This window comes from Podarcis tiliguerta (genome assembly GCF_965153285.1).
Source record: "Podarcis tiliguerta genome assembly, chromosome: Z".
Taxonomy (NCBI): Eukaryota; Metazoa; Chordata; class Lepidosauria; order Squamata; family Lacertidae; genus Podarcis; species Podarcis tiliguerta.
The window spans coordinates 38,386,066-38,506,913 of record NC_139553.1 but is presented as its reverse complement, the minus strand read 5'-3'; the positions used below and the strand labels follow the sequence as shown (position 1 = coordinate 38,506,913).

Genomic DNA, 120,848 nt, shown 5'->3' with positions numbered 1-120,848 from the left:
GGGATGAGTGAGGGTTACAACAGCTTTATTTTTTAGTACCATTGTTTGTTTCCTACAAGTTCCTGTATGTTTACTATTTTGAAGTTGAAAGGAGAAGACCCTGGTTATATTATATTTCTCCTGTTTCATGAGTTTACCATTGGAGGAAGATTCTGTAGTCTGTGGAGAATGCCATTCTTTCCCACAGGAGGTGATAATTAAATTTTGCTGGTAACACAGGATTAGTGTACTGAGGTTTACATTAAGCTTTAGGAGGTCAGGATATTTACCCATATATTCCAGAACACATCACAAGTTACAATTTCTAGTGTTGGTTCATGCCACGATAGCCATACATTACTCAGAAATACGCCCCACTGAATTCAGTAGAGATTGCTTACTTACTAGTATGACTAGGGTTGCAGCTTGAATAGGCTAGTCTTATCAGTGTCGCACAGAACTTTTAACAAGTTACCCCATCTGTTTCTAGAGCAATGGGAAATTATTTCCCCAAAGATCCAGTTTATTCATTCCTTCGACATCTTTCCAGCCATGACAGGCACTGTAACTTTCCCAGTGGTTTGACTTTACCCTCAAAGGTGCACTCCTCCATTGTCTCCTGAGAAAGACTGATGCCAACGAGTGACAGTAAAAACAACACAGCCCCAGCCCTTTCATTAAAAGCATTCAGGTTCCCAAAAGGCTGTTGGAACAAGAAAGTCTGCTGGCAGAAGGACAACAAGGAGGAAGTAAGTCTAGCTTCTCCAGGGAGGGCGTTCCAGAGTCTGGGATCAACCACCGAGAAGGTCCTCTTCCACATCCCTATCAAGGGTGGCTGTGAGGGTGGCAGGACCAGGAGAAGGTCCTTCCCCAAAGATCCCCAAACCCAAGTAGGTTCATATGAGGGAATATGGGCATTCAGATAGCTTGGACCCAAGCCAAATAGGGCTTCATAGCTCATAACCAGCATTTTGAATTATGCCTGGAAACAGACTGGTAGCCAGTAGAGCGATTATAAGAAAGTTGAATGCTCCCTATACCCCCCCCCCTTTCAAAAATCTGGCTGCAGCTCTTTGAGCAAGCTGGAATTTCTGTGCACTTTTCCAAGGTGGCTGTCACATAGAGCAAGTTACAGGAATCAAGAGAGGATGTAGCCAAAGTGTGTGTGTCCCTGCCCATCTGCATAAGTCTTTAAAGGGCTGCTTGGCTATTGTTTGTTTCTGCTGTAAATCATTATGTGTTCACTACCCTTTGATCTTTAGGCGCTAAGCAGAAACATCCTTCTTCTCACAGGCCTGTTATTTTATATTGTAAACTGCCCTGTGATCCTCACATGAAGGGTGGTATAGCAGCAGCAGCAGCAGCAGCAGTAGTAGTAGTAGTAGTAAGAAGAAGAATGGGAGCCTAGTAAGTTTGAAATAAGCATAGATATCACCCTTGTATTTGATGCTCTGCTGAGAGCAGAGGAGAGATACAGCACTCCTCCACCAGCCTGCTCTCTATTATCTGCATGCAATTCTTCATCACCTGTGGCTATCAGATTAGTGCTTAAATACAAGGCTTGTTTATTTGTTCATGGGTTGCTATATCCTTTGACTGCACCTTCAGTCTGCCAGCCTTGATAATCAGCCAAGAAAAGTTCATATAAACTTTTGACTCCCCACCCTGCCTGTTCCTATGCATGAATATTAAAATGCCCTTGTTATAAATTTTAAAGAACATTCCATATGAACTTGACTTCCTCCCCCCCCCCCTCAGTGGACTGAAATGTGAAGTCAATATTAATATTTAGATTTTATGTACAGTCGGCTCTGCTTTGTAGCTCTGCTGTCATCAGCTCTTGCAATAGATTCTTATAATCTTCAAAGGCTTGGATTTCAGCTTTCATAGAAGCGGGCCTATTATTTTGCAGGCACAGTTATATGGATTCAAAATCTCAGTGTTGCAGAAATGCTTTTGATGGGTTTGAAGCTTGTATGTTATGTAAAGTTAGCTGTCTTATTCACAGCTTGAAATTGCAGGGGACAGAAAAAGGACAAATTTCTCCTAATGAAGCTCTAATGCAGCATTCCAGTAACTTTTTTTAAAAAAATCCTCTTTCTTTTTACCCGATTTATATTTATGAAATAAAATATATCCTTCCTACAAAAATGCATTGCTGTTGTTTTTCTAAGTACTTTCCAAACATCTGTACCAGCACAACAACATTTACAGCACAATCCAATGCATGTCTACTCAGAAGTAAATCCCACAATGTTCAGTGCAGTTTACAGCTGAACAGTCAGAAGACCTCAGATCAGGTTAGATGCACAATGTTCAGTGCAGTTTACAACTGAACAGTCAGAAGACCTCAGATCAGGTTAGATGCATTCATATCCAACCTTCCTCTAAGGAGTTCAGACAGTACCTAGTTCAATCCCTGCCTCTTCCCTTTTATCCTCACAATAGCCCTGTGAGGGAGGTTAGACTGAATGACAGTGACTGGTCCATAGCTGTCAACTTTTGCCTTTTCTTGCAAGGAATCCTATTTGGAATAAGGGAATTTCCCTTAAAAGAAGGGAAACGTTGACAGTTATGGACTGATCCAAGGTCTCATTGTGAACTTATTGTCTGGGGGCGGGGGCTGAATCTGGGTTTTCCTAGTCCATGGGAACCTGTTCCAACTCCAGCTTGCATCAGCCTGGCCAATGGTCGTGGTTGATAGGAGTTACAGTTCAACACCACCTAGAGGACCACAGGCTCCTGACTGCCTCTGCAGCAATCTGCATGGTGATGAAGAGGCAGCCTTGTGTATGGAGTCAGTATCTTGAATGACCTCTGCAAAAGGCATTGGGTCCCTTTCCTCATTCAGTGGCACTCAGTGGTGAAAGTTCTCAGCTCGGTGCTGAAGCGCCTCTAGATGTAGGGCTACTTCCAGTCAAAAGGATGATGATAACCATAACTCTTCAGTTTGCTGACACCAGCTTGCCACATAAATTAAACCACGCCAGCCCATTCCTTTCTACTGTTACTAGCAAGGATTAGAGCCCAAATGGGGATGGTTATTGAATCGCTCGCTAAAGGGGCAAGGAGAACCATTTTGGATTCAGAACACAGTGAACACACAAACTGGGTCAAAGCTAAATATTTCATTAAATACCCCACAGAAAGCTACAAAGCACCAGCATCAATGGATGTGATGCCTGAGCTTGCTGGTACATAATGCTTTTTTTTTTTTTTAATTTATTAAGTTTTTTACACAAAAAATAAAACAGAAAAGAAACAACAGAAAAAGCAAAAAAAAAAAAAAATACAAAGTTACAAAAACACAGAACAACAAAAAACATCAAAAAGAAAAAGCAATAATAAAAACAATTCCATCTTCATAATGGTTCTTGCATTTACTTATTTCACCGACTTCCCCACACCTCCCTTCACTGTATTCCAAATCACATATTTAATCAGCAAATCCCTTCCCTCTGTCTTAATTGATCTTTGTCTTAATTTTGGTATCTTAATATAACTTAATCTCCTTAGTATCTTAAAATATTAGATCTTTTAATTTTACAACTTTTTACTAATAACCTTTTACATTCAATCTGATGTCATTCTAACATGCATTGATCTTATGATATTTCTGTAGATAATCTTTGAATTTCTTCCAGTCTTCTTCCACCGTCTCTTCTCACTGGTCTCTGATTCTGCCGGTCATTTCAGCCAATTCCATATAGTCCATCACTTTCATCTGCCATTCTTCCAGAGTGGGTAGCTCTTGTGTCTTCCAATGCTGTGCGATGAGTACTCTTGCTGCTGTTGTGGCATACATAAAAAAGGTTCTATCCTTCTTTTTCACCTGTTGGCCGACCATGCCCAGGAGAAAGGCCTCTGGTTTCTTCGGGAAGGTGTATTTAAACACGTTTTTCATTTCATTATATATCATTTCCCAGAAGGTCTTAATCCTTGGGCACGTCCACCAAAGATGGAGAATGTGCCTTCAATTTCTTTACATTTTCAACATTTATTATCGGGCAAATGATAGATTTTAGCTAGCTTGACTGGTGTCATGTACCATCTATATATCATTTTCATAATATTTTCTCTTAAGGCATTACATGCCGTAAATTTCATACCAATGGTCCATAATCGTTCCCAGTCAGCCAACATTATGTTATGACCAACATCTTGTGCCCATTTAATCATTGCAGATTTCACTGTCTCATCCTGTGTATTCCATTTCAACAGCAAGCTATACATTCTTGACAAAATCTTAGTTTTGGGTTCTAGTATTTCTGTTTCTAATTTTGATTTTTCCACCTGGAAGCCAATTTTCCTGCTGGTACATAATGCTTTCTGGATAGCCCAGCCCTTGCAGAGCTTGTCTGAGACCCGGGGTGGCCGTCTTGTTAGAATAAAGTTATAAACTCAAACAAAAAAACAGCCAGCAAGCATAAGATGGCAAGGGAGTTCAGATAAACCAGTTTATTGCAACATCTCCAACACAGTATATCTTACATGCTTTAGAAACTGAAAAGTTAGTACAGTGGTACCTCAGGTTACATACGCTTCAGGTTACAAACTCCGCTAACCCTGAAATAGTGCTGCAGGTTAAGAACTTTGCTTCAGGATAAGAACAGAAATTGGGCTGTGGTGGCGCGGCGGCAGCAAGAGGCCCCATTAGCTGAAGTGGTGCTTCAGGTTAAGAACAGTTTCAGGTTAAGAACGGACCTCCGGAACGAATTAAGTACTTAACCCGAGGTACCACTGTAATCACTAATCAATCATACCCAACTACTGTGCGGCCTTTGATCACACCGTTCATCGTCTCATCAACTAGTGATCCAAATAAAAGATTGAATAGTTCAGTACTAGAAATAGAAGCACAAAGGGAACATTGGGAAGTTTGGCGTATGTTAATGCACATATAAGCATAAATATAAACTCAAGATACCTGCTTTCTAGATTTCTGTTCAGCAAAACACTCTATAATGGCATTTTGGTCAATAAGATCTGGGATAGAATGTTCAATGCTGAGAACGAGAAGATCATTAAGGCGTTCATCACCCATGGTTGACTGAAGCGAGTTCCAACGCAAGATAACTCCAGCACCAGACCTGTGGTTTTAACAGACTCTCAAGTCCATGAGATGCACCACCACCTAATCTGATCTGATCTGCACAGGCCCTCCAAGTGTCCCTGTTTTCCAGGGACAGTCCCAGATTTACAGAAGCTGCCCCGGTTTCTGATTTGATCCTGGAATGTCCCACTTTTCCTTAGCACATCCCTATTTTCATCGGAGAAATGTTGGAGGGTATGGAGTTATGCAACCCCCGAGCCAAGGAGATAAATAACTATACAACCTTTAGAAGACATCTGAAGGCAGCCCTGTATGGGAAAGTTTTTAAATGTTTAATGTTTTATTATGTTTTTCTTTATGTTGGAAGCTGCCCAGAGTGGCTTAGGAAACCCAGTTGGACGGGCGGTGTATTATTATTATTAAATAGGTAAAGGTAAAGGTACCCCTGCCCGTACGGGCCAGTCTTGCCAGACTCTAGGGTTGTGCGCTCATCTCACTCTAGAGGCCGGGAGCCAGCGCTGTCCGCAGACACTTCCGGTTCACGTGGCCAGCGTGACAAGCTGCATCTGGCGAGCCAGCACAGCACACGGAACGCCGTTTACCTTCCCGCTGGTAAGCGGTCCCTATTTATCTACTTGCACCCGGGGGTGCTTTCGAACTGCTAGGTTGGCAGGCGCTGGGACCGAACAACGGGAGCGCACCCCGCCGCGGGGATTCGAACCGCCGACCATGCGATCGGCAAGCCCTAGGCGCTGAGGCTTTTACCCACAGCGCCACCCGCGTCCCACTATTATTATTAAATAGGGCATCCTTATTTCCAACAAAGAAATGTTGGAGGATATGCATGCTAGTATGCAGTAACAGAGGTCCAGATTTTACTATTGAAGCCTTGCAGCGCATACGGACAAGTATGAGCGTCTTGCTCATTAAGTCGCTGGTCAGCTGCGAGGCATGGGGAGTTCTTGGCAAGAGAGCGTAAGCCTCCAAGGCCAGTATACTTGGCTGCCCCTCTTCTGCACAGGCTTGCTAAGTTCAGGGACTGTTTAGTCCATGGGAAATGAAAGTGTTTTAATCTACTTTGTTAAGTCTACTCTGATAAGGATAATATTTTCTGACAAGGATGATATATGATATGGTTTCTTCCTATTTTAACAGCCTGATGCTTGGAAGCCCCAACCTTGAGACACTTCAGGAGCTGCTGGAAATTTGTTTAGGCTGATAAAGGGGGAAGCCTCATAGAATAATTTCCTCCCTTTATATGGTGGCAGCGGAACATCGTGTTAGCTGGAGATTCCCTTCCTTCAGACAGGATGGCTGGAAGTTGGTCATAACAATCTGCTTCCCATTTTGGTCTGGTGCAAGCTGCAATTCTCCCTCCTGGCAAACTGGAACAATGGTAGTGTTGCTATAGTTGTAATACTGCTTTATAATGGATATAGCCTTAAAGGTGATATAAAATGATTTAAAAACAACCAAAGCGGCTTTTTGTCTTGAAATTAAAAGACCATAGAGGGTATCCTGGGCCCAATTTGTTAATTCATGAAAGAACCTTAAACCTGGTCTGGTAGTGTATGGGCAGTCAGCACAGTCTTAAGATAACTTGAACTTATTTCAGCTCAGATCCACCTTCGATATTAGTAAACCAAAATAAATATTTAAATCAAGCTATGCTATGCTCATTATTTTCACAATGAAAAAAAAGGGGGGGGGGAGAAATGACATAATCAAAGTAACACAAATATTGTGGAATTAAAAATGCAACTAGCCTTGCTCTCTGCCTTTTATCTTATTATTATAATTATTATCTTATAAGTAGTGACTGACCCAAAGTGAGCTTCAGGGCTGAGTGGGAGATTTGAACCCAGGTCTCCCTGGTCCTAGTGCAACACTTAGGTAGCCTAGTCACAGTCATTATGAAAGATCATCAATACACACAGCTGCCAGTCAATGTCAACAACACTAAGCAAGATGGACTAAGAATATTATAGTGTCCTATGTTTCTATGCTGTGTGTACCAAGCATCAGTTATTGTGTTATTAAGGGTGCAAGGTGATTTATCTGTCCAGAATGTTGGCGCTTCCTCGCTATTTAAATATCAAGTAAGTGCAACAAGTGATCAAATTATCTGGTATTACCAGCTTAAAGCACTCAAAACACACAGTAGCTTTAATCACCCATGAATCATGTCAGGTCACAGTGTAATGACAGAGTAAGAGAGTTTCAAGGTGGAGTTGCTATATTCACATGCAACTTCCTTTGAACGGTGCGGAGTTTGGAAGCAATTGTTTTCAGCTGTTAGAGAAAGCTTCCTAAAGATAGCACAATTCAGCAGTAACAGAATCGGATTCCACACGATAAAGAGAAAGCATCCTTTTATTAACTAATTTTCTTATGGGAAAAAAAAAATATAAACCCTTTAAATCTCTGGTCTTCAGCTTGTGGGTCAGAACCCACTAGTGGGTTGGGGCCCAATCCAATGTGGGTCACAACAGGAGCACTCCCTCCTGTGCAAATATATGGCGAAATATTAAGAATTTGGTCCCCAAATGCATGCTTGGGTTTAAAGTTGGTCTTGGATCTGAAAAGGTTGAAGATATCTGCTTTAAATGAAGTGATGTGATTTACCAGAGAGACAGAGTGACATGATGTTTAGTGAGCGCTGCAACCCCAGAGTCGTCCACGACTGGACCTAACGGTCAGGGGGTCCCTTTACCTTTAGGATTGGGAAGGACACCCAAGTGCAAATCCTCCACTTTGCCATGAAATGAACCGAGTTACCCTTAGGCCAACAAGCAGCCTAACACACATCTAGGGGTGTTGTGAGGATAAGAGGAAGCATGTGTATGTAACCTAGAGCTCAAAGGAGGAAATCTGCAGATGCGAGGGAAAGAAGGAAATAGTATAGAATAGCACAGCAGCAGCTGTGCAACCTGATCTTATTGGACTTCCTTCCATGTAAAGGTGTATGGAATTTGTACAGCCAGATCTACTCAGGAAGCAAACTATACAGTTTAATGGGACTTATTAGTAAGTATTTTAAAGCATTTATAAACCGCTTAATATTTGATAAATCTCTTAAGCAGTGTTCAGTGCAAAACCAAATTATTATAAAATACATAAAAGCATATAAAAACAAGTAGAGCAGGAATTCAGGACACTCAGTTGCCCCAGCGAATTGCGTATGGAATCACTGCAAACTAATTTTCCCCAAGCATATTTTACTCTGAAACAAGCCTTTCTGCGTTCAATGGGACTTTCTTCCACAAAGCACTGTAGCAGATGTACACAGTGAAGTATCTAAGTGTTAGCCATGTATCTGCTCAGGATAGTAGTACCGCTGTATTCTGCCTATTCAGACCACACCTGCAATCCTGTGTTCAGTTCTGGGCGCAGTGATTTAAGAAGGATATTATTGACAAGATGAAACATGTGCAGAGGAGGGCAACTGAGATGATCAAGGGTCTGGAAACCAAGCCTTATGAGCAATGGTTGAGGGATCTGGGTATTTTTAGCCTGGTCAAGAGAAGACTGAGAGGAGGTATTAAAGCCATCTTCAAACATCTCAAGGGCTGTCCCATGGAGGATGGGGCAAGCTTGTTTTCTGCTGCTCTGGAGGCTAGGATCTGAACCAATGGGTTCAAGTTACAAGGAAGGAGATTACGACTAAACAACAGGAAGAACTTTCTGATGGAAAGTGCTGCTGGACAGCGGACCGGCCTCCCGCAGAAGGTGGACTCTGCTTCATTGGAGGTTTCTAGCACTGCAGAGGGTCCCTCGAGGTCCCTTCCAACGCCACAATCTTATGATTCTGTAAGTCCAGGGGAGCCCAACATAGCTTTTCCCAGCCTAATTTCGGGGGCACGTGAACCCAAAAGCAAGCCCCAGGTTATTTGCACCATGGGATTGTCGCGGGGGGGGGGGGGCAACCTCCTTCTCTTTCCCCTTCCCTCCGGATTGTTTTGCCCAGGGTGGGGTGGAGAGAGGCGGGGTATTGCACGGGATCCCTGGGCGCTGCGCGCGCCCCGCCTTGCTCATTATCACCATCCCTCCGCCTCTTCTGGGCGATACGTGCGGACTGGAGCCTCCCCCGCGCTCGCAGGGGAACAGCCAGGGGCGTGGTCGATGGCAGTGATGACGTAGCGAAGCGGAGGCGGAGAGAACTGGAAAGCGAGAGGAGAGGGGTGCGTGGGGAGGGGGGGCGGAGATAGAGGGTTGCACGAGTCGCGCAGGCGCAGCACCTTGTTTACCCCGTTCTTATCCAGAATGTGTCTTATATGCTGTCCTTTACCCCCCCTCCCCCTCCCTTGCATTCCCGAGTCCTCCCGGCAGATGCCGCTCTAGGCCCAGCAGCGGAGAGCGTGCTCGGTGGCCGCCAGGTGGCGCCTGCGCTCTCCATTCGCTCTCCTGCCGCCGAGCTGCGAACACCCCAAACAATCCCCAGCGCCGCCGCCACCGCCAAATTAAATAATCCGCCCGTTTCGCTCCCTTCAAACCCCCCCTCCCACAACGCCCCGCTCGAGGGCCCCCCCTTCTCGGCCTTCCTACTAGGCCCCACTTTCCGCCCCCCCTCCCCCGCTGCGGGGGCCTTTGAAGGTAAGGGGTCGACCTGACCCGAGTTGTTTGGCCTTGGAAGTGAGAGCGAGGGAGGGAAAGCAGAGAGGAGAGAAGCGAACTGCAATAATTACTTGGAAGAGGAGAGCGAGACAGAGAGAGGACAGGGGGGAAAAGGCGCGCAGGGCCCGAGGAGCCCCGTCACCGCCAGTCCAGCCAGGCCTGCCGGGTGAGGTAAGTTCGACCGTGGCGTAGAAGCTTCTGGAAGTTTATTTTTCTGAGGAGGGAAAATTTCGAGGGGGGGAAGTTGTTTGTTTGAAATCAAATCGCCGCGAGGGGAGGGGCGCGCGCGCGTGTTTGCGGGGTTCTGTTTTTTTTAAAAATAAAAAATTATTATTTATTTTTTGAGCGGCGGCGGTGGAGGGGGGTGTACGGAGAAGGAGGCAGCGGGCGGTGGTGGGGGGGGGGAGGAAAGAAAGGGAAGCGGCCAGCGGCAACAACAACGGTGGTGACGGCGGCGGTGTTGTGTAATATATATAGATAGATATCTGGAAATATCGGCGCCCCTATCCATCTTTCTTTGAATATGGAATGTAGGGCAGGCCTCGGAACAGCTCGGGTCTGGGGAAACTCGCAAGCGCAGGCAAGATGGAGGACGCGGGGCCGAGCGAGCGAGGAGGGAGGAGGAGATGGTGGGGGAAGAAGGCGAAGGAGCCCCACAGACGCTGCCTGCCCTCCCGCCTCCCCTCATTCGCTCGCCCCTTTTCCCGGCGCTCCCTTGGACGCGGCGGCGGGAGGGAGCGAGCCTGGAGACGGAAATAACCCCCCCTAATTTTTTTTTTTTTAAAAAATACAAATCGCACCAGTCTTAAAATTGCTGTTTTTCTTCTCTTTCTCTGACTCCATTCCCCTCTTCTCCAACCAACCTCCTTTCAACCGGAGAGGAAAAAGGCCTAGCCCGCCTCCTTCGGGCGCAAAAAAATGGAGACTCGCCCCTATCCGTTCCTCTGTGCCCCCCTCTCCCCCGAAAAAAACACCGATCCAGGGGTTATTGTGTGGGATGGGGAAGCTGCCAGGGTAGGTAAGAAGGAGAGGATGCGAGCCTGTGTTGTCTACTATTAAGAGCTACGGCTGGCAAGATGGAGGATTTCCAGCAGATTATTTTTGGAGGGGATGGAAAGGGGTGTGTAGTGTGTGTGTGTTAGAAAAGGGCACTTCGTTGGATATGTTGGGTTGTTTTTTTAAAAAAAAAACACCACCACCACAACAACAGCACAAATGCCTAACCTCTTAACGTTGTGAACCGCCCTAAGATCTGCGCATGAAGGGCGGTATACACATCCTAACAAATAATAATGATGATGATTCTCTCAACTCCCCAAGCCGGGAGAAGGCGAGTCGGACTTCTCGGTTCTCCGTGGGAGGAAGCTACGGGGGCGGTTGTAAGACACGCTTGGTGGCAGAGAAATCAGGAAGGGTGTTTTAAAAACGATTAGTGGTGTTTCTGCCTTCCGATCTTTCTCTACCCCCCCCCCAGCACCCCCGTTCCCCTCCCACACCCTCCTCCACTTCAAAGCGATGAGAATGAAAATGACATACGTTTTATTATTTTTTTAAATTGCTTTGCATATTGGGGAATTAAAAACTTGCGAGCGGGCGTATGCTGGACGGAAAACCCTCAACTTTTCCTGTCCTCCTGCGACTTTGGCAGAGGGACAGTATATCATGGGAAAGGGATGTACTGGGAGGAGTGAACACTCCTGTCTTTCTGTTCGGGCAGGAACTTTTGCGCGAGTTGTTTCTCCACACCGATAATGATTTTTAAAGTGAGCTGTTGGGAAATCGTGGGATTTGCTTCTTGCCCACTTCCATCTCGACGCATTTTGAAAGTGTGAGGAATGTACAGCTCGGTGTCCTGAACATGTTTACGTAGAAGGAATTTGCACTGTGTTCAGACAGCCTTTACTCACCAGTAAAAACCCCAAGGATTGTAACCTTAGACATGTCGTTTCCCACCCCCACCCCCGGCCTTTTATGTTTTATGGTGGCCGCTTTGAACTGTTAGTGGTGATGGTGGGGGAACCAAACCCCTGTTCAAAGTGACTTTTTGGTGTGCTTGTGCTGCTGGAAACCCCGCTGGGTCGCTGCCGGGTGGGAGGGGAGGAAGAGGCGGAAGGAGGCTGTTTAATAGCTTTGGGTTTTTTTTTTTATTTTGGCGCCACTTTTGTTTTAGATACAGTACTCGCTTGTCGCTCTTTTCCCGTTCTCTCCACACTCTTAGAAATTGAGCTGATTACTCTCCAGGTATGAACTGGTCCCACTTTCTTAGACGTAAACCTATCCTTCCGTCGGCGGATCTGGTATTTTTGTATCTTGGGTGTGTGTGTTTGTGTGCGTGTCCGTCCGTCCCTGAAAATAGGGCGGCGGAGAAACGACCCAAAGTGGGTGAAACCTTGTGAGATTCTTCCCACTCCCGATTGTTGGTGGTGTGCGGTGTCTAGCGTGAACTTGCTGCCCTTGGATTTTGAAATGTGTTAGTTTTACCGCCTGCTTTTTCCATTTTCTGTTGACTTGTTAAGCTCCGTTTTGAACCTCTTTGTGTCCACTTTCAGCACATGTATGTATATATGGGGCAGGGTATTGATCAACTTGCCAGTCGACCTAAGCAACTGGGGGTCTCCCCGGGCGCTGCTGCCCCTGAGGCTTTCCACACCGCGGCTTGTAGCCCTTATTCGGTAGTTCCCTTCCTGCGGTGAGGGAGGAGGTGCTTTTGGCAGCCACACCCCATGTTTGTTTCATTCTAGCCGAGGCTCGGCTCGGCTCGTCCCCTTTCCCCATGGAGATGCCGGCTTAGCTCCGTTCTCTCGACGCCGACGGGTTAAGAGGAGGAAACCTGCCGAACAAAATTATCTGTTGTTGTCGTCGTCCTCCTCTTAGGGAAGGAGGGTAGTTTTCTTTTTTCTCAGCATCATGGGGGAGGGCGGGGAGTCGGGTTACCGAAGTGCGTCACACACAGTCCTTGTTGATGGGGCCTACTCCGCAGCCGACTTGTGCTCCGCTGTTCGCAGAAATCACCCCCGCCCACCCTCTCCCTGCATTCTCGCTTTCGTCAGCCTCGCTAGAAGACACCGAATCTTCTATTCTTGGCAAGTGGGTTTAAGTGCACTTGAGGAAAGGCTGGATTTGTAAACATCTGAACACGCGTGTGTTTCTGAATGCAAATCATTTGAGTTTGTGGACAAAGTAGTGCATGATTTAAGACCTACTCCCTGAAAGTGCTAAGGCCTACTCCCTGAAAGTGCGCTGTAGAAAGAGAGGTATTTCAATCCACACCTTGGGGCTGCCATCAGAAACATCGTCTGGAGTCTTGCAGATACAGCATCTGCCCTGAATTTCAACCAAAGCTTACGCCTCTGCTTAAGGACACAACAGAAGCTTTGTAAGTTAAGACTGTTCTCAGTAGTGTACGATGCTTATAGATTTGGGGTGTTTTGCAGTGGAAATATAATACTTTCCACGTGGTGTCTCTTCAACATGGGGTATGATATTTTGGAATAAAAGGACACTGCGCTCTGCAGTGCATTGTTTACAAACAGCCTAAAGTTTCTCAGCAAGCTAGGAGGTGATGGTCAGTATTTTTACTACCATAGATTAATAATGTTTCATGGTTTCATAACCTAGAGCCGGTCTTAGCACAACCTCAAAAGGTGACCCACTTTTAAGATTATACTGTATTCTTTTCATTTTCTCCTCTTTGGCTCTCTTTTCCAACTCAACTCCTTGCCATTCCTTTCTTATTTCCTTGTCTTAATCCTGCCCTTCACCCTAGGGTCTCAAAGTGGGCTACAGCAATTGAAACACAATATTAAAAATAGTTCAAAACAACTTAAAATCCTAAATTGCTGCTGCTCTTGCTATTCACATTCAGTTGGATATGATCTACATGTGTCACTAGCCTATTTTATGACTGTTCCCTTACCACCTCAAACCAGGGACATTTTTGACATTATGTAACACTTGGGCCGAACTGTGGTGTCAGATATGTTTGTACAAAGTGCTGAAAAGTTATTAACAGCTCTGTAATCATGGAGTGCTTAGTATTTAGTTGCTATTTTGTGAGTAAAAACAACTAAGAGTCTGGTTGGTACCTTATTGTGGCATTAACTTTTCTGAACCAGAGCTTGCCTTTACTGTATAAGAGATCTGGCAAAGTGAGATTTAGTCCGCAAAAGCTTGTTGTTGTAGTTGTTTAGTCGTGTCCGACTCTTTGTGACCCCATGGACCAGAGCACGCCAGGCACTTCTGTCTTCCCGCAAAAGCTTATGCCACAATAAATGGGTTAGTCTGTAGAGTGCCACTATATTCTTAGTTGCTCCTAGTGGAACAGACTAACGTGGCTACCCTTTCGAATTTTGTGAGACAAAACTGTAGGGTGCCCATAGGTTGATCAAACCAATGGCATTTTTCTGAGTTTGGGGGTTGTAGAAGAACAGTTTCTTTCTAGTTTTTCTAGTTTCCATGGCTCTTGCTTTAGAACTTGGATAGGCAAATATATACATTCCTGAGACAGAGATTTTCTCTGGTGCACCCCAGGAGCAGAATTCACAGTGCAATTCAAAACAGTGCTAAGCTGAGTAGGAAAGGTTAGGGTGCATTGTATATTCCAATGCACTGAACTGGCCTTGAATTAGTATAAATAACTTATAGCAGCCAAAGCTCTCTTGGCATAAATTAAGGTGATAGAAGTTACACTGGTGTAGAGGGCAAAAAGGGTGTGTGTCAAGAATGGGAAATGGGTTTGCTGGAGTGGAGAGAGGAATAAACAAAGTAATGCTGATCCTAGCTGATTTCACTAGCAGAACTCTGCATAAGATACACCACTAAAACTGCAGGTAAAACTAAAATCATCCCATAAGAGTCAACCAAAGGGCAGAAAATAACACTTTATGCTTCCCACCCCACACAGCCCGGCACCACATACCCTGCCTGAAGCAGCTAGAATGTGGCTTACATTGCCATATGAGCATCTTGGCTGTGAGTCTGGAAGACCTGCTCCCTGTCTTTGTAACCTTTTCCTACTTTGCGCGGGTGGGCAGTGCCCTGACGGACTCTAGCTACAAAAGCTGAGGTGGCTGAGTAGACTCTGTGTTGGGGGATTGCTTGTGGGATTTTGTTACTGTTGATATAATTTTTTGGTATCATCATTTTAAAATCTCATTATTTATGTGGAACTTTCTCAATTTGGTTATATACTTCTTGATATGCTTTATTTATTTCTGACTATTGTTATGTCTGTAATTTTGAAATTCTTTTTCTATTGTCAGGCACTTTCAGCATAGTTTTATCTATGGAAAGGGAACATTCAAATAAAATGATGATCTGCTTGCTTAGGATTACTTTGCTCAAGACCACCACTTCCCTGATACCACATTCTTCTGCCAGTCCCCCCCCCCCCTTCCATACACACAAGATCACCCTCCCCGGACCTGGAGGCTGATGATGTCAAATTTATGCCCACATTTGTCAAATGCTTCTGATTATGAACTTTATAACAGTTGGTGCTCACTCAGTAAATTACTGTCCTTTTGTTTCTCATAATACAGTGGTACCTTGGGTTTCAGATGCTTCAGGTTACAGATGCTTCAGGTTGCAGGTTAAGAACTTTGCTTCAGGATGAGAACAGAAATCGTGCAGTGGCAGCGGGAGGCCTGATTAGCTAAAGTGGTACCTCAGCCTAAGAACAGTTTCAGGTTAAGAATGGACCTCCAGAACGAATAAGTTCTTAACCCAAGGTACCATATATAGTTGGTCCTGATGGAAGATAATGTCTGATAGCCTCAATTCCTGTGCAATTCTGCTGAATTTTCAGGAAAATACACCCTATACATTTGTTGCCAGATCACATACCGTATTTTTCGCTCCATAAGACGCACCTGACCATAATACGCACCTAGTTTTTAGAGGGGGAATGCAAGGGAAAAATTTTTTTTTAAGGGAGTGCTGAGCACAGCCTGTATGCATCCCAGGCTCTGCTCAGCGCTCCCTTTCACGGGCCGCATGGAGCATTTGCAGGCTTTACCCCGAGGAGGGAGAAGGGACTGCCCTTCTCCCTCCTTGGGGAAAAGCCCCCAAGAGCTACACACACGCTCCACACGGCTCTTTAAAGGGAGCGCTAAGCAGAGCCTCCCAGATTCACTCCATAAGACGCATGAACATTTCCCCTTACTTTTTAGGAGGGAAAAAGTGTGTCTTATGGAGCGAAAATACGGTATTTACCATGTGCTTAATGTGTGTGAAGGGAAATGTATTTTTCATGTGTGAGAAGTAAAGTATAGCGTTTGATGGTTTACTTGGCAATGTGAGTTTTTGAGACGTTAGTGAATAGCTCAAAGTCATGTGGATAGGTGTTTGAACCAGGTCTCCCTGGTCTAAGACCAGCACTCTAATTACTATCCAATACTGTACAGTACTGGCTTTTCATATTAGTTGTGTTTGCAAGCGGTGTGGGGAGTTGCTGATTCAGCCAGTGGTCATTCCCGATAGAGTAGAATGGTTGAAGGTTGGTAATGTTGTAGAGGGCCATTCCAGGTTATGAAAAGTTGAAATGATTACTCACATGGTTGTGAGTCTGTTCTGATTTGAACACATGGGCAGTTGCATTCATCTATAAAAAATAAAGTCAGTTTTTTGCTCAAGCAGTTTTTGGTGGTGGGCACCATCTTAGGGCACACACAGATTGTATAGAAATGCCTTCCTCAGATAATATGCTTAGCTGAAGCTGTGTTTCTGGAACTGTGATATTCTGTGTCTCAAAACAATGCTATTATATATAGCAATATAAAGTGTTGATTTTGTGTATCCTTTACCTTGCACCACTCAAGTTGTCATGTGAAAAAGAACTCATTTGACTAAAATAATAATCTGAATTTGTTTTAAACAAACAGCTATGGCAAAACTAGCCACATGTTTCTGTCTGTCTTGATCCTCTCAAGGTAGTGGTTTATTACTGATCCCAGCAGCTGTTTGAGTCCAGGGAAGGATTTCAAAAAATACATATTTCAAAGTCAGTTTATTAGCCATCGTGCAGTTAACCACTACATTCAGGCACTAATCCAGGGATTGCACAGCCACTCCTGATTTCAGGTGCTATGAAGAAATAATCTGTATATCGTTGGTGTACTTATGACAACTCTCATCAGCCAAGGCAGACTTATCACAACCACTTTTATACCACTTATGGACCAATATTACCATGAGAAAGGATTGTTTTAAAATTATTTCAAGCTATGTGGTACTGTTCTAATTCCTTACTCATTTGCTTATTGAGTGCTTGTTGCTCTATAGCCCCTATTAAGCTCAGCAACTATCAAAGAGGAGGCTTATTTCTGCCCATCTTTCCCCAAGAACTAGTAATTCTGCACTGATTATTTGCACTATCCCAAATAGTCTGTTAATGCAACCAAGCAAAATATACACAGAGTAGACATAAAAATGGGGAAAGAAGGAGCATAACAGCAATATGCTGTTAGAAAAATTATGTGTTATCTCTCAGGGCACAGCAATGATATGAAGAAATAATGGGAAGAAAAAAAGGGGGGAATAAATGAGCAGTTCTGTATTTGAGTTAGTTTGGGTGGATGGTGAGATTGTATATGTGAAGTGTATTCTCCCCCCACCCCATTCTTAGGGGTATTTTCAATACTTTTAGCTGTTTGGCTTACATACCGTATTTTTCGCTCTATAAGACGCACCAGACCACTAGGCGCACCTAGTTTTGGGGGGAGGAAAACAAGAAAAAAAAAATTCTGAACCCCAGAAGCCAGAACAGCAAGAGGGATCGCTGCACAGCGAAAGCAGTGATCCCTCTTGTTGTTCTGGCTTCTGGGATAGATGCACAGCCTGCATTCGCTCCATAAGACGCACACACATTTCCCCTTACTTTTTAGGAGGGGAAAAGTGAGTCTTATAGAGCAAAAAATACGGTAATTGTGTTCCTCTTTCTATGAAAATGTTACCCATCCCAGTTTAAGGTAAACTATTGCATAGTAAAGCAAAACACAGCAAATGCATTAAGCCATTTTCAGGTAGTTTTCTTAAACTGTATGTGTGCTTTAGGGCAAGAGTAGACAAGCTTTTGCCCTCCAGATGTTCATGCACTTCAGCCTGGTTCACACATCACATTAAGCCATAGCTTATTATACATATCACTTACTGTGAAGAAACAAAGGGGGAAGGAGCAAACTTTGGAAGTTGCCCTGAGCTCCTTAGAGGAAAGGCATGATGCACATTGGAGGCAACTAAATTAAATTCGCTAAAATATTGACATAAATCTAGCTAAACATTTCTATAATCGGCATACTTTGGTGCTCTGTTGTCCTTCCAAAACCTCCCCCCAACAACATCATCACCTCAGCCATCTCAACCTAGCTAGGGGCACCATGGTAGAAGTAGGCTTCCATAACTAACCATTTACCTAACTGAATGGGGAATCATAGACAGAAACAACAACCATACACACCTTCCTTTAGATGATCCAACAATCAGAAATGAGCAGAAATGGGCATCTAGGAATGTTAAAATTCTGCAGATCACCTGTAAGGAAAAGGAGTGGGCTGCAAGATAAAGTGCTTGCTCACTTTACCCCCCAAATAGCAGTTTAGCAGGATTTTAAAAGGTAAAGGACCCCTGACAGTTAAGTCCAGTCGCGAATGACTCGAGTTGCTGCACTCATCTCACTTTACTGGCCGAGGGAGCCAATGTTTGTCCGCAGGCAGTTTTTCCGGGTTATGTGGCCAGCATGACTAAGCTGCTTCTGGCGAAACCAAAGTAGTGCACGGAAACACCGTTTACCTTCCTGCCGGAGCAGTACCTATTTATCTATTTGCACTTTGATGTGCTTTCGAACTGCTAGGTTGGGAGGAGCTGGGACTGAGCAACGGGAGCTCACCCCGTCACGGGGATTCAAACCGATCGGCAAGCCCTAGGCTCAGTGGTTTAGACCACAGCGCCATCTGTGTCCCACAGCACAGGATTTTAGCTGCTTTCAAATAGTTCTGTACGTTCAGCCCTGGCTGCTCCACTCCGTTGGATCAGTATTTCTTTTGCCTCTCAGTGTCTTAAGTTCTAGTGCAACAGGAAGCCATGTGTTCTGCATACCTTTTTTATCAGTTGAGATCATAAATTTGCTTTCTGTCCATTAGTTGTAAGGACGAGATGGCAAGGGGAAGCTGTGCAAATTGGCTGCAACAAATTGGCTATAGAAATCATGATAATAAGTATCAGCTTAATTTTCTTCAAGTTAAATAAGATCTTCTATCAGCATACGCATATTTCTTGAGAGCCACAAGCATGGATTTTCAAGGCAAGTCTCTGCTATGCATACAATTAAATCGGTTGTATATTCCATAGTAGCAATTCCTGCTTGGATGTTTCTAACTCTCAAATAGCATAGATAGTGGCTACCAGATGCCAGCCTAAACAGAACAATTTTATGTTTTTGAAAGTCAATATCTGTTTCGGAAAACCTTATAGAAAATAAGTTACAAAATTGTAGGGTAGCTATCAGGAAAACCTGTTTGTTGAACTTAAATATAGTACAGAGACAGCATTGATGTGAGAAACTGTTGCTTAAATTCATGTCACAGGTACAGTTTTTCTGATTAATGATGATATAGCTTTACCAAGGACAGTTTCCCATATATCTCCAATCAGGTCACAGTGTGAAATGGAAGTGGAATACATGAGTCATGAGCCAGAAAAATGACTCAACAAGTGGAAGGTAGAAATAAAGAAAAGCTAGTAACAACGGACAGTGAAGTACTGTACATGGGTAGCCAGCATACTTCCCATCAACCCCTGCCAGCATGGCCATTGGTCAAGGATGGTGACAGTTTTAGTCAAATGGCTACAGATAGTTCAACATTTAACCTTCATAAAAGCCCCAATAACTGTTCCAAAATATTTATGCTTGAACATTAAGGAAGGTCCTGTAGGGGCAGAGCTATCCTGTTACTCTAGATTTTGGATAGTGCTACATGCAAGATGAGGATTAGTGTTCCTAGGTGGCAAAAAAAGAGAGAAGCACTGGATAGCATAATCCAAGATCTTGGTTCATTCCTACCACTAATTAAGTCCACAGTGGATCCTGAACCACAGAGGTCTGGTAAAGGGAAGATCTGCAGGATGGGCTATTAAACTAGTATGAGAACATCAGTAGCTCAGAACAAGTAACGTGAGAGGCACAACCTGTATATATAGAATAAATATTTCTTGATCAGACAGTGTCTAATCAGAGGAACAAGGAGGCTTAACATAGGTATACAAAAAACTGCCTATATCATTTCAGTGCATTAGTTCACTAGCTCAGGATAGGAGTCTTTCCCAACCCCACCTGGAAATGCCAGGCATTGAACCTGGGACCTGCATACAAAGCATGTGTTCTGCCATTAAATTGTGATCCTTCCTCATCTTACGTTTTACTGTTGCATGCTGTAGACTTGTCTTTGCCTCAGCCAGTCATCCCCAGATCCTTGATTGAACAACATGACATGAAAATGGAGCTATCAATGTCTATTAGTTATGGTGCGTATATGACGCTCCCAGGTTCAGAGTTCATATGTTCCTATATAACAGTACTGCCTGTAAAAGAATAACAGTGGGAGATGTTTATTACCCTCGTGTTGTGCTTGAAGGCATCTGGTTGGCCATTGTGGAAAATAGGATATTGGATTAAATAGGCCTATGGCCTAATCCAGCAGAGCTCTTAAGTTTTTATGGCTGAAACCATGGCCCTTGACAGTGAAATGGAGTGGTAGCATTCTCAGAGGAATGCAGAAACCAAGCCATTTAAGCTTCCTCCAAACAGAAAGAATATAGATATATTATGGTGAACAAAATCCAAAATTTCCGTATTAAGCTAACCAAAGTAAGACAAAATAACATTCCAAGTTGTTGAATAGCACTTCTGGCCAGATGATAAACAAAGGGACTGGGGATGGAATAAACTATTACACCCAACACCATGAGTATGTTCCCTCTTAAGAGCTGTAAGACCAGATGTGTGAGAAAATAGACTTTTAAATAAAGCTCTTTTCAATGCAATGCAGGTATGAGGCTGTACCAGCTCCATATTCCTCAACTCCAGATATATAAAAACTTTCTTTTATTCAAATCTGCCTCAATCCTTAAGCAAAGCACTCACTTCCCTTGATAGATGGATAATATAAATTAAGAGAATCTAGGCTGTCATAATGGTAACAGAATTCAGAATTAATTTTAGGAGGTATTCTAAGCAAAAAAGTCAATAGAGGCCAGATTCAGTAATTTTACCTAGCAGTTGAAAGAACATGTTTATTCAGAGAATAACCCCCCCCCCCAAAAAAAAAATCTTAGATGATATAAATATTCCTTCTGTTTAGGTTTTCACTGTTGAACAGCTAAATTTGATCTTTTACAAGTTTACCATCAAGATGATAAAAGTTCTAAATAAGTCAAAAGCTTAAGGTTTTGATTAACTAGAACATGTACAGCTCTAACTTGGATTTTTCATTATGGTCAACAATGCCATCTTCACTTACTTGTGGGTGGCAGACATTTAAGTCCCATTTACTGTGATGCCAACAAATAAAGGTTGAAATCTTTTCCCAATGCTATGCTTTTAAATAAGGTGAGAGGAAGTTTAGTATAAAATAGAACATTTTCTAGCACTCTTCACTAAAGAACTGAATAAAAATCTATATCAATATAAAATTTAACATTTGTTTGAGACAAACAGAGTTTGTGCAGAGTTATTCCCATTTCTTCGTCATTTGTCTAGAACTTCTTTATACAGTACCTGAGGAAGAAAGATCAGTCACAGCATGTTATCAGTGCACCTCTGCCAATGTACTGCTGCACCAAATAACTAAAGTGACACAAGTAATTCACAAAGCTGTACATGATGCTACCTCTTGGGTGTAATTAATGCATCTCTGTGTTAACTGGAGCATAGAGATAGAGGTTTCCTTTCTTCCAGGTTCTGTGAAGATGTGCTGTCCTTTGTGCAGTACAGTCTTTCCCAAAACCTTGGCTGTACTGTGTACTCCTAGAATTACAGGATAATACTACAGAAGCACAAAGGGATTTACATTTCTACACTTTCTCTTTCTGACCATCTCCAACTGGAGACCACTTCTTTCCTGAAGCCCCAACTGTGCTGGATGTGTTAATTTCTGGTCCTCTAAGACTCCATTGCTCTTTGGCAATTTTAAGTAAAAGCTACCCATTAGGTTAAAAGAAATACATACAATGCTGACTGAGGTTGATGGGATTTGCGAGTCCAGCACCTTCAAGATACTGTGTTGACTGCCACTGACTTAGACCAACCCTTACTTACATAAAGTTGAATTTAAGATTTGCATTTTAATGCATTTCCAGCCTTGCTCAGTAGGTCCACAAAAGTTTTTAGTTAACAGTGATGACAGCGGCAGCAGCAGCAGCAAAAATAACAAATACTAGCTGGAGACTGGCAGAGGAGGGAAGAAGAGGTCATTATCTTCTCCAGCAGTCTGCTGAAACCAAGGGGGCAGCCCACTTGGTTTCTGGGGTTGGGTGCAGAGGACAGATAGAGTAGTCCATCCCTCTTCCAGCAGACCTCTCAAAGTCACCAGCATGTTGTTCTTTGTCACCTATGGTTACAAGGTTATGCATGATCATGGCTTAAAATTCAAAACGTAATAAATGCTACTGTTTTGTGCTTCAACACATTACATTTTCAGTTAGCAATATTAATGCCTTCTTATGTAGAAAATGCAAAATGTCATGTAATGAGGTGTGTGTAAAAACATATCTTCCAGAGTTTATCATCTGAAGAAGAAAAAATTGTAATTCTTAGCTTCATAATACCAGCATACATCTAGGAACTCTTTAAGTTGTATGTCATAAGAATACTTGCAGTATAGAGTAATAATCATCAGTTATTTAACTATCAGTTATTTGGATGTAGTATATCATTCAAAAAGGTGAACCTTTGCATACTGTGCCAAGTTCACAAAATCAGAGTATTAGCTGCACACCTTAGACAAGCTTTTGTTTTATGAATTTACTAAATATGCAAGCACAATTGGTAAAGACTTTTTATATATTTTTGTTGGAATTATTCTAACTATAATAAGAAACCAAGAGGAAAATACCTTTATCAAAGACTGGGACTATCTGCATTTGTGGACAAATATAAGTTCTCTATCAGGATTAGTTTAAAGTCAAGCAATTAAAATTAATGTGAAAGGAAAGCTAGGGATTAATTAATAATTAGAATAAAAGGATAACAAAGCAGTGTTATGAACTGTATAAATATATGAAACAGCAAAAGGGGTGAGGGGAAGTCAAAATATACATGTTTATTGGGAAAATATTGGATTTGTATTTCTAGAAAATGTTTCAAAAACTGAAAAATAAAGTTTATATAATTTTACAGAAAGAACAGCAAAAATAGAAAGAAGTTCATTTCAAATTAAAGTACAGTGGTACCCGCAGGACGAATGCCTCGGAAGACGAAAAACTCGCAAGACGAAAGAGTTTTTCATTTTCTGAGGTGCTTCGCAAGACGGATTTCCCTAAGGGCTTGCTTCGCTAGAGGAAATGGCCCTGCCTCTCGTGTCATGGCGACAGTCACTGCATGCACGCTCGCTTCCCCGCTCCTCCGGCTCCTTCCCACCTTCCCGCTGACGGCTCCTCCGGCTCCCTCCCACCTTCCCGCTGACGGTTAGTGCCTGGCGCCGCTGCCCACCCCCTCGCGCGCTCCCCTCAGAGAGCATTGCCGCCAGCGCCTCTCTCTCTCCCTGGAGTCGCGCTCCTGAGCCCCGCCGCCCTCCAGCAGCCGCGTCGCACGGTGGCCACAACGCGCGGGTGAGTCTGAGGTACCGGCTGCGGCAGCTGTCCTGCTTCTCCCCGCCCCTCCCCGCCGTTGTCAGTGTTTAAATGCAGTGGTGCTTCGCAAGACGAAAAAACTCGCAAGACGAAAAAACTCGCATAACGAAAAAACTCGCGGAACGAATTCATTTCATCTTGCGAGACACCACTGTATTACTGTATAGTTAAAATTTGACAAAAGACTAACAGTAAAATAGCAAAAATCAAAGGAGTTCATGCTTATGGTACCATTTGTACTGAAGGTTATGTTTGGAAAAGGAAGAACCAATAACCACCACTGTGAATTCCTTCTTCACTCCCAAGCAGTCCACAAAATTCAGACTTGTGCAGGTATCCACAATGCACTCATTAGCCCAACAAAAGCAATTACTCCTAGCAATCTGTCACATAGCACACAGATTTCCTCTCCAGAGCTCCCTTTTGTTCTGCAACTTGGAGGTCTTGAGAAACAACAGAAACTCTTCCAAACAGTGGGATATATTTCTGCTGGTTCTTACCTTCTCCATACATCAGTACAGTGGAAATACTCTTGCTGCCCCTCTGCATGTATCATATAACTATGGGAAGGAAGACAGCCATAAATAATGGCTGACTAGTAAGCCAAGCAAAAATATGTAGTCTACAGGGACTGAACACATGGTTTTCCTCCCATAAGTTTTCCTTTAGATACCCATATTCATGCAAACTCTGGGTGAAGACTGACTTTGTATAGCAAAAGAAAAGCTGAAATGCCTACTGAGCATCATTTGCTCCTCCTTTAATATATGTAACATCCAAGTACTGTAGTTAACAAGGTTCTCCAGATCTGGTTGCCAGCAACTTAATGCTCAGTCAGTATCTCCACAAAAACATCAATATTAAGATTTACCTAGCACAGCTTTGTCTTCCAGTATCAGCCAACCAGAAAGCCCAGAGAAGTTGACAAAAACATGATAATAAAGTTAACTTACCACCACCACCCTGTATAATCATTTATTGTGATGGAGGATGTGCTTACATTGGTCATTATATTATTCTGCCATCTCCCATCAGCCCTAACCAGCATGACCAGCTGGCACACATGACAGACCACCAACATATGGAGGGCACCACATTAGCTATTCATACACTAGTGAAAGAGAACTGTAAGCAGACAACCCATATGTGAAAGGGTCAGAGGAATTACGAGGTGTAGAGATTGGACCAGGAGTCACATTGTTTAGCTGCCGTACTTGCTACTGTATCAAGCAATAAAATTTGTTGGTAAGATGTAGCTGTGTGAATATGTCTGTAAGATAACATGGAATCTTATGATGCAGAGCTACCATCTGCAAGCTCCAAATTGCAGCTCTCACTTGCACCCCCACCTGGCATTTGATTTGTACCTATGATGGAAATATTTAAGAAAAGTGAATACATTTTTATTTGGGCATTTGGATCCCAAAGGATTTTTTTCTATGTGTATGGTTCTAGAATACGTTATAAACACTGCTGAATATTGAATGTTATTGTATTTGTTGGTTTTAAAATGACATTTTACTTATCTTCTAAGTCGCTCTGTGCACTATATTGGAGAAAGGGGTCTAATGGAAACATTTAAAAATTATATAAAAAATAATATCATACTGGATAAGTCAGATAAGGTACACTAATGAATTGTTCATGCTAGCCCCATGTACTAGAGTATATTGTTCCTGTTTCCAGCTGGCAAACTGTTAGAGAGGCTTAAGCACATAGCTGTCGGCTTTTCCCTTTTCTTGCAAGGAATCCTATTTGAAATAAGGGAATTTCCCTTTAAAAAAGGGAAACGTTGACAGCTATGCTGGAAGCACTGGCGGTACTTCATAAGGAATAATGACATGACACTGTACCAGTTCAGGGTGGAACAGGTGCAAGACCAAGAAGTCATTTTCAGCTTGACAGTCAGCCCAGAGAAGCCCAAGATTTTTGTGGGCTGGAATATAAAATCCATCTGTGACAACTGAGGGAAACTTACAGTCAGGGAAGAAGCAATAAACAGCATCCAAGCACAGTCATAAAAAAGTGCTGAGTAAATAGGAAGTCTCTGAGTGGATTTAGCACAACCATTAGACAGATTGCCACTCCAATTCCATGTAAAATGCTGCTGAAGATTTGAAACAAGAAACTACACCCCCAGCCTATGTATTAGGCATACATTGTTGGCTTAAGGACCATGAGAAGGGAGGGAATATTTGAGTGCAGCTTGTCTTTCCCTTCACTATCAGAGAACCCAACACCAGGTCCTTCCCTTCAGTTAGGTTAAACCCATTAATTTTGACCAGGCCAATCATTGTCCATAAACTTTGGGGACCTTGGGTCTTGGGAAAGGGCAAGGCCAGAATAAAGCTGATCACCCCAAATGCTGCTAAATGAATAGAATGTTGTTGTTGTTTAGTCGTTTAGTCATGTCCGACTCTTCGTGACCCCATGGACCAGAGCATGCCAGTCACTCCTGTCTTCCACTGCCTCCCGCAGTTTGGTCAAACTCATGCTGGTAGCTTCGAGAACACTGTCCAGCCATCTCGTCCTCTGTCGTTCCCTTCTCCTTGTGCCCTCAATCTTTCCCAACATTAGGGTCTTTTCCAGGGAGTCTTCTCTTCTCATGAGGTGGCCAAAGTATTGGAGCCTCAGCTTCACGATCTGTCCTTCCAGTGAGCACTCAGGGCTCAGTAAATAACAGAAGAATTGCACAATATTACCTGAGCATACTCAGTTGCCTTCAGGAGCCACAAAAATATTGAGATCCAATTGGAGAAGAGAGGTAAAAATGTGTCCCTTGCAGCTTACAGAATCCTAGAGGGCACGGCTGACTTGTTGGAAGAGGAGCATACCTGTTAGAATAAGGATACATTACAAAATTTAGTTACAGGTCCCACTTGCCAGTGCCTTAAGTCTACTTCTTTATTTTGAAGAGCCCATTCATCTCAGCCAGTTGATGCAAATCACAAACTTTAACTACTGACTGTAACAGTCAGTAACTCTTTCTAGTGTAGCAGTAAAAATGCAGTCAAGTTTGGTTGCTGTCAATTTTTGTAGACTGAATATTTGGGAACTTTTGTCTCAGTAGAGAACGCTTGAGTTAATAAATTGGTTCTTTTAACTGCCCACCAGCTTGCTATATCTTCACTTACTATAATGCCAGTTTTTGCCTTCTAGGCTAGTGTTGATTAGAATATTTCCCATGTCTGATCTGTTTTAAGGTGACACAGTCAGAATGACCTGCATTTTAAATGAGAAGGCAGTGCAGTGCTAAGACCTGGGAAACCAGGCTTTAAATTCCCACTCAGCTGTGAAGCTCACCAAGTGACCCTGGGCCACTTACAGCGCCACAGCATAACCTACCTTACAGGGGTGTAGTTGAAATTAAATGAGATGGGGATGGGAACCATGTATGCAACCTTGGGTTTCTTGGAGAAAAGGTGTGATATAAATGCAAAAACAAACAAGCAACACATCTAACCAAGATAAAACTCTTCTGGTCATATAATTAATTTGCTCATACCTAACTTCCCCCCTCCCCCTCCCCTTCATTCAAAGGGTGAATTTCCTACATGGCAACTTGAGAGAGAAGTTACCTTACAGCAAAATGAAATAATTTCTTTCTTGTATCAATCAATCAATCAATCAATCAATCAATCAGTAAAGCTCTACTGCTGGGGAATTGTTCTTTAAAGCTTTGTATTTGGTAAAGAAAGTTGCAGCAACACATCTAACCAAGATAAAACTCTTCTGGTCATATAATTAATTTGCTCATACCTAACTTCCCCCCTCCCCCTCCCCTTCATTCAAAGGGTGAATTTCCTACATGGCAACTTGAGAGAGAAGTTACCTTACAGCAAAATGAAATAATTTCTTTCTTGTATCAATCAATCAATCAATCAATCAATCAGTAAAGCTCTAATGCTGGGGAATTGTTCTTTAAAGCTTTGTATTTGGTAAAGAAAGTTGCAGAGAAATTGTGCAAATCATTGGGGTTAAGTCCGGGGGGCACAGAAAGGGTTGGCAGTGTAGTAAAAGCAAGGCACAATCTATAGTGCATGTGTATAACATCTGGAGGTTCTTGTGTTTGCATACAGTATACATGCCTGGATTGCTGAGTACACATTTAATTGAGTAAACAAGTGGCCTTGCTTGCACATGAATGGATGTCTGGATTTATCCCTTGTACTCTGTACTACACTTAAGCTAGCGTAAGTTAAAAAGGTAAAGGGACCCCTGACAATTAAGTCGAGTCGTGAACAACTCGGGTTGCGGCGCTCATCTCACTTTACAGGCCGAGGGAGCAGGCATTTGTCTGCTTCCGCAGACAGTTTTTCCGGGTCATGTGGCCAGCATGACTAAGCTGCTTCTGGTGAAACCAGAGCAGCGCACAGAAACGCCGTTTTCCTTCCTCCCTACCCCTATTCAAAACTTTTTGGGACATTAAAGCTTGATAGCCTACTCTTGTATTTAAGAAGTAGCCAAGTAGCCACATGTGATCAAGAATTCCACACAGGTGTGTAAGCAAGCTAGCAGAAGACAAATGAAGTGAACAATCTCTCTGTAACAAGCATAGAAATGCAATTCTAAATCCCTCCTTGTCAGCACTAAGCCAGGCTAGTAACTTCTCACAGCTTATTTACAAGGCTGTGTTAGATCTACAATTCATCTCAAAACTAAATCAATGCCTGCTGCTAAAGACATATAAAAGAGGCTTTGCTATGCAAAGGAAAAACCAATCTGAACATTTCCTAAATAGGAATATTTACATGCCACCTGCAAAACATAGGCATTTCATGTTTTACCTGATGAAAGTAAATTTCTGCAGTATGTCCAATAACAACCATCCCTGTTTTGAACTATTGGTCATGGGCACTTCATTTTGGTTTCCTACTATTTTTGTGAGAGTGGGACTGTATTAAATGAAGAAGAAGGAAACACTTGAAGGAAGAATGGAAGATAGAATTTTGCAGTGCACATGTTCCTGTATTCCCATACTTAGGCTTCAGACCTGTATATAGATGCTGGTTTTAAGTCCTATGGGATTTATTAGATGGGCTCTAGTGTGATAGTGACTGGGTGGGTTCTGTACCCTTCACTAACATTGTTCTCAATTATGTCAGCTACTTTGTGGAATAATCGGTGGCAGATTTTTTTTGGTGGACTGCTGTTGTTTGCATAATGTGTTTGGGAAAAGAGGGATGCAGGTGATGCCACCACAATTTCACTGATCATGGGTAGAAGGAGATACATCCATAGGGAGGTGACAGGTTACCATGCAAGTTGAAGATTGGGCTATTTACTCTTTCTTTCTCACCCCATCCCTTCCAGTGTTGGGTTGCTGGTTACTCATCATCTGTGCCTGCTGTTTAATGCTAGATCAGTACAGAATAAAACCACATTTATCCATGATTTGATCATGGATGAGGCGGGTAGTTGAGCTGGGAAGAGTTGATCTTGTCCAGCTGTGCCCACCTGGATACTTGGTGCAGCATCAGCACAGGCTGCAGTATGGGAATGAGGAGCTGCTGTGTTCCATATAATGTCCATTTCCAGGAAAACCCTCAGTTTCAGAGCTGGTCGGACCAAGGAGACAGTAGACTAGAGCTGCTGTTGGTGTATCATCCACCCTGCTGCCCATATCTTTTCTGACCGAGCTGGCAAAGATGGTCTTGCGTGCGATGTTAGAATAACCCAGAATTACAGTGCTGAGGAAGCCCCATGCCAACTACAGGTCCGTCTCAAGTTGGTCCAGCACATAGGGCAGAGGACACCCTAGTTTGCATTTTTGCTCCAGATGGAGGAAGGGATGGTCTGGGGATGGTGGATGCCACCCTGCTATCATAGTTAGATCACTTCATGGTAAACTTTGGACTTATAGCTCCAATCTTCCCACTCAGGATGGTGGGCAGATTGAGATGATCTTTCTTGGGAGACTAATGGAGTCCAATGGATTCCTGAATGCTCTGGGGGAATTTCTCATAGATAGAGCAGGTGATCCTGTTGCAGCCCTTGTCATGCTGTGGAACACCAAGACTTGTTGGGCTCTTGACACAGTTGTCCCTAAGTATGCTCTCAGGCATTGTTGAACCCACCATGCACCTTAGTGAAACAGGCTGAATGATGGCTAGAGCACAAGTGGAGAAAGATGTGTTGTGAAGTCAGCCTAGCACAAGTGAGACAATGAGACCATGCCTACTGTGTGACTGTGAGAGTGACAAAGGTTTCCTATGAATAATTAGATACTGTGCTAATATAAGTGCTGCTAACTGTTGCCATTTGTGTACAGGTGTACACAATTTCCACTTTAAGAGGGAGGGAGAAAAATTATATGTACAACTGGTTCAATCCCTCGTAGTGTAAAAAATGCTGTCCAGCTTCTGCTTTGTGTAGGTTGCAGGCTTACACACATCAACCTCTGAAACCTTTCTTTCTCCCATATGAATTGTCATGGTTTCCTTGTCATAACCATAACACAGCAATAACCCTGAATTGGATTTTTAACCATAATTGTTTGCAAACCTCCATTAAGGTTAATCCCAGCTAGTAATGCTGTACCAGGAAGGTCAGTATCTTGAGTGCAGGTAGCTTAAAGCTTGGTATGAACCTGTCAGAACCCAGGTGGGACTGCACCATTGTGCCTTCCATGTGATGGCCACAAAGAAAACTTATTTCTCTGCCACCATTGTGGCAGCAAGTAGCTGTCTGGTAGAGCTTTTCTGAGTGTTGAATGGGCCTTTGTCATCTGGCCAAGAGATCATTGTTCTTGTACCCTTGAGGTCTACAGTGACAACTTTGTGAGGCACTTTGTTTCCTATGCTATTTAACATCTATATGAAGCCACTGGAAGCTGTTGCCAGGAGATTTGGAGCAAGGTGTCATCAGAGCCATGTCTCTCTGTTCCATATGAATTAGGAGAAGCAGTTGAGGCACTTGGAGCTGATGATGAGCTGGATGTGGGTCAATAAATTGAAGCTGAATAGACAAGATATGTAATGTATTTAGGAGGTGGGGAGATGGCCTGTCCTGGATGGGGTTGCCCTCCCTGGAAGGAGCAGACTCATAGTTTGGGGGTTCTGCTGAAGTGTGTCCAGCAACTTTAATATATCGTTTTCAGTGACCTCTTTATTCTGGCTTTTGACACCAGGGATGCATATTTTTATGACACACCCTATATTTGTGATTATATGTAGTTTCAACTGTTTATAATGTTGTGTTTATTATTGTTGTAACCCACCCTGGGACCTTAGGGTGAAGGGCAGGTGGTGGTGATGGTTGTGACCTTAGGGTGAAGGGCAGGTGGTTGTTGTTATTGTTGTTATTATTATTGAAAATTGCATTTGGTTAAAAGATTAGCAGTGCTTGGCAATGCTATACAGTATCTGCATCAGACTATAAAAAATTTTTTTTCACCTTGGACCTTCAGGAGTGTACTTTTCTTGAACAGTAATATTTGCTCCATATGTAGGCTTCATTATCAAGCCCTCGTGGGAAATATGCAATAATAATAGTTTTAAATCCAGATGGGCCTGGTTCACATAGGCTGTAGTCATATCATGTGATGAATTGCATGTGTGACTGAGCCCATCTTGGATTATTCACTGTAGCGTTTTCATCTTGCTCAGTGTCAGTTCACAGTCATTCTACTTTTCAATGGGAACATTCCAAACATTTGGCTGAGAGCCACATTTTGTGTGAGGTGATATAGATATTTTTGTCCCTGGGGTTTGATCAGTTTGGGCTCATTCTATTTGCAATTCTCATTTTCAGTGGACATTTATCTGCATAATTCTTAATGGAGCAACGCTCTAAAATCAGATTGTTCATTTGTGGCAGAATCTTTAGCTTACAATGAAAACACGCTGTCACCTAGAAAATTAACTAATATAACAAATATTCAAATATATTAATGTGATGAGTTTAATCACGATGCAAAACTCTGTAAAATCACTACCTTCCTCATTGTTGCAGCAGGTTTGGGGTTTGTTTGTGTTGTTATAGTTGTTGTTGGGGTTTTTTAAGCTCTGCATGATTAAAGTGAGGGAGTACCTTATGTACGTAATTTTATTTAGCGAGCTGCAAAATATAAATTCTAACTCATTATAATATTGTTCTGCCTTAGCTGTTACAGTTTAAACTTCCTGTCAAGAAATAGCTAGGTCAACCTCTGGGTGACCTGTCTTATTTAGCTTTGGGCTAGAGCTCCACCAAGTGATCTTCCAGCATGATACATTTTTTTTTTAAAGTAAGCTGATTGTGTTTTAGCATCACTTAGTGGCAGTATGAATTTTAACCTTTTATTCCTGCCAGGAAATTACATTTCAAGACTTTGGTGTAAAATTAAAAGAATATAGTGTTCAGTTGCATTTGATAATATTTAAATTTGATTAATTGGATTTAAAGCTTAGACAACTGAAATGTTTGTATATGGTCTTCAATTTTGTCATTTGTTTTCAACTTGAAACCTCGCAAGAGGCACTTGAACCATCTGGTAATTAGCTATTGCTTACAGTATTTTAAACATGTTAAAAACCACAGTCAGGAATTGGACAAGCGTGTCACCACTGATTGCAGGTTGGCTACCATAGTTGCAGTTAATGAAAATGCATTGCTGTGTCTTTGGTGAACAAGCATTTTGCTTAATACAGTGGTAATGTGTACTGTGCAACTGCAAAGTAATTCCCAGTGTGTATCATACTACCCCAGTCCATTCCATTTGCTACTTTGAATTGCTGTGAGAGACTGACCTTATCGGTAAATTGAAAGATTCTCAGTGGCTTAATATTTGGTCCACTTGCCACCTTTAGGTCGCTGTCTACCAACATTAAGGAGAATTCTTTTTTAAAATCTGGGAATGCTTTTGAGGTAAGAAATGCAGAGTAGAAATTTTCTCAAATAATAGGGATTGTTAGGGATGTGATGGAACATAAAATGGCCAGTATTGCATTTCCATTATATAAATCTATGGTATAGCCCAGTGGTGGCGAACCTATGGCACATGTGCCAGAGGGGGCACTCAGAGCCCTCTCTGTGGGCACGCGCGCCATCGCCCCAGCACAGAGCCGGCAGAAGGCAAGGGCAGTGTGTTGAGTTGTCAAGTGAGTAGAAGCACCTCGGATGGGGCGCCAGGGTATGTGCGTGCAAAACGGAGCCATAACCTCCAGGGCACGCGGTTTCCCTTGGGGAGCCTCTGCTGGGGGGCGGGGCGCAGGTCTGTGCACGCGCTCAGAAGTGTGCTGACGTGTTGGTGGGCTGCAGAGAGTTCCGAGCAGCCGCCTTTCTCCTGCTGCTGTGAAGTTGAGGCTTTACACACCCTCTGGCCTGGGCCAATAGGAGCGGAGTCAGAAGTGGAGTGGATGCTTCCTGCTCCCCAGCTGAGCTGCCTGCTCCCACTCCTACTTGTGTGCAAGCAGGAGCAGGGTGGAGATCTCTCAGCTGGGAAGCACGAAGCCTCCACTTCTGAGAAATCCCCTAGGAGCGGGAGCGGGCAGCTCAGCTGAAGAGCACCTGGCTGCATTCAGGGGCTCTCAGATGCAGCTTCCGGGCAGCCCCCACCGTCCCCAACCTCATCAACTATTCAGGTTGGCTGCCTTCACAGGGTTGCAGGGGATCTGATGCATAGGTGGGGGCTCCTTTAAACTTCTCCTTTGAGGGGAGTGCAGTCATGAACTCTTCAATGGAAAGTGTGACGTAGCCTGCACCTCCCCAGCTGAGCAGCCCCGATCCAGCTCAGAGCAGCCCAATCCCACTACTACTTGCCTGCTCACTTGCTGCCCCAGCCCAGCCTTCCCTCACTCAGCGCCTCCGGAGCTGGAAGAGGGGGTAGTTGCTGTTGTGGCTGCAATGGCGGAGGGACGAAGTGCTGGAGGGCAGCAGGTGCCTGCTTGCTTGCCGCCCAGCCCGCCTTTCCTCATTCTGAAAACAGAAGTGTGGCACTCAAAATGGAAGTTATACTCAGAACAGAGCATGTTCTGCTTCTGAAAAAAGTTCGAAAACCAGAACACTCATTTCCGGGTTTGAAGTGTTCAGGTTCCAAGTAGTTCGAGAACTAAGCCGTTCAAAAACTGAGATACCACTTTATTACTCCACTGTGTCTCCACATGGATGTGCCAACTTCCCCTTCTAAACTAAAACCTCAGTATTCAGGTTAAATTGCATTGTTGGTGCTTTGCGATAAATAAGTGGGTTTTGGGTTGCAGTTTGGGCACTCTGTCTCTAAAAGGTTCTCCATCACTGATATAGCCACATTTGGAATTCTCTGTATAGTTCTGATCATCTGCCTATAATAAGGTATTACAGAGCTGGAAAAGTCTGGGAAAAGGTAAACCAAAATGTTCAAGGGATTCAATGTTCAAGTAGAATTTTTCTCAAATAATAGGGATTGTTAGGAATGTGATTGAACATAAAATGGCCAGTATCGCATTGCCATTACAGTGGTGCCTCGCAAGACAAAATTAATTCGTTCTGCGAGTTTTTTTGTTCTACGAGTTTTTTCGTCTTGCGTAGCACCGCTGCGTATTGACGGTTTCCCGTAGGAATACATTGGCGGTTTTTAAAAAAAGCGCAAGCCCATAGGGAAATCCGTCTTGCGAAGCAACTCAGAAAATGAAAAACTCTTTCGTCTTGCGAGTTTTTCGTCTTCCGAGGCATTCGTCTTGCGAGGTACCACTGTATATAAATCTATACTATAGCCACATTTGAAATTCTCTGTATGGTTCTGATCATTCTGCCTGTAACAAGGTATTACAGAGCTGGAAAAGACTGGGAAAAGGTAAACCAAAATGTTCTAGGGGTTGGAGTACCTTCATAGGAGTGAAATGATTGATACATATAAAGTATGAATGGTGTTGAGTAACTGGATGAGTGAGATAATTTTCTCTCTCATAATACAGAATTCAGGGCTACTTGTTGAAATGCATAAACATTAATAAACTTGGGGGAAACAGAAGAAAGTTCTTCTCTAAGGGCACAGTTAATCTGAAATTTGCTACTACAAGATGTAATAACTTACATGGACTTCTTACATGATCTTAAAGGGAGACTAGACAAATTTGTAGGTCTCTCACTGACTGTTAACTATGAGAGAACTAAATGGAACTTTCATGTTGGAATATGATTTTCTCCTTAAAAGCTATTGTTTGCGGGGAAAACTGTAGGGAAGACTGCAGTTTGCCTTCTCTTTTTCTTGAAGTATCTTGTTGATTTTTTATGAAAACAGGATGCTAGATCCAGTGAACCTTTGATCTGTTCTGTTCTCGAAGGCATTTATATTCCCAGGAGCACAGTGAGACAATTCTGAGATTGATATTTCATGTGCATATATACTAATCCCAAGTATATCTTGCTTCTTGAAAAAAAGTTAAAACTTTTATTTATTTTATCTTTGGGGGCTATTTTTAAAGAAGCAACAATATATATTTGATGAGAGCAACTAAAACCACAAGCTGCTATGTAAATTGAGTTAACCTTTTGTTTGTTTTTTAACAGGTATAGGCTACTGCAACAAGAGAATAAAGTGATAAACAATTACTTTTGCAAACTACAGCTGCTTTTTGAATGCATTTTTAATACAGTAGTGCTCCAGAAGATGATAAAGAAATGATAGCAGCTCAAGAAGCAACAACTAATTTTGCTCTGCTTCAGTAAGTACCTTAAAATAGCAATGTTAAATGATAAACCCACAAAGTATTTTCCTCTCCCCCCCCCCTCAACAGCAATGATATATACTATTATATATGAGCCTTAAAATTATGGCTTATATTAAGTCAGTAGTCCTAGCATCATTTCATCATGAAAGAATTATGTGATGTTACTTAAAAAGATTGCTTGAACAATTTAGCCACTATCAAAGGGTACCTGACATAAATATTTGTCTTGTGACTTCTTCAGATGTAATGGCTTTTTAAACCATATAAGTTCAATGATCAAGGAGGTGTTGGAGGTGTTTCTTGCAGATTTGGGGTAGTGTATGTCAGGTGTCTTCCACCTTTTCAGACCCAAGACCCACTTTCTTAATCTTTTAGCATATAGTCACATGAAGGTAGTGCTGTTGTTGCAACTCACCTTGGATCACGCTGCAACCCACTAGTGATTCCAGACCCACTAGTGGAAGACCAGTGGTGTAGGTAATGAACTACTTCACAACTGGCTCAAACAGGGCTGCTGAGTGTGCTCTTTTTAAGATACTACAAAAGTATTACTTGCTAAGGATGAGCAAAGAAATGAAAGTTACTCTGACTGCATTGTTTTTCCCCTTTAAATCGTGTGTTGTCTAAATTTTATTTGTTCACCTGATGTTAATTGCGCACAGTCTGTTGGTTTGCTGCTTCCTGCAAACCATGCTGGGAGTTTATTCAAAGTTATGCCCATTGAGCTTAGTAGGGTTTACGCTGTAGTAAGTTTATTTTGAGTTGCAGCTTAAGTGAAGTATCTGCTTGCATCAGGAAGATAAACTGATATGAATGCATGCAAATTTCATTGTTATGTATGCAATATTCTTGTCACCATTTAAATTTTTAAGATAATGGGTAGGAAATATTCTTTATCCACATATTAACTCAAGGTTTCCTAGCTTCTGCTCTCATCCTTCCACCTCTCTGAATTGGCATGGTGTGTATCATATGCTGATACCACTCCTGTACTGTCATGGACTGGCTCGCTTCTGACATGTACCTTCCTGTTTGTATTGAAACCTGTTCATATTGAAACCCTGTTCAGCCAGGGCAAACTATTTTGCATCCAGGTAATAGACATGGTAAATAAAATACTTTCAAAATAAAGGCATACTTACCAAGAATATAAAATATGTCTTTTTAGGGAGTCTGAAACACATTTTTCTTCAGATACTGACTTTGAAGATATTGAAGGAAAAAATCAGAAACCAGGGAAAGGAAAGGTATGTGTATCTGGCATTCTCAGTCATATAGACTGGTGGCAATGTAATAAAGCTGATTTATATTTTATATAATTTTTGAATGAAATTTTATCCATGCAGTAATGGTGACTTAAGTGCTTGTTTGAATCTGAATAATGTTGGTGTAATAGTGTGTGGGGAGGTTGCAGATTTCTCTTCAAGTTGAAGCTGTTCTTCTCATGGAATGTGTTCCAGAGTGTTCACACATCTTTGGGGGCAGGTTTACCAGGGATAGGTTGCTACTGGAATGGGCAGGCCAGAAAGTCACTGTGTACATGCAACCCTTTATATCCTGGTCTTTGTGTTGAAAACTTTTGTTTCATCAAATATAAACCGGCAGAACACAATGGGTACTAATAGTGATTTATAGTAAATAAAGATTCCAAAATCTTAAACCTCTGGTAACACATAATAATGCCTGAAATAGTTCAATTATACTTTTACCAATAAATAGATTTGCTTTTGATATTTATACAGACCTGTAAAAAGGGGAAAAAAGGTACAGGAGAGAAGGGGAAAGTTGGAAACGGAGCAGGGAAGCCTGGTGGTCCAAATCGAATGAATGGGCATCACCAGCAGAATGGTGTGGAAAACATGATGCTGTTTGAAGTTGTTAAAATGGGCAAGAGTGCTATGCAGGTAAGTCTTTTTAGGGGGTTTTAAAGTGAATATTCAAGCAGTGTAAATAAAGCACTCTATAAAATTGAAACTGTCTAAAGAGTTGGGCTCTTATGCACATCCTTGATGTTATATTTTAAAACATAAATTTTTTAACAGCGAGACAACTATGGGGAGGGGGAGAGATACTAGCATTATTCTCTTTGTTTTTGTTTGTTTGTTTGTCTAACCGTTGGAATGAACCCCTGGAAAGTTGTCCAAACTCAAATCTGTCCCTCAGTTCCCTACTCTGGCTATAAACTGAGCATGACCTCATGAAGAAATTAATAAAAGAACATATAATCATATTGGCTATGTTTGAACATAAACTAAATAATGTTTTAGCATTTTAAGTTCCAGTAAAGCCCTGGGCTCATAAAATCCTTTCTCCTTCTCCTCTGGTGCAGCTATGAGGAGGAAGGCAGAAATTTCTATTGAACGATATTAACAGCAGTTTAACACATGCGCGATTTTTGACTGTGAAGGCAACTTGATAAAACTTACTTGTTTCAGCAAACCATAGTTAAGGCTGACCACAGTTTGCCCAAATATTGATAACAAGACATGCTGTTATTAAGTGAAACTTCCAAAGTTCTCCTTCAGAGGGGGAGAACATAATCCCAAGACTCTGTGTGCCAGTAGTGGTTTAGTCATGCTGGCCACATGACCCTGAAAGCTGTCTGTGGACAAATGCCAGCTCCCTTGGCCTGAAAGCGAGATGAGCACCACACCCCATAGTTGCCTTTGACTGGACTTCATTGTCCAGGGGTCCTTTAACTTTACCTATTCAGAAATTAATTTATGAAGCTAATTCTACCAATATTGTCAGAATGACGTACTTTCTAAATTCCAAATCTTAAGAGTTAGTGTGCATTATTAGTGCAGGTTTATTTAATACTTCTAAACTATTTTGGTTAATGGAATCATTTGTTTGTATCTAGATACAAACATAAAAATAGTTTGATCCAAAGATACCCTTCTGCTCATAGGGGGCAGCATCTGAGTTGAAAGGCACCTTTGGATTAAAATCAGTGTACCTAACTCTTTTGTCTCATTGTCATCAATCTGCAAGCTATAGTTTTAACTGAGAACTGTCTTGCTTGATTAAAACATTTTAACTCTTTCTCCAGTAGAAGCTGCTTACAAGCAAAATACTTTGTTCACAACAATTTAGACTTCTCTGTTTCACATAACTGGAGCAGGGCTGGCAGAGGGGAAGGAGAAGGGAAAGTTGTTTTGTGTGAGCAGAAGAACATTCTGCTAGTGAATGCATATAGCCTAATACTTTGAGAAATGAAAGAAAGTAAAGAAATAAGCAACTTAGTTTGCTGTTTAGAAGAACTGGTTCAGGGAACTTTATGAGCTTATTATAATTTTTTGATTGGTGGCTTTTTTGGGGTGGGTGGGAGCTGCATCTTGAAAAGGTAGTTACAGTGTATTTAATGGTGGCTTTATTTATTTTTCCCTAGTCTGTGGTAGATGACTGGATAGAATCCTACAAACATGACAGGGATATAGCACTTCTTGATCTCATCAACTTCTTTATTCAATGTTCAGGCTGTAAAGGTAAGAAGTGTATTTGGAAGTAGCGTTTACTTCCTTACAGACTTAAAAAAAAATTCGAATCCCACCCTTTTTTCAATTAACTATTCAACTTAAATGTGGGGGCTTGGCTTGCAAATGCCTGCCACCACTCTCTCTCTTAAACACAGCTGGCTAGACATGTTTCCATTAGACTTGCCTGTCACAGAGTAGCTCAGTTCAGACATGATGCCCAAGTATGGCTAAGGAAGCACAACTATGGTTTGTCATGGCATCTGAATTGATAACCCGAGTTTTGTTACCAGCCAGCAAATCAGAACTGGAAATCACTGTTTGAAGTAGGCTTGCAAACGCTGGCTTGAGTTGATAGGATGTCTGAATTTCACAACTCAATGGTCACGTAGAGAGGAAACAATGTATTCACTCGAATGGGTTAGCTGCCTCTTCTTTAAAGATTTGAGAAATCTTCTTCAATAAACACTTAAAAAAACAAACATTGCAGTGAGTGAGGAGGTAGAAGAAATAGCATAGTTTGCAGTATTTTCAGTTCTTGTTGTTGGAGAGCAAGACTCGGTTCAGATGTCACTTTCTCAGTCTAATAAACTATGTTTTATTAGCTTGAGAACAAGCCCTGTACCATAAGAAAATAAAGGACTACATAACTTTTAAAAGGCATCTGTAGGCAGCCCTATATCGGGAAGTTTTTAATGTTTGATATTTTACTATGTTTTATATGTACTGCAAGCCGCCCAGGGTGGCTGGGGAATAAATAAAATTATTATTATTGTTATTATAATTATTATTATTATCTCTCTCCTCCTCCTCGGTTCTCTTGCTTGTAAAAATTGAAGACATTGTGGATTGATCTTAGGCTGCCAACTAGGATTTCATGTGTTTGTGAATCATAATATTTCAGGATTAATTTATTAACAATATTTCTGTAGTGGCTTGCCAGAGATTGAGGTGGCATACAATATAGCATATAACATGTTTTAGAAAATTCTAACAGCCAACTGTATAAAAACTTGCATGTTAGCAGCTTATAAAGCAGGCCTTGCCTGAATTTGTAATTGTTTGTATACACAAACAGTGCTTATTGTCCAAACATTAAATGACATTTCAGTTTAGTATGTTCCTGCATAACGTTTTCCCCCCTACAGAAGTTAAGGTCTGTGATACTGTATGATGTGATTTTAAATCACTATTTGTTACTTGTAGGGGTTGTAACAGCAGAGATGTTTCGACATATGCAAAACTCAGAAATTATTCGGAAAATGACTGAAGAATTTGATGAGGTAAATTTTAGACATATTTCTAGAAAATTTGTCATGCATTTATGAAATGAACTATCATGTCGCAGGATATAAATGTTTGATGTAATACATTGCATAACAAAGGATAGTGGTAGGGTGGAAAGTTAATAAGTAAAAGCAGGGGAAATGAACTTACAGTTAAAACATTCAGATAATAATGATCGCATCTCTTTTGAAGGGATGTTTTAAGCAGTGCTAGAAACTCAGATATGTAAGCTAGCCACCAAATGGCACTTTAAACCTAAGTTACGATCACCACAGTGGAATGTTTGAGTCTCCATTGGAATAAAAATCACCTCAAAAAATAAACAGCCTCACTGATTTTTAAAGGATTGGAATTCACACTAAGGCAATCATTCTGCCAGGGCAAGCTTTTTGACTTGCCGGATGGAACAGTCCCCTCTCTTTTGCCCCTGTGTGCTGTGGTGGTGGCTACTCCAACCCCCCCCCCCAGCCAGTTGGGGGGGGGGCTTGTGGAGGAAAGGAATAAAGCCCCATTACAGAAGCAGAAATCCTTTATTTCACTTATTGTATTTATATCCCACATTTATCTTCCAAGGAGCTCAACGTAGTGCACATGGTTCTCCTCATCTCCATTTCATCCTCACAACAACCCTGTGAGGTAGGGTATGCTAAGAGATGGGGACTGGTCCAAAGTCACCCAGTGAGCTTCATGGATGAGTGAGGATTCAAACTCTGGTCTCCCAGGTCATAGTCCAACACACTGACTCTGCAGGGCTTCCATTGACAGGGCTCTTTAATGGATTCCCACCCAAAGTTGGCACTGGGTGATAAATAAACTAAGGTCTTAACCCCACTTCTCTGGGGTGTAAGGCTGAAAATTCTATATGTACACCTATCTGGTAGTAAGTCCCATTGAATTCACTGGAGATTACTTCTGAATAAACTTTCATATGATTGCATTACAAAACTATAACACTAAGCAAAAGTGGTGGGAACCAGGTCTACTGAGTATTCTTGGAACTGGAATGATAAAAATGAATGTGAGTACTTAGAGGAGACCTTGAGCATTGGTATATGCATTTTGTGAAAAAGAAATGTAGGTCCTGTGCCATGAAGGCACAAAATGTCACGATATGGTTTAATTCCACAAATAACTATATATTAGCTATCATTTTTATAACCATTTTCCTTTTCAAAATTTTCCTGTGCTTCTAAATGGCTGATTAGCACAACCATTTTTAATGTTCCTCAAGCCATCTTTCAAAGACTTTCCAGAAAGTAGCAAGCCACACCATGTGAGTTAAGAGGCGTTCATAAGGTCTGAATTCCACCCACCCCACTTCAGTGTGAAGTACTGTTGTGTCAATTGGTCCTAAAAGAAAGGATAGCAGTGATAACAGTAGAAGAGAGTCAAAGGGGATACACACACACACACACACATATGGAAGTAAAAGAGAGTCCAGAGAACCACTAGGGACCAAAGAGTTGTCTTAAGAGAAAAATACCTGGCCAGACAGTGGGTTGTAGCCACATAAGTTCTGCTTAGAGTAGACCCATTGATTGTAATGACCCTGTTAGCTATGCCTCGTAACTTAAATGGATTTACTTTGAGTAGGATTAGCTTTGACTAGAACCCACAATTCTGAAATCCTATCCACTAAACGTTAGAAATCCTTCTGAGCTTCATTCTGGAGTATGAAAGTTCACTTGTTTTGCAAACATCCCTTTGCAGCCCTGAGGTTCTGTAACTCATGAAAAAATAAACCTTGGAAACTTAGTTTATTGAGATGTTAGGTTGCATGTTTATGGAATAAAAAGATGAACACCATGCAGCTTTGGCCTCCAAGTGTTCTTGGCGGTGATATTAAATGACAAAAATAATCAGTGGTGTTTAATCCATGCAGGTGTTCAGGAAGGCAGGGTATTAACGATGTGCAGATAATTCTGTTGGGGCCACTCTCGTGTATCCTTCTGATAGGATGAACAGAGTTCAAAGAAAGTGTGTTCTTGTGTGTTCCAGACAGCTCTGTGGTTCAGCCACCATCACCCTAATAAAGCAGCTTCTGTTCTCCTCCTGGCTCCATTGTCTTAATTTCTCCCCCTCTCCACCCAGAGTTGCCAGCAACAAAAATCTCCACAGATGGGTTGTTTGGAGCATAGTGGCGTCTTTTGCTGCCATGCTACTACACGAGTTAGCTGACTTTTGTGGTAGTTTGACAGTAAAAGACGCTGCCGACTTGTGGAGATGTCAAGAGTTGCTGGTGATTCTGACATCTCTCCAGCTTGGCTGGCTGGTATGCAGCAAGAAATGCTACTGTGTGCCAGCCAGCCAGATGGTGATGTCAGTCACCAAGTAGATGGTTGTGAGTTGCGAAATGTGACTGGCGACCAGTGAATTTTGAACACTGATTTTCAGGATAGGGTGGGGGACCTCTGGCCCAGAGGCTGAATATGACCCTCCAGGCCTCTATTGGGCCCTCAAGATTTTCTCTGTGCCACACCTGTCTCTGCTTTATGTCCTCCTTGAGTGCATAATGCCTGTTGTGTGTGGAAGTGTTTGTGTATGTAATCCTCTGCCTGGCTTTTGCATGTCTGGAATGTAGCCTACTGTACAAAAGTAAGAATCATGTGTGGCTCCGCCCACATGTCCCTGGCCCCACTCACCACAGGCATGTAATCCACAGAGGGCTGCCCATGTGAGCCTACAACTTTTCAGCTAAAGAAGCTTCTCCACCCCTGTTTTAAGGGGAGCGATGAAATACCAAGCATGAATAGAGATAGGTGTCCCAAAGAAGTTATTGGAAGCAAGACATTTAAAAAGAATATACATTTCCAATGTTAAATATTGGCTTGTAACAGTAATGAAGAAAACAATGGACAGTGGAGTTTTGAGAATTTTTGCGTGGGATAAATTAAAAGATATTAACCCAGGGCACTGTTAAACAGCCATATTCATATTATTGACATTGTTAGATTTAATATTGTATTTAAGTTTAGAAACAATATGATATGTCATAAAGACGTGGAATATTTGTTAAGTATTACATATGTATGTACATGCTCCTACACAAATAACATTCTACTGTTTAAACCTTGAAATACTGTTTCAATATGTTTTTTTCAAGACTGCTTCCAACTATTCATCTAAAAGGGTTTAGCTGTATTTCTTTGCACAATGGTAATAAACTGCACGAGAGCCACACATATTCTGCTCTGAAGAGGTTATCAGTTTATGCCTTAATAAGGGAGCTCCTCTCCAGAAGTGTGTATTTTCAAGAGCTAAAAAGTACAGTTGACTTCAACAGTAAACTGGATGTCTTACAGATTGCTTATCATTGGTTTCTTTTGAAATCCCTGCGTTGTTTTGAAAACTGCTTGTTGGCATCTCAGTTTATGTAGTTTTCTTAAAATAACTTATTTCCCCAGGGCTATTCCAGAGTGATTATTATTATTCTTGCATGTTCAAATGCACCTGCTGCCTTGAGAGTTTTGGTTCTGCAAAAATTTTTTATGTTTTTGTGGTGAGCAGAAATCTTGGTTCCACTTTGGAAAGCAAAACAAAACTTAATGTACTAAAGAAAACAATGATAATCCTTTTTGTGAGGAGCATTTCTTGGGTCTTGAAGAATGCTGACATTTACAGCATTTACTTCTGCTGTTTTAGTTCCTCAAGTCGTCTTATATTTTAACAAGCAATAATATGAAATATCATTAACATATATTTGTTTCCTATTGTAGGATAGTGGAGATTATCCACTTACCATGGCTGGTCCTCAATGGAAGAAATTTAAGTCAAGCTTTTGTGAGTTTATTGGAGTATTGGTCCGGCAGTGTCAGTATAGTATCATATATGATGAATATATGATGGACACAGTCATTTCACTACTTACAGGACTATCAGACTCTCAAGTCAGGGCATTTCGACATACTAGCACACTGGCAGGTAAGCAGTCTTTATTAGGATGATTTTGTGTATTCTCTTTTTAAGTCTTAAAAGGCATCCTGAATAATGATATTCTCCCATATTTTATTGAATTTGCGATGACTGGTTCAGAAATCTGCAGTAAGCCAAAGAGAAAAACATAGTTTGATAAAATAGATATCTATTTGCCTTCCTTAAAGTGGGAATAATCACAGTAAAATAAAATATATTTTGGGCTATATCCAAAAACTGAGATCATCCTCACTGGAATCCCTTCTGTATTACTGAATGTTAGCATGTGGATGCTTTGTTGTCTCTGCCTTCTGAAGTAAAGCAGATGCAACTGGAAAAATGTCCTTGAGAATATGGCTATGGTTGAGAATATCTGCCCTGGGTTCTGCCCCTGGGAAAGCTTTTTGGTACCAGGCAAAGACATGGGATTTGATTGCTACCCATCCACAAAAAATAGGATAGAGTCTCCGAATAAAACATATGTAATGAAAAGCATTTTTGAAAAGTTTCGGGTTATTTCAAATGGTTATGGAATAAGATACTATACTGTTGTAGAAAATATATTCCTGTTGTTATATAAATGAAGACATTTCTTATTTATGCTAGTTTTTGTTTTATAAACTTACATACAAATGCACACATACATTTCTATGTGTGCATGTGTTGGTTGTAATTTAATTTAGAAAAATAAAATAAATTATTCATATGTTTGTACTGTAGTCATTCTAATGGGCCTGTTTTGATATCTCCTCCAATAAGAAAATAAAGATATAGAGGCAAATCAAGATAGTGGTTTATTAAGATCAATATTATCTAGGTTGCATGTAACCATCCTTTCCATTTCTAAATGAATCATTCAAATGGTGCATCCCTGTACAAGTCCACTAAGAAGTAAGTCCCCTTGAGTTCAGTGGGACTTATTGCCAAGTAAGTGTGCATAAGATTGCAGCCTTGTTTACATTGAGCAGTCTAATTTAAATGTGCTATAGTGGTTTTGTCTCTGTGTCTCATTTGGCAGTCTTGATAATGTCTTTATTTATTTTTTAAAACATATGCACGTTAAGTGATTTTATCTTTCATACTTTTTAGCTATGAAACTGATGACTGCATTAGTGAATGTGGCATTAAATCTGAGCATTAACATGGACAATACACAACGACAGTATGAAGCAGAACGAAATAAAATAATTGTAAAACGAGCTAATGATAGACTGGAGCTCTTGCTACAAAAAAGGAAAGAGGTTAGAGCCTTTGTCAATTATTTTAATTTCTAAAGATTTTGATGCAAAATGAGGTGTGCTGTCAGTTGATTGTGAAATTTATCTTGCCATTGCTTAGTTATTGGAACATAAGAATAGCCTGCTAGATCAGGCCAATGAGCCATCTAGTCCAGCATCCTGCTCTCATAATGGCCAACCAGATGCCTGTGGAAAACCAGGGAGCAGAACATGAGTGCATGAGCACTCTCTTCTCCCACAGTTTCCAGCAACTGGTATTTGGAAGCATTGTTGCCTCCAACTTCGGAGGTAGAGCATAGAAATCATGGCTAGTAGCCATTGACACCCTCTTCTCCATGAATTTGTTTAATCTTTTAAAGTTTTAACACATCCAACAAAACGACCGAGGCAGACAGTGTGCAAAAGATTCAAATAGAGTGGCATGTCCAAGGTCACCCAGTGACCACATGGGAGAGGTGGGCTCTCCATGCAGTTGTCTAATCCTCTGTTAAAGCTATCCAAGTTGGTGGCCATCACTGCCTCCTTAAAGAGTGAGTTCCATTGTTTGCCTATGTACTGTATGAAGAACAAGGCAAGGACCCTAAATCACCCCAATCATATAGTAAACCAGTATGCCAAGATAGGGTCTTCCATAACTGCTAAGCGTTTGAATAATATTATAAATAAATATGTAAATTCAGATCAAACCTGATTGTATCGAATTAATTAAGAAGTGTAAGCAATTGCGGAAAAAGCCTTTGTTAGGCCTGAATGACCCTTTCTAGCAAGAACCCTTCAATAAGTGAATCTCAGTAGCATATTTAAAGAGTGGGTTGACCTAATGTTAGAAGTTTTTGTTAATAATCACTTGTCAAAGCTACTAAGATTGCAGTGTGCCACAAGTCAAAGGTGTTCATGATCTCTTCCTGGCTTGCAAGAGTTCATAATGTCTCTACCCGAAAGATAATAACACATCAATACAAAATACATGGAACTTACTGTACACTTTTGGAGAAGCATCTGGTTACTAGATTAATACTACTAAATCATTTATTTTCGGAATACTGTAAATCTGAAAGCTCAAGTGACAAACACCTTTTATAAATACTTTGGATTTCATTTAAAAATCAGCCCAATAAAATATTGAAGAGTTTGGTTGCACAGATCACAACTATAACAAAATAAGCACAGAAATAGATGAAGATCTTAAAAGGTGACAGACTCTTTCTCTGTATAGGCAAAATATCAGCTATTTCTATGATTATTCTATCCATGGGTGTAGGCTTGTTTCAAGGAAAGCTAACCAAGACAGCCCTTTAAAAGACTATGTTGACTCCCACCAGCTGGATTTGTGCTGTGTGGAACATTATATACAATGGAGTTTCATTTTTACCCCTTCTCCAAAAATTGAGTTTTTAGTCTAGTTTACTGTGGGTCCTCAAACTTTTCTGCTAGGTGGCACTGAGCATTAGTTTTTCTATGAAATTCTTACCTCCAGAATTTAGCTACTGTGTCATGAGTCTTCACAAGATTTGGATCCTAGCTGACAATGATCTTACTGTGCTTAAGGCACAATATAAATATAATAATAGCCTATGTGGCTGGGTTTCCCCAGCCACTCTGGGCGCCTTCCAATAAAATATTAAAATACAATAGTGCATCAAACATTAAAAGCTTCCCTAAACAGGGCTGCCTTCAGATGTCTTCTAGTATTGAAGTATTGAAATATTGAAGTACAATGGCTGTAGTTTTAGTTTCAAAGTTCCTGTAGCATGAATAGTGTAAATAGTCAACATGCATGTCATCTGGGTACAAAGGATGGATGTAGAGGATATATTTCTTTTCCTATGCATTCTATCTTCTCCTTTTCCATGGATAATCTTACTTTGGCTAAAGAACTATTGGGCAGAGTCAAAGTGACTCTTCTGCCAACATGTGCACCATACCTGAGAACAAGTGGAGGCCAAGGAAGCCTTTCTTTCCAAACTGGGGAGCTGGGCTCAGAGAGCCTCTTAACTGAACTTAGTGCCATTTAATCTCTCTACATTGCTTTCTTTTATGGGATGGTGTCCAACATTGAATCACTTCCTTCCACTCTCTGGTCTTAGATGTCTCTAGATGATTAGGTTCTCTGCAAAAGGTAAAAGTGAGTTGATTGAAAGCATGGTGGGGCAACAGTTCATCAATGCTCATAAATTGCTTTCTCTAAAAGAAACACTCCACCTCACCTCCTAATTGTGTGCACTCTTGTAAGCATATCTTCAAGCTTCATTGCTTCATTAGTATAATTTTAAACTTTTACGGATATTTTATTCATGTTGCTATCCTACTGTATGGCATGTGGGGAACATTTGACCCTCCAGCTTTTGTTGCAGCTACAACTCTCATCAGCCCCAGGAAGCCTGGCGAATGGCAATTGTAATACAGCAACATCTAGAGGGCCAAAAGTTTCCCACACCAGTATGGCATGCAGTAGTGTTCACACACTGAAAATGATTTGTTAATATGCAATTATTTAAACAAATTCACCTGTCCCGTAATCTTTTTTGAGAATTATTCCAGTTTTATAGACATGTATTGTGTCAGTATATCTCTTAAAACTACAGTTTCTTCATTTGGCACTTGATGTATTTTTCAGCTCCAAGAAAATCAGGATGAAATAGAGAATATGATGAATGCAATTTTTAAAGGTGTATTTGTTCATAGATACAGGTGAGTTCAGTTGCTCTGTGCTATGGAACGGGCTAAGCTTTGCTTGTGATTATTTTATTTATCATATTTTACTTACTTTTCAATTCTCTTCCAGGGATGCAATAGCTGAAATAAGAGCAATCTGTATTGAAGAAATTGGGATTTGGATGAAAATGTATAGTGATGCCTTTCTCAATGACAGCTATTTAAAATATGTGGGATGGACAATGCATGACAAGGTAAGGTGCTGTGTACCATTTGTCCATTTTCAAGGTTTTCAGAATTATTGAGAATAAAGCAGCAAAACTAAACAAAGTTAGTTTCAGTACAGGTACAACATTTTAAATATATATTATCTGTTGGGTTTAAGCAAAATGGAGAACTACAAAAGTTAAGTTATATGAATTACATTCCAAGAGGTCTTTGAGTCAAAAGCGTTTCACAAGTTGTTGGGTATTGCTTGGGACCAAAGTGCCTGCATGCACATGTTCATCAGGCTCTTTACAGTGTGCCTTGTCAGTAGTGGTGCCATAATCATGGAATGCTTTTTGGGAAGGCTGTTGGTGTGTGGTAAGCCATAAACTATGGTTTATTGTGAATGAGCAATATGCTAGCACACACTGTCAAATCGCTCCTGCTGCACTTCTCTCCTAGTGTGAGCAGGAGCAATCAACCAGGAACCTTAGTTTCTATCAATGTCTGAACCAGCACATGGTTTTCTTTCTCTACAAACTACAATCTGTGAAACTAAGGCTCTTTCCCAATTTGTGGTTTGTTTGGGAAACACAAACTACAAGCTCTGGTTTGGATTATAGCTTGTTGCCCTCACTTGGGAATGAGAGCAGCTGGAGCAATTTGCCAGCATGCAGTAGCGTGCTGTTCATTCACAGTAAGCCATGTTTATGGATTACCATGTTAGAATGCAGCCAGTAGTTGTTTGGATCCCAGTCACAATCATAGTGAGGAAGATTATATTGTTTTTGGGAATATTGCCTGTTTGATCAGGAGAGCGCTTGGTTATTAATATGACAGCAACAAACCAAGAACAGTAAAGACCTGCAGCATTTAACTTTGATTTAGAATAGATGTAGAACTGTTCAATCAATGAATGCAGCATGTCATGTTGAAAAATGATATTTAAAGCCTCCATGTGTTTGATTTTTTCTTAGCAAGGGGAGGTAAGACTCAAATGTCTTACAGCTTTGCAAGGGCTTTATTATAATAAAGAACTGAATTCCAAATTGGAGCTCTTCACCAGTCGATTCAAGGTTCGTATTTTTACTCTTTCATTTAAGCTAGCATTTTCTCTCTCTTTCATTTAAGCTAGCATTCCAGACTTTCAATTTTTAACACTTGTCATTTTAAAACTTTGTTCCCCCCCATCAGGATAGAATTGTGTCTATGACTCTAGACAAAGAATATGATGTGGCAGTGCAAGCAATAAAACTACTTACTCTTGTTTTACAGTAAGTATTTCAGGCCAGTGTGTAATATAAACATGTGGAGTTAATTTGTACATTTTGTTTACATGCACTTTGACAAAGCTTTGAACATAGAATATCTGTTGTGCAGTGTCACTTTTATTATGTTGCTTATGGGGCTGAAAGATCTTTTTTTTGGGGGGGGGATTCAGTTTTTATCATGCTGGGATACTCTGAGCAGGTTTTTAAGTAGTTCTTAACAGCCATTTGTGCCAGAAAATGTCATGATTCCTTGATATATTTGTTTAAGAGCCCAAATTCTTTGGTGGGTTTTTTGTTCATGTCCACAGTGAGCAGCAGGGCAGCCTAAACTGACTTAGTGAGGTCACCTGTTCTGCTGTGGTAATTTTAAAAGTCCACTGATTTCATGGAAGTTATTTGTAGGTGGTGCAAGAATTCCTACAGCATCTTCACCCAGTTTCCAAGCAGCTGCAGCTATCAACTACTTAGCAATCAACCGGATTCACCCTGTCTCCATTATATCATTTTATTGCCAATTACATTTCATTATACTTGAATAAAAATGTCTGAGAGAATTTGGCCCATTTCCCACAGTGCAAATAATATTACATATAAAACTGCTGTAGTGCTTGACCAGCCCTCCATTCATAACCAATTCTGGTAGCTATGGGACATGTCAACTGTTGGCGGCAAAGATAACTTAGCTGTCAGCATTTACCTCAGATCACTTACCGTTTTTTTATACAGCTGTTCACAAATTTAACAAGCAGCTAATGAAACTCAGTAAAATGAAACTAGTTATGCAACTCCTGAGCGGTTGGTGTACATGGCTTTGGACTGCAATACCTCATGGACCACCTCCCCCCATATGAACCAGTCGACCTTGCATCTGGGGCCTTCTTTGTGTGCCTTCTCTGTGAGAGGTCTGGAGGCCAGCAAAACCATAATGGATTTTCTGGGTTGGCTCCCTGCTTGTGGAATGCTCTCCCCTGAGATGCTCACCTGACACCTTTGTTCCATAACTTCAGGCACCAAGGAAAAACATTCCTCTTCTACCAGTCCTTTGGCTAATTAAACTATCTATGACCTTTTAAACTGTGGGGTGCATGCATAGTGTTTTCATTTGTTACTGTGATATGTATTTTTGTGCTTTTATATTGTAAACCTAGCTCTGTTGGCTTTGTGGTTATTGTTTCTGTACTTTTATTTTTGTCTACATCGAAATATTAGTCACTTTGCTCCTTTTTTAATTTTAATGTTAACATCAACTTTGAATCTCTTCGTTCTTCCTTAAGATTTTGGGATATATATTTTTTATTTTCATTTCTAGGAGTAGTGAAGAAGTCCTGACTGCAGAAGACTGTGAAAATGTCTACCACCTGGTTTACTCTGCCCATCGTCCAGTAGCTGTAGCAGCAGGAGAATTTCTTTATAAAAAGTAAGGCAGGATAATGTTTTTGTATAAGTACCACTTATGAAATGGTCAATGTTTTCTGTAATTAGCATACTATGGATATGTTTTAAACAAAGTCTCTCCTCATGAGGGAAGCAATAATCGAATGCAGTATAGTTGCTTCAGACTGTAGGAAGTTACACACACAAATATCACAACTAAGTTTTATTTCTCTAGTTCCACCTGAGCAGGAAATCTCAGTACTGTGCTATATACAGGCCTATGTCAGAGTCTGTTCCAACCAAATGGGGCTTGATAATGTTAAAGGGGCTAAAGTTTGTTTCTGGACCCCATTTGAAGTGCTTGTTTTGACCTTTAAAAGTCTCATACAGTTTAGGGAAAGTATGCCTGCTCACACTCTGTGGACATCTTGTGCCTTTCACTGCATGCCACAGCTCTAGTAAATGGACAGCCTGAAAATCCTGGTGGTTTTTGTATTTATGGTTCAGTTCAGTTAATGACTTAAGGTTTTTTGGTGTGATATCTGACTTGACAAATAACAATTTATGGGTGATTAGCAAATTGGATGATCATAAACCAGGATTTGCAAACTAGTTTCCACTAACTATGGTTAGTGGAGTGCAGGAGGTATTATGCAGGCAAGATGAGTATAGTTTTATGGAATTCAAAGCATAATACAATAAAATACAACGTGTAATAAACAAAAGAAGCAATTTGGGCATCATTTGGGGGAAAGGGTTGTTTCCATTTCTGATCTGGAGACAGTGTTCTACTTGGAAGTAAATTCCAGCAGTTCAGTGGGGTTTCCTCCCAAGTAAAACATGCATGGATTGGGGACCTTAATGACTAAAGCCATTTGTGTGTGTGTGGTAGTACTGCTGCCCTGAGACGTTCCAAAGCAACTGCGTAGGCCAGTGGTGTGCAAACTTTTTTTAAAGAGGTCCGGAAATGAAGGGTTTTTTTAGGGTTGAAGTTGTTGAGCTTTTTTTTAGGATTTTACCCCAGGAAGGAAATTGCCACAGGAGCCAGATAAAATCTGACAGGCCAGATTAGGTCCTGAAATGAACTTTGGACTTAGGCAGTACTGAGGTAGTCAGAGCATTGAGTCAGACTTGGTATAAGGCTCCTTCCTGTGTATCTGTTTCAGCGGGACTATGGCTCAGTGCCAAGAACATCTTTGCACCCAGAAGGACCTTGGTTCAACTCCCTGCTTTGGTTAGAGCATGGTGATGATAATGCCAAGGTTGCATGTTCAGGTCCCATATGGGACAGCTGCACATTCCTGCATTGCAGGGTTGGACTAGATGATCCTCAGGGTTCCTTGTATCTCCACAATTCTATGATTCTAAGTATGCAAGTATTTGCATTCCTGCTATCCTAACCCAACACACACATATTTAAACTAGGCCACTGAGTGTTCAGTCGCCAGAGGTGAATATGCAAGAAAGTGCCTCAGCGTTTGCCTGACAGAACAGAAAGTAGAAGTTGGAAAATGTGCCCCCTTTTTCGTTTTTCAAAATGTGGCAACCCTATTATAGGCAACCCTTCCATAGTGATAGAGGATGAGATCCCACATAGTGCCAGTGTACACAGTGGGAATTCCCCTTCCTCTTCTGCCCCCTACATCTCCCCCCCCCGCCCCATCTATCTCAGAGGGTCCCTCAACCCACTGGAGCAGATTTTGGGGTGCATGGGTGACAGCAAGGAAAATGAGAAATAAAATGTATCACGTGTGCAAGTGGAAGTTCACTGCATCAGTAGGGTGCAACAATTGGATATTGTCTATAAAAGAGCAAACTTTTACCTGTTAATAATAGTTAACTGTTGCTCTTGAAAACATCATCTGTCTAGTAAATGCATATACAGCAATTTTTGATATAGCAATAAATGTCTGGTGCTTGTTTTTTTGTTCCCTTGCTTTGAAAGGCTTTTTAGTCGTAGAGACCCTGAAGAGGATGGAATTCTTAAAAGACGGGGGAGACAAGGTCCAAATGCTAACCTTGTCAAGACTTTAGTATTTTTCTTTTTGGAAAGTGAGGTATGTTTATGAGTAACTTGTTCATTTTATAGAACTATAGTTAAGATAAATGCTTGATTTTTATGGTGATTTCTTCCAGAAGAGCATATCAGGCATTCAAGACTTTCTGAATAGTAAGAAGTGTCTCACCCAAGTGTAGCAATTTGCTTAAAAGAGCAGTAAAATAGTTTTGCCACAGTTCATTTTATATACAGTGGTACCTTGGGTTACAAATGCTTCGGGTTACAAACTCCGCTAACCCAGAAGTAGTTGCTCCAGGTTGCAAACTTTGCCCCAGGATGAGAACGGAAATTGCAGTGCGGTGGTGGCAGCTGGAGGCCCCATTAGTGAAAGCGCGCCTCAGGTTAAGAACGGTTTCGGGTTAAGAATGGACCTCCGGAACAAATTAAGTTTGTAGCCCGAGGTACCACTGTATCTGTTGAACATTTTTTTAAACTAGGATGTCTTTACAAATCTGTTATTAAAGGGATTATTTATTTTACTGTAGAGTTAGTTTTTGATGATTAAACAGCTGCCTAGAGTGAGGCCGAGGCCTATATTTTTTTTTTTGCTACACTAATTAGTGGAAAATGAGTTCATGAAAAGTTTTGGCTACTCTGTTAAGAGTATGAATATAAACAATATGGCCAGGAAGATTGAACTCATAGGCCACATTTCCTTTGCTCTTCTGTGCACCTCCAAATCTCTCCCTTTATGATTATTGCTGACACTGTTTACCATTGACAGTTTTGATAATAGAAGCATGAGGGGAGAAGAAGAGTTTTCTGATTTGAGGTTCTTTGAGTGTTTTGCTGTGATTAGATCTTTCAAATAACCATGACTGTCACTGTCAATTAAAATGCAGCACACATTTCTGAATAAGTAAACCAGTTCAGGATGCTTAAATACACTTGTTTCAAGAGGTCATCATAGTAACTACAAACAAGTAACAAAAACATTTTCCTGGTTAATTGCCCATAATTCTGTTCAATATTAACACTTCCCTTTGAAATTATAAATAACAGGAATTAGTATTAGCTCTTTCACAGCTTCAACAACAGTAGGGCTTTTCCTAACCATTGGGGTATACATATTAACTAGTTTTCCTGAGACAAAATGTTAAATACAGTTGAATCTTTTTTAGTTACATGAGCATGCTGCTTACTTGGTGGACAGCATGTGGGATTGTGCCACTGACCTCTTGAAGGACTGGGAATGTATGAATAGTCTTCTGTTGGAGGAGCCACTCAATGGAGAAGAACGTAAGATTTCACTGTATTCTTCAGCATCAAACTTTTTCATAAGAAGACTTTATAGTCTGGTTGGGAAGGGGTTTTGAGTTTGTAGAGGTTTCCTTTCTCATGGAAGAGAAACGGAAGCTCTTTTGTGTACAGAAATCTGGGTTGCAACCATTGGTTAGCAAATAGTCCATATGTCTTGCAGTCCATAGGTCAGTTTGGTTCTATGCATATTTCCTTGGAATGTACTCTTGGATTGGACATACTCTTTATGAAGCATAGTTTGTAGCTTAAATCTGTTGAATTTTTGTTGTTGTCTTCAACTTGGGGATCAAATGAAATATGTATATGTTTAATAAACAAGTTCTCCAGAGAACTATAGAGTGGATCTTGCAGTGATGAGGAGCGAAATCCACTTTCCCTTGGTCTCTCACCATGATTTTTTAGTATACAAAGTTAACCCCCTCCCCTATTTCATAGTCAAACCAGCAAATGTGTTTTAATAAACAAACAGATGTCTGGTTGCTCCTCAGTTTTTCTGTATAGGTATTGTGGTTGTAGGAATAATGCTGTCTTGCAGATTTATACTGAAACATCATCCCTGATAATTTTATTAAACATTTGAAATAATTTTAATACTAAATCAGTACCTTGAGTTAATTCTGCAGATCAGTACCCTTGCTCCTGCTTTGTTCTTATCATGTGAATCTCCCATTTACTTTATTCTGTAAAAATAATACTGCTGTCTTCTTAAAGAAAGCATTAAAATGCAAATACAGCCTTGAATGTAGTACAAAAACTGTAAAACATTACTATTACTTCCAAACCTGAATTCAAACTCATAATTGTACACATTTGTTGTTTTCTACTTAATCTTGATGCCCAGTTGCAAGTTTAAGCTATTAACATAATTCCAGTGGAAAACCTTTATTACTTATATCTAAGGCTTCATAAGCAGGTATGTTCTTAGGAAAAATGAGTTGAAATATTTTGATCTTTTTTATAATTTCAGCTTTAACAGACAAACAGGAAAGTGCACTAATTGAAATAATGCTGTGTACAATTAGACAAGCAGCTGAATGTCATCCGCCTGTAGGAAGAGGCTCAGGAAAGCGGGTATGGTTTTGTTTTTGTAAACTTATAGTATGGCAGTAGTGCTGAATTCATTCTCATATTCGATTTTAATAATAAGGCTTTCTAGCAAATGAAAAACTGTGTTGGTAATTCTTCACATATGTTGTGACAGATGGATGCAGTACAATGTCAGTAATGTTGCATAGTTAAAATACATATCAAAAGACCCTATAGTTGTGTCCCAAAAGCCTTTTAACTTTCATTGGATTATTACATTAAATCAGAAGTAAGATGTGCTGATTGGAAGATGAACTCATGCCTAGTGTACATATTAGTGAAAGTATCTTAACTTTAACTAAATTATCTTTTGTCTCAAATACCAGAGTAAAGCAGTCCAAGTTCCAATACTGAAATTTGGTCATAGAATTGTGGCACATTTTTGTAGCATTAGCACTTATTAATTCTACAATGCAATAACTTAATGTAGTGTAAATTGTGTGGCTGTTGAAAACATGATTCTATACCCATTGCTTAACTTTGGTTGTACGTTGGTTAGAGGATTCACTTAACAAGCAACTAATAAATGTAAACAAGAAATTTTAGTTTGCTTCTTTATATGAATCTGTTCATACATGTGGCATCTGTACCAAATTCCCTACACATAATTGTCACTGGGCATTCATGAGCACATGGATGGGTGGGGATTCTGGCGCAGCTGCTGCACATCTGAGCCACGCCTGTTCTTTATTTTATATATTAACTCCAGAAAGTAGTACAGCATAGCATGTCTTTGAATAACAATTGCTGGAGAACAACAGTGGGATAGAGCTATTGTTCTTGTGTCCTGCTTTTGGGTTTCCCAGGGGCATGTGGTTTGCCACTGTTGAAAACAGGATGCTGGACTTTGGTCTGGCTGAAAACAGGATACCATGGCCTTTGGTCTGGCGCAGCAGGATCTTGGGTCTACTATGAGTTACATTTTTATAACTTAGTAAGTTACTGGTTGCACTAAACAACTGTTGAAACTGTTGATATCACTTATTTAGTTATAACTATCCTCACACTTTCAATGTAGGTACTTACGGCAAAGGAGAAAAAAGCACAGTTGGATGACAGGACAAGGATCACAGAACTTTTTGCTGTGGCACTCCCTCAGCTGTTAGCAAAAGTGAGTGATTTATTTTTCTCTCTTTTTACGACCACAATTACATAGGAAGCTGCCTATGCAGTCTCAGACTATTGGTCAATCACTCTTAGTATTGTTTACACTGACTGGCAGCGGCTCTCCAGGATTTCAGACAGGAGTAACTTTCTCAGTCCTACCTAGAGAAGCCAGGGATTGAACCTGGGACCTTTTGCATGGAAATAATGTGCTTTACCCTTCTTGTGCAATTTTCCACTGGTCCCAGCACTTGAAGAGGCATACAGAAAGATTGCATTTGGAGAAGTTACTTGGTTAACGAAGTTAACAGTGTTGATTAATAATGAATATTTTTTATTTCCTGGTGAAACTCATGTCTGGAATTGTAGAATGCATAATTTGATAGAAAGCTGGTATTAAAATTTAACAAATACATGATTATGTGGGGCACTTTTGTTTTCTTTTAAAACATTTGAGCTTTGTTTTCTTTATCAATTTCTACAGTATTCTGTAGATGCAGAGAAAGTCACCAACTTGTTACAGTTGCCACAATATTTTGATTTGGAAATCTACACAACAGGGAGATTAGAAAAGGTAAGTAAATTTGCAAGTATAGAAGAATAAAGGGAATAAAAACTGAACAAATCCTCCTGTTAAACAGATAATTGTATATTGGGGGTTAGCAGCATTCCATAGTGGGGGCTATTGCAGGCTTGGCTATGGAGCAGATAGCTTCAAGAGAATGCAACTCCTGTAACAGGTGAAGCCAATACCTACCTCTTTTGAAATAAGTAGTTTTAAAGAAATTCCTTTTGGGTTTGCTTGTTTGTTTGCTTGCTTTTGTTTGTTTGTTCTACTTGATCAAATAACCAGAAAAAATAGGTGTGCTGTGCTTACTTGATAATTTTGATTTGTCTTTTGTAGCATTTGGATGCCTTATTGCGACAGATCCGGGATATTGTTGAAAAGCACACCGACATAGATGTTTTGGAAGCTTGCTCTAAAACGTACCATGCACTCTGTAATGAAGAGTTCACAATATTTAACAGAGTGGACATTGCAAGAAGTCAGCTAATGGATGAACTGGCTGACAAATTCAATAGACTTCTTGAAGATTTTCTGCAAGAGGCATGTATCTTGTTTTAGTTGTGTGTTTTTTTTATTTCTTGTTTAGCATTCAAACTAGCATTCTCACTGGCCAGATAGCAAAAAGCTTCTCACAAGGTACAAAACCCCAATAATTGTGTTTATTTACAAGGTTCTCTTGTTACATATTACATGAGGCAATATAAGATATATTTGTTTCTCATCGCTCCTTGTAAGAACAAAAAACCTCAACAGTTGCAAGTACTTCATATATGGCCTGAAATAGAAAGCATTGATAGTTGTTGATTTTGTGAGTGCTTTTCATTTGAGCTACTCATAAAATATTACTTTACCATTTATTGAAGATACTTACTTTTACTGCAACCGTATAATTTTTTAACAGGGTGAAGAGCCTGATGAAGATGACGCTTATCAGGTCCTATCAACATTAAAGCGAATCACTGCTTTTCATAAGTAAGTACAGGAACAGCCTGTCCGCTTCTTGCAACTCTCAACTCTTTGTTTTAATAAGAAATTTAAATTCTAATCACTGAGAAGTTTTAAAAGTGCTAAAATTAAACTATTTATTTCAAAAAATAATTTTTTTAATAATTGACAGTAGTGCTGTGATCATTTTAGCAGCCATGTATTATGCAGGCATTTGACTACTTTCTGCTCAATATGCCCAACTTCTGTTCCTGCTGGTCTTTCCCCCCATTAACATTACCACATTTCATGTTTGTGTAAAGAGGCATTCACTCTTTTAATACTAGAGAGAGAGAGTACCACCAGTTAGTCTTCATGTTAGCTCTTTCTTTAGAACCACTTACTTAGGGAAAGCTGTGCATGAATCTGTCTTGTCTTGTTTGAAGGTGGACATTAAAAACCTGTATATGTGTCCACTACCTATGTGTCTTCTATGTACACTCCCAATATTAAGCTGAGGGAAGGTTCAGCATCTTTTTTGCTAGAGTTACAGTGTGCTTTTTTAAAAAAATATGAATGAGTTTACCCTTATTCTTATACCCACAGGAAATTCATGTGTAAGAGAATAAAGAAATATTGTCTTACTACATGAAATGAAAGAGACCGAATATATGGATGCTGCTTCAGACAGCAAAATTTTAAAATAATTAGGCAACAAATCTTACAACACTTAACATATTTTTATCTAAAGAGTAAAAGAATCCTTAACTATTCCCAAAAGTTTCATTACTTGCTTGAAGTCAATTGTTTTCTGAGTCTTCAGGTTATCTTACTGTTGACTATGTGGGACACATTCCTTTACAGGAGATGTTGATTAAATTTTGCTGGTAACCAGATTATTTCTGCAGTACGTTAGGATGGTTGCTCAGTGCTTTCCAGGACAAATTTGAGATAAGAACTAGACCAAGATCTGGAAAGTTCATTTAGGAATATATTTTATATTGAATGATACCAACTGTGCTGATGCCACAATCTATTCTACAGTAAAAAGCTATTTACAGATTGGCACCCCTGTTTCCTTCCTCTTCCAATCCAGGGGAAGGGGCAAGGAGGGAAAATCAGGCACATTGCATCCTCCATGACTTGGTGCTGTGCAAAGCACACTGGAACTCTGTAGCAGGAGTGGGGATATTTATTCATATCAAGGGTTGTATTCCATTATGGGGAACCTTCTGGGGGCCACATGACTGTTGTGGGCAGAGTCAGAGGCAAAAGTTGGGACTGCAGTAGGTGTGGCCTAGAGAGGTATGAGGACCACCTAAGGTTTCCTCTTCTGTGGTGATAACATGTCTAGATCTGTTATAAGGAGAGTAATTCAACTAATGCCTAAGGGTAGTTGCACTGTGCTGCTTGCACTGTATTGCAAGGAATACAGTAATCAGTGCATTGCAAAGTGGGAGAGAAGGTGTGATGAAATTGAACTGTTCATTTTCTTTCTATTTCAGTGCTCATGATCTGTCAAGATGGGATTTATTTGGTTGTAACTACAAGTTATTAAAAACAGGCATTGAGAATGGAGATATGCCTGAACAGGTTTGTATATTTAAAAAAGCAGTAATAGGAAAAATACATCTAAGAAAACAAAAATCACAGTCCTTTTTTTAATAACCATTTTATCTTGTGTTTTAAACACAGATTGTTATTCATGCTCTGCAGTGTACTCACTATGTAATCCTTTGGCAGCTAGCAAAAATTACTGACAGCAGTTCTACAAAGGTAAGCCTTGTTATGATGATGGTGGCAACTTATAGTTTCATAGAATGAAATGTGTAATAGCAGTGTGTCACCAGGTCAAGCTACTTGAAGTGCCTGTCAGTATGATGGGGGGCGGGGAGAGAAGGACAGCTGGTAACCCTTCTGACCTCTGAAGGGCAGGGTGGATTTATTGAGCTGAGGGAGGGAGGTCTCTCATTTAAATGACATAAATGGGACATTTCTTTTCAGCCGCTTATTTCTATCTGTAATGAGGAGAACAGAGGAATGCAATGTGTGATCCAGAAACCTGCTTGAAACTTGCACAGGGTATAATTCCAAGGGTCAAAAAAGCTGCAATTATACTACATGTTTTTTGTTTCTTTTCTTAGATCATTTCTATTTTATGACAAGTTCTTAGTTAACATACATTTTTTGTTTAACAAGCAAGTATAATTTAAAGCATTGCACATTATTTAACATTCTGTTTCAAAGGAGGATCTTCTACGCTTAAAGAAACAGATGAGGGTATTTTGTCAAATCTGCCAGCACTACCTTACCAACGTAAATACTGCTGTTAAAGAACAGGTTAGTCACTGTTTTACTACTTGGCCCCTTTGTATGTAAGTGATTGAAGAAACACGCGTGCGCGCGCACACACACACACACCGTAATTTTAAGCAAATATTGATTTTCCTCAATTGTGTAATAGTGCAAATTGTTAGGATGCTAATGTTTAGAATATTGGAAAGACAGTATCTTTAGATTGTTTCAGCATATGGCATATGAAAACACAATTTTGTTTGATATTTTAGTTGAATAATTTCTAGCCCTGGGGTTGCCATTGCAGTGCTCAATGGCAACCTGGTACCCCAGAACACCTACATTAGTTCCACTGCCCTGCCCAACAATCAATTAAGAAAATTGCTTTTTTTATTTTAAAAAAGGGCTTTCAGCTATTTTCAACCCAGAATGTTTCTAGGTGCACATGGGCCTGGATGGTAGATGGACTGGAAATGACTCAGGTACTGCCTTTAGAAAGGTGAAATATACATGTGCTAAAATACATAGCTCTCTCACTAGATTTAGTAGAGCTCCTCAGAATAAAAGGTAAGCTGGGGGAGGGGACTGTTTCATTAGGTTTTTGTTTTATTTTATTGGATGTCATTCTTTTGGTGTTTGAAAGGTTAATATTTAGATAAATGGGAAACTTAGTTGGATCCTTACTTTACAAATTTAGCATATCATATCTCTGGTTGATGATGACTATAACTGTTTATTGGATTCCTTGCCACAATAATAGAATCATACTAAAATCTGTTAATGCTTAAAATCGGAAGAATAAGGTGGGTCCTAAAACATCTCAGGTGTCAAAGGTCAGGGTCTTCATAATATGACAGACACAATGTAATGATGGTGTGGGAATTCCACATCTAACAAACAGTCTGCAACAGAAATATATATATATATAATTATGGTTCTTATCATTATTTTTTGCAGGCCTTTACAATTTTGTGTGATGTATTAATGATCTTCAGTCATCAGATTATGTCAGGAGGTCGTGACATCTTAGAACCGCTAGTTTATACTCCTGACTCTTCATTGCAAGCTGAAATGTTGAGTTTTATTCTCGATCATGTCTTCATTGACCAGGATGATGATAACAACAGTGCAGGTATAAGGCTGTGAAATCATCTTCTAATCATATTGACAGAATCTGAATATGACCCAAAAGACTTGGGTTCTCCCTTAATCTGCTAAATCACTGGCTTCCTCAGAATAGCTTGACTGTTTTCTTATCTTATCACGTGAGTTCTCAGCTGCAGTCTGAAGTGGTACAGTGAAGATACATGTTTATCACTTGAGTGGGAATTAGGCCCTAGCTTTCACCATATTTTCATCATTGCAGTCTAAATTGTAGTAACTCACGTTAGCTTAGAATATGTCATTTACAACAGTTAGAACTTTGTGGCCTTGCATTGTGTCCTGCTTTTCAGTTACCTTTAAAAGGCATGATTCCATGAAATACCAGTCAAAGTGTAAATTCTTGTAAAAAAGTTGGAAAGGGATCATACAAGAAATGAATAAAGAGAACTTAAATCAATTACCAAAACTATTCTGTGCTACAGTGTACTTAAAGTTTTATTTTCTTTTTAAAGATTGCCTTGTTAATACAGTGTAGCTGGCAAAGCATTTGGTAGTCACTTCTTTTTTCCTGCTGTCATAGGTTATTTTCAACAACATTTTCAGCAGCTGTTAATAAAGGTCCAGTTGATGAGAATTGATTTTTTAATGCTGTGCACCTTGTTTCATTTCTTAGATGGACAGCAGGATGATGAAGCCAGTAAGATTGAAGCTTTGCACAAAAGGAGAAATTTGCTTGCAGCTTTTTGTAAACTTATTGTATATACAGTGGTGGAAATGAATACTGCTGCAGATATTTTTAAGCAATATATGAAGGTAATTCAGCATTTCTGATCTTCTGAAAATGGTGGGGTGGTGCTTTCATGTTAACTGGTTGCTGTCAGCTAGCATGTTCTCATTTTTCAAGTATTTTCTATTTCCTTTTTATGTGTGGCTGTTAGACCATAAACAGTTCATATACTTGATTCATATTAGAATACATTTGTTTTCCTTATGTCTTGTATTGATAGAATGCATGTCTTGCCTGGGCCCTGGGAATGTCTTGTTAAATTGTAGTTAAATGAAATATTTTAAAGTCCTTTTTTAGTATCTCTTCAATTGACTTCTTGACACTGTTAAGAAGTGACTGTTTGCTGTCAGCAAGTTAAGCTGTTTTGTGTGTTTTCTCTCCCTTGTAGTATTACAATGATTATGGAGATATAATCAAAGAAACAATGAGTAAAACAAGGCAAATAGATAAAATCCAGTGTGCAAAGACTCTGATTCTCAGTTTACAACAGGTAAGTACTTCCTCAGTTAAAGTACCTGATCCCAATGGTTGCTAAAAACAGACCTTATTAAAATAAATTAGTGCAACTCAAGTTGTAGGAGTAATTCTATTTATATTTGAGTCCATTGTTATGCCCACGAAGCTCTGTGATACTTAATGCTAACTTTAATAAGCATTGGCAATTAGGAAATTTCTGGGAACAAATCACATTTCATATGTTTGTGATTTCTCTCAAAGAGAAATTAAATCACTTAAATGTATGCGAGTGTGCATGGGCCAAGTGTTGGACTACCCTCACCTGAAGGAACAGGGTTTCCCATGTGTTTCCCTCAGTCTGTAAATTAATGGGTTGAATAATATTCGTCAGCTTGCATCACCCTGCAAGCCATCAGACGATAATTCTGAAATACTTTAATAATTCCTTATTAATTAATATTAATGCCCAAGTTCATAATGTCCAAATTCATTAAGCACATATCTTCTATGCTCTTCTTCACCTTGCATATATTTTAGAACTAGTACTAACACCAAATTGCAAAAGGTTTACTGAAAATAAGTTGACATATGGGTATGCACATTGTAAGCTTCAATCAAGTTTTGGGGGATGGAATTCAGCAGACAGAATGCTCTGTACACTTCATTGTATTGTTATGAGTAATACTCCCGTCTTTATAAACTTATATCTTGCTGGAGTGTAAGCAAAGTTATTATTTTATGTTGAAAGACTAGCTCTTAAGATGGTTTTGGTTAAAGTTGGTAGAAGACGCTCATTTTGTAAGATTTGGGGAAATAGTCAGATTATGCATTAAATTATACAAAAGTTTATTAAGACTGAAAAATGCTTTCTTTATGCAGCTTTTCAATGAGATGATTCAAGAAAATGGGTATAACTTTGACAGATCATCACCAACTTTCAGTGGCATTAAGGAGTTAGCTCGACGTTTTGCTTTAACATTTGGACTCGATCAACTGAAAACAAGAGAAGCCATTGCTATGCTACACAAGTAATTGCTCCCATTTTTTTGTTTTTTGTTTTGTTTCGGAAAACACAAATGCATTCTGGAGTTTTGAATTACTATTTAGCTTTTTGTGAATTTTAATGTGTGATCAGCCTCACCATTTCTAGCAGGTGGAAGGTCTAAAATAAATAGTATATTCAATTCTAGCCAATTCAGTCTTTGTGGTAGGGGTAGAAGCTGTGGCGCAGAGGCCAAAGATAACTCTCCAGGCATATGTGAACCTCAGTTTGAAAGATTCACCACCTATGTAACTTCCTGTAATTTCAGCATTACTATCACACAGACCCCTTGGAGGTCTGTGCATTTTACTCCATCTGTTGCACAATAGCTTGTTTTCTTCTAGCCTAGCTGGGCATATCAGAAAGTAGACCATGATATTTCTGAAGCTTTTTTATGATGATAAGGCTGTAGTTTAGTGTCAGAGAACCTGTTTTGCATGAAGAAGCTCTGAGGTTCAAGACCTAGCTTCACCTTTGTTTTTCAAAGTTGGGCATCAGGCAGTGGGTAGACTTTCATAAAGCACTTTCATATGTGCACACAACACCAAAAAGAAAAGTGTCATACTTTGAATTTCCTGTATTCCATGAGAATACAAAAACAAATCGGAAAAATCCATTTAGCTTCATTTAAAACGTTTAATTTTAATTGAGATCAATGTTTCATTCACAGTTGTAAAATACATGATTTGCAGTATTTGAAATGTAAAAAATACTGTTTACCCTTTTGAAATATTTTTCTAGCATCAATTGTTTTGGAGCCTTAAGGGAAATCTTACTGTATGTTTTTCAATTTTTTGCCCTTTGTGAAAACTTATAACTTACTTATAACTGCTCACTTCAATTCTTAATTGTTTTCAGGGACGGCATAGAGTTTGCTTTTAAAGAGCCTAACCCTCAAGGTGAGAGCCATCCACCATTAAATCTGGCATTTCTTGATATATTGAGTGAGTTCTCATCCAAACTTCTCAGGCAAGACAAAAAAACAGTGTAAGTACATTCTTTATATTTGGATTTTCTTACAAGCTACACAGATGTCTTTTAAGTATCATCATTTGTTCTTTTAAGAACATTTCTGTAATATATTTCTCTGAGAATAGCTGTGCCTTAATGTGGAACACTTTATCTTCAGTTTGCTTAATAATTAATTAAAATAGAATTGTTTCAGAATGTTGTGGGTGGACAAACTTTAGCACTGGGACATAGTGCCCAAGTCTTCTTGTTGCTGTTTGAGACACTAGAATTAGGACAAGATATACATGTAGGTTGTCCATGATGTATGGAACAAGAATAGCTTTTACCAAAAATTCCAGAGGAGAATTTGATAGTAGTTCCAGAGCCAACATTCCATTCCATTCTAGCTCTAGGGGTCTGTTTGCTATTACATTCCAGATTAGGGCCAACTCAACAGTCCTTTCTAACTTGATGCAGTCTGCTAGTGGGGTGCAGAATTATTATTACAATTAATATTACAATTATTATTATTAAATTTGTATACAACTCTTGATCCAAAGATCACAGTGTGGCTCATAACATACAAATACCAAATGAGAACACAAAATACATAATAACCCAAAAACAAAATGCGCAGATGTAAGAATGGCTAGAGTTTGTGCTGACAAAAGCAATACATGGACATGGCTGCTAGCTGTTTTGTTATTGTAGGGAGAATTGCTACTTAAATGCTGTTTCTGTCTTTAGACCTTTGAATTTAAAAGCTTTAGAGAACTGTGTCATTACTTTTGATATTTTTATGTTAAATATATATCCAGTGTGTGTTAGTAATAATTTATTGTTCCTTCTTAAAGGTACGTATATCTGGAGAAGTTCATGACTTTTCAGATGTCTCTCCGAAGAGAAGATGTGTGGCTTCCACTCATGTCTTACAGGAACTCTTTGCTAGCTGGGGGTGATGACGATACTATGTCAGTCATTAGTGGAATCAGTAATCGAGGGTCTACAGTAAGGAACAAAAAAACAAAACCAGCTACAGGGAAGCGGAAACTACCAGAAGGTTTGGATTTTTAATTTTTTCATTGCAGCATGTTTGGCTTTCAACTTGAGAAGTGCTAAAATGTAAACTGCAGTACAGTTCCTGATTTCATTTAATGGGAAGGCCTCTCTCACAAAATCTTAGCTATTTGTAGCCCACTGTTTCCAAAGATCTGACCCAGCTGTCATATATAAAATAAGAAAGCTTTCAGCTTAATTTGGCTTAGTGAAAATAACATATTTATTGTACTCCAAACCACTGACTTGTGTGATCCTGCCTCCCTTCGTGGTTTTCTGAAACCATAGTTGCTCTTCTGTGACTTCTGACAGACCTTGGGCAAACTTTTGTTAGGGCCAGAAAGGGATTTCTATGAGTTGAAGCGGTTTTGCAGATGCATGTTTTGCAGGCAAGGCTGGGTTGGCAGAAAACGACCTATCAGTGGTGGTGGGGATGAATGACTCTATGCCATATTCCTGATAGCCATATAATTTCAGGGAGTGGTAATTGGAGCCATATAATTTTAGGAAGTGGTAATTGGATTTTCTGCATTGAGTCTATGCCTGTTGATTCTTTTTTCCTGCAGTACAGGAGGGGACCATCAGGTGAGTTGCTCCAGTAGTCAGGCAGAGCTAATGTGCCTACTAAGTGGGAATGAGATGTTGTTATTTGTGTTGAGGTCTACTGCCAGGTCTGTGCAGCCACACTAGCTCTTTTTCTTCCTTTGACTTTCCTTTCCTGGGGTTACTGACAAGGGGGACACTTAAAAAAGAAGAAAGGAACTCAAGAAAAAGACAAAGACTTATTCTTTTGGAGGTAACCAGTACAGGCAGCACTGCCTAGCAAGTACAGTGCTTCCAGCCCAGAAGTCTTGTTGGAGGGAGGCAGGGGCAAAGGAGGGAAGCGCTCAGAGCTACAGAAAGCAAAGGGTTGAGCAGCTAATGTGGTAGGCCTATTCCTGCCAATCAATCTGTCCCCTGGCATTTGTTCCTGATGACCTAAAGCCTCCTGAAATGAGGTTTCCCTGCATTCATCAGGGAAGTTGTGCCAGTCCAGGGTTGGACAGTGGTAGGTCAGGAGCTCGGAGTGGCTAGCACAGATTGTCTCACTCACCCATGATTAACCAGGCCTTTACTCTGAATTTGGCAGATTGTTTTGGGGAGCAGCCCTGTAGCAAACAAGCTGCAGGAAGGACCTAGACCCCATCTGCTTTCTCTACATCCTAAAGAGTGTGCTCTGGGTCCAATGGCTTCACACATGTCAATCACAGTGGAAGCAGCGGGGGCTCATCTGGGGAGTCCATAGCAGGCACCCAGTCACAGAAGAGTTTAAGCAGCTGTGCCTCAGGACAGTTAAGACTCAAAGACTGGGCAAGAGACTCCAAGATATATAAGATATATTAATAAGCATCCTTGAGGGAAGTACCCTATCTGAGAAAGGTGCTCATTGAAGTGAAAGTAGTTTGCTTTGCTTTGTACAAAATGATAGTTTCTTGCCAGGGTATTTTATTAGTGCACTGTACTCTTAGAGACGTGACCTATATCACTGCAGTTTTGTTTAGTTGTTTTAGTTAAGGGTTTTGAATTCTAAAGCTGTTTTATCTCTTTAGCTGAGGAAAGCAGCAGTAGTGACAGCATGTGGATGAACAGGGAGCAGACAATGCACACACCTGTCATGATGCAGACGCCGCAGCTCACTTCCACCATCATGAGGGAGCCCAAAAGATTGCGGCCTGAAGAAAGCTACATGGGTGTCTATCCAATGCAGCCTGAACACCACCAACCTCCACTTGATTACAAGTATATACACATTTCTCTCCTTTGTGCTTTGCTACTACTACTGAAATATTTGGTCTGCCCTTCTCTTAAAATCTTGTTTATTCTTCTTTCAAGTACGCAGGTAACATGGATGTTAGCTCAAAGGCAGCAGGAAGAAGTAGCGAGACAGCAGCAGGAGAGAGCAGCCATGAACTACGTGAAGCTGAGAACCAACCTGCAGCATGCCATGTAAGCTCAAGCAACAGTTGCCTATATATAATGTTGCTTATTCTTCGCTAGTATGTTTTGTCCTTGGGTTTACATTATTTATCTCTTAATTGTAGTCCTTGTGCCTTGATACATCTGGGCAAGATCTAAAGAACTCTGAAACTAGCTTCCTTTGGGGGTTTAGTCTCAAGTTTCTCACATGAACTTTCCAGATGCCACACAGCAAAGTGCCTTTGAAATTGGTGGAGTTTCTAATACAACAACAAAAAATATTATTATTATTAATGCCACCCATCTGACTGGGTTGCATAAAATCACAGTAAACATGTTTAAAATGTTTCATTCTTTTGGAACAGCTGTTCTCAACCCATTCATTCTGCCCTGCGTACCATCTGACTGTCTTTGGCTGGAACCCTGGACAGTCATTTCACGTGGTGCAAGCCTTTGAATGCAGCCATCATCTTAAAAGAGTTGCTGAATCCCTTCTCATAGTTAGTTAAAAATGATGCATTATGTGCCTGCATATAAGGAGGGCAAAGCACTAGCACATCTGATGCTTTCTGAAGCCGCTTACTCTTTAGAAACTGCTAGTGTTGGGTCTTGATGCAAACTGTATCTTTGAGATTGTTCTTAATTTATGTTTCAAACATACATATTGGTGAAAGGCTAGGCATTGTTCACACATTTATTTATTAAATTTTTAAGTTGTTTCATTCTCTGAGTGACTTTTTTTTGAGATAAACTTTTGAGAGCTTCCAATAGTCGAGTTTTTATTGCCAGTGCTTACTTTCTGTAAGTAACTTGATGGCAAATGCCAATGGTTTTTTTATATAAGTTATATGTATTACACGACTAAGTTAAAATTCTGTATTACTATTTAAATATCAGTCGACGTGGCACAAGTCTAATGGAGGATGACGAGGAGCCAATTGTGGAAGATGTGATGATGTCATCAGAAGGGCGCATTGAAGATCTCAATGAAGGCATGGATTTCGATACCATGGACATAGATTTAGTAAGAAAAATCAATTACTGCTATCTTAAAGCTTTTCCTCTGCTGTATCTGTCTTCATAAGATGGCTATAGCATTGCACTGATTCTGCCACAGCAGGTTTTAGGCTGCAAATGTTGCTTTTGTGCGAACTAAATCTGGATGCACCATTTCTTTGCCTAGTATGTCAACTAAATTAAATGTTAACAGATCTCTAGATTTTATTCACTGGCTGACACATTTTAAATAAAACTCGTAGAAGTATGTGTATTAATTTTAGATAGTCTAAGCAGATTGCATAAATAAACATCCAAATATGATGATACTTGGTTTGCTTTTCAGCCACCATCAAAGAACAGGAGAGAGAGAACAGAGCTAAAGCCAGATTTCTTTGATCCTGCTTCAATCATGGATGAATCTGTAAGTGTGATATGACAAGCTGGGTAATGTATTTAATTGCAATATTTGATGATCTACAAATTAGTTTGTCAGGGCAAACATCACTTCTTCCTTGGCAACTGTGGTAAGGACCTTCTCCTTGGCTCAGAGCTTGGAAGGTGCTAGCACATAAATTCTGCGTTCATTCTAGAAGTACTCCCAGTTGAGCCTGAAGGTTGCCATGAAATGGGCTGCCCCTTCCTCCTGAGTTTGTATCTAGTAGGGGAATTGTTCCTGACCTCTAGTTACAGTACTAGTGCCCCTGAAGCTCATGGTGAGATGAGGCACAGAACCACAAATTTTGACTACTCTAGTGAAAATGTGGACCCATTAAAATAGAACAAAAGTTACAATAAAAAATAAGAGACTAAACACCACAGAACCTTTCTCCTAGAGAGTATCTTCCCAATGTAAAAACAATTGTGTTATCTTGGGATAAATAAGCTTCAGGATAAGTATTTTCGAGTTACGCTCCGCGGCGACCCGGAAGTAATGGAGTGCGTTACTTCTGGGTTTCGCCGCTCGCGCATGCGCAGACGGTCAAAATGACATCATGCGCGGAAGCGGCAAAACACGACACACACAGACACGCTGTCGCGTCTTATGCTCTATTTGGGATGTGAACGGGGCTCCGGAACGGATCCTATTTGCATCCCAAGGTACCACTGTAGTTATTGGGCTCTATATTTACTCTATTTGACTTGTATTTCATTCACTCATAAGTAGGTCAGGTTAAGTAATTAGGAGTTGGGAAGAGCCTTTGAAGGTGATCTGTAAACTGTTTAGTCACACAGATACCCCAGCTGCTGCTTCCTGATTGCTAAAAGGCTCTTGAATCCAATCATGGGAAAATTAATAATGAATGGCATATTTTTACAGTATTTAATCTAAACCACAATCCACTTAAAATTAGCATCCTGTTGCCCTTCCAGCTTCCTTTCTTTTCTTGCATTTATATCCTCCTTTTCCCCCTCACGGAACCCAGGTTGTCACACTTTTGTTAAGAGTAGTCCTTTTTTGTCATGGGTGTGACCACAAAATAGCTACCAATGTGTGTTGGGGGGTGTGGTGGGGTGGCTAGTCATAAACTTTTAAGAGCACCCTCTGACTCAATGTCTTTTCTACATGTGTGATTCTTGGTCCTGTCTCTGTTTTCATTTCATTATATTCTTCCCATCCCTAGTCTTTGATCTCTTCCTACCTTCCTTTCCTGCCTTTTTCTTTCCTTGGGTTGGTGGTGATTTTTTTGTAGGCAGCTGTAATCTTGGGTCCCCCAAATGCATTGCTTAAAATCAACACCATGCATTTGAGGGGATTAAGATAGCAGCGACCTGCTGCGTATGGCAAATGAACATCTCTCTTACAAAAGTTCCATTGCCTTCCATTCTGGGGAACATGGGGATAGGTAGGATTGAGGGAACAGCAGCAGGGGTGGATTGGTGTCACAGCGGATTGGTGCCAAAGTGGAAGGTGCACCAAGGAATGCTGGCCTAGAGTAAATCAGTCAGTTCCTTTTGCTTGAATTGGAAAAGTAGCATTTTATCAATTGCACCACAAGATGGCAGTAGATACTAAATTATTTGATAAAAAGTCTTGTGGTAGCTGTAAATACAGCTTCTGAAGAAGTGTGCATGCACATGAAAGCTTATACCAAAACCAAACTTAGTTGGTCTCTAAGGTGCTACAGGACAATTTTCTTATATATTTTGATTGTGTCAGACCAACACAGCTACCTACCTGAATGTGAATACATAGTTTTTAGAAATAGACAGACTTTGGCTTTTAATTTCAGAAGGAAACAATAACCTTTACTAGACTTCTTTTAACTTTTCCCTCCAAGCCATAGGTTCTGTTTCATTGTTTTTCTAGCATAGGCACCTGAAAGGGAAACAACTGGTAGATACGGAAATGTATATATAAAGAAATGCACATTGATTCAAATTTTACCCTTGGTTTCTCTACACATAAATATTTTTTAGTACAGTTCTAATAATTCTAATGTAACCACAGTTGGAAAAATGAAAAGTCTTCACTTCTAGTGACCTGCTTTCTGTATTCTACAGATTCATGTTAAATATTGTCTTGGTGGGCTCAACCCAACTGAAATTATTTGCATTACATTTCTTCTGCATGTAGCTGAAATACGTTGTAGCTTAAATATGAATAAGCTGCATTACCTTCTGGATTTGCAGTTCTTTATATATTTCCACTAACCCAATTTCATCATGAGGAAAAGAGAAAAAGTTGTAATGCTCTATTTTCTACTTAGTATTTACTGGGATGTGGGACTCCCTGCTTCAGGCTAAACTCCCTCGGGGGAAAGGGGTTGGGGGCAGCATGCCCAAAGTAGGGACCAGCACCCAAAGTGTCTCAAGGCCAAAATGTACACACAAACTCTCTCTTTCCACGCTGATTGGCTTGCACTGAGAAAGAGTTCCCCAGAGTTCCCTTTCTCAGTGGATGTTGTATGATAAGAGGCCTGGCAGACAGCTTCACGCTGCAGGTGTATACACTAAAAGTATTTTCTGTTTATAGATATTAACTGCTGTAGACACTGGTGAAAAAAAAATTACAACCTGATCTCAACTTCATACATTTTCCCCCTCTCTTCTAGGTTCTTGGGGTATCAATGTTTTAATTCCAGTACAACCGATAACACCATGCTGAAGTTGTTTTCTAATGTGGAAGAGATTTTTAAAATAAAAAAACATGTGGTAGATACAGCGATATTCTAAATAAGATTTTTTCTCTAAGGAGAATGATGTGCTTACAAGATCCAGTACATTTAAGAGGCAGTTTTGTTTGCCTGAAACATAAAGGACAAGTAAACAACTTGAGGATAAGCTACAGTTTCTGTTGGCAAACCAGTATTTTATTTATGTAATATTAGTTTATTTCCAAATCATAGTAAATAATCACTTTTTTGAAATTCGTAGCTGTTGGATAAGGGCTTGGTGCATTTTCAAGCCCTCCTCTTTATGATTTTTCTGATAGAATTCAAATAATCATGACTTATTCTAGATTACTGTTGAAATTATGAGCTGAAATGATGGGATGGTTCAGAGAATCATTGAATTGTTGAAAGGGATTTGAAGCATTTTCAGCAAAATGCTATAAATTTTGGTCAACTGAAGCATTGGTTAACTTACAATAATCATAGAGAGAAATAAACTTACAAGCTGATTGTTTTACTCAAAAGCTATTTTAGGACTTAAAATGCCCAAGCCTCCCAAAACTTGCTTATTGCATATTCATGAAATATTCAGAAACCATAAACTGCCAGAAAGCACTGAGATCAATCCTGCTTACCCATTTATGACCCTGAGAGTTTGCTTGTCCTTTAAGAAAAATGTAATGTTGTGAAATTCCTTCCAGTAGTGCCACTGTATTTTGTCTCCAAATAAAGAAGCTTATTGTAGTATGTTTGCAGAAAAAAAAATCTAAACAAAAAATATACAGCTTATTAGAGTGTGGGAATAGGGGTCTAAATTCTAAATAAAATAAATATATATATATAAATATACATACATATATATATATATATATATATATATAAATTGGTGCTGATTTTATAATTGCGCAGTTTGTTTAGTTTTTTCTTACTTTTAAATTCCAACTTAAAAATTATGAGGTTTCAGAAATATATTGAAAGTTTAACAATGTTTAAAAATAGATGAGCATGAAAACTCATGCTTTAAAAATGATTTTTAATTTTGTATTTTATATTGGTTTATCTATCTCTGTCTTTGCAAGCAGTCTTCAGGTTAATACTTCTAACAGGTTACAGTACATTTCCTCTGTATGTAAATTAAATTGGATAATAGAATTCATCAATTCCCCCCCTAATATTCTTTGAAAGCTAAGCTTTAAATTTCATTTCATGACTTTTTCACAATTAAATTTAACCATTCTAAATAAAAACATGGATCTATGCCATTTTGCCATCAACTCACTGCAAGGCTTAGGCAGCTACACATCACTTTAAAGGAAATGTTAACTTATATTACATATGTATATTTTTTGTCAGTTGTCTCTCAGCTCTTGAGGTATATAATTTCTAATCATTCCATGCGCCTTAAAATGCTTGCAATACAATAACTTCCTCAGATAAGCAAATATTTTTAAAAAGGCCTCTTATTCATTCAAAAAATCAAATTGTGGGCTGTGGTAGCCATAAACCATAGGTTTTCTAAAGTATCGTGATGACATAATTATTTTGAAAAATCATGGGTTAATGAACACACGGAGCCAATCTGCCTAGCTTCATACTATCATGTCTAAAAACGTACTGCCTATATTTCCCCCCTTCTCCACACCACTGCATTTAAATCGAACTGCTGAAAGGACTGTATATATGATTTAAACTTAAGCTGATTTTTTCCTTACTCTTGAAGGAGTGTTTCTTTGTGAAAGCAGTTCTTACAGCTTTATGTTTTCAAACTAAAAATGTTTTATATATTTACCTTAACCTGTTGTCCTCCACATTCTATTGTCCTAATTGTACTGTTTTCTGATTTGTATTTATGTCTTGAGACAAGTAACTTTTTGAATAAAAATAAACCTACAGTATGTTGTAAGTTTGATCTTTTTGAATCAAGGGTAGAGGAGAAAATAAAAAAGAGTATGAATGGTGCAAATGTTATGTTTATAAAAATTAAAGCTTTTTCCATGTCTTTTGCGTTTTTGTCTCAGAATTGGGATAATGTATGGAAAATGCACTGTTTTATATTTGTAATAAATTGTACAAGTTTTTAAAATGTGAATAAAGCACTAATTGGGTTAATAATTTAAAGTAGAGATGTTATGCAATGATGATTGGTGTAAACATTTCTTTAACTGAAGATAAGTTTGTGTCTCCTCCCCACCCCCCGTTCTCCTACCTGCCCGAATTGTAATTGTATTTATCAAGCTCATCAAGAGAAAAGAATTTTTAGGGATATAAGCTGTTCACTGGTGTTCATTAAAGTTGTTGAAAGTCCAAGCTCTGCAGAAGCCCTAGCACCTGTATTAAGTTGGTCTGATTTAAATTGTTCTGATTCTGTGTTGCTGCTGTAATTGTGGGCATATGCATACAGTCTTATCAAAACTTAATAATGATCGATGTTGCATTCTGATGCACACTTATTTGAAAATAAGAACCAATATCAAAGATTTCTAAGAATGCATAGGTACTATCTATTGAAATCAGTGGGATTTAAGTTTCCATTGTTTTCAGTGAGACCTTGTGTAACTGACATCCATAATACATGACACAAGATGAATCACATATATACACATATCCGTGCATAATATTGTATGCCGCCTTTCTATAGTTCCATATTCAAGACTGCTTACAACCTGAAAAAAATACATAACTGCAACATGGCAAAAGTGGTCATAGACAATAAAAAGACATCAAAAAATACACAACCAAGCTGAACAAATTCAGCTAAATCACAAGATGTAAAATAAAGGTACAAAAAACAACAGCGACACCCCTATCCCCAAAAAACACCCCAGCCCAAGAGTCTGTTCAGCAGCCTCAGTTTTTGTAGTTGTAGTCAGTCCTCTTCCCTCCCAGGCCAAGTCGAAAAGGCTCGGAAGACAAGATGGTCTCAGACTTGTTCCATCTGTTTTTCACCTTGGATAGCTAGCCTGAGAGCTTTCGGAGTTTGTAACAAGTTACTCTTCTATATCAAGACTGGGGGGGAAACTTCTTCACACTACAGGATTTGACAGATTACAAATTTCCAAATGATTTTACTGTTTACTTGGATGGAGTCACATAAATGTACTTTCTGAATTAACACAATCCACCTGCAGTTCTGATTTCAGTGCCAGTTTCCCAGAATTTGGTACACACCTCATTTTTCATAGATGATTTACCTGAGATTCCTGCATTGCAGCGGGTTGAACTAGATTACCCTCAGGATCACTTCCAACTCTAGAATCCTGTGATTCCATTCGACGCCTCAAGCAGCTTCTATACAAAACATGTCTAGTGTCCTGTCATAGCTGCCCTATTTGCAGAAAGCATATCAAAACAACTGGGTGTGATGCATATGCAGTTTTAGTGGCCCAGCTTAACACTCTGCATGTAAAGATTCTCTTCTGCAATGAAGTAATGGCAAGTTTCTCTTGATGTGCCAATTCTCAATTACACTGCCTGCACATTGTGGAGTTGGGGGTCAGCATTCCTGCAATATGTTTTCCACTTGCATGTTACTGACAGCCTCCAGCAGGTGCAAGACATTTTACCGCTGAGGGAGAATGGTGCCTCTCCCGTTGTTACTTATGGGTGCTTTTTAATACAACGAAAACAACAGGGAAGAGTCACCTCTTCTTTGCCTCCCGCCTTCTCCACAGCCCCACCAACATACTGAGTCATTTTTGGCAAATTCGCATGGTTCTTGCAAACAAGGCAGACACAAGAATGCCACTGTGAAAAAGATTGCTACATGCCTAGAGGCAGCAGCCAGTGGAGTGGCTGGCATGGTGCAGGCACAGCAGCAGGACCAATCCAAGACTCTCACTGCCTTGCCCCCTTGACAGTAGCACATAGCCTTCATGACTAGTATTTGATAGCCTTAACCATAGAATCTTAAAATTGTGGAGTTGGAAGGGACCGTAAGGGTCATCTAGTCCAACTCCCTGCAATGCAGAAATCTTCTGCTCAACATGGGGTTTGTACTCACAACCCTGAGATTAAGAGTCATGCTCTACCCACTGAGTTTGTCTACTCTTAAAAGTCCAAGCTGGTGACCATCACTACATTCTGAGGCACTGAATTCCACTGTGTCCATCCTGTTCACATCTCTGCTTAGGAAAAGGAGTCTAAAGACCACTCTGGGACTCTGGAAAACCACTGCTTCTTGCAATAAACTATGCTGGGTTAGATTGGTGGTGGCTAGTCTGTGTGGATCTCCAGAAATTGCTGGGCATTTAGACACATGAATCCCAGCCAGGGCCAATAGGCAGGAGCTACAGGAGTTGTCCAGCAACACAGTCCTCAACAGTTTTGGGGAATACACAGTAATTTGCAGGTTGTCCCTCGAAGAGAGAGAGCTCTGAAATCTCCAAATCTCAGCCCTCACCTCAGCATTTAACTCAAATTTTAAGCAGCACTTGCGTTCTCTATAAATAACATAAAAAACCCCTGCCATTTATGAGTAAAACAATAAACCAGACCTGCTTCCCAAAATCTGTTTTCATTACTTATTTCATTACTTCTAAATTATGCCCTCCCCGAATAAGCAAGTACATGACTGCTACCTTCTCTACAAGCAGTCAATTTGTAAATGTTTACATGAGCATTCAAGGCTGAAGTCCTAGCCCCGCTTATGTGGAAGCAAGCCCCGTTAACTTCCTTTACTTCTGAGTCGGCACGGCTAGAACTGCGTTGTTGCTTCTTTAATAAAGTCGCAAAGATACTGATGGGATTTTAAAATTTAGCAAATGCATTGTGCCACAGGCTTTTGTGGACCATTTCTGTAAAGTGCACTTGACAAAGCAGGAGCATGAAATAGTAAATAGGTTAGGCAATTTACCTGGGAGTAAGTCCCATTGAACTCAGCAGAACTTCTGCGTAGAAATGCATAGGAAGGTGCTGTCAAGTGACACCTGAATTCCAACCACTCCATACCACAGATAGTTAATAAAAAACATACTAAAAAGAACATTTAATCACATGCCAGTTGCATGTTTCCATGCTGGATTGGAAAAGGACCAAATTGGCTAAGGAGAAAAAAAAAGAAAATTCAAACTGGAACATTTTAAACAGTTCTTAGCTTTCGCATCACAACCATGAATTCACATGGCAAATACAACATCACGTTAAATGAAACAGCCTTTGATAAACATTAAATCCTGTCTCGCAAGTCGTCAGTAATGATTTTTAAAAAAGGAAATATATTTCTAACTACTGCAGGGGAGAATCGGAGAATAGTCCATAATTTTGACGCTTAGGAAAAGCAGAATGGGGAAAGCGGAAAGCAGAAAGGTGTTATTTAAAATGCTGTGTGCGCGCGCATGCTGCTTTTAGTTCAAGGCTGCTGGGGATGCGGATGGGGAGGAGAAGATCTAGTTCTGCAGCCACAAAACTGCTCTTTGCCCACTGATTTAGCGGATCCAAAAACAAAACCCCAGGTACGAGGAGGCTGACTCTCCCCCAAGTTCCTCTCCCGAAGCGATCCGATGCTCAGCGTTTGTCCCCGATTAAGAAACTTTTTCTTATTTGTGCTTTAAAAACAAAGTACATAACCGAAACGTAGGGTATGAACGGGCTGCTATCCTCAGCAAGCGCGCTGGCTAGGAAGCCCGCCTCATTGCAGCGAGGAAGGGTTGCTTCCGAGTAGACCTGGCTGGTCACTGTTACCCAGGCAGAGAGCACGTGTGCTTTGTAAAAAGCATCGATGATGGCAGTTTATTTAATAGTCTGGGGTGATACGGGAGATCATCCAGCCGAAACCTCCAGACGTCCTGAATAGGGTAAGCCCCATATCAGGGAGCAGCGCCCCAGAATCCTTTGGAGCTCTGCAAACCAACTTTAATGATGGTATACAAGGAGGTGTTTTTCAAACACGCCTTAGAGATTTATTTGTTGCGTTTCTATTCCACCTGAGCTCAAGATGGCGCATTTCTCCCTTTTTCCACAAAGGTAGGTGGTTGGGCTGAGAGGAAATGACTAGCCTAAGGTCACCCCGTAAGCTTCATGGCGGAGTGGGGATTCGAACCCTAATCCTATTCCAACACTCTAAACCACACCACCACCACCACCATACAGAAATGGTCAGTTGTTGGACGTGGAATCGCACAGGCGGTGATTTATTTATTTTTCCAAGTGCCGTGAGTTAATAAAAACCTCCACTGAAAAGGTGTGTTCTTGGGAAATTCTCCTGCGCAAACGCCTCGAAGGACCCGAGAACCGCCCAGTGGATGGTGCCCTCAAATCACCAATAGATGAATGGAATCGGATGCGTCTTTTCCTCCCTCCCCACAACGCTCCGCTCAGAAACTGCCACGCGTTTCTCTCTGCTTGACTGGTTCTGCTATTGACTGGTTTATGCTATTGCATAAACCTGGTTCCTTTGAAATTGCAAAGCTTTCAAACAAAGCAAAGGTCGGCGCAACTGGGTTAGGTCGATCTCCGCCTGTCCCCATCCGCCCCCCCCCCTGCTCCGAAGCAAGCCCCATTGAGCATTGAGAGAGCCAATCAGAGCAGCGAGGAGAAGCCCACAAGGCAGGAGAGGGGGAAGAAAAAAGCAACTTTCTAAGCCAGCGAGAAAGGGAGAGTGCACATGCTTGCCCAAATCGCCCCTTCTCCCGCATTGACGTTTGCTCTTATTCAGATTTAAAGAGCGAGACTTCCTGCGCTCCGACAAGGAGCGTTAAAGTTCTGCCTGGAAATGGGGTGTGTGGGGGGGAATGTGCGCATAAGCCCTAAGCTACGGATGGCCCTACTTCTACTTCACCTGCACGCACACATACTCCCCGCGCACCTAAACGCCTACTCAGTGTTTCTCCAAGGCATTGCTGTACCTTCCACAGCCTCTTTTCCCAGGCTCCAGCAACAGGAACCCACGAGAGCACACAAGCCCCAGCCCCTTGGCGAGCTTTCTCTCGCTCACAAAAGCCCCTGGTGCTGGCAGGAGCTAGGAGCGGGGCAGTGGGTGTGCGCGCTTCAGACTCTAGCTCTCCAAAAACAGCGAGTAAACCAAGGGCGCCCCTCAGTGGCTTTGGCTACAGTAGTCGCTCCAACTACAGCACCAGTTTCGTGAGAGGTGGTGAGGCAACCCAGGAACCCAGGGACCGACTGCTGTTTTGGGCAAGAATCAGGAAGGGGGGGGGGCAAGAGGAGAAATATTCTCACCACCCACAGCTACCCACTCACTCCTGCTGGCCTTGCACCTGTTGAGCCTTTCACCATCAGGCAAGCCAGCCCTAGCAGCTGAGAGAAGCAGCAGTCTTGTGACCTGTACGTGCATCTCCAAGCTGCAACACCAGCTACAAAGCAAAGAAGGGGCAAATGCATTGAACGCTGCTGAGGGTTTGTGATCAAGCCTACTTAGTGGCAATGAAGGCAGCAAAGAAGACATGCTTTAGTGCCTCCATTCATGGGCATGTTGTTTAGTCGTTTAGTCGTGTCCGACTCTTCGTGACCCCATGGACCAGAGCACGCCAGGCACTTCTGTCTTCCACTGCCTCCCACAGTTTGGTCAAAGTCATGCTGGTAGCTTCAAGAACACTATCCAACCATCTCGTCCTCTGTCGTCCCCTTCTCCTTGTGCCCTCAATCTTTCCCAACATCAGGGTCTTTCCCAGGGAGTCTTCTCTTCTCATGAGGTGGCCAAAGTATTGGAGCCTCAGCTTCACGATCTGTCCTTCCAGTGAGCACTCAGGGCTAATTTCCTTAAGAATGGCTAGGTTTGATCTTCTTGCAGTCCATGGGACTCTCAAGAGTCTCCTATAATTCAAAAGCACCATAATTCAAAAGCATCAATTCTTCAGCGATCAGCCTTCTTTATGGTCCATATGGGCATAGCCAGGCTTTATGTTAGTGGGGGCAGAAACTCAGTTAAGTATTTTTATTGATTTTACTTTATTGGGGTGGGGGCAGCTGTCTCTGCTCTGCCTTAGGCTATGCCCATGCCCCGAATCTTGAGGGACTGGGTCGTGCTAGGCCTCCCTACAGTGGTGGCAGGCCTTGCCAGGCCTCGCTGCCTCCTCCTGACACTTGTGAAGTCACATGTATGTGTTGCACATGTGACATCAGGTGCATGTGATGAGCCTCCCCAATGTCTCGTGGAACTCAGGCTTCTGGCCACCCTGCAGAGCTTTTCTGGGTAGCATGGGGCCATTGATGGTCTGCCCCAAAGGAGGCAGCAAAACCAATGGTAGCTCACTGTAACTTGTTTACAAAGCATTTTGAAGACCAAATTACTTGCATCTGGTGGGACCTTATCTCTGATGTTACACACAGGAGGCTACGTGGCACTACTTTGTCCTGTTGGATGAGTTTCAGTAAGGCCCAAGGACACAAACATAGCGCTTGGATCGGTCAGAGCGACCGCTTGTGTTCTGAACCCTTTGCCCTCTTGGCTGATAAAAACTAGCGGGGAGGAGACAGCTGGCTGGGCCAGGGAGGTGATTAATGTTTTCTTGTGAGAGGAGGTGGTTCCTGCTTGCTTGAAGGAGGCAGTGATAAGACCACTCCTTAGGAAACCCTCCCTGTATCTGGAAAATCTAAGCAATTTCTGGCAAGGTTCTTAAGCAGGTGGTCATGGACCAGATCCAGGCTCTGTTGGATGAAGCCAATTTTATAGATGCATTTCAATTGGGTTTTAGGGACAGAATGTGCTTTGGTCGTTCTTTATAATGACCTCTGTCAGGAGAGACATGTGTCCCTCTTAATTGTTGACTTTTGATACCATTGACCTTGATATCTTTCTGGAGTGGCTGCCTGAGTTAGGGGTAGGTAGTACCACTTTGTGGTGGTACCAGTCCTCCTTCAATGTTCACTTCCTGAGGGTAATGCTTGGGGAGTGTTCGGTCCCATGGAACTTTCAATATGGGCTTTCTCAGGGTTTGATTTTGTCCCCTATGTTCTTTAACATCTATGTGAAACTGCTGAGTAGGGACATCCAGAGTTTCTGGAGTACATTGTCAGCAATATGCCGATGACACACAGCTCTACTTCTCCTTTGCATCTTCAGGTGTGGCAGGAGATAAGCAGGGCTGTTGTCTTGCCTCAGTAATGGATTGGATGAGAGCCAACAAACCGGAGCTCAATCCATATAAGACTGCGGCACTGCTAGAGGGTGGCTCCCTAGACCAGATGGGTGGTTGCCCTACTCTTGATGAGGTCACACTCCCTCCGAAGGAGCAGGTACATAGCTTAAGAATCTTTCTGGATCATTTGCTGTCTCATGAAGCTCTGGATGCCACAATGGCGTAGAATGCTTTCTATTAACTTTGGTGGCCCAGCTATGCCCCTACCTGGACAGGGAGAGCCTAACTACTGCTCTTTATGCTCTGGTAACCTCTAGGTTAGATTAGTGCAACATGTTATATGTGGAGTTGCCCTTGGAGATAGTTGGAAACTTCAGCTGGTGCAGAATTTGGCAGCCCAATTGTTCACCAAGGCAAGATGGTTTAAACATATAACACCAATCTCAGCCTGACTGCACTGGCTGCCAATTAGTGTCCATGTCCAATTCAAAGTGTTGGTTTTTACCTATAAAGCCTTAAACATTTCAGAATTGCAAAACTTCAAGGACCGCCTTTCCCCGTATGAACTACCCCATGAGAAGTCTGGAAGGTGGGAACATAGAATCATAGAATCATAGAGTTGGAAGAGACCACAAGGGCCATCGAGTCCAACCCCCTGCCAAGCAGGAAACACCATCAGAGCACTCCTGACATATGGTTGTCAAGCCTCTGCTTAAAGACCTCCAAAGAAGGAGACTCCACCACACTCCTTGGCAGCAAATTCCACTGTCGAACAGCTCTTACTGTCAGGAAGTTCTTCCTAATGTTTAGGTGGAATCTTCTTTCTTGTAGTTTGGATCCATTGCTCCTTGTCCGCTTCTCTGGAGCAGCAGAAAACAACCTTTCTCCCTCCTCTATGTGACATCCTTTTATATATTTGAACATGGCTATCATATCACCCCTTAACCTCCTCTTCTCCAGGCTAAACATGCCCAGCTCCCTTAGCCATTCCTCATAAGGCATTGTTTCCAGGCCTTTGACCATTTTGGTTGCCCTCCTCTGGACACGTTCCAGTTTGTCAGTGTCCTTCTTGAACTGTGGGGCCCAGAACTGGACACAGTACTCCAGGTGAGGTCTGACCAGAGCAGAATACAGTGGCACTCTTACTTCCCTTGATCTAGATGCTATACTCCTATTGATGCAGCCCAGAATTGCATTGGCTTTTTTAGCTGCCGCTAACATGAGAATGGGTCTTTTCTGCGGTGGCTCCCTGTTTGTGTAATGCTCTCCCCAGGGAGGCTTGCTTGGCACTTTCGTTACATATCTTTAGGTGCCAGGTGAAAGCATTCCTTTTTCCTCCCAGGTCTTTGGCTGATTTAGCAATCTGTGGTCTTTTAAACTGTGTTTGGGTCTGTGTATTTTGGTTTGTTATTATGGTATGTTTTATATTGCAAACCACCCTGCGCTCTTTGGATGAAGAGCAGTATAGACATTTAATAAAGCAGAAGAAGAAGAAGAAGAAGAAGAAGAAGAAGAAGAAGAAGAAGAAGAAGAAGAAGAAGAAAACACTTCCTGGAACCCAGATCTGCCTCTGTGGATCCTGCAGCTGGACCAGCTGTGAGCAGGTGCAGGCAAACTTCCTGTGTGCGATGCCTCTATTCATGTGGTGAATGCTGCTAAATACTAAGGCTGGCAGAGGAAAACTTTCATTTTCTGTTGCAGTTTTAATAACCAGCTTATTTCCCCTGCCCCATATCTGGTACCATGTCTTTTTGAAGCAGGATCTTTGGTTTGAGGAATGGGCAAGCACATGAGTTTATTTCTTCTTCTTTTTTGTATACAAAAGAGGGCCACTGCCAGTCAGTGTAGACCAGGGGTGAGCAACCAATGGCCCTCAAGATGCTGCAAGGCTGCAGCTCAGTTGTCAGGGGTGTTTCTTTGTTTATTAAATTTCTATCGCACCCTTCCTCCCAAAGGAGGCAAGCAACCACGCAAGCAATAAACGAAGTAAAATATCTAAAAGCAGGTCCAGTACACATGCAGTCTGGGAAAGGACTTCAGTAGGCACACACACAAAAAAGAAAACAGATGGCAGCAGCCTAAAATTTAACAGGAGGGATTTCCAATGGGTCGGTACCAAGACACTAAATTCCTACATTGTATGGAATGGACCTCCTCTTAACATGAGATCTGCAGGATCTTCTCACCCACAGAGCAATTGCCTGGGCAACACTAAACAGGGAGCCGCCACTAGCCTGAGGACTGCATGCTGGCTTCGTAAACACCTGATTGTTGCCCCATGTACACCTTTCCATGTTGAAGGCTAGGATCCCAAGCACACTTACTGGAGATACAATACATGTGTGTTGATGGGGTAAGGGGTTCAATACTGGACTGGTGGAAAGGACTCAGGGAATGCTAACGGCCCACACAATACTTAACTTGCCGGGCGCTTGCAACCCATGTTACACCACTGTTGGTTGGTTATATAAGGGTTTATCTTTCAGGTATCCCAGTCCCAAGGTGTATAGGATAATGGGAGTTCTGGTGCAACTACAGCTGGAGGTTTTCCAGAGGTCACTAACCCTTGCTCCATAAAGTCTGTTAAGTGTTGGTTTTCCCATCACCTGCACAGATTTTAAAGGAATGCAACAATTAGCACACCTGTTCCATGGGACGCGGGTGGCGCTGTGGTCTAAACCACAGAGCCTAGGGCAGTTGGCAGTTCGAATCCCTGTGACGGGGTGAGCTCCCATTGCTCGGTCCCAGCTCCTGCCAACCTAGCAGTTCGAAAGCACGTCAAAGTGCACGTAGATAAATAGGTACCACTCCGGTGGGAAGGTAAACTGTGTTTCTGTGCACTGCTCTTGTTTTGTCAGAAGTGGCTTAGTCATGCTGGCCACATGAGCAGGAAAAACTGTCTGCAGACAAATGTTGGCTCCCTTGGCCAGTAAAGCAAGATAAGCGCTGCAACCCCAGAGTCATCCGCGACTGGACTTAACGGTTAGGGGGCCCTTTACCTTTACCATTGTTCCATATAGTATTTTTTAAAATAAAAAAATCAGTTTTTGTAAGGCAGAGGGGAAAATGCTTCAGTCCTCCAGATGTTGCCTGGAATACAATTCTCTTGGTCCCTTCTGGGATCAACATCTGGAGAGCAACGTCTTTTCCATTCCTGCTAGATAGAAATTGAAGATTTTTAAAAAATGTATCTTTCTCTAGTTAACCAGCAGAGGGCATACATGAGTTAAAGAAAACCCTGAATAGTATCGACCTTAGAACCATTCTGAATTATTAGAATCTTTCAAGTATTTGTACTTTCCAGAGGAAATTTACAGCCAGTCTTCTGCAGCAAAAACAACAAAGGGTTGTATCTAATGCTACTCCTACTCAGTAATTAAGTTAGAGATGTCCATTAACTTCAATAGGTCAACTCTGAGTAGGATTAGTATTACAAACACCCCAAAGCAGGCATGGCCAAACCTGGCCCTCCAGCTGTTTTGGGACCATCATCCCTGACCACTGGTCCTGTAAGCTAGGGATGATGGGAGTTGTAGTCCCAAAACAGCTGGTGGGCTGAGTTTGCGGATGCCTGCCCCAAAGGGTCTTATGGCTGGTCATTCATAGCACAGACATCCTGGCATTAGTAAGCCCATTAACATATTGAGTGTGATTAAATTAAAACAAAACAAAATCATTGTCACAGTTCAACCCACTGTTAATCCCATCTGAGTCATAGGTGAAAGCAACGGACCTATTGAAGGTTTCATGCTGCAGTCTCACTGTGACTGGGGTCACCAAAGTCTCTTTTCCTGTTTCTGCCCCCTTTAATTATTTTTATATATATATAAAATTTCCAAGCGCATAAAGCTGAATGTGCACAAGTTAAATGCACACAAGCTGTGGGTCTACTGTAATACAACCAAAACATCTCAGACAGTATAGTTGCAACTGGACACAGAGAAAAGGTAAATCCAAACACAAGAGTTTGTATAAATGATATTTTATTTCATGTGGCATATGCCACATATTACACTTGTAAACATTGTTCTGCCATTCAAATGCACAAGTCTATTGTCATAATCTCCATGTCTAAGGGAGGCCATGGCTCAGAGTCTTCCCCATAAGTGCCATATTTTTAAGAGCTTGAGTCATGTTAGAGCTCCTGTCAGGGGGAGGAGAGAGAACTTTCATTTCATAATGAGAAACTGATCTGATCCATGTTTACTTAGCAGTAAAAGGCAGCTGTGTTAATTGAGGTTAACTGCACTGTAAGTGTGCATAGAACTTTAGCACCTCAGGACCAAAATGGGGTATCTGATTGGCTTTACAGCACCACGGGACCGCTCTGCAATGACAGTAGACCATTGTGGATCAATAGGATGAAATTTGAAACCCGTAGCCATGTGGACCAATAAGGCAAGGTTTGAACCCTCAGCCAAACGGGGTATTCAATTGGCTTTACCAGGTCATGTGACCCCCTCTACTATGACGGTAGGCCATCATGGACCAATAGGGAAAGGTTTTGAACTCTCTAGCCAATTGGGGAAAGGGGAAAGGAGGACATGAGTCAAAACAGGGTATCTGATTGGCTGTACAGGGTCATGGGGATCCCTCTACGATGACAGTAGGCCCACTGGTGGAGGAAGAGGAGTGTGGGGGGAGTGCACCGCCCCTGGCAGCGCAATCCCGGTGGGGTGCCATTGTGGCTGCCCCCTGCCCATGTTGGGTGCCATGCCCCCGCAGGCGGTGTGCCACGCCCCTGGGGCATGCGGCAGCCCCACCCCGCCTGCTCTCTGCCCCCTGTGCTGGAGCATGAAGCTCTGCCACTGAGTAGGCCATCATGGACAAATGCTTTGGAAATGTTCTGAACACCCTAGCCATGTGGACCCATAGACTGAGGGATAATTTTATAAGCTTCTACACTGTGGCACTGTGGGGTGGCGCTGTGGGTTAAACCACAGAGCCTAGGACTTGCTGATCAGAAGATCAGTGGTTCGAATCCCTGTGACGGGGTGAGCTCCTGTTGCTCGGTCCCTGCTCCTGCAAACCTAGCAGTTCGAAAGCACATCAAAGTGCAAGTAGATAAATAGGTACTACTCCGGCGGGAAGGGAAACGGCGTTTCAGTGTGCTGCTCTGGTTTGCCAGAAGCGGTTTAGTCATGCTGGCCACATGACCCGGAAGCTGTACGCCAGCTCCCTCGGCCAATAAAGCGAGATGAGCACCGCAACTTTAGAGTCGTCCATGACTGGACTTAATGGTCAGGGGTCCCTTTACTTTACCATGCTGCCTCTTCCTCTTCTTTTCTTTAAACTTAAATGCCCCAGATGCTGCAACACTTCTTCACAGGGCAGCCGCTCCACCCGCTTGACTGTTTTAGTTACCCTTTTTTTTGAACACCACATTATCCTTTTTTCTTCTTCACCTGAGCTTGTAGGTTGGGCACTGGGTTGGGCAATGCAGAATGCAAATACTTGCAAGTCCTTAGAGAAAAATGAATGAAGAACTGAACCACCAGAAATAAAATATCTCTGAGTCAAGGAAAGCAGCAACAAAAAAAGGGAAAGAAAACAGCACACTGAAATGAATAATAATTTTTATTATATGACAGCATGGTGGCATTTTTTCATCTTGGGAGGGAAGTGTTGTGTTCCCCCATTTCATACATATTTCAGACTCACATACCTCAACACCGACTTGCAGAGGACGGACTAGATTTCATGGAATTGTAGAGGTGAAAGGGACCCTTAGAACCATCTATTCCAGCCTCCTGAAATGCAGGAATATGTAGCTGTTGCATACAGGCAGTGGCGTAGCGTGGGGGGTGCAGGGGGGGCCGGCCGCACCGGGCGCAACATCTGGGGGGGGGGGGCGCTCGCACTCGCAGCTCTCTGCCCCTACCTGGCTCACTCACTCTCTCTCACTGCAGTGCTGGCTGTGCAAATCCGATCCGAGCCGCCGGGTCGCCGCCCACTGTGGAGGGGAGGGTGCCAGGCGTGCGGTGCGGTGCGGAGAGAGAGCGAGGGACTATCTGGGGGAGGGACAGTGCAGCGGGGGGGGGCGCAAATTACTTGCCTTGCCCCGGGTTAGGGGGCGCAAATTACTTGCCTTGCCCCGGGTGCTGACAACCCGTGCCACGCCACTGCATACAGGGACTGAACCTGCAACCTTGATATCATCAGCATCATGCTCTAACCAACTGAGCTATCCAGCATATTGTACACACACTGTGCACAGAAGGCCCTGGCTTAGATTTGTGACATAACCAGTTAAAAGAAGCAGTGACACTTTTGAGCAGGATGTTGATGCCTACCACATTACAGATCCTGTCCACTTGACCCTGTTGCTGGTTGGGCCCTCCCATTAGAGGTTTATCCAAGGAGCTGCATCATCAGTGCTGGACGAATGTTTAATTCCCCTCAATGCAGTGCTGCAGAATGCCCAATGTTGCAATGCTAGGTCAGATGCTCTCCAGCAATGCATGGTGGGAAAGTAATGTCGAGGGGGGCAGCGGATGGGGCAGGAAAGGCTGTCTTCCTGAGTCCCTTCTAATTCCTGGCTCTAACAAGAATCCAACTTCTGGAATAGCTAGGCAAATTTCTTGGCAGTGGCCTAAGTATGGGTTGTTAAGGTAACAAAGGAAGTGGCTCTGTGCTAGAAAGCAAATGGGTGGGCCCTGCTCCCTCAACAATCTGGTAGTTAGAAAGACAAAAGGTCAGAGTTATATGAGAGAGCTAGAAGCTAGACACAGGCAGAAGCTAGAGAGACAGACAGACAGACATGCTTGATTTCTGTTGGGATCCATGCTTGCAACTATAGGAGAAGCAAGGCCTTCTTAGGGTGTTAATGCTGTGAGCCCCTACATCCTAGGCTCAGGCAATATGTATATATGAGTAAATGAACCTAAATACACCACAGTCTTTGCTGTCCCTCATTTTGAGGAATCTGAACTCTTGGCAAGTTCCTGGAACCCCTGGGATCTCACATTGCTTGGATATTGGGGTGGTTTGCAATGGTAAAAATGGCAGCCTCCTGGTGCTGAGTGTTTTTTGGTTCCCATGAGATATGCACCCTCCCCCGGAATGTTGACATCTGCCTGACTGCCAATCAGCAGTTGGGGGAGTGTTGCTGCTGACTGGCAGTGCCCAAGTCCTGGTTTCAGTGGGGCCTGTCAGAATACATCTACCCTGGCAGTCACCAGGTGCTGCCACAGGGTCTGGATTATAAGTAGCCTGGTTGAGACCCTGGAGAGCTAAAACTAGTGAAGGGAGAGGGGAACGGTTAATCATTAATATTATCTACACATAGTAAATTCCGGCACTCTGCTAGGATGGTTACACAAGCTCAAACCCAAAAATGCAGTTATTTGCAAAGTCTAAATCAGACAGGTCAGGAGGCCGTTTCCTGTCTAACCAGCTATCTGAAACTGCTGATGTTAGTTAAAGGTCAGAAGGTCGTTTCCTGCCTAGCCAAAAACTGCTGTCAACTAAAAACCACTAGCAAGATGTTTCCTGCTTTGCTTCTGCTTTAAGTAATGCAAGATAAGAAGAGATACGAAGGACACGTGTACAAGGAGGTGGGAGGGGGTGCTTACTGAGCAGAGAAAATGCTTAACCAGCAGAAGAAGTGCTTAAGCTAGCAGCCTTAGCCAGCAAATATAGATGTGCCATATAAGGAATAAGTTGGAAACTTGCCAGCTGATTGGGGGAAGTTTTGGGGGAGGTCTGGGAGGTGGGTAAATACTCTAAAGTATAAGAAGGCTTGCAGATGCGTATTGCTACACAGTCAGATTTCAGAAACTATATTCTGCTGACTGTCTCTGTGCACAGATTTGCAATAAAACTCTTTTCTCCAAAGAAGAAGCTTTCCTGGAATTTTTTTATTCTCTTCTCGGTCTTGGGGACGCGGGTAAGCAATTCTCTGGCAAAGTAAAGGGCATAAGCCTACAGCTTGGTGCGTTGGCCGGGAAATTGCCCCACCCCAAGGGGGCCGGGAAGAGCCAGGCTCGACCAGGTGAACAGCTCGGACCGGAGTCTGCAGGCTTCAGCGCGCACCCTACTGATTCGTGGGAGAAGCCGGCCACACCGCTCCTGAGTAGGGACCTCGGTCGAGGGAGAAAAGAGGACTGGCCAGGAGGGAATCCGCAGCGGAAAACGGTAAGCCCAAGGGACAGGGCGTGGGCCCCAAGGAAAAGGGGGGCGAGGTCTGATCAAGCCTCACCTGGTTGTGCAGAGGGCCGCCAGTAAGGTTGGGTACAAGGGAAACAGAGGGGAGAACTGGCCGATTGCAGTAGTTTGCCGCCAGTAAGGTTGGGTAAAAGGGAAACAGAGGGGAAGTTGTATTGGTGTGTTTTGTGTGTTGCATGTTGAAATTATAATGGTGTGATTTGTATGTTATATGTTGCATGTCAGATACTCCAGTGACTGAATTGTTGTCAAGTGTGGGTCGGGGCCTAGCGCTCCCCTTGGCCGAGCGATTGCAGGGTTGTGCGTTTTCTGCCAGGGCGACCTCGTGCAGACCACAATCTGTATCGTGTGAACTGTGAAAGAATTTACAGCCCAGTCAGGTGCGGAGTATCTGAAGAAAAAGAAAATGGGGTCTGGGGCAAGCCAATGTAGTCCTCTGGAATGTTTTTTAAAGAACTGGAAAGCGGCCACAAAGCATGATGATTGGGGAATCAAATTGCGAAAACAGAGAATGAGGACATTATGTGAAGTTGACTGGCCCGCACAAACTAATTGGCCGTCAGGAGGAAGCTTTGATTTGCAATTAATCAGCCCATTATACCAGAACATATTGAATGTCCACCCCGACCAAATCCCTTACATTTCTACTTGGAAAACCAATGTAGAAAAGAATCCACCGTGGTTGAAAGCCTGCCAAGGCGACGCCCCACGAAATACAATTTGTACAGTTCGACCGGCAGGGAAGGCAGAAAAGCCCCCGGTGATACCAGACCCAGAAGATGAGGAGGGGGGAATCATCAAACCGCCACCACCCTATGCTCCACCAACTGCCCCTCTAGCAATTCCCCCAGGCCCAGGTCCCCAAGCACCGGAAGGAGCTAGCCCCCAGCCTGAACCCCCCAAGGCTGATGAATCAGAAGAGGAAGAAGAGGATGATGAGGAATTTGTAAAGGGATTGGTTGAGTTAGCAAAGAAGGGAAGAGAGTGGACTCAGTATCAGTCTTTGAGATTGCAACAGTATGTACAACCCTATGCGGAAAAAGTGGATGTTAGCCCCCACGTGTTGGCTGCAGCAGGATGCTCCTCAGCACAAGGGAAGAAATGGCAGAAGGAATGGATAGAAGCAGCAACCAGGGCAGCCTTCCATAAGTCCCATGAGGCACAGAAAAAGGGTGGGGTCGGAGTAATGCCCCTCCGAAGGGTTTATGACCCACCGGGACCTCCAGGGCCTGGTGGGGCGGAGGCACCACGGACCTACACGGTCCAGCATATACCCTTTTCAAGTGCAGATGTTTGTAATTGGAGAAATCAAAATCCTTCCTTTGAGGAGAATCCAGCTAAAATTATAAAATTGTTTGAAGGGATTTTTAAAACCTATAATCCCACTTTTGATGATGTGCAGTATTTGATGGATGCGCTGCTAACCACAGAAGAAACTAGGCGAATCCATGTTGAAGCTCGAGTACACATGAGAGCACAGGGAACACCGGATCCAGACATTATAACAGGATACCCTGATAGTACCCCGAATTGGAATTATCAGACTGCTGATGGCCAGAAAACCCTCACTACCTACCGCCAGAACGTATTAAATGGTATGAGAAGGGCAGCCAGGAAACCCACCAACTTTGTGAAGGTCAGAGAGGTAGTGCAGGGGAATGAAGAGGCCCCAGGGGCTTACCTGGAACGCCTGAAGGAAGCCTACCGTCAGTATACTCCTGTAGACCCAGATGAGGCTGCCAACGCCCTTATTGTAAAGGCTGCTTTTGTAGCTCAGGCAGCGCCCGATGTCCGCCGAAAAATTCAAAAACACGAGGGGTTCATGGGCCACACCCTTGAGTGGATGTTAGAACTGGCTCAAACCACTTACAATCAGAGGGAAGAAGAGGAACAAAAGAAAAAGGAGAAGTATCAAGCAAAGAAGTTGATGGCATTACAGGCCACCGCACCCATCCCTCAGAAAAGAGGAAGTGCCCGGGGAGGAGGGCAAGGCCGCCTGGGGAGGAATCAGTGCGCCATCTGCCGGCAGGAAGGGCACTGGAAAGGAGAATGCCCACAGGCCCACTTAGGAGGGAGAGGACGAGGAGAACGAGCCCCAGGCCCAACCCCCAGGGGACCTGGACAGGAACTGAGACCTTGGTCATCGACAAATGCCAGCAGGGGTAGAGGACGTGGACAGGGACCTCCCTGGTACCCCTCAGCCCAAAGGCAGCCCGGCATGATGAGCCTGAGAGAGGAGGAAGAATACTAGGACAGACCGGGCCCAGCTGCTTTAGGTTCCCGTGAGCCCATGGTCAAAATACAAACAGGGAACCAAACTATCCCCTTTATGGTTGACACAGGAGCCGCCCACTCTGTTTTGCCAGTACCAGTGTCCAAGCCCACCAAGCAAACAATTAACATAATAGGAGCTACAGGCAAATCACAAAGAGCCCCATTCCTGCAATCTGTTGTCTGTCGCCTGGGTGGCCAAGTAGTCCAACACAAGTTTTTATATATACCAGAGTGTCCCATCCCATTATTGGGCCGAGACCTGCTATCAAAATTGCAAGCCCAGATTTCCTTTCAACCGACAGGAGAAGTGACAATGACTACAGGGCAAACAGGAGAGCTTTCCTTAGAAGTACCCTTAAGGGAACACTGGCGCTTAATGATGGTAAAAGAAGAGGAGGGGATTATTCCAGAAGACCTCCTGCAAAAAGTAAACCCTGGTGTATGGGCAGAAGGCAACCCGCCCGGAATGGCAAAGAACATCCCACCTATAATAGTCAAGCCCAAACCATTCGCCAACCCTGTGGCTGTGAACCAGTACCCTATCCCCCGGCGAGCTGCAGAAGGAGTATGGGTACATTTGGAACGGTTACTTCGCCATGGCATCCTGAGGCAGTGTCAATCTCAGTGGAACACCCCACTCTTGCCGGTGAAGAAGGAAGATAACTCGTATCGTCCGGTCCAAGACCTCCGATTGGTCAACCAAGCCGTGGAAACCCTCCACCCCAATGTGCCCAATCCTTACACACTGTTGAGTTTAATACCTCCTACTGCCTGCTATTTCACGGTACTGGATTTGAAGGATGCATTCTTCTGCTGCCGTCTGGCAGAGGAAAGTCAGCCCCTGTTTGCATTTCAATGGATGGATCCAGGAACAGGCACCAAGGTGCAATATACGTGGACGAGACTTCCACAAGGTTTCAAGAATTCTCCAACCCTTTTTGGGGTAGCATTGGCCTCGGACCTGTCTAGCTTCCCCACCAGCCCACACAGGGTCTTGTTACAGTACGTGGATGACCTTCTTTTGGCCTGCTCAGACGAGGACACGTGTATGAAAGCCACCAAGGATTTGTTGAATCACTTGGCTGAAGCAGGATACCGGGTATCTAAGAAGAAGGCCCAAATATGCCTACCCACTGTAAAATACCTTGGATTTGATATATCCCATCAGCAACGGACCCTTAGAGAAGAAAGGAAGCAAGCCATTATCCAGATTCCAGAGCCAAAGAATCGCAGAGAACTTCGTGGTTTCTTGGGCTCGGCAGGATTCTGTAGAATATGGATCCCTGACTTCAGCACAATTGCCAAGCCTCTGCACGAGTCAACCAGAGGAACTGAAAAGGACCCCTTTGTGTGGGGAGAAGAGCAACGGCAGGCCTTCAAGGATCTGAAAAGGGCATTGCAGCAAGCACCAGCGCTGGGTATCCCAAATCCTGAGAAGCCTTTCTCCCTGTTTGTGGATGAAGACCAGGGAACAGCAAAGGGAGTGCTATGCCAAAAATTGGGAAGCTGGCAGCAGCCCGTGGCATACCTATCTGAGCGCCTGTCGCCTACAGAACAAGGCTTACCGCCGTGCATGAGAGCAGTTGTGGCAGTAGCCACCCTACTGAACAAAGCAGACAAATTTACTTTTGGCCAAGACACTGTTTGTGTGACTCCGCATGCAGTCCCAGCACTGCTTGACATGAAGGGTACCTATTTCCTCTCCCAAGCAAAGATGAGGAAGTGTCAGATGTTATTGTTGCACCCACGTTTGAAGTTCCAGGTCACCACCGCCCTCAACCCAGCTACCCTGTTGCCGGTAGGAGAAGGTGAGGAGCAGACGCACGACTGCATTGAAGTAATGGACGAAGTATATTCCAGCAGGCCTGATCTCAAAGACAAAGCAGACCCCCACTGGCTTTCATGGTTTGTGGATGGAAGCAGCTTTGTCGAGGCTGGGCAGCGAAAAGCAGGCTATGCAGTGGTAGCCCTGGACGACCAGGTGGTCGAAGCAAAGTCACTCCCGCCTGGAACATCGGCCCAGCTGGCAGAACTAACTGCGCTTACCAGAGCCCTGAGCCTGGCAAAGGGACAGAAGATAAACATCTATACTGATTCTAAGTATGCATTCCTGACCTTACACGCCCACGGAGCCTTATGGAAAGAGAGAGGTTTGCTTACCTCCAGAGGAAACCAGGTGGCCCACCCACAAGCTTTGTTGAACCTTCTGGATGCTGTATGGGAGCCTGAAGCGGTAGCGGTTATCCATTGTTATGGACACACAACTGGACCAGGGGAAGTGGCCAGAGGAAATCGATTGGCAGACAAAGTGGCCAAGGAAGCAGCTCGGGAACTAGCCCCCATCCCGGTTATCGGAGCACTAGTCCCAGAAGAGATTTTAAGCACCGCTGACAAGCCAGCTTATACCAAGCAGGAAAAGGACACTGCAGACGCCCAGGAACTGACATTGACCAAAGAAGGATGGTACCTTACCCCTGATGACAGGATATGGATTCCAGAGTCTCTTTCGCGGCAAATAATTCAGAGGTACCATGATTCAACCCACATAGGACCCGATGCTACAACCAAGCAGCTGGAAAAATGCTTCTATATAGCCCACCTCTACCAACTGGCAGCCCAGATTTCCAGGAAATGCCTGCTGTGTCAGAAGAATAATCCCAGAGCCGGACCACTGGCTCCCCCAGGGATTCAGCACAGTGGAACGGCACCTATGGAAGATCTTGTCGTGGACTTTACTGAATTACCCCGTTGTGGACTGCACCGCTACCTGCTGGTAGCAGTGTGCACCTACACCGGATGGGTCGAAGCATGGCCCACAAAGACTGAAAAGGCATTTGAAGTAACCAGGTGCCTGCTTAGGGAAATCATCCCTCGCTATGGATTGCCAAGGTCCATAGGATCTGATAATGGACCAGCATTTGTTCATGCAGTCCTACAGGGGCTGGCAAAAGCGCTCCAGATCAACTGGAAGCTGCATACTGCTTATAGACCCCAGAGTTCTGGAAAAGTAGAGAGAATGAACAGAACTCTAAAGAATCAGCTGTCCAAGCTGACACAGGAAACCGGGTCTAATTGGGTGGCCATGTTGCCCTTGGCATTACTCAGGGTCCGCAGTCTTCCGTCAAAACGGACCCACTTGTCACCTTTTGAAGTTCTGTTTGGGAGACCAGTCCCATATGTTAGAATGTTAAATCCGTATGTTAGCCAAGATGTGCAACTGAATAATTATGTACAGTCACTCTCCCGAGTTCTTTCTTATCTCAACAGGTGGACCCAGGCTCGCACCCCATGTGTGTTGACTGAACCGTTCCATCAGTTCGAGCCAGGTGATGAAGTGTGGGTGAAAGACTGGCAGCGAGCCCCCCTACAGCCCTGCTGGAGGGGACCGTACACCGTGCTACTCTCTACTCCTACTGCTGTGAAGGTTGCCGGCATCACCCCGTGGGTCCACCATACTCGAGTGAAGAAAGCCATCTCGGATTGGACAGTAACACCAGATCCAGAGAACTCCCTTCGGCTGACCATCTCCAGACGCCTGGCAGACGACCGCTCTGCTGATATCACACCGGAAGCTGATATCTCAACGCACAGCTGAAGAATTGGATGGGAGGGGCGCCCGCGGGCAGCGTCCCCAACTCCACTCCGTGCCAGGACTAACCCAGGAAGCTCACCAGGACATTTAATATTTCCATAGGGACTTTCTCTTTTCTTTTTGTTATCTGCTTTATGTCCCACAGCCCTGACCCCACTGAGCCATACCGCATTTATTGGCCTGATGGACTCTGCTACGACTGGTTCGTCTTACCGGTGGTAAGAGATGGTGTGCTCTATGGCTATTGGAAACTGGGATTTGATGAGATTGCCGTCTTAAAACACCCCACTGCCCCGTTGTGGCTCCTCTCCCACACCACTGTCCGGCATGCGTGGATAGTGCTCATACGGGAAGTTGCAGAGACGCTCGAACTCTATCGAGTTCTGGACCGCTTTTGCTGTTGTGGGAGGGTAGTCAACTGTTATATGGGAGGTAGAGCACTGTACCAACCTCATTTGATAGACCAGGTCCTACTCTTAATGCAGGCGATAGATGGGACGGAACCTATCTTAATGCAAGTATTGCAGGGGTGGGAGCCTTAACCAGGTGTGCATTGAAATTGCTAAACAAGTGGTTCAATCCACCCATCAGGGTTAGCAGAAAAGTTGACCCACGTAGTGGGAGCATCAGCTCACCAGTGGACTCTCATCCTTGAGGCTCAACAGATAGTCGGGCACAAATATCAGTGAGCTCTTCAACAATGAGCACACCCCCTGAATATTGGTGGGAGGAACCATGGAAGGATTGGGGTTGGTGGATAGGGGTTATCTCAACCGCTCTTGTCATATGGATGTGTGTTTTCTTTTGCTGGCATGAGCGTCACCGATTTTGTGGGAGGGAACAACCAGCCCCCATCCCCTTGACCCTTCTGGTACTAGCCCTACTTGGGTTGGGTCTGGGAGATGACTCACATATACGGAAAACCGGCCGGTCAGAGCCCTATCATCAGATTTGGAGTAATAATACCTATGTTAGAGATATAGATCGTTTCTCTTCTATGCTTAATCTTTCTGAATGCTGGGTTTGTATGCATATCCCTCCACAATTTAAGAAGCCTGGCATACTACTGCATAGTATTCCAATAAATGAGTCATTTAGAATTAGTAATCTTATGTCAGATGGTCGCACCTATTCACCCCCAGTGTTTCTGTCACTCATGGAACAGGCACCTCGTTGTCTCCGTTTCAATCATAACAGCAGCAATTTTTTAGGTCACTATCCATATTGCAATTGGACTTATGAGTATATTAACGGATCCTCCTGCTTCCAAAAAGGTACTTCCATTTATGATACTATGTGTGTCGATTTTTATACTTGGTTTACCTGGATGACGGCGCGCAGCAGATCTAACTGCCTGCTCCAGTCTGATTTGTGGTTGCTCTGCGGCACAAGAGCCTACAAAGAAATCCCCTCTGCCTTTTCTGGAACCTGTACTTTAGGAGTAGTCGTACCCCTGGTGTATAAGATGGATAAGCTCCCAACAGTCCGTCTGCGTAACAAAAGGGACGCGAAATCACCTATTAACCAGTATACCGGCACAGCCATCTCTAGGTCCCTTCTACCCCCTTTGGGTGTAGCCATGAATTACCGGGATCTGCATAGATTGGCAAACTGGACCGAGGCTTTGTTTAACTCCACCATCTCGGCCTTAAAAGCAATTAATAAGGAAATGTCAGAGATAAGGGAGGTAGTCCTTCAAAATCGTTACGCTTTGGATGTAGTCCTTGCCTCTAAGGGCGGAGTTTGTGCCTTAATTCATTCCCATTGCTGCATGTACATTTCAGACCAGTCAGCAAATATTTCAGCCACCATCAACCACATGGAAACAATGATAGCTGAAAACCCGCTGAAAGCCACAGGGAGTGATGCATGGGGTTGGATGTATTCCTGGCTCCCTGATGGCAGTTGGCTCAGGAATGTTATAGTATTATTAGCAGGACCGCTATTAATCCTTTTGCTTCTTTGCCTCTGTATCCCCTGCTTATTGCAATGCTTGCAGCAAATGATGCAAAGACTCCTGTCACGGAAGCTAGGACCCACAGTCATCGCTGTGATGAGGGAGTATAGGCCCATACCCCAGAACGAACCTAAGTATTAGGTTGTTCAGAAGAAGAGGAGGGAGTGAAGGGAGAGGGGAACGGTTAATCATTAATATTATCTACACATAGTAAATTCCGGCACTCTGCTAGGATGGTTACACAAGCTCAAACCCAAAAATGCAGTTATTTGCAAAGTCTAAATCAGACAGGTCAGGAGGCCGTTTCCTGTCTAACCAGCTATCTGAAACTGCTGATGTTAGTTAAAGGTCAGAAGGTCGTTTCCTGCCTAGCCAAAAACTGCTGTCAACTAAAAACCACTAGCAAGATGTTTCCTGCTTTGCTTCTGCTTTAAGTAATGCAAGATAAGAAGAGATACGAAGGACACGTGTACAAGGAGGTGGGAGGGGGTGCTTACTGAGCAGAGAAAATGCTTAACCAGCAGAAGAAGTGCTTAAGCTAGCAGCCTTAGCCAGCAAATATAGATGTGCCATATAAGGAATAAGTTGGAAACTTGCCAGCTGATTGGGGGAAGTTTTGGGGGAGGTCTGGGAGGTGGGTAAATACTCTAAAGTATAAGAAGGCTTGCAGATGCGTATTGCTACACAGTCAGATTTCAGAAACTATATTCTGCTGACTGTCTCTGTGCACAGATTTGCAATAAAACTCTTTTCTCCAAAGAAGAAGCTTTCCTGGAATTTTTTTATTCTCTTCTCGGTCTTGGGGACGCGGGTAAGCAATTCTCTGGCAAAGTAAAGGGCATAAGCCTACACTAGCAGGGGCCAGACCAGATAGCACTTACCTCCCGGTCCAACCCAGTCACTTGCACAGAAGGGAGTGCAAGAGAGCCAGCCTCTAGAGATAGAATGCTTGCAGATAGCAATGCGTATTGGCCAAAGCAGGGTTCTGATATTCTGGTGGTACTGGTGGTGGGGTTCAGGAAATGGTCCTTTTGGTTGTCTCTGTGTGCAAGGCTGCATGCAGAAGTTCCAACCTGGTGGGAATGACTGTGGAGGTAGAGCTGCCCTGCTGGATTGGGGGTTAAGTTTCATGGGATGCAATGAAGAGTGGATAGAACTGAGTGAGATGGATCAGTGGGAGTATAAGGCAGTGCCATATATTTTGTTCCAGTAGCTCCTAGAATTCTGCAAACATTGATTAGAGGAAAATTTCATGCACGTGTACAGAGGCTTAAACCACTGTTGTTTGTCTTGGCATTAAGAGTTCCATTTAACAGAAAGAGCTACTCTTATATGGTTAATATTGATTCAGACCGAAGGGGATGAATATGTAACTCATCTGAAGATGCTATGAGGTTAGTGTTTATAGGCACAGGAAGAATAATTAATTCCAGGAAATGGAACATAAAAGATCAGGGATGAGTCAGGCTGCTTTGTGAAGCATACTTAGCTTTTGAGGGGATATTGGTTGAGCCCTTCCATGGAGGTAATGGCTAGCACATTAGTGTCCACAGATGTCAGCTATGTTAGCAACCCCGTCACATAAGCATAGTTTAGCGAACAAACTTCTGGCTCTCCTCTTCCCTCCTACATCACAGCCACAAAGAGCAGATCAGAGCTTTAGTTTTCAGCTAACTACAGCTGAAAGTTTGTTAGAACCAAGACATACAGTGGTTAGTTTTAGCTCCAGTTTGTAGGACAAACTTCAGATCACAGTTTTTGATCCTGGCCTGTTTGAATGCATCATTGTTACCTGCAGATTCCAAACTATTTAGCAGGAAGAAACTCAAATGAAAACCCTCGTCTTGTTATTACATATTTTATGTATATATATAGATATAGATATAGATATATATGTGGATGTTTTATGATGGCCTATATTTGCAGTGGCGTAGCGTGGGTTGTCAGCACCCGGGGCAAGGCAAGTAATTTGTGCCCCCTAACCCATGGATTTGCGCCCCCTAACCCTAACCCCCAGATGTTGCGCCCGGTGCGGCCGCCCCCCCCTGCACCCACCACGCTACGCCACTGTATATTTGTAATGCCTAATAAAGGTTTGGCGAAGTGTTTAAGATCTTGAACTGGATAAAACAAACTGCAGTTAGCTGAAAATTTGCAGCAGGAGCTAAGAAAGAAGGAAAGAAAGGAAAGGAAAAGAAAAAGGAAGGAAGGAAGTTTGTTTTCCAGCAAGATTGGAGAAGAAGGTTGGGTGTGTATGTTAGCATACTCAGATGTGCGTTGAATCAGGCAGGCCATTAGATATCCAAACATTACAAATTATATTATTAAAAATGGGGAGCTAAAAAGAGCCAACAGAATCTCTTGCTGAGATGAAATAATAAAATCCTCACAAATCCACAAGCTGGGCAAAAATAAAAATGTTTTCATAATTCATCAGAAAACCCACTGCTACACGAGTAGGGGGCCACATCTGAAAAGGCCCTGTCCTGTGTCCTTGCTCAGAAAAATTCTGAAGGTAACCGCAGTGTGCAAGCAGGTTGATGTAGGTGAAAAAACAGTCTCTCAGGTAACCTGTTCACAAACTGCATATGATAGTAAGAGCCAGTGTGGTGTAGTGGTTAGAGTGTTAGCCTGGGAGACCAGGGTTCAGATCCCTATTTACCCATAAATTCACTGGGTGACCTTGGAACAATCACCGTCTCTCAGTCTAACCTACCTCACAGGGTTGGTGTGAGGAAAAATTTGGGAGGAAGAGTAGCATATATATAATATCAGTCCCAACCAGTATTGCTAGTGGTATAAGGCTTCATCAGTACTTTGAACTGGAGCCAGAAATGAGCTTTCAACCAGTGTTAATGTACATGAGGCTGTGCCTACTTTATATGTGGCTTCTGTTTCTTGAACTCAGCACAGAACCAAGGTTGAACAAAAAGAAACAAAGGGTTTTTTTTAAAAAAAATAGAAAACTATTCTCCCATTCTGATACATTTTTTATTTTTACAAGTCCAGGAATTCTGATACACAAACTCTGTTCCACATGCATCTGAATGAACAGTGCTCATATGTGCAAAAGTTTCATGCACGCAACTGGGTTTGCATTGATTTCCTGCTCAAAATCCATATTTTCCTGCAATATGCACCAGAAATAACTGTCGCTGTTTGGGTAAATTAAAAACACAAAACAAAAACAAAACTCAAAGACCTAGAACTTAAAGATTTAAGAGTGGATAAAGACCTGCCGTGCTAAATGGTTGGCAATGGTCAGGCATGATGATTTATTAATGGTACGATGTGTTACTTAAAAAGGGAGAAGAAAAGGAAGAAGAAGAAAGACCTCAGGAAACTATTGTTTAATGTAGTTTGAGAGGGAAGTTCAACAGGAATTTCTACCCCAAGAGGAAGATGTGTGTTTTATGGGGAATACAAATATGGCTCAGCACACTCAGGGCAAAGGAAACAGGAAGCCGCTAGAAAAAGCTCTGATACAATCTGTCACGGAGAAGTGTGAGCACATACAATCGCTTATCAGTGATGTGCTTTTAAATTCCACAAGCCTTTGCAGACACTGCTTGCACGAGACAGTAGTCTTTTGTGAAAGGAAAAGTAGGATATGAATAATTTCCCATGGTGGCTGCAAAAGGTGGGTTACTTACATTTGGGCTGATAAGAATATAATAATAAATTTTTATTTATACCCCGCCCTCTCCTTTCAGAAAACCGGGCTCAGGGGGGCTAACAACAAATTTAAAACACTTAACTGATGCAACAAAAAACAGCATAAAACGTGAATAGCAATAAATTCAGAATTTAAAAATCAATTTAGGGGGGAAATCTATGAAAAAATCCATGAAAAAATGAAAAATGGTTTTTATATGCACACCTTCAACCTCAGGATGGGCGAACCTGTCAATTTCAGTTTCTCATCTTTCCACATAAGTTTGCTGTTTCATTCATTCATTCATTCAGTTTTATTGGAAAGTTGTCATGAGGATTCATTAGCATCTTAGTACAAATTTATCCTGATACATACATACATACATACATACATACAGATATATAGATATAGATATAGATATATATATACAGACTCAAATGCAATGCTGAATAACACATATTTTTCTGAAGCACTTTCCCCTAATATAATGCATTTTTGTATGTTATTTTCACTAATATACACACACTTTTACTTCGTATGCACAATTTTGTACACACTACTTTGCTGGAGAGCTGCATTGCAAAATTAGGAGACGTGTGAATTTTGAAGGTTTGCTGTGTTGTAGTTCACATATGGTTTCAGAAAGTGTGAATTAGGTAGGTTCACTTTTAAAAGCAAACTTAATCACCAATAGCATTTCCTATATAAGCTTAAAATTTGACAAATGCTGGGTTACAACCATCGATAAACCATACTGTAGCTGTAACATCTCAGTGCCTTCCTGCAACAGTATGAAGATACCAGTTCTGTTTCCCCCAACAATCATTTCAAAATAGCAAGTACAACTTGACAACGCCCTGAAGGCTGCAAAATCATTTTGTTTTGGCTTCCTTTTCCTTAGTGAAAAACATCTTCTTGATTTTAGAAGTGCTGCCTCTGGCTTTGCGTATGACTATGTTTTGTGTCAATCCAAACTCTACAATTCATTTGAATCTGAAACTCTTCTAAAGGGGAGAGAGGAAGTGGGAGCTTTTGCATGAGCAAAAAAAAGGGGAAAGGATCAGTAATTTTTTTACTGAAGCAGTGTGGGCAGCTTTTCCAGATGGTTGAATTGCACACCATGCTGGTTGCATCTGTGGGAAGGAATCATTCCTACTGTTTATGATGATGTTCAGGCTATGAGTGCTGTTGTTTATGCAGCCAAAGCAGTACCAGATTTATTTGTTTATTTATATCCCACCTTTTTCCTCTAAGAAGCTCAAGGTGCCATGCATAGTTTTCCCTCTCCTCATTTAATCCTCACAAGAACCTTGCAAGGTAGGTTAGGCTGGGAATCAGGCACTGGCCCAAGCTCACCCACCACGTTTGATGGCTGAGTGGGGATTTGAACCCAAGTAGCCTTGTCCTAATGAGATGCTCTTCCCAAAATACCACACTGGCTGTCATGGGCACAAGAGGAACTCCTTAGCACGGATGAACAAATTTCTCAATCTCCACATCTGTTTGCTGTTGTGATAGTGACGATGATTTAAGTCCTCATGAAAATTCAACAGCAGTTTTCTGTGAGTTTCTCCCAACATCCACATGTTTGCATGCAATATTGCTTAATATACACTTTCTTGCAGAGCAATTGCCCCCTAACACGATGTGTTTGGGGCCAGAGAACTGAATTGCACAAAATCCGAAGGATGGCTGTGTATTGGTTCTTGTATTGTTTGGGAAAGTGCAAATCATGTAGGTTTACCTTTAACTGCAACTGAACTGAGTTTCTGAGAAGAGAAGACTCCCTGGAAAAGACCCTGATGTTGGGAAAGATTGAGGGCACAAGGAGAAGGGGACGACAGAGGACGAGATGGCGGGACAGTGTTCTCGAAGCTACCAGCATGAGTTTGATCAAACTGTGAGAGGCAGTGGAAGACAGGAGTTCCTGGCATGCTCTGGTCCACGGGGTCACGAAGAGTCGGACACGACTAAGCAACAACAACAACAACAACAACAACAGAACTGAGTTTCTCCCCCATCCCTACTCTTAACCATGGGAAAGGGGTTGTGATATTGAGCCACCGTATTCACACACATCACTGCTCAGCCCAGGAGCTGGGGGAGGGAAGTAAGTAAAGGGATTGCTCTTGTAAACACATTGAGGCATACATTCTTTTTATAAGACTACACACACACACACACACAGAGAGAGAGAGAGAGAGAGAGAGACTGAAGCCTCCTCACTCTCCTAATCACAACCAGCCACTAAACTGGCCGTTGGCTATGACAGGACTCTTCCAATGTATGTATAGGAATACCACTTTCATGGTCACATCCCTGAAATAACACAATCAAACAATGGAAGCTGGAGATCTTTGTTGACAATGGAAAAAGAACAGTGCAATGAGATTTTCCAGAACATAAAACGTTCCTAAATCGCCATCTCTGTATCATCCAAGGTCATGAGTGTGTGTGGCTGAAAGCATCTGTGTAGCTGTTAAAACGAACAGAAGATGGGTCCACCTAAGGGCCAAACGACATGGTCAGCAACAGAGCTCTTCGGTAGGAACATGTGGTTTGGACCAAAGTCCCACATTAACAGGATTGGACCTTATGCCTACAGTCAACTGTGCAGTAGCCGCTTCAGAAGGAATAAAGCCTGCCCATTTTCAGACAAAGAGGTGCAAGGATTTTTGTGCCAGGGGCCTTTAACATAATTACTACATATGTCAATAAATATATCTATTTAATATCTATCTATCTAATTTATAGGTGTGTGCACAGACACATGCACACACATGCTGTACTGTTTTTAAATGCTGTACTCTTTAACATTTGATTGGGAACCGCCCAGAGTGGCTGGGGAAACTCAGCCAGATGGGCGGGGTATAAATAATAAATTATTATTATTATTCATCTATTAGTAGAATCAGATAAAATAGGCAATAACAGCTGCCCCATCTGAAGGGATAATAATAATAATAATAATAATAATAATAATAATAATAATAATAATAATAATTTATTTATACCCTGCCCATCTGGCTGGGTTTCCCAGCCACTCTGGGCAGCTTCCAACAAAATATTAAAATACAGTAGTTGGTCAAACATTAGAAGCCTTCAGATGTCTTATAAAAGTCTGTTAGTTTTGTTCTGTTGTTCAGCAACCACTCACTCAATCACCTTGCCCAAGAATGGAATATTTGAGACTGGGCGATAGTTGGCCATAATGGCCGCATCTAAAGATGGCTTTTTAAGAAGCGGTTTGATAACCACCTCTTTCAGTGGGTCTGGGAAGGCTCCTTCACAGAGAGAAGCATTCACCACCCCGCAGAGTCCATTGCCCAGCCCTTCCCAGCTAGCTTTTATAAGCCAGGATGGGCAAGGTTCAAGGAGACAGGTGGTCGGTTTCACTCATCAAAGCAGCCTGTCCACATCCTCAGAGGTAACACATTGGAATTGATCCCATATAACATGACTAGACAGGACTCCAGCACTCTTGCTATACCTTGAAGGCTGTCTGGCAGTATCTTCCATACTCACATGCATAAGAAGAAAATGGGCTTTCTAAGAAAATACCACACACTTTACCACAAATGTGGTCAACATTCTTGCTCCTAAGAGAACGAACTAGTAAACAGCCACAGAAATAGAGGCATGGTTCTGTTAAACCCCTTTAAACAGCACTGTGACTTGTAAGAGCCATGGAAGAACCATTCTCTCTTTAAAAGCTAGAGGCAGTCATGAAACACCATCCTTCATCTTCCTTCCATCTGCATACCACCACTATGTGAACAAGTGTTCCCTTTGGACTGTCCCGGATCTTCCACAATTTCGGTTCATTAGAAGATGCTGGGTTCCTTTAGTATTATGAGAGGGGAGGGAAAAGGGCAGTATTCTTCCCCACTTCAGGTGATCCCTATGCCCTATTGTCAGGTGAGTCAAAGCCGGTTCTGGCAGGCATCCTCATTTTTTAAAAAACTGGGTTTAATAAACAAGAATAATATTATACAGATAAGTATACCAGGTTTTCTCAAATCATTTGTATATTACAAAAATAGCATAATAAATGTGGATAGATATCTACAAGGTATGTTTCATACTTTCAGACATCTCTTGAAGACCATTTCATGCTGACAGGTCTTTGCAGCTTTCTTAAAATAAAATAAAAATGAGCTGGGCACAATAACGATTTCTTGTATTGCTTTAGTGTTTTGTGCCTCTCCGCTGTATACTGCCCTCTGCTTTTATGATATGGTGGTATACAAACAAACAAACAAAACCAAATTTCTCCTCCATCCCCTCTCTAAAGCTAATTTTTCATGGTTAACCTATAGCGTCTGCCATATGTGTACTAAAGCCTTGTTCACACAGCACATGGTTCAACTATGGAACTCATTGCCACAGGATGTAGTGAGGGTCACCAGCTTGGATGGCTTTAAAAGAGGATTTGCCAAATCTACAAATGGCCAGGCTATGAGTGCCTGCCAGCCACAATGGCTATGTTCTGTCAGTAGCATTGTTGGGAATTGCAGGCAGGCAGAGAGCTGCTGCTTTTACATCCAGCTTGCAAACTACTTATGGGCATCTGGTTGGCCACTGTGGCAATAGGAAGCTGAAGTAGATTGGCCATTGGCCTGATCCTTCAGGGCTCTCATTATGTTCTTAATGAGGAGGAAGCTGACAGCCAGTGCCACTCAATGAACAGTATGCAAGTAAGTCAGTATGGACTGGCTCAGCTTGGTAGGGTAGTGCCCCATTCATCCCAATGGACCAACCTCCACTGAAATGCTTAAGAAAGCCTGTGCACAAGCTGCTAGGTATGTTCTTAAGGGGGGTGGCACTAAGCTGCACACCTGCAGTTTCCTGGACCCCAGCCCATTCATGGTTTTAAATATGTGATTTCAATTAACTTTTACTCATCTGGGAACAATAAATGTCTTCTGGTTTGCTTTAAAAATACCTCCCCCAAACCTGGCACATTAAAAGAAATGTCAGCAAAGTTACCTTTTGATAACAGACCTGCTTATTTATATAGCAGAAGTAACAATGTATTGCTCTGTAAAATGTGCTCGGCAGGGTGAAATCTCATTGTGTTTCCATGATCACCTAAACAAAATAGTTCTAACAAGGTCCTGAGAAAGAAAAGAGAGGAAATAGGGAAAATGCCGAAAACAAGCTGGCAGGAAGCAGTCTCCGTCACTTTCTAGGGTCTGCAAGCTGGATCAACAAGGAGGGGAAGGGAAAAAAGTAGTCCAGAGGTACATTGAAGCATCTTGTGTTCATCTCAACAGATGCACAGATGGCACGATGGAGGACCAAACCAGATCGTCGGGAAGAGGCCTCGGTCCGTGAACATAAGGGGTGTGGAACCTCAAGCCTAGGGACAAATGAGGCCCTCCAACCCACCGTGCCTGGCCCTCAGCACCTCTCCCCTAACACCACTCCTTGCTTTATGCCAGGCTGGAATGTGTGATAATGTTTACTGTGTGACCTTGGGAGGGAACCACATGCACCACCTTGACCTCATTGGAGGAAAGGTAGGGCATAAACGCAATAGATAATAAATGCAACTAAGAACCGGTGCCCGAGCTTGCATGATTTCCTCTTCCCTCCCCTTCCTTTTCCCCTTGTGTCATGTCCTTTTGGCTCATAAGGCTTTCAGCCAGGATTTTCATGGTTTCCCCCCTCATCTATGCTCAGCAGTTAGTACATTTCAAACTGCTTATACATTGCATGGACAGGCAGAGTCCCCCAACCCTGGGCGGCCCCCCCATGTGGAATAACGACTCAAGACAACATGCTATGTGATTAAATTGGTCACAACTTTATTATATTTCAAATGTGGGTAGAGCTTGGCTCAGGCATTGGGCGTTCTCCCTCCCCAGTCCCCAGCCGGGGACCTAGGGAGCATCAGGGTTATCCATTGGGGGGGGGGGATGAGCTGGCTCTGGAGCACATATGTTCAAGCAGAGATAGCCGCCCCCTTTATGCTGCCGTCGCAGGGGAAAGCAATGACGACCTCTCGGTGTACAGTCAAAGCCTCCCCTCAGAAACCCCTGGTATTGCCGCTGCAAAGAGGAAGGAAGCGTGGGTCACCGCTGCACGCCCCCCCAATTCAGGAAGATAGATCCTCCCTCTATTGTGTGGGCAGGTAGTCCCTCCCCTACCTGGCCTGGTCTCCTTGGCAACGCTTCCCCCAGGCGGGATTGGACAACTGACTGAGGTAGGCAGAGACCTCCAGGTATCCCACCTGGGGGGAGGCGAAGCCAAGCCTGTGCTGATGGAGCCGCACCGGGTCCAGGGGCTGTGCGCATCCACGCAAAGGGTGCCCCCTGTTTAATGCGGGGAGCGGTCATTGTAAATCATAAGAATAATGCATTGCTGTATATGTATGTGTGCGTGTGTGAGCACCCTCTCTTGGTCCCTAGCAGCTGGTGATGCAGTCCAGATTTCAGAGGTTATTTCCTATCAGAGGGAGGGAGCAGACAGTGGCACAGGGGCACCTATGGGGTGATGGCGAAGATGGTGAATTTCCATCTTGGTTAAAACAAACAAAAACAAACAAACAAACAAACAAACAAACAAACAAACAAACAAACAAACATATTTTCTGCCAACCACAGACATAAAGGGGTAGAAGAAGAGAGCCAGTGTGGTGTAATGGTTGGAGTGGAGATCAGAGTTCAAATCCTAACTCAGGCAGGAAGATTGCTAGATGACCTTGGGCCAGACACTGTCTCTCAGTCTAACCTGCCTCTCAGGATAAAATGTGGGGGGCGGGCAGGCGAGGGAAAGGCATGCAAACCATCTTGAACTCCTGGAATGAAAGAGGGGATATATAAAAATAATATAATAATAATAATAATAATTTATTATTACTTATACCCCTCCCATCTGGCTGAGTTTTCCCAGCCACTCTGGGCGGCTCCCAATCGAGTGTTAAAAACAATACAGCATTAAATATTAAAAACTTCCCTGAACAGGGCTGCCTTCAGATGTCTGTTAAAGATAAGATAGCTGCTTATTTCCTTCACATCTGAAGGGAGGGTGTTCCACAGGGTGGGCGCCACTACCGAGAAGGCCCTCTGCCTGGTTCCCTGTAACCTCACTTCTCGCAAGGAAGGAACCGCCAGAAGGCCCTCGGCGCTGGATCTCAGTGTCTGGGCTGAACGATGGGGGTGGAGATGCTCCTTCAGGTATACTGGGCCAAGGCCGTTTAGGGCTTTGAAGGTCAGCACCAACACTTTGAATTGTGCTCGGAAATGTACTGGGAGCCAATGCAGATCTTTCAGGATCGGTGTTATGTGGTCCCGGCGGCCACTCCCAGTCCCCGCAATCTGGATTAATTGCAGTTTCCGGGTCACCTTCAAAGGTAGCCTCACGTAGAGCATTTAAATATAAGAAGTATAAATAAAATAAATATGCCAGCAAGGAGAAACAAATTTGGCAGCGTATCTATCTATCTATCTATCTATCTATCTATCTATCTATCTATCTATCTATCATCTATCTATATCTATATCATCTATCTATCTATCTATCTATCTATCTATCATCTATCTATATCATCTATCTATCTATATCTATCTATCTATCTATCTATCTATCTATCTATCATCTATCTATCTAGATATAGATATATAGATAGTTTTTAATTAAAGATTTTATTAAACAAACAAACAAGGAAATGATTCATGGAGTCTTTTTCATAGTTCATTTACATTTCGTATGAGACACTTTTGTCATAGACATCATATGGTTGGGGGGAAAGAGAGTAGAAAAGAGGGGGCAGTAGAGAGATGGGGGGGATAATGATATTTCATTCTATTTCATAGTGTTTGTGCAGGGGTTTTGTGTCAGCATCATGTGGGGAGGCCCTTTATATATTTACTTATTTTTATTCTGAAGTGTTGCACAAAAGCTATCTGCTGCTATGCCCCCTGCCTCAAGGTCAATGTGTTGACCTTGAGGGGGACTCTGATTTGGTTGATGCATCATCCAGCAGCTCAAGGGCAAGGCCTCAGCACCCACTTCTATACTACTCTGAGCGGAAGATGTGGCTCTCCCATCATCCTTGGGGCCTGAAGATGTTTCTTGAATTTTGCGATGCAGTTCTTCAGTCAGGTAATTTGTACAAAAATGCATCTATGCAGGTCAAGTGTGCCTCAAAATACACGTATTAGCAAAAATAACACAAAAATGCACTGTATGCAGCTTGCAAGAACGTGCATATTTGGCAACGGTCGCATTAAAATGTGTATATTAGGCGAAATCCACACTAAAATACTGATTAATTTTCATGAGGACTTAAAAAAATAACAACCACAGACTAATGTGGAGAACTGAACTGAGGAACGGGAAACTGGGAAACTTAATTTAAGATTGGAAAAACCGAATATGCCGCCTCTTCTCATGGTTTCAATGCTTTGCTAAGGTCTCAGAGGGTCATTGAATTACAGGTGAAACTAAAGGAAGGAAATGGAGATGCCTACATTTCTAACAATGTAGTGAATAAAGGGGACAAGAAAGAGGATACAAATTTCCAAAGAATAATGGTGATAACGGCCATTTCCTTCCCCTCTGCTATTTAGTATTCTGAAAGGTACGCTGCACTCCCCACACATGCAGACAATGAATAATTAGTATACAGAATGTCTGGACAATTTTACCTTGAATGGTGGGAATGCTTACAGCACAATCTACAGATAGTTATTCAGGTAAGTAACATTCTGATGGAGCAAATTTGCAATTCATGAGAAGTGGTGTTAGTTTTGGCAATTTGAAATGCTATATCCTGCAGAGAAAATGAAAAATGAGAACTGATGGTGCCAGTGCTAGTCAATGGCTGGACCATGAATTCAGCATATCTATTTCTATTATTGTATGACTCATATAGAACCATCCATGTACATTATTTCATCTGAAACTTGAACTACAATTAGGACTGAAAAGTTTAGGTGATTAATTTTTTTCAAATCCAATTAAACCTTTTGACTGATTAAAATTATGCCCCTGATTGATTGGGCAGCCATTTATAAAATGAATTTTTAATACATGGGTGGGAGCAATAATACATCCCTAGTACTAAATTACTCTTGGGACCCATTGTTGTTGCACATTGACTCTGTGAAGGGGTCTAGCCTTTTAGGGATTTCTAGTTTGTTAGAGTCTGTGTCCTCTTTGACATATAGAGTGACACCACCTTCAATCCTGTACAGTCATACTTTGGGTTACAGATGCTTCAGGTTGCGTTTTTTCAGCTTGCGGACTGCCAAAACCTGGAAGTAATGGAACAGGTTATTTCCAGGTTTCGTCGGTCATGCATGCGCAGAAGTGCTAAATCGCGCTTTGTGCATGCGCAGAAGTGCCGCATCACAACCCATGTGTGCGCAGGCACACCGCTGCGGGTTGCGGACACTGAGGGGTGTGAACGTGCCTCCCGCACGAATCACGTTCACAACCCGAGTGTCCACTGTATCAATATTGTGGTGACTTAGAACCGCAAATACTTCCTTTTGTGTGAGATGTGCTTTTGTATATTGAGTGCATGTTCAACTAACTAACAAAAACCATTTTCTCAATAGATGGGGTGAGGTCTTGGAAGGCAAGAATGTCTTGCAAGTGAGCTTGCTCTGCCTCGTCTGCAAAAGTTGGGTGGGAGGGGTGTGACAACTGTTGGGACATCTTCATTGCTTCTGTTCAATTCTGAATCTCTTTGCCTTGCATAAAAAGGTAAAGGTAAAGGTACCCCTGCCCGTACGGGCCAGTCTTGACAGACTCTAGGGTTGTGCGCCCATCTCACTCAAAGAGGCCGGGGGCCAGCACTGTCCGAAGACACTTCCGGGTCACGTGGCCAGCGTGACATCGCTGCTCTGGCAAGCCAGAGCCGCACACGGAAACGCCGTTTACCTTCCCGCTTAGTAAGCGGTCCCTATTTATCTATTTGCACCCGAGAGTGCTTTCGAACTGCTAGGTTGGCAGGCGCTGGGACCGAACAACGGGAGCGCACCCCGCTGCGGGGATTCGAACCGCCGACCTTTCGATCGGCAAGCCCTAGGCGCTGAGGCTTTAACCCACAGCGCCACCCGTGTCCCTTGCCTTGCATAGGTACCTTCAAATCATTGACTTCTGGATGCAGTGCCTGCTTCTGGACCCGCACCATTATTAACCCAAACAAAGATATATTCCTTACTCTCAAGTAAAAGTCACTGTTGTTGCATTTTTGGGTGGGAGCATGAGAGTTATGTAGAAGATGGGACGGACTTCTCCTCTGTTGCTCCAAGGGCAGGATTAGAACTAATGGATGTCAGTTACAGGGGAAGCTTCTTTTCAGGGAAACATTAGGATAAATGTCCTTTACTGTTTGAGCTACTCAATAGCTCAAAACCCCCGCAACTGGCATTGCTTAATCTTCTTATGGAGGAAAATACAGATTTGCCTAACAGAGCATTAATAGGTTAGTGAACACCGGAAAACAGGAAACTACTTTATTAGACTATTTATAGAATCATGGAACTGGATGAGACCCTGGGGGGCCATCTGGCCCAACCCTCTGCAATGCAGAAATCTCAACTAAATCACACATGAGAAACAGTTATCCAACAATAGAGACATTCACATTCAAGCATAGCCAAGGAGAAGGACCACAGCCATTAGTTTTGTAAGCAGGATACGCACAGACCAAAGTGGGGCAAAGTGCTTTCTCAGTATTGCCTACATGGACTGGTAGCAGCTCTCTGGGGTTTCAGACCAGAATCCTTCCTAGGCCAAACTGAAGATGTCAAGGATTGAAACTAGGACCTTCTGCATGCAAAGCAGATGCTACACCACAGTGTTATGCCCCCTCCAGAGGTGGCAAGAGTTACTATAGCTCAGTTTGGAAGGCATCTGGTTGACCACAGGAGATGCTGGACTAGATGAGCCATAGTCTTGATCTAGCAGGGCTCCTCTTATCCTTTTTGGAAAGCTAAAGTTGTCCCCTGCATTGCAAGCCTTACAATGAACACAGAGGGTTGCATCAGATGGCCTCTAAATATATTTTCAATTCCAAATATTCTATGATGGTGAGAATGTTGTCTAGAATCTTCTCCATTTCACTTCATCACTCACGGGCAGCAAAATCATTGGGCAGTGTGAGAGATTTTCAGGTGGTGTTGTTGTTTAGTCATGTCCGACTCTTCGTGACCCCATGGACCAGAGCACGCCAGGCACTCCTGTCTTCCACTGCCTCCTGCAGTTTGGTCAGACTCATGCTGGTAGCTTCGAGAACGCTGTCCAACCATCTCGTTCTCTGTCGTCCCCTTCTCCTTGTGCCCTCCATCTTTCCCAACATCAGGGTCTTTTCCAGTGAGTCTTCTCTTCTCATGAGGTGACCAAAGTATTGGAGCCTCAGCTTCACGATCTGTCCTTCCAGTGAGCACTCAGGGCTGATTTCCTTAAGAATGGCTAGGTTTGATCTTCTTGCAATCCATGGGACTCTCAAGAGTCTCCTCCAGCACCATAATGCAAAAGCATCAATTCTTCAGGTGGTAGAGGGAGGTTATAGAAACAGGAGTCGGCAAGGTGACCACATTTAAAAACACAAACTGGAATCCATCTGCGAGTGACACTATGTGATGCTGTATATATGGATTTTTAAAATGGTGGAGGCAAGCAGGTGACCCTCAGTAAATCCTCTCCTTGTCACCACTGCCATCAATTCAAAACCAGTGTAAAACAGGAGTGGGGCACCTCAAGCCTATCAAATGTGTCCCCCCCTTCCTGGCCTCTATGTATGACTCTCCCCAGGCCACACACCTTCTCTCCAGACCAACTGACCAGCCCTCTTTCATATGCACCTTGGTCACATCCATACCTTAAACATATTTTAAGCACATGGGTTCCCCCAAATAATCCTGGGATTGTAGTGTGTTTAGGGTGCTGGGAATGGTAGCTTGGGGTGTGTGTGCCATAGCTGTGAAAGTGCTTTAAATGTACAGTGGTACCTCTGGTTGCGAACGGGATCTGTTCCAGAGGCCCGTTCGCAACCTGAAAAGAACGCAACCCATCTGCATGTGTGCACATCTGCGGGTCACGATTCGCCACTTCTGTGCATGCGTGTGACGTCATTTTGCGCATCTGTGCATGCACGAGTCACGAAACCTGGAAGTAACCCATTCCGGTACTTCTGGATCACCGTGGGACGCAACCTGAAAACGCTCAACCTGAAGCAAATGTAACATGAGGTATGACTGTATGTTGTTGACATGACCCCTGAGTGTTTTTGGCTGGTTGGAATGGGTCTTTGAACTCTGGTGGTGCCTGGATGGAGGTTAGAGAGGTGTGTGTGCAGTAAGAAACCTCCTGTAAAAAGGTTAAAATGTGCATTCGTTACTTTACTTACTTTTGTCTTTTGCCCCTCTACCCTAGAATCTGGCCCCTGGAAGGCAGTTCAGGGAGTTTCTTGGACCTTGCTTTGAAGTTTATATTTCCCACTGAACTTCTGGATATTCCAATCTCATCATATGCTGCTGAACAACAACAACAACAACAACAAGGGTTTGTTGAACTCTAATTACCGGTACCTTCTGAATTTGAATTACTTTCCCTAGAATCTGGAAGCGAAAACACTCTGCTGCTAGAATAATAGATCGGCTACGAAATCAGTGGGCTAGCTATTAATAACCACTGTTTATCTTCAGTAATGAGATCTCGTGATTAAACAGCCAGAGTGTGCAAAGCCACTCTGCTCGCCTTCTTAGGGTGTATATTCTTTCACTGGAAACTTAACCTGGCACACAAAATACACACAAAAAGGACCCTTTCCCAGTCAAGTTGTAGAGAAGAGGGAGAGAAGGGGCCGTGCCCCCTAGGAGCACCTGAGAAAAGGAGGGTATGTGTTTGCATATGCATTGATGGGTGCTGCTCTGAGGGGGAAGAGAAGGAGCATGCTGCACACTATTGATGCTACTAAAGTATACCTGCACACTACCCTTCAATGTGGTTGCAAAGCAAACATGCCATAGGCTTATGTTCATCTCTAAAGTCCAGTGCTTTTATATATGCTAAAGAAGGCACCCACACTTCCCAGGAGACTGCTCTCTGTTCCTACTTCAGAGCAGTACCCCCCCCCACCCCTCCCATTTTCTTGGCAGCAATGGGCCGTGTCCCTTTATAAATGACACAAAGCACTCTTGGTGCAAGAGACAGGAATGGATATAATGAACAGTAGGATTTGCCTTCTATAGCAAGAGCAATGGTCTATCTCTAGCCCTGTCTAGGCTGCCTGAAGCTCTTCAGTCTTTCCAAGCAGAGGTTGTTCCCATGCTTTTCTGTAGTCTAATTCAGGCTCCATTCAGGTTTCAGTAACAAACAGGTATATTGAATGGGTATATGCAACTTACAGGTAGGGTGCTTAATACAGGCTTGCAGCAGGGTTTATTCTAACCAAAGGGAAAAGAGAGGGGAGAGTCGAGAGGCCAGTTTTCTCTTGGGCAGGTAATTCAGATTTTAAAAGCAGATAAAAGGAGAAATTCAATAATAACAGCATCCAATCCACTGGTCACGGGAAGCCTGGGCCAAACGATCTGACTCCACAAGACATTTCATGCTCTTTTATCTGTGGCAGAGGGAAGGGAATTCTACAGTACATGAGCAATGATGGAAAATATGTGACTGGAGCAGATATAGGCTTCTCAGATGAAAACTTTCAACTGAATTATTGGGGGGGGGGAGAGAAAAAGACTTGAGCATCAGAAGGGTTAAAACTCTGCTTTCACATACCAGGTGAGAGAATCTTAAGAGTAGGGGATATAACTCACTGGCACCTCCTTTGGCTCCAGCCAGCTGCTTGAACCACTTTTTGTTCCTTCAGAATACCCCACAACATCACAATGCCCCCCAAAATTCAGCCCTACTCCACAAATCAGTCAAAGTGGGGTAAAGGCCAAAGCTCAGTGGTACAGCATCTGTCTTACATGCAGGTTACAGTCCTAGGTTATAGTTTCTGGCACCTCTGGACAGAACTGGGTGTGTCTGCCGTCTGAAACCCTGGAGAGCTATTGCCAGTCATTATGGACAATACTGAGGTAGATGAACGGATGGTCTGACTTGGTGTGAGGCAGCTTTCTATTGCAGGAAAGGGCTGAAGTGCATGCAGGGGTGTACGAAGTGGGGGGTAGAGGGGGTGGGCCACCCTGGGTGCCACTCTGGGGGGTGATGGTGACAAGCTGACCCCTGCATCCCCCCCAGCTGTAGAGCGGCCGAGGGTGTGCACAGCCAGTCCTGCGCACTGTCAATATGGGCGTCCATACGGGCTGCCTCTCACATGGCGACTGTACAGGCTGCCGCTCTTGTGCACAGGATGCCACATCTGCACAGTCCGTACAGATGTCGCGCGTGCGCCACTGGGAGGTTTGCCCTGGCCCTCAGCATCCTGTCCCGGGTGCCGGAGAGGGTCCCTCCACCACTGTGCTGCTGAAGATCCCAGTTTTGGTCATTGGCCTCTCCAGGTGGAGCTGGGAACTGCAATTGGAACTGCAACTGCTGCCAGTGATAAGTAAAGGTAAAGGGACCCCTGACCATTAGGTCCAGTCGTGGCCGACTCTGGGGTTGTGGCGCTCATCTCACTTTATTGGCCGAGGGAGCTGGCGTACAGCTTCTGGGTCATGTGCCTAGCATGACTAAGCTGCTTCTGGCGAACCAGAGCAGCGCACGGAAACGCCGTTTACCTTCCCGCCGGAGCGGTACCTATTTATCTACTTGCACTTTGATGTGCTTTCGAACTGCTAGGTGGGCAGGAGCAGGGACCGAGCAACGGAGCTCACCCCATCGCAGGGATTCGAACCACCGGCCTTCTGATCGACAAGTCCTAGGCCCTTTCTGTTGAGAGGGATGTCCTGGGAAGGGCCAATATCTCTCATCTTGAGAGGAATATCCTGGAATGCCGGAAACCATCCTGGCTTCTGATTGGATCCCAGAATGTCCTGTTTTTTGGTCTGGTACTCAGGCACAAGTCAACTGACTCCTGCGAGAGCTTGGGACCAACCCCCCCCCCAAGTATTATGATTTTGATTAGTAGGATGTTGGAGGGGATGCAATTGCCTGGCTAGCTATAAGGCAGCTTCCTATGTCTTTGCCATTTTCATGGCCCATGAATGGCCTATCCAAAACTGGGGCAGCCTTTTTTGGTCCAGCGCAGGCTTAGATGAATCTGGCACCATCACATCTAAGTTTGGACCTAACTTCAGGACTTCTTCTTGTGGGCGTCCAAAGCACACAGCAAGTTTGTGATCTTGAGATCTGAGATGCCGGAAGCAAACTGTGTTGCAGACCTGATATTAAAAAGTAAGAGATGGGGGGGACCCCATATCTTTGATCCAACCCAAACCTTTTCATTTTCTTTTTGAGAGGAGGATATTTTTATCCTTTGCGGTAGAGTGTGACATCTCTGGCAGCCTTGCACCTATTGTTCAGATTTTCAAAACCTTGTTCTCAGCTCCTTAGTGACTAATTTCGAAACTTCAGATATTGCAGCATTTCTGTACATGATGTTCTTTTCCAGAGGTTTTCAGCCTCTGCTAGAAAGAGACAGGGACATCTAAGCAAATGCCATGGAAGCTGGAGGGGAAGGCAAAAATATATATCATAAAAATGAAGTAGAGAGAAGGGGGGGGGGAAGGAATATTACCCAGTTTTAGAAGACTTAGCATGCGAATTAGCCTGGGAAGCTTCAGAGCAACCATATTGAGGGCTTTATGTCTCCCCACTTCTCCATATTCTTAAAAATTGATGGAGCCAATTACATTTAAAAAAGTAAAAAATCTTAAGAACTGAAACAGAACAAATTTGTCCCTCTAGGAAAAAAACAGAAAACACAAGCAACACACATCTAATGTCAAATGACAGCAATTGCTCACAGCAATGGACAAGGACTTTTATTTCTGAATGGTGGTGGTGTAGTCACCCTCCCCCCCAGCCTTAGGAAAGCAAACGGGATTCAATAAGTGACCAAGAGATAGACAAAAAGGTGTCAACAGTATGGGGGAGGGGAGTGTGGAAAAGGGCGGGGGAGGAGTAATACAACCCAGGAGAGAATTCAACCATATTACCATTGATCGACTTCCTGAAGTCAACTTTAGCATCCATTCAGAGAGAAGTTGATTAAGGGATGCACTAATAGCCTCAGCTGACTTCATTAGGATTAATTCAGAGTGTGTATCTTTTATGGACGTTAAAAAAAACAGTATAGCAAGACTCGGGGGTGTTTGCTCAGAGACAGCAACCCATTCAATATAAACACACACACACACACAGAGTTGTTGCATTAAAAGCAACCAGAAAACGACTGCCTCCTTATTTTTATTTGTTTGTTTGATTCAATTGTTAAATACCATATACTTTTATTTATTTATTGTAAGCATTTATGTACCACTTTTCAGCAGGTTGGAGGGGGAGGGAACTCTCCACCCCAAATTCAGTCGCTTTGGAAGAGAGAGTAGGGATGGTGGTTCTTTTCTCCAACCTCTCTGCAGAGCAGGATGCCTCAGGGGAGGCTGGGTAATGTTCTGATCAGTCAATGAAGGAGGCTGAACAAGTTTGAGTGATCATGACACACCCCATCATGAAAATCATGGTGAGAAGGGCAGGGAAACCTATTGGGACCTCTTCATTGCTTCTGTCCAGTTCTGAACTTCTTGCCCTGTTCTTGAGCTTCTGGTTCATGACTCCTAAGCACTGTGTTTGCTGCCAAGCCTGTCCCATTGCTTCCCTGAATAAAGATCTGTGTCTTACTTCCAAGTAAGAGCACCTGTCTGCATGTCTTGGATGGAAGTCAGGGCATTGTCTTGCTCAACAGTGTTCTGTTGGCACAACACATTTCATCAGCAGAACAAGTATAGTGATAAATGACTTTGAGTTAGTGCCAACCCATGGAGTTGGAAGGGACCTTGGAGGCCATCCAGTCCAAACCACATGCCTTGAGTAGGACCTTCAGTTCAGGGCACAACTACCACATCTCTGTCAGATTGACGTCTGCACTCTGCTTAAAGGATGCCAGCGAAAGAGAGCTCACACCACTTCTCAAGGAAGTCTGCTCCACAAATCTCTATAATAGGCAATGAAGAAAGGAAGCAGGAACATCTGACCTGCTATGAGAATGCCAGCTTTCAAAGGCAAAGATGTGAAAGGTCACTTGTAAGTCAGGATTACCAAGAAGGCGAAGCTACAGCTTGCGGAACTTTTGAGGCAGTCAAGCTAAATGCCTTGGTTGGAGACCGGCTTTTGCACCTCATATCAGAAGACTGGCAGAAAAGAGAATGGGACTTGTTGCCAAGGTAACTCCTGGCATAACACCAGCATTAGCAAGCCCCCTGCCACTTGATCCACAGCAGAGCATTGATATGTGGATTAGAAGAGATTGCATGACCAGTCTTTAAAACAGCACAGCGTTCTCTACTTTGCCTTAAAAAAGATTGTTGTGGCAACCTTGCCCTCGCCCCAAGTTGCTGCTCCGCTAAGCTCCCAATACATTTGAACAGCACTGATGCACCTGCAAAACTCTTCTGGGCAATCAAGAAGCCTGGCTGCGAGAGCAGGAAAGAGAAATGATTTATGTTGCAAGTGAAGTTCAAGCAAGTAAGGCAGAAACAGTCTGTGTTATAAGCAGAACTGAAAATTTCAATCAATCAATCAATCACTTAGATAAGTGGTCCAAAAATCCCTTTAGGCTACATTCTTACATCTTGGAGTAGGGATGTGTGAATCTATCAATTTCAGTTTCTCATTCTTCCAATCTTATGTTCAGTTTCCATATCACCTCTCACTTCTCCTCATGAGAATTCATCATTTTTGTTCAGATTTCTCCTAATACACACATTTTCAAATGCAACTTTGCCAACACAACATTCTCAAATTCGGCACCCAGTTTTGTAAGCTAAAATGTGTATGCACACTTTACCCCAATATATGCCTGATTTGTACACATTATTTCTCTGGGGGAAATGAATCGCAAAATTCAACGATGTGTTTGGGTTCATGTGTAAATAGATAGCCTCATCTTTAAATGTGGACTGATTAGAACCCCGCCCCCATCCAAATGTGGATTTAGGGGAGTGTGACCAGTGGGTGATGAGACAGGGGTGCTGTAGCAGATGCCAAAACTATTATACAGAATGGAGTGAGAGAGGCGGGAGACCAAATTTTGGTGTTGCACAGGGCACCACTGATTTGAGACCCCAATGTCCACCCCTGCCCCATCTCTATTATGCATGCACACACAAGCTTTATCCAGAACAAACTTAGTTGGTCTCTAAGATGCTACTGGACAATTTATTTCGACTGCGTCAGACCAACATGGCTACCTACCTGAATGCTAAAACACAGATATTAAAAAGAGCACAGCACCCCTTAAAGGTAATTTCCTTAACAGAACAGTCAATTCTGTAAAGCTGGGCAGAATAACAACAAGGAGAGAGGGAGGCTGGTGGAAGGACAACAAGGAGGGAGCCAGTCTAGCTTCTCTAAGGGAGGGAGTTTGGGGAGCAGCCACCAAGAAGGCCCTCTGCTTGACTGATTGCCCAGCAGAAACCCTGGATCTTTGGACTGTGCCACACCAGAATTCAACACTGGCCAATTCCCCCAGAGAGCTGGGTGTCTCCCATCAAGTGTAATACCATTCCAGCAGCAAGGGCCCAAAATGGAATTGGTTGGAATCGTTGCTTGATTGCTGTGCCAACCCTGCTTGCCTCCTCTCTATCAGTAATGTTGTGGCCTGATTTCTCTCACTAAGGTTTCTCTCTCTATGTTGTGTGTCTTTCCTACTGCACCACCTGCTGCTAACATGCACCTGTGGGAGAACTCAAATAAGTGATACTGTATTCCGAAGGGAAATTGGGGAGGGGGGGGGGAAAGAGAAGGAACAGATTTTAGGGGGCAGCTAATTTGAAATGTTACACTTGAAGAGCCAAGTCACACAGAGTGATAATATATGCAGTTCTGTCCCAGGCTTGTTTACCTGGCTTTCAAAAATAGCCTGCTGAGATAGTACAGTTGGAGGAGAATTAATTTCAGTAAGAATAAGCATTTCAGTATATTAACCCCAGAACATCTCCACCCCTCGCCCCCCCCGTTAAATATAACACAGCAATTAAAACCAAACAAAGACACTTTAATTAAACTGAACAGGCAGCTATGACATTTCTAAGTGTGCCTCTTCAACAGAGTTTTTTTTTAAAGCAAGAGGTTTGTGGTTAAGAGTAGATCAATGGACCTTTCTGCAAATGGGAGCCCATCTCTTGATGTCTGCAAGTTGAAGGATGTGCTCAGCTCCTCCTCCTGACCTGACATCCAGAAACTGAAGAGGACAGGAAGGTAACCATCTATGTTGGGGGAAAATCTGCTGTACCCTTTCAAGAGGAAGAGACTTCCTCTCCACAAACTGCTTGCAGTTTGTGAGGCCATAAGAAAAAGGTTCTCTCGGTGCTAGTTTAAAGGCTGCTGTGACATCAGCAGCCAAAAGACCAATCCCTTCCCTTTGCCTGCCAACTCTACTTGCATGTTAGGAAGTTCTAGCAGAATCTAAACCTCCCTGCCAGGTATCTAGTTAGACACTACATTTCATTGGGCAAAATATGGAACAGGTTGGCGGGAATTGGGGGGCTAAAAATTACTTTTAAAGCAATCCATTACAATGACTTCGAGTTGCCATCTCCAACCGCCCCCAACCTCTGCCTATGCAAAAACTCTCCTCCTCCCTCCGTTCTTCACCAGGGCCATGCAACCCCCCTCTCACTCTCCAACCCACCCATCCACCCGTGCAAAACCTGAGACTCCACCATAGCAGGCCCACGCAGTGCAACTCCCCCCCGCTCTCTGCGAACTCGGCTGGCACTAAAAATCTCTCAAACTCCTCCTCTTGACCCCACCTGACTGTCTGCCCGCATCCTGTGATAACTCTCACTATTAATGGTAAGTATTTGGGGAGGATGGGCAGTCCGTATTATGACACACCAGTTTCTTGATTCTGGGGTTGACTTATCAAAGCAAAATAGTGCAACGGCCCTTTGTCTTGGTTCAGTGTTGTGACTCAGCCTGATTCATGGTTCTGCATCAGTACAATGAAATGCCAAGGATGCTAAAATAACTACAGTGTCATTTATAACCTTTCAGCCTCATTTACTATGGTGAGTAAAATAACCATTGCTCATCGTGTTGTTTGGTGTTTTCTTTTTGTTGGCAGATGGGAGGCTGTTGCTGCTGTTGCTGATGGTATTTTCCATCGATTTTATATTTTGTTGTGCTTTATGTGGAAATTGTTCTGCTTGATTTTGTATTTTTTAATGCTTTATTTATTGTTTATGACTGCTTTTGTTATGTTGAAGTAATGCATTTTGTTCATGTTATAAGCCACCTTGAGCATTGTGTGAACTGTGGAAAGGCAGCATATAGTCAAAAGCTGTGTCCGGGCGGAAATCGCAGAAATGTCTGGGAAAATCAATTTTGGTGAATTTCCTTAAAAAAAAAAGGAAAAACATCCCTTTTAAACATAGATTTTGCCAAAAAACAAACAAACAAACAAACAAAAACAAAAAACCAACAACTTTGCCAAAAAAAGGCTCAACAATTTCTGTGTCTGGATTTTTACCTTTTGAAATATGGCAACCTTACCAGAGGCCATGATGAAAACAAAGGAAAACAAAACAAAACTCAAATGTAGTTATCATTACAGCAATCTTGGCAGCAACTGACAACCAATCAATTGCCTCATCAAAGAAACATGCAATAATACAAAAGTGTAAGAGTCATACTTCTTGCTATTTGTTAGCTAAAAAAAACCAGTTGATTTTGAAGATCAACCAAAATTCCTTGCTTAATTGTGGGAGAGCGTTTTGTTTTTGACTGATACATGAATGG

General features: G+C 42.5%; 1 protein-coding gene across 7 annotated transcripts; it reads left to right on the top strand.

Moving 5' to 3' along the window:
* Positions 1–9,417: 9,417 nt before the first annotated feature.
* On the top strand, positions 9,418–72,029 carry STAG2 (STAG2 cohesin complex component). Of its 7 annotated transcripts, none has more exons than XM_083422719.1 (34): positions 9,418–9,817; positions 34,958–35,112; positions 36,287–36,365; positions 36,861–37,022; positions 38,510–38,606; positions 39,801–39,877; positions 43,598–43,802; positions 44,883–45,034; positions 47,649–47,722; positions 47,817–47,940; positions 48,871–48,969; positions 49,088–49,167; positions 50,474–50,581; positions 52,484–52,595; positions 53,719–53,836; positions 54,825–54,928; positions 55,962–56,054; positions 56,532–56,621; positions 56,952–57,155; positions 57,517–57,587; positions 59,045–59,132; positions 59,235–59,315; positions 59,787–59,879; positions 60,792–60,966; positions 61,612–61,751; positions 62,114–62,215; positions 63,061–63,209; positions 64,082–64,210; positions 65,029–65,234; positions 66,820–67,009; positions 67,103–67,216; positions 68,084–68,210; positions 68,529–68,606; positions 71,239–72,029. In XM_083422719.1, the coding sequence occupies exons 2-34, from the start codon at positions 35,069–35,071 to the stop codon at positions 71,260–71,262; spliced, it is 3,789 nt and encodes a 1,262-aa protein (XP_083278845.1). In that variant the 5' UTR covers positions 9,418–9,817; positions 34,958–35,068; the 3' UTR covers positions 71,263–72,029. The 7 variants fall into 7 exon arrangements, with proteins under 7 accessions (XP_083278845.1, XP_083278846.1, XP_083278849.1 ...); XM_083422720.1 differs by having other exon boundaries at positions 9,427–9,625; XM_083422722.1 differs by lacking the exon at positions 9,418–9,817 and adding an exon at positions 11,582–11,887.
* Positions 72,030–120,848: the final 48,819 nt, after the last annotated feature.

Bases quoted from the DNA above. Each gene is read 5' to 3' on its own strand.
- STAG2 (XM_083422719.1), top strand. From the start codon at position 35,069: ATGATAGCAGCTCAAGAAGCAACAACTAATTTTGCTCTGCTTCA. The intron at 35,113-36,286 runs GTAAGTACCTTA...ATGTCTTTTTAG, and splicing joins ACTAATTTTGCTCTGCTTCA to GGAGTCTGAAACACATTTTT. The intron at 56,055-56,531 runs GTGAGTGATTTA...CAATTTCTACAG, and splicing joins TCCCTCAGCTGTTAGCAAAA to TATTCTGTAGATGCAGAGAA.